This window comes from Coffea arabica, chromosome 8c (assembly GCF_036785885.1).
Source record: "Coffea arabica cultivar ET-39 chromosome 8c, Coffea Arabica ET-39 HiFi, whole genome shotgun sequence".
Taxonomy (NCBI): Eukaryota; Viridiplantae; Streptophyta; class Magnoliopsida; order Gentianales; family Rubiaceae; genus Coffea; species Coffea arabica.
In genome coordinates, this window is record NC_092325.1 from 45,611,910 (window position 1) to 45,746,761 (window position 134,852).

Consider the following 134,852-nt stretch of genomic DNA (forward strand, 5'->3'; position numbering starts at 1 on the left):
TGGAAATGCGTTTGACTAAATCAGTTTCATGATGGGGTTCAGCAATTTTGTTTTTTTACCTTGACACGGAAGAGTTGAACCGTAAAAAAACTAGTTTGCTAATCGCATTTGACACCCCTATGTCGAAAAAAAAAAAAAAAAACCCATTTTACACACTCTTGACTTGGAATGCTCATTTAAAAACTTGTAGTATATTATATCTTCTTGTGAAGTTCAATGATCTGTATTTTCACACAAGAGTTAGAGGATACAAAAACTAGTCTGATAAAAATTTGGTTTTACTTCTTAATAAGGAGTTCGCACTTGCTGATCATATATAAGCCCAAAATCATATGAATGTTCAACAGGTCAACTTCTAATTTTGATTCCTGTACATGCAAATTTGACGTTCAATAAGTTAAGAACTGAAAATTTTAACTAGCACTATTTGTTTTACCTCACTATTTCCAATATCGGTCTACCCTGCTTTTACCATACGACATAGTTTCGAGCAACATCGGGGATGCTAGGCTTTGGCATTTCCGGTGAGGAAAGCGCAAGTGCAAGTAACACACTGCCAAAGACAGCAAACTGTCTCCCTGTATTCTGCATCTCCCTGTGAGGAAGAACTCTTCCTCTTCCTCGGTCTGCCACACTGCAATCTGTACTAAGCAGCATACTCTTCTTAATCCAAGTTCGTCGAAAATGCAATACTCTCCTCTTCTCGTTGCCTTCAAAATCCATCCTTGATAAACCTTCAAACTGCCCAAAAAAAAAAAAAATGTATTTCTCGGCTGTGGGTTTGGGTCCCTTTCAGAATAATCCATCACCTACACTTTTTCAGCCCCAACCCTCCATTATTCGTCGGGATTTCTCACTGCACGTCAAATTCCAACTTCAAAAACGTCAAAAGTATTGGAATTGTCCTGTGACAAGTGCAAAAAGAGTTCATTTTTATCATTCTCCTTATACCCTTTTTGGTAAAATCAAAGCAAATTCAAAGGCTTCTGAAAATTTGTATGGTAGTAATGATGAAAAAGATGATTTTGTGACCAGGATTTTGAAGGAAAATCCAAGTCAAGTTGAACCCAGGTATTTGATTGGGAACAAGTTATATACGCTGAAGGAGAAAGAGAATCTGAGCAATAAGAATTTGGATTATGGGGTGGTTGGACTGCTGAAAACCTTAAATTTGAAGTCACTCCTCTCCAAAACAAGATATGAGGGTCAGTTAACTAAGTCTGGGGAGGAGGTGTATTTGAAGGATATTTTGAGGGAGTATAAAGGGAAGCTTTATGTGCCAGAGCAAATCTTTGGTGCGAATTTTTCCGATGAAGAGGAGTTTGAGAAGAATGTAGAGGAGCTGCCCAAGATGAGTATTGAGGATTTCAGGAAATGTATGAAAAGTGATAAGATAAAATTGTTGACTTTCAAGGAAAATCCTGCTTCTCCTTATGGCGTTGGATTCAGGGATTTTGTTGTTGAGTTGAAAGAAATACCGGGTGAAAGGAGTTTGCAGAGAACTAAATGGTTAATATCTTTAATATTGAAAAATTGTGTTTTTCCCCTTTGTTGGATTATGTGTTTTATGATTCTTTTGTTGTTGCGATTTTTTTTGCCAATTCATATTAGGGCAATGAGGCTGGATGAGAGCCAAGCACAAGTTATGTTAGAGCAGTATACTGGACCTCGAAACGAAATAGAAAAGCAAATGATGGTATTCAATCCCTTACTCTTTGTCTTCATTGGATGTATTTTCTCTTGACCTTGAATTCTTGTTAAGTGTTGAAGAAACGTAAATGATGCAAATTAGATTTTCCTTTGTGTATTTCCTTTTGTTCCCTTTGATATCTTACACTAGAAGTAAAGGATGGTTGGAGGTCATGCAGAGTTATTTTTCTTTTGTACTGATTTTTTTTTTTTTTTTCAATTTTCAATGTCGGGAGAAGCTTTTACTGAAGGGTCTTCTATTGCTGTCTTTTGCCTTTGAATAATCTTCCTGTTGTTATCTCTAGTAGAAAGGACATCGTGTTGACAGGAATAAAACAAAAAGTAGTCTTGATAAACGAATGCAGAGTAGATCCTGTTACACTGGAAGTTTGGGATTTTTTAAGGTGTTGAATTGTTATTTGATAATACTTGAAGATTGAATCTGGATTAGAAGCACTAAAAACATGTGTTTTCAGAAACTTAAATGGATAGTAGTCGATAGACAAATGCAGAACATATATGAAGAAGCCAGAGATTAACATCTATCAAGTAAAAAGAATGTGCACATAAGGGTGGAGTAGTTGGTAATTGAGATCACATCTTTAAGGATGTAAATGCTACTTGGATTCACTACAAAAAACCAAGATATAAACTTTAATGGATTTGTTGAAATAAATTGTGTCTATGTTAACCTGTAAACTACCTCAAATGATTTGGCTGTGAGGATGTGTTGAATTTACTTATTGGAAATTCAATATCTTATTACTTTAAATAGAAAAAGATTTCCTCATGTTGATTTGTGTAAGATTGGGGTTAGTAAGCACAGTTCCTACAATTTATTACTACCCAAGAACAAAGTTTCTAGAGCTTGTCCTTCTGAAGAGCGTATGTAATAATTTTGTGAGTTGGAGAATCTTCTGTTTCTGTTCACACTTAGCTTACTTCTGGATCTTTTGTGCAGTCTTTTGTAGGGAAATTGCCAGAATATCCTCATCCCATAGCGTCTAAAATATCAAGTAGGGTGATGGTAGAACTTGGAGTGTTGACTGCTGTCATGACTGCAGCTGCCATAGTCGTTGGTGGATTCCTTGCTTCAGCAGTGTTTGCTGTGACCAGCTTCATCTTTGCTGTAGCTGTCTATGTAGTGTGGCCTGTTGTGAAACCATTTCTCAAGTTCTTTTTTGGTATCATTTTTGGTGTTCTAGAAAGAGTGTGGGAAAATTTTTTAGATTTTTTCACTGATGGAGGGTTTTTCTCCAAGTTGTACGAAGTTTATACTTTTGGTGGTGTTTCCGCCAGTATTGAAATGCTAAAACCGATACTACTTGTATTTGGCACTATGGTTATTCTCCTCCGTTTTACTCTATCAAGAAGACCGAAAAACTTCAGAAAGTGGGTGAGAATTGCATCCTCTGACTTTTGATGAAACCGTTAATGAATGCTTACCTAATTGATTAACGTTTTCATATTTCCTCCTTTACGTGTAGGATATATGGCAAGGCATTGAATTCTCTCAGTCTAAACCACAAGCCCGTGTGGATGTTAGTTTCTCTCTCACATTTTATTCTTCTTTCCCTTGTCATCATCACTTCGTAAGCGATGAAAGCGTTCAATCATTGATTTTGTTCCTTCAGGGTTCAACTGGAGTTTTGTTTAGTGATGTGGCTGGAATTGATGAAGCGGTAGACGAGCTCCAGGAGGTAGGCTGTTATTGTACTGGTTAAAACTTCATAGAATCTCTTTATTGTTGACTTGTTTAAGAAGAAAATCTATTTTTTAAGTTATGAATTGATGTGTTTCATTTTTAGTTGGCAATTAAGCGAATTTCTCACTCTGTTTCTTCTGGCTAGTTGGTAAGATACCTGAAGAATCCAGAATTGTTTGATAAAATGGGGATAAAACCTCCACATGGAGTACTTCTAGAAGGTCCTCCTGGATGCGGAAAGGTCAGTCATCTGTTTTAAGGATTAGACTTAAAAGTTTTGGAGGGGTAATCCTGTGGGTCATTTTGAATATGTAAATTCTTTTTCTTCAGACATTAGTTGCAAAAGCTATAGCTGGTGAAGCTGGAGTTCCATTTTATCAAATGGCTGGCTCTGAATTTGTTGAGGTTTTAGTTGGTGTTGGTTCTGCCCGCATCAGGGATTTATTCAAGAGAGCCAAGGTGCATACTTACCATTACATGCTCTTTTTATAGGGTTTTGGTTTTTATATAGACTTGTTCTTCAGGTTATGAATTTTTAGTAGCATGTGGACATTTCGATTAGAGGTGAAGTATACTTGACGGAAATCTTATAGGGTGTTAGAGTAGTTGGAATCAGAGCGATGAAGGTACACTAAATGTTCTTATATGGAATGTACCATCTGAATTTTCTGGATAGCCCTGATTAGAAAGGTAAACAATTCTTTAGTCATAGTATATCACTTGGCAGTCTAAGCTATGTTTGTTAGTGCTAGGCTACAGCAAGCTTCATACTGCTACGCTAGTCCCTTTGACAATAATACCCTGTTGTTTTATAGGTTTTTTGTAGTATTTTGAGGGTACTTATGTTAATATTTAGATATATGCTATAATATGGCAGGATAGATGTATGCTGAAGAATACCATGATCTCTTTTACAGGTAAATAAGCCCTCGGTCATTTTTATTGATGAAATAGACGCGCTGGCTACAAGGTAGCTATTATCATAGCAGAGAAAATGTGTTTGTCTATACAAAGCCACTGAATTTATTTATTTTATTTTTTTATGCTAACAGTTGTTCTCTATCTGAAACAAGAATACGGATGACTTTTGAACTGCCCTTTTGTCCATTTTCTAATAAATAGGCGTCAAGGAATTTTTAGTGAATCGACCGACCACCTGTACAATGCAGCCACCCAGGAAAGAGAAACTACGTTGAATCAGTTGTTGATAGAACTAGATGGGTTTGATACTGGAAAAGGAGTCATATTTTTGGGTGCTACAAACAGGAGGGATTTGTTAGATCCGGCTCTTCTTCGTCCTGGTCGATTTGATCGTAAGGTTTGTATATGTTTCTGATTTTGAATGTAGAATTGTCTGGACAAGGGTGTTTGGGCCAACTAGCAAAACTACATTTAGCTAAATGTACTAGGTCCTGTCTTTTTGTTTAGAAACTTCCAAAACACCAATTAAATGACTTTCTTTGGCATTAATCTCTTAGAGGAACATTAATATGTTATGAATTGGATCGGATTTTATGGTTTTTTTGTTTTTGTTTTTGTTTTGCCTTTTTTTTTGTGATGTTGGATTCTCATTCATTGGTTCTCCAACATTCTTCTCCAGTATGGTAGGCTATTAATGGATATTTCCATTTCTATGTAGATAAGAATCCGCCCTCCGAATGCAAAAGGAAGACTGGACATTCTAAAAGTTCATGCACGTAGAGTAAAAATTTCAGAAACTGTTGATTTGGCGAGTTATGCCAAAAACTTACCAGGTAACTCTTTCTTTCTTTTTTTCTTCTCCTTCTGCAAGGTTCTGTCTGGTTTGTTTCCTTATGAAGTTAGCTGTTGATTGTTTGATGATTGGCACGGCAAACAGCTCTATATTTCCTTGGTCGTCATGGGAGTTTTTTTTCCACTTCTGCTGCCAATTACTTGTAGGGTAAAAGAAATGGGTTACTGATCTTCTATAGTTGATGTCTTCTTGTACTAGTTAATATGGACAATACTTACATATTTAGGATGGACGGGTGCAAAGCTGGCACAGCTTCTCCAGGAGGCAGCTCTTGTGGCAGTTAGGAAAGGGCACAGCTCAATTATTCAGTCAGATCTGGATGATGCAGTAGACCGTCTTACAGTAGGACCCAGACGAGTTGGATTTGAGCTGGGTCATCAGGGACAATGTCGTCGAGCTACTACTGAGGTAGGAACTGCTCTGACTTCTCACCTGCTAAGGCGTTTAGAGAATGCTCAAGTGGAACGTTGTGACCGTGTCTCAATTATTCCCCGTGGACAGGTAATATTTTATAGATCAAATTCTCCTTTTTCTTTTTTCATTTTAACTCTGATCTCCCTTGTAAAAATTGCCAATAATGCTGGGGGCAGCTTCACTATTAATGGTCCTATTCTTGTCTGTTTTAGTTCATTGACCAAACTGCCTTATTCAACTCTTTTAATACAATAATTTGGTCTGTCATGTGAGGTGTACTTTATCCTATTCTTGATATATTTATTTTCCTGCTATATGATTCATGCAGACTTTGTCCCAAGTTGTGTTCCATCGCCTTGACGATGAGTCGTACATGTTTGAGCGACGGCCACAGTTGGTGCACCGCCTTCAGGTCTGAACCTAAAGTAACTAGAATGTTTTCCTTCTCTTTTATCCCTCTTTAAGCTGGATTGCTATGTTGACGGTGTGCTTGCAAAGGTTCTACTTGGAGGAAGAGCTGCAGAAGAGCTCATTTTTGGTCGGGATACATCAAGAGCATCAGTTAACTACCTTGCTGATGCATCTTGGCTTGCTCGTAAGATAATAACTATGTAGGTATTTGTTGGATCTCAATTTCAGTGTCCAACTGCTTGTATTACCAGCCTAGTTACTTCATTTCTATTCTGACAGATGGAATTTGGAGACTCCCATGGTCATACACGGGGAACCTCCTCCTTGGAGGAAAAGTCCGAAGTTTGTTGGTCCACGCCTTGACTTTGAAGGATCACTGTATGATGATTATGGCCTGATTGAGCGCCCTGTCAACTTCAATTTGGATGATGAAATTGCAAGGAGGACAGAAGAGTTAATGCGTGAGATGTATGCCATGACTCTTGCTCTGCTGAAAAGGCATCAAGCTGCTTTATTTAAAACTGTAAAGGTATGTTGTGGTCCACAATGTGTGGACGTGTGATTAAAATCTTTTAACACTGTCAATGATGTTATCTTGTGCAATTAGATGGTGGAAAAGGTGATTTATTATACTCTTCCAAAATTTTAAGAATCGCATCTGGGCGGAATGTTGGGAAAGCTCATTCATGCGGATTCAATTCGTGATCTATTTTTCTTACTGTGCCTGCTTGGCATTGCATGGGACCTAGTTTAACTTGTGATCTTTGGAACACAAAACTTGCTCATTAGCTGCCAGAAATGTAAATTTTGCAGCAATGTATACAACAATTGTGGAACAGATGGGTGGTTTCCTGCAGTTTACTCTGACGTGTCCCAGTGGTGTACTGAATCCTTGCCCTTTGCTTTGCAGGTTCTTCTTAATCAGAAAGAGATTAGCGGAGAGGAAATTGACTTTATCCTTGATAGTTATCCACCGCACACGCCCATAAATCTTATCTTAGAGGAGGGAGATCCTGGAAGCCTTCCCTTCTTCAGCCAAAAGCAAAAGCAGGATACAGAATTGGAGTACAGCTTATTATCCTCGTGAAGAGAGACTAAAACTAGAGATTTGGCAAGTTGTGATCTTTCTTTTGATTACTTCTGGATTGGATTGCATACGTGCAGTGCAAGAGCAATGCCGCTGAAGCTTTGCGAGATCAGGGTTTCAAAATTTTTGTCGTGCCCTATAGATGCCTGGCAAAGGGAATTGTATGATAAGGTCAAAATGTCTTGCATCTTTGGGTTCTCTGCTGCTGAGCAGCATTTTTGCAGTCTGTAAAGCACAGTTGAGAGGCAAAATTAGTGCACTACTTCGCACTTACGAACTGATTTTGATCAGTGATCTTCATGCAATACTTCCTTCTTCCATTTATTTGCATTCGTTACCGATTAAAATTTGAGACTGCTACCGAAAACAAGAAGCTAGATTATCCCGTGTCCCGTTATTCCTTGGATCTGCCAGTTGAAAATTGGTGGGATAGGCAAGAATGGAGGTATTTGAATTTGGGATGGATCGAGTCATTTTTCTGCCTCAGATTGTTAGATTAACATTTCTTTTTATATGTTTGTCTTTTTCTTGTTTTGACTGAAGAAATTTGTTCCAGTCTTTGGTAAGACTGGTAATTAAAGCTATTACAGGACTACTGCAGTACTAAACAAATTTGTATTTTTCTTTTCTTTTTGAGGGAATATTATCAATATTTTTTTTTCCTTTTTGAGCGCATTGGTCAGTTTTCCATATCTGGTCGAAGGGTATCTCAGTGTTCAAACTTCAGAGTCCCATCTCCTGCCGATTTAACAAGTCTACTTTTATTTTTGGGATAATTTCAGAAACCTCTCCTGAGATTTCTGACAATTTCACTAATCTCCCCGAAAGTTTGTAAAATTGCACAAATCTCTTTTGAAAATAAGGTTTGATAATAAAATTAGTTCAATTAGAAAAAGTACTTTTAAGAAGAGAGGTGAAACTTTTATTTCATAAATACCCCTTATGCATGTATATAAGTTGTATTAATAAAAGAATAAAATCAATTAATACGTACATTTCATTACTTAAAAAGTTCGCATTTAATAAATTAGACAACACAAATAAGTAATGAAACTACAAATAATAACAAGATTTGACAAAATAGAATAGTCATCTCTTTCGATATGATGTTTCCTGTAATTCTTGTAACAGAAAATTTTTTTGAATTTTACCTTTCTTTTCCCTCCTTTCTCCATTAGATATATCAATTGATGTTATTTTGTAAATACAAATCATCGTTCATCATTAAAGAAATTTTTAAAAGTTATTTTCATTAATTAGTTACTAATAGTTAATTAGTGCTTTAATTATTTAATCGTTAGATATTAATAAAGGGGAATAAAGAGAAAAGAATGGCAAAATTCAAAAAATTTATTGTTTAAAATCACAAGAATCATAGTAAACATCATGTCAAAAGTGATGACTAGTATATTTTTGTTGAATCTGGTGATCATTAGTGTAGTTTTGTTGCTTATTTGTGTTGTTTAATTTATTAAATGTGAACTTTTTGAGTGATGAAATGTATGTATTAATTGTTTTTACCTTTTAATTATATTTATTCTTTTACTAATATAACTTATATACACGTATAAGGTGTATTTATGTAATAAAAGTCTCATATCTCTTCTTAAAAGTACTTTTGAATGTTTATTTTTTCTAAATGGATTAATTTTGTTATCAAAACCTTAACCTCATAGGAGGTTTGTGTAAGTTTACAAATTTTAGGGGGGGCTAATGAAATTGTCAGAAATCTCATGGAAGGTTTCTAAAATTATCCCTATAATTTTCTTGTAATCTTCAAGTTTCCCAATTTCCTTCATGAAATGCATTTGCTTGAAAATATTAGTATTTAAGTAAAGTAGACCTAAGAGAAAAGTTTCCCAATTTCCTTGATGAATGCATTTGGTTAAAAATATTATTTAAGTCGAGCAAACCTAAGAGAATAAATACAGGGATAATTTCAAAAACTTCCCTTGAGGTTTTTCTCGAGATTTTAAAAATTTAAAAGATCTCCTACATCATAAAATTGGGCCCCAATGCAGTAATACTTACACCAAACCTAGTAAAATGACTACTTACAAGGTGTTTTGGCAATTATGTGGACTTAATCAATTAAATTAGTAGTTAACCGAATAAATAGAAATTATCACAATTCAGAACTAAGAAAAAATTTCTAATTTGTCATTAGAAAAAGGCGCCAATTTTTAAAATAATCACAATTTTGAATTAAAAATTTCCAGACTTGCAATTAATATAGGAATATTTGTTCCTGGTGTTGAATAATGTTAGTGAATTCCAAGATCCACCTTTAAGGATTGAGACTACCATATTTTGTTATTTTAATTTGTGGTTGAAATTAGTTTGGCTTCTTGCTATGTCTTTAGTGATTCTATATTGATTCTTGGATCTAAACCCTTTGGAATTTGATCTCCAATTTGTTGTTGTTGTTGCCGGTATACAAGTGTTCTTCGAAGTAGTTGTTGCAAATAGTTGCAAAAGCTTGAAGTTGATGCCTTGCATTTGCCAACGTTTTGCAATTATACCTCTTGGCTTTTAATTTTATTAAAATAATATACGTTTTTGCATTAGATTAACTAACTAAGGCATTTTTGAAATTACATTATTGTATTCTCTCTTCTGAACTAATTATTTATTTTTTTTTATTTTATTCTTTGAATTAGGCTTGCTTGACCTGTTACACGTCAACCTTTTTCTAGAAGAGGTGTCTGCAATTTTTAAAACTTTGAGGGAGGCCAGTGTAACTTTTAGAAACCGCATGGGAGGTTTTCAAAATTATTCCATAGCTATATCAAGAAGTGAAAGGGGAAAAGAAAAGGACCAATATAGGAACAAGTGTGGGGACGTAAAAAAACACCGAAGTAGATGACAACAAGCACACAAGTTGTTGTTTCCGCTAATTTGGGAGTTCTCTGCAATTCGTCACCACAAAACCCATAAATATTCTCAAAACTGCATCATCGCCAACAACATCGACACTTACGTAACCCAAATTGAGTGAAAAAAAGCTTATATCATTTTTGCTTTTTTACTTTTTGATTTATGAACTTTGAAAAGTAAGAAGTAGAAAACAGACGGGCTGCTGGGAATTTTGGCAAGCGTTAATGAAACAGTGAGAAAGGGCATTATGAGAGGGAGATGAAGGGATATTGCCATGGAGATCCCGCCAACGTAGAGCTTCCAAATGAAGGTCACCCCGTCAAGCAGAAGAGTCTGCCATTATTCTTTTCAGTTTTGTGTATTGTTGTCTTGTTCTGCTCAAAATTTCGCGTCGCCGGTAATGATGAAGGTATAATATTTCTTCTTTCTCTGTTATACACTTAAGAATTGGATCTTTTCTGTAATGCCGTTATCTTGTTTTCTTTCTTGACTATCTATCTTCCTTTTTTTTTTTACCCGAGTTGTTAAATATGACTTCATTGTGCAGCCCGAGTCCTTACTTGCAAAATTTGGGAACTCATTTAGTGAATGCTAATACCAGTTAAGTTGGTTTTTGTTGAATTAGTGAATGCTTCTTTGCTAGTGTAGAAAGCTTTGCTAGTCTTTAATTTTCATTTTGGCTTGCTTTTATTCTGACGTTTAAACTGGAATCTCTTTTGATAAGATCTTTCACATTTTCCTTTTTCCTTTTCTGCTAAAAATAATATTTTTTATGGCATAAAGGCTAATGGAGCTTGCCTTTACAAAATTGTTCAAGATTGCTCCTTCAACTGATTAAATAGATCTCGAATTCAGTCTTAGTTTATTTTTAAAGCCCTGCTGGACAAGCATAAATCTTGGAATTTTTTACTCTGACTCGAATACTAATCAACTCAAGTTTGAACAAAATTTAAAGCTAGGATGAAAAAAATTCAGATCAAGTTTGATCAGTAGGCTTGTTTTACCATTGATCACCTGTAGGTCTTCAACTTGGTTTTTGGTTCAATTACCAAGTTAGGCTGTCAGTGGAAGTTGACCAATTTTTCCAACTGAGAATGAAAAAAAGGGCTTAAACTTTGCTTCTGAGATGTTAGGTTTGATGTTGCACTGGGGAGTAATTTGGCAATTTTATGTATGTTCTTGTTCAACTGTTGTAGTTGACGTGGGATTTATGCAGGAAAGCTGCTTGCTTATAATGAGAGCACGAGTAACTTCACTGATTGCAACAATAAGCTGTCAAATTGTACCTCTCCGCTTGTAGAAAATGAGATTAAGACTTATGCAAAATGCATGCCAGTGGAGTTTAATGTATGTGTAATTACTGATAATTCTTCCATCCATGACGATCATTGGAAAAAGCTGGAGTACTCACCTCGGAAAATTAGTCGACTGGAGGAGGTAATCTCTAGTGCTTTGGGAGACTCCAAATGCTCGTGTGAAGTAAAACATCTGGAAATACATGAAGAAAATAGATCACAACAGTTGGAGAATGGAATAACTCATCTAGCTTATCCCAATCTGGAGGATTTCAGAAATATGACAGGGCAAAGTAAGGGCTCAAGTTCTCCAAGTCAGCTAATAAATGTCACCCAACGACTTGAGCCTGATGGAAAACCATACAATTATGCTGCAGCATCCAAGGGTGCTAAAGTGGTTGCTCATAATAAGGAAACAAATGGTGCAAGTAATGTACTGGGGAAGGATCATGATAAATATCTTCGAAACCCTTGTTCAGTTGGGGGGAAGTTCTTCGTGATTGAGCTTGCTGATGAGACTCTGGTTGATGCTGTCAAAATTGCAAATTTTGAGCATTATTCTGCTAACTTTAAAGAGTTTGAGCTATCTGGAAGTTTAGTTTACCCGACAGAGACATGGACTTCATTAGGGACTTTTGTAGCTGCAAATGTCAAGCATGCCCAGTGTTTCAAGTTGCCTGAACCAAAATGGGTCAGGTACTTGAAGCTGAGTTTACTCAGTCATTATGGATCAGAATTTTACTGCACTCTAAGTCTTGTGGAGGTGTATGGTGTTGATGCCATCGAGCAGATGCTTGAGGATCTTATTGTGACTTCTAAGGAGTCTCCAACAAATGCATTGCCCAATCGAAATTCAACAGCATCTTTAAGAGTACCAGACCCTGGTTCCAGCAACAATCAAGTAGACGATGTTGTTCAAAGTGTTGTTGAGCCTGCGGGCAAGGCTATAGATAGTGTTAAAGAGGAAGTTAGCATAGATATGCCAAGGAAATCAGCAACCATTAGTAGCAGTCCTGATCCCATCCTGAATGTTAGGCAACAGCCTAATGGAAGAGTTCATGCTGATGCTGCTGTAAAGATTTTATTACAGAGAGTGAGATCACTGGAGTTGAACCTGTCTGTGCTGGAGGAGTACATCAAAGAGCTGAACAGAAGGCAGGGGAACATTCTTCCTGACCTTGAGAAAGAAATGGTTAAAATTTCACTGCTTCTGGAGAGCAGTAAATTGGAGATAAAATATCTCTTGGAATGGAAGGGAACCATGGTAAGCACGACTACAGACTGATATTTGGAGAGGAATTTCTGCACTCATTAACTTTCTAACTTTAATTCTTTTTGCAGGAGAAAGGAATTACTGACCTTGAATCATGGAAAGCTACTATAGCAGCCCAGTTGGATTTGTTGATCCAAGAAAATGGCCTTCTAAGGTTGGACTTAGTATTGTGCAACCTATTCTTGCTCATGTTCTTTTTCTGATTTTTTGTTTATTCTTTGATGTATATTTTACATGTTCACTAAGGAGAAGGCTTTAACTGTTTTCGAAGTTATTACTGCTATAAAGATTAGACATGAGAATTTGAGAATGAAGAAATTCAAATGCTATTGATGTGGCATTATCTTCAAAATTTGTTGTTGAATATGCATTAGATGTATCATCGAATGATTTTTCATTATCTATTCTACAAACTAGATATAGGTACATGGTGCATCATATTTATTATATCAACACTGCTGTTTTCAAACTCTTTATAGTCCATGGAGAGCCTTATGGTTTGAAGAGAGTGGCATGCTTCTCTGAAATTATATTCAGTAGAAAACAGATTTAAAACAGCCAAGTGAGTGCAGAAAACAATTTTATTTCATGAAGGTGTAATGCAAATCCTTCTGTACCCAGAACTTCTTCAGATGATAAAAGTAGAATTTAGGGGTCCCAAAAGGTTGGTAACGGCAGATAGTTCATATAGTTCAAATACGAGTTATCTTTGGTTCTGCTACTAGTAAACAAATAAAATTATGGTCATTTGGTTCTTTGCACTTATATCCATTGAATTCAGTTTTAGCTCAGCGGATGGAAAAATCTAGTGTAACGTTTATGTCAACACTGTGTAGAACAATTTTCTCGGGTGATGCTAGACGCTTGCTCGCTGCTGAAAGAATTTGAATGTCCATCTGTTGAAAATTTTCTGATAGACATGTTTGTAAAACACCATAACCTTACCACGTCAAAGCTCTGTGTGATCAATGTTCTGCATTTGCTAAAAGAGAAGAATTGATGCTTTGGTCACTCTTCAAGTCCTGTGAGAAGAAAGAAACTTGGTGATTGATCCTTGTAAAGGAGCTGCTTTGCTTCTAGAGCATTAGCTGATTATCTGCTAATCCACTTGTAGTAGAAGTAGCTCATTTGGAATTCGGATTAGCATTCTTAATATGGGTTTCATTCTATCTTTGGAGAAGATATACCTACCTTTTGTTTGATTTCCAGTTGATTTCTTTCTCGCTTTTCTTACCTCAAATTAAATTTGCAGATTAGATGTCGAACAGGTCACAAAAGATCAAGCGAGTCTGGAAAAGAAGGAAATCGCGGTTTTAGCAATAAGCTTCTCATTTGCATGTGCTGCAGTTCTACACTTAGTTTTGAGTAGGAGTTTGACGATTTTTAGAGGCTCTAGCCCAGACGAGATCCCTCATGCTAGCACTAGTAGTAGCAGAGGATGGATTGTGATCCTTCTTAGTAGCGGTTTGACCATATTGATCATCTTACTTTAACGTTAGCTTTGTAAATACAGAGGCACGTGCCTCTTTTTGTTTTTGTAACGTTGTTGCTTTTGTCAGGTCAGTTTAAGCATTATATATATATCAGACAAATTTGTCTACTTTTTTTCCCCCATTTTTGAAAGCGAAATATTGCAAAACTAGTACTCGTAGTAATTAATCCACCTAAACGGAGCAAAAAAAATAAATAATAGTACAAAGTATGCTGCTGCATAGTAAGGGAAAAAGATAAGATTTTGCAATTTCATTTGCAAGCTCGAGCCACAAGTCCAGTTGAGCGAAAAAAGAAGGGGAGGAGAAAGGAGCTTTTCCAAGGTGATGATCTTGAGAACATCCATATGGGCAGCTGTTCACTTTGGGATTAACAATAGTTAGGGATGGATTTAGCTGAAGTTAATTAAGGTCTCGTTTGGAGGTGGAATGTTTTATAAAAAAACACTTCTTGAAGTACTTGAATTTGTCTTTTTCTTTTTTTTAAACGCACCATAACCTCAAACTGAGCCTCAATATTGAGGCCGTATTTAAAAGCAATTTGAAGTCTTTTATGCTATTTCGCATTCTAATAAAACAAACAAGTCCAAGTAATAGATAGACGCATATATTTCTAAATCATAAAGTTTTTTTTTTTTTTCAACAGAAGAACACAACTCACACACACAACACGTAAAGTAACTCCACAGCAATAGTCAAAAGGTACCAACTTTTGACTACCACTGAGGACCCTAAATACTGAAGATGCAAACCACATCCTACCCATGTGGGAACTAGAGGGGAAGGGAAAGGGAACACTCAGACGATTCTAAATCATAAAGTTAGCCCAAGGTTTTAAGTAACCATTTGGCATTGGACCCTTTACGCTGCAACCGTACATTACAAATTTGTCCAAACAGGTGTGACTTAATTATCATGAATATTTTATGTCATTATCAGAAATGTGCATATATCTCTCAATATCATACCGCCGTTTTAAATTTTCCCTAATTAACTCCACCCAATTTACTCAGAAAATAAAAAGAGGAATCCACCTCCATAACTCCTCAAGTCCTTCCCCATTAATAAATAAACTAGTGTGAATACCCGTGCTACGCACGGTGCTGACATTATTAAAAAAAATAAAATGGTGAACAAATAAAGGTGAAAAAATTGAACCAACAAAATTTAAATGTAATATCTGTTTAACAATAGTTTGAAATATAATAGAATGTGTATATCATTCAAGAACTGTCTTTTTTCGAAAGATGGATCCTGAAAAAAAAATTAAAATTTATATTAAAAAAAGGAATGATATATTTCTACAAATAAATGTAATTGAATGTTGTTAAAATGAAATACTTACAAATACTAAGCATTCGATTTGATAATCTTTCTTGAAGGTGCGAACACTCTTCACACCAATCCACTTTTAGTACGAAAGCCAAAATTGATGATTTAATTAACTATGTTGAATTTTGTGGAGTGTGTATTACAAATGAAAATGCACGATCTTTGACGATATAAAAAACTGTATATTTACCATGATCACGCAAAAGTATTGGTGATGCGGATGGCTGTCGAACTTAAAGAGAGGCAATATTTTCATTTCTTTGATCTAGAAAATATATATATTAAATAAAAAATAAATAGTTTTTGTATTTATTTTATGTGTAGTAAGTGATACATTGTATGAGAATTGTTAACAAAAAAATACAATAGTTATATAGAAGTAGTATCAATAAAATTTAATATAATTGTGTTGTAATCAAATGAAAATTACGCACCAATAGAATTGTTATTAGCACCCATAGTTAATGAAATAATCCCTATATAAATATATTTTGGTACATGTAGACCCCCCAAACCCCGCAAAATCAACCACCACTTATTGAAAATAAACCAATAAATGCACTAAAATGCCTCCCATCTATACCTCAAATTGCACTTTAACCCACGAATTTTGTGCGAAATTATTTCTCTAATTGTTTTTGTCCTTTTCGATTTTTTCACATGTCGCTAACTGATTCATTCCCTCTGCTATCACTTATATATTAAAATCAAATTTTAATATTAAATAAAAAGGAATGTATTAGTTTATAATATGTTCATAATGTAGATAAATTATTAAATTTGGAAAAGGGCGTATGTTCTTATATGCTTCTTTTCTTTTCTTTTTTTTTGGAAAATGAGTTTGTTCTTGTAGGTTTTTTTTTTATTTTTTGGATACAGAATTATTTTTCAAAGATTTTGGTTCGTAGTCCCTACTATGTTTAAACCATCTTTTAATATCCAATTCAATATTGTCTTTTAATTTGGCAGCTTCTATAATTTTTAATTTATTCTTTTGGTTTAAGTTCAGTTAGAATTCGGAATTTTTCAAATACAAAAAAAAATCAGATTTTTTTTAAAAAAATCACCGTCTTAAGTCAGGTAGAGCGTGTTTTTTCTAATCCAATGGATGCAAAAATAAAAAAAATACAAAAAATGAAGGTAATATTGTGATTCAAACTCTAAAAAGTAGGATACCATCTTTCAAGAAATTTCATGCCTTATTTAGCATCTCAAAAAGATGCAACACATAACAGTTATTTGAATGCTAATAAACTCTCTTTCTACCAATTTTGAAAGCCCACCCATTAAAAATAGAGTGAAAATTATTGCAGTCAATGCAGAGAGAAAATGATAGAAAAAAGAAAGGCTAGAATGCAATTTTGCCAAAAGAATTTCTGACGAAATTAAAAATTAATCCAATTTTAATAATGGACGTATAGTGCCTTAATTATTAGTAGTATCTGAATTATTTTTCTCTAATTATAAACCATTTTTAATTATTTTTTATTATCAAAAAATATTTTTTTATTTCATGCACGATCATTTTTGGAATAAAATTGTGAAAATAACTATCATAACACCTTTTTTATGTGATAAATGTGCAATAAAAAATAATTAAAAAAATTTCAGTAATACAAACAAATAAATTTTTATAATATATAATTTATGTTAGAAATAGTAAAACCCTTAATCATGAACCTATACCATCCGCAATTATATAAGCAAGCAATACCTTTATGTTAGAAATGTGATTGTGATTTTGTGTTTATACTTTATCCTACTATTGACTATCTTTGTTTTACAGTGTAACAATAAGCAAACAACCGTTCATAGGATTTTGTAAAAAAATTTTAGAAATAATGGATGATCAGAAAATCAATGCAATATCATTCATGACAAAAAGCAAAGCAAAAGCAAAACATACTTAAAAGGCAGAGGGGACCGACCTGAAAAATTAATTTGGCAAGAATATACTTCCAATTCTCCACAAGAAAGTTGAGTTCTGCTGAAGTCTCTGCACATAATATCTTCCACTATTGCTCATAAAAGAAACAAAATTAATATATTTACAAAATGAATAGAGAACCAAAAACAAATAAGAAACAGAGAGAGAGTGTGGGAGTGAGATAGTGGGATAGTAGGAATACAGAATTTGTAGGAGTGATTATAGGATGAGTTAAGATAGTGGGATAGTGGGAGTGAGATAGTAGGAATATTGATGGGTGATAAGGTGGGTTATAACCCACTACATTTTATGTATTAAAATAAATACAAAAATCTAAAAAAAAGAATGAGAAGTTTAGAAGTCATTGAGAGAGTTTCTGTTAAAAACCCCTTCCTGAATACATATAGATATAGATAAAAAGAGAAAAAAGAGAAGTAAATCAAACCCGAAAAGGACCCCGCCATCTTCCCGTAACGCCTTCCCAACCTTCCTCTCCCGCACGCTACCAAAAATCTACAGAAAACAGACCCATAAACCGCTAGGGTTGCCAAAACCGCCGAGATTTCCAGGGAAGAAACCACTCCCCCGTCCTCATCACTCCCACCCGTTTGACACATTTTGTACGTGAAACTCGTCGCACCAGATTATTAGGGTTTTTCTCCCAATTTTGCCTAACTACTATACTCAAAACGAAGCGAGGATTTGTTTTTCATGTTAGGCGAAGAGTTCATGACTTATGAATGGAGATTATTATCTCTAATTTTTTCTCGAATAATTCTATTTTTCTCGCTGTTGCTGCCCTCTTGATTACCGCCCTAGGTTGCGTTTTCGGAACTCTCTTCACCGTTCGATCAAAAGCGAAATTTTCCGCCGGTTACTGTTGCTCTTGTAAGGGTAATTCGGGAACTTGTCATACGACGGCGTATCTCAACGGTGTCATTACTGGTTTGGAGGATAATTCTAGGAGTGGGGAAGAAGAAATGGTTGAGAAAGTGCCGGCGGTGGTGCCGCCGGAAAAGCAGTCCGGTGCTTCGATGATGGAGCAGTTGGTGCCGGAGATCACTACGCATGCTTTGAGTTACTTGGACTATCCGAGTTTGTGCAGGCTTTCCATGACTAATTCACAGATGCGCAAGGCTGCCAATGATGATAATGCATGGAAAGCTCTCTATCACAAGGTATTTATTTCTGGAATTTCTGTTTCTTCTCGAGCTTATATTTGGGGGGTTTTTTTTGGGTATGTTTTGATCTTAGACTGCAGTTTTCTGTTTTATTTTATTGTCGATTTGAAGGTTGAATTGCTTTTCTCAGTTTGAAAGGATTTTTAAAATTCTTGTTGGCCTATCTACCTACAATTTCTGATGTTGGAACTGTGATTGATTAATTGTGGGAATTTGGCACTGTCAATTGGTGGTGTATATTGTTGTGTTGAGTAGTATGGGCTTAAGAATTGGATGAAATAAATTTTGGTTTTATAATGCAGAGTTTAGAAGTCATTTAAAACTTGGTGAGTTTCGTATTATAGTACAAGTGTTGAAGGTGGATTTGTGGAAAGGGGTTGTTCTAGATAATAAGGGGTAGAGTATTGATATGACTATAGAGATCTCCAGAAAGTGATTTAAATTTGCCACCAAGCTTATAGTGAGTGATTGTCACTTGAGTAGGTTTGTCATTATCTGGTGGTATGTTTTAAGTCTACCTTTGTCTTTCTACTTGGTTGCCTCTCAGTTGTGCTTCAACAGGAATAAGTGATTGGGTTTGGGCAGCTGAGAGGAGATTGACTTCAATTTGGAGTGTGTAATGAGGGCTGAAGGTTTGTTGCAAGTCCTGTTTTATCTTTTATCCTTTTTGTTAAATTGACAATAGTAGGTTTCTCAATCTTGTTACTATATTGACAAAAAGGCGTTTAATGGTCTCTTGCTTTTCCTTGGCAGAAAAGGGAAGATTGTTTGGGTTAATAATTTAGCGAGGAAGGAAATTAGGAATGCATTTTGTTTCTTTTGTTACCATTTTCTTTTTTAAACAATAATGATATGTTAAATAATATTATGTAGGCCAAGCCACAATGGTCGCCCTTCTACTACACGAAGAAGGATAAGGTTGTTGTCTCAGGCTTATAAATATAGTGGTGTGTTGTGGATTGGGGATGGGTTTAACAGGATGCAGAGATAGAAGAGACATGAAGAAACGAACTAAGCTGGGAATTTTCAAATTCTGATAATTTGCCTCTGGCAAAGCAAAGAGGTTATATTAGTTATTTGTAGGTAAAAGACATGACAACAAACGTCATCGTTCTTCTAGTGGAGAACACATTATGGTATTTATTGGATGGAACTTTGTTTGGGAAAGTTAATGGCACATTTATTAACTGGGAAGGTTATAGGAAAAATCATTCCTGATTCTGCTACCATACTGAGTAATCCATCTGATGAATTGGGTTTTGGGTTGATGGTGCTTCATATGCTCTTCTCTTTGATACTTTAGCCAGATGTTCCTGTTGCTGTAATCTGGTAGAACTTTTACTGGAAAATATGGTGATTATTTTTGTTCTTTTAGTGAGGATATCAAAATTCTGATCTTTGGTAGCTTCTTATTAACTAGTGAAATTACTGTTTGCTTTGGCAATGATTCTAGGAATTCTTTGAAAGGGTGAATAAATGTGTTTCTGTTTCCTCATGTAATTTCAGGATTTCACATTGGAGCAGGATAGTGTGATTCCAGTTAATGGATGGAAGGCCTATTATGCAGCTACAAGAGCCATTGTGAACATTAACAATGAATTTTTTCGCATCATTAAAGAAAGGTCACTTGCAGAAATGGGTCATTTCTGGCTAAATGCAGATTATGTGAAGTGTTTCCATGCTTCTGGAGAGTCCTTTTCTGGGTAGGATGCTTCTTATTTCTTCAAAGAATCTTTGGTTTTCTTTCTATTTTTTTCCAGTTTATCTTGCAATTATTTGACCTTATGTTAGAAGTTGCATAAGTTTGCAATTTGAGTTGCTTCTTTTCCATTCATTGTGCTGGTTATGCCGTGCTTGCAGATTGTGATTGAGTTATACGCGGTGGCAGTTGTTTGAGTAAACAACGATAGAAATTCTAGGCATCTTTCTTCCCCCATTCTCGTCTCCTCTTGTATTGGCTTCTTTTTCTTCTTCTTTGTTTTTAGCTTCATTAATTCCATTATGTTATGCATCTGTTTTGTTACCATGTCATTTGAACACAAGTTTGTAGCCTAATTGCGGCTTGGACCTCTATGGTCACGTCACGCCTGATATAGATAACTGAAGCTGATTTCTGTTCTGTGTTCTGTAAGCCATTGCTTCTATGACTGTTTTTATGTATTTAAATACTCTGTAAGTAGCTTAACTTGTGTTACAATTTTTTCCCCATCTGGTTCACCCCGAAGTTATACAAACTATTAGGCAAGTAGTGAGTAGCCTAGAAAATTAGTTCATGTCATGCGGTTCATCCAATGAAGCTGCTGTTGCTCTTCAGATATGTACCAGATGTAAGAGGAACTAATATCTTTCTTGTGCAGATACAGTGCCGTCATGCAAAGCTGGCAGCTAGCTTTTAACTGGGAGCAAGGTTTTAATTTTCAAGTTCAAGATGTAAGGGCACGGGTACTAACAGATATGGCTTGGGTAGCCATGAAAGCGTATGTTGACATGGAGACTGGGCCATTCAATGTGACTAATATATTTGAATTCCATAATGGAAGGTGGTACATGGTTCATCATCACACCTCAGTGATGATGGTAAATGGAGGCGCCGAACAACAAATGATGCAGGGTTAGGAAGCATAGTCTCAAAGCTTAAGTTACAAGGATGATGGTATTTATTAAAATTTGAAAGTGGTACAGTTTTTTTTTCTCTTCTTACGAGGGTCCCTTGTCTATGATTCCTTGGAAGATCCTATGTAACCTCTCTCTCTCTCTCCGCTCCCCCCCCCCCCCACCCCACCCCAAGGCCCCGGTTTTTTGGAAGATTTTCTTAACCTCAGTTTTCACCTTTTTGATGGTAAAGAAGCTACCATCTTGCTTCTAAAAGTGGTTTACTAGTGCTGATTTCAATTCGGATCAGTAATTGAGCAATCTTTGAGCAAGTACAGCTTTGTTAGAAACTTCATGCGACTTTGAAAATGAAGCATAAGATTGTGTCTCTTTCATATTGTCTTTTGTACTTCAGGAGAAATGAAGACCCACTGCACTCATTTATCTTGGCTATTTATGCGCATCTCTGAATGACTCACATTTCCGATGTGATTGCCTAGAGGTTGCGTGATATTTTAATTAACAATTTCTATGCTGGGAAACTACCAGGTGATAATGTCTCCACTATAGCCTTTGATTATGCTGCCGGTGTGGAACAGAAGTCTTGTGATCAGCTGCCTCAATGTCGCTGGCTAGCAACGCCGTTGAATTTCACTCTGGTTGATTTCATCTAGGGATCTAGAATGATTGGATTTTTTAAGATGGTACGGATGTTTGCAACTTGGATATAGGATACTTTCTTCTTTCTCTTTCAGCCTGAGCTTTACCCGCTTTTTTTTTTTTTTTTTTTTTTGTTGGGTCAGATCTCCAATGTCTATATAAAGCCCAATTATCACCTATTTCTGGGCAGAAGGCATAGACATTCTTCTCATCCGGAGATAGCACTCTTAACTGATGAGAGAGAAGGGTCCGGTGCTTGTGAACAATTTTTTCACCGTCTTCTCACCCTTCTTGCACTGTTGGAATTTGCTGCTGGTGAAATGTTAAAAAAAAAAAAAAGAGGTTCCATGGTCTAGTTCAATGAAACCTTCTACGATTCCTCCGCTGTTTAGCAAACACGTCCATTCTGATATTTTGGTTTCAAGATTAATGCAAGGGGATCTGAGTGCAGTGCAGTAGTCTGATGGTGTATTGACGTAATATCTACTATACTGTATATAAAGCTTGATTGAAATTAACATTTATCTTCACTTCATGAGCTTTTTTTTTTTTTTTTTTTATACCCATGACTATTTTTATTTTTAACTATTTAAGTATATGTTTTTAATATAATTATTCCTTCTTCAATAGCAAAAATTTTATTTAAAATATATAATCATAAATATTATGTATTTTTTGATTGCACATACATTGGGTTTGCATTGAACACTAGTTAGTATAATGATTCAGCTTTTTTTTTTTTATCATTCTATATTTCTTTTACCAGTTCAAAGGAGTTATATGAGTATGAGCATTACTGTTATTTACAGTTGTATTACAAGAATTTATATAAAATTTTAAGTTAGTGAATGAAGAAGTTTTAGTGTCTAATATGAAATATGTTTATCTTAGCATTATAAACAGTTATTTTAAATCACAAGAAAGTAATTAGGGCCCTCAGACCAATCATTACAAGAATCGAATTATTACAGTTGCTCACCCCTACTAGACAAAAAAGGCATCACAGTTTCTTGATATCCCGGTGTTCACAAACGCGCACAATCCCTGCTAAACATGAATTGTATATGTATTTTATAGTTCAGGACATGATGTGTAGCCTGCAAGACACTTACTTAAAAGCTTGAATATCCCTTAACTATCTATCTCAGCCTCAGAAAACAAAAGAGAATTACCTTTGCACCACTAATTTGTAAATTTTCGGGGAAAAAAAGAGCATACCACGTACATGATACACCCCCATTCGTCAAGAAGGAAAATATAATCAGCAGTAAATCTTGGGGGAAAGAAAAAGTATTCTGAGAATTTGCGGCTGTTAGCTCTCTTATCTTTCTCTCTTGCAGAGTCATTGAGAAAGAGAGAGAGAGGATGACCGCCACTACCACCAGCAGCAGCAGAGCCTCCGCTTTCTTCTCTGTACCGATAAAACTATCCAACCAAGTCCAAGCGACGGTGCACAACAAGCAAGTCATTTTCATTCCAAAACTGCAAACTTTCTCCATTGCCCAAGCAAAAAAAACTCCTTCAGTAAAGCTCAGTCCTTTGCTCCGCTCTGCTTCAACATCTTCATCACCTGCCGTTGAAGAAGAAGAGGATCAAGAAAAAGGAGATGAGTTTCCCCATTCAGATAATCATGAGGTTCTCCTCCAATCTGGATCATCCACACTTCTACAAGAACCTCAGACTCCACCCTCTGTGAGGTATCTCTTTAACTTGAGATTGATCACCTTTTACTTTTTGGAACTCTTCTTGGTCTTAAAGAATTAGTCCACTTTAGAGTTTAGATTTTGTTACGAATGTGTCCTAATACTTTGTTAACTTGTTGAAAATCAATCAAATTGATCACAATTTGATTATTTGTGGTCGGATTTTTGGGGAAATGAATTCCTATCCGTGGAATGCACGTTATTTGCCACGTGTGATTTTCTTTTATCTTGTAAACCTCAAGAAATGAGTAATGAATTGAACTCAGATTACGTGAAAATTAAGGATGTCTTCCAATGCAGTTTAAAGGAGGTTATTAGCCTCTTGAATAAAATTTTCAGAAGAGGGATACGAATAGGATGGAGGGAAGGGATAGTAGGAATCACCAGAATGGTGATAGGGCAATAATATTAGTTGATACTTAGTGAGGTGGGGAAATTTTCTGTGAAAGGAATGTAGTTGTTGAAGTTGGACAGAATTTTGGATGCTTAGCTTTGTATTCCAATTTAGTTTAAAGTTTCTCTTCGTTCTTTTATGCTACTGAAGATTGAGAATATGTGCCCACAGGGGCTGTCAGGTATGTGGGAAAGAGGAAATTGAAAGGGGCTGTAATGGTGAAGGAAGAATTCAAGGGGGGATAGCAACAGTACCAGGTTTTGGTTGGTGGCCAATAAAGGCATACCGGCCTTGCCCAAGTTTTGTGGCTACTGGTGGTAGATATAGGCGGACTGGACAGAGCATGGATGATATTGGATTTGGGGGAGGCGGGAGAGAAGCTTCAGCTGGGAACGACAGAAATGCTCAATCAAGGTATACCTTAACGAGACTACTACTTGTTACGCAGTGTTGTGTCTTGTTTCGAAATTGAGAAATTTGGTCTGGAAGAATTGAGATTGGCTTCAGTCATTTTGAGCTTCGTGTTTTATCTTGCAACTAGTAGAAAGTTGGGGGTTTTTATCTCGCTACAACTAGTCTGATTAGCATCTTGGATGGTGGGAATTGGGAAAACTAAGTCATGTTTTTTAAGGTGATATGCATTGCATGATCTTTTGGAGTCTCTGTTAATCTGAGAGCAGATCCTCAGCATTCAACCAGTAGTAATGCCTTGACAAATCAGTTATGTTCCAGAAATTGCTAGGTAGTAGTTCTTTCTTCCGTTGAGCCATCAGAAGCTGCAAGCTTTATCTATTGGTTTCTTGATCAGCAACTCTTTCCATAACGAGCCGTATATCATTACTTCCTGCTCTCTATTTGCTTTGTCTAATAATCCTCAACGGTATTTACTGACATACATTTGTGTGCCGTAAAATCTTGCAGCAAGAAGAAACAAGGACCAACGAAATTCAAGCCCTAACAGCGGAAGAAACAAGGACCAAGGAAATTCAAGCGCGGAGTTGGGAGCTTACTTGCTTTCTTTCTTCTACCTTTCATATTTCAAATCGGCAGCAGTGGAGTTGGAGGGCAAACATAGTAATGGCTCTAAACGTTGTATATTATCCTGGTCAGAATTACTTCGGTACCTACTGAGAAACATGATTAATTAATCGTCCTACTGCTCGCTAATTGTAGTTGCTAGAAAGTTGGAAGGTATTATTTATATGGCCATCCTTTATTGTTAGTATCATGTATTTAAACCTCAACTGAAGTGGATAATACTTTTGTTCTGAGAACAGTTTAGCTTCAAATGGAAGTATTCGACCTCTTTTCAAGTATAAACTATGAATGACGTTGCACGCCACTTAACTCAAATTTTGGTAGCACCGTCTTTCATGTTTTGGAGGCCACTTGTAAATTGTACTAACAGATTGCAGCAACACTTTTGCCCCATTTTTTCTCCCCCCTTTTCCTGCGAGGAAATTGCAGCAGCATCAATGGACCACTTTTCCCATTATAATCCCTATTCCATTGGCCAAATGCAAGCTTCAATATTTCAGGATTTTTTTACATGCTTCTTGGAGCTCACTTGGATCAATTACATCCTTAAAAAACCGTTATCATGGAAAATTTAAGACCTTGGAAGTCTCCTTATTGTTAGTCTCTTTTTTTTTTCGAAACGATAAATCTATTCTATCCTAAACTAAGGGGGAGGGGGCGGACCTAAGGAGATTCAGGGGTAACTCGGAGGGGATTGAACCACCATCGGACCAGACGAGTACACAGCACACCCGTCTGGATTTTTTAGAAACAAACCACTTAGATGTGGCATTTTTAGAAACACCTTGCCTCCCACCCCACCTCCTTAGGTGGTGGCCACCAGCCCAAAGGCTGGTGGTTGTCTCCTTATTGTTAGTTTGACTGTGCAAGAATTGAAGTTAAAATTCAAATTGGTTTTAAGTGTAATGCATCATATACATATTAGTGTGTATATATTGTCAATGCATACCGTGAATACATATAAAATTGTATGTATTTAAGTTAACACATCATAGCTAGGATGATATGCATTTGCTATACTTTTTAGTACTCATAATGACTTATTTGTATCTCGTTAATGTTTAGAGGTTTTGCGAATCATGTGAGTTAGACGAATCTATTAGTTAACATTCATCTTTTCTAACTGAACTAATTGGGCTGACTTGGGCCAAGTAAAAAATTCTCCTCATCTTAGACAGCCCAGTGCTAGTCACCTATAGAACAACAAAAACCGGATTTTCTTCGTGATTCGGCAACAGGGGAACGGAATGGTCTCCTACGCTTGACCTCACCGGCAGTTTCCTCTGAATACTACTGTACCTTTCTCCACTACTGATTCCGCTAAAACCCACGAAACAACTCACCCTCCACTTTACTCCTCTGCTGATCGATTTCCCCTTTCCTCAAAAATAAGGTGGAAAATAAAAATAAGAACCTACATAACTACTATAGCCCTTGTGATTTTTGGTTTGGAAAAGGAAAAGAGATTGAAATTTTGAAAATGGACTCAGAAACTGAAAAGAGAATCGAAGAAACCGTATTAGAAATCCTGAGGAACTCCAACATGGACGAAGCCACCGAATACATGATCCGACAATCCGCATCCGAAAAGCTCGGGTTAGACCTCTCCTACCCGCCCCGTAAGAAATTCGTCCGCCAGGTCGTCAATTCTTACCTCACCGAACAGAACGCTAAAGCAGCAGCAGAACACCAACAGCAGCAAAACGACGCCGAAGAAGAAGAAGAAGAGGACGACGACGACGACGACGAAGAAGATGAAGATAGTGATAAAAAGAAGCGAAAAGCCGGTGACAAAGAGTATGATGACGAAGGCGATCTCATTATTTGCAGAGTAAGTATGAGATTACGATGATATGCTGCTTTGCGGTTTTTTCTTCCTTTTTTTTAATGTTTAATTTGATTTTTTTCCCTCTCAGTTACATGTGGACTAATTTGTGATTGAATACCAGTTATCCAAGAGTAGAAGGGTGACGTTGACGGAGTTTAGAGGAAGGACATTGGTGTCTATAAGAGAGTACTACAGCAAAGGAGGCAAAGATCTACCTACGTCCAAAGGTAAAACTATTATACTCGGAGTTGTTTTGCTAAATTTGTTCCTTGTGCTGTAAAATTCTGAATATATGAAGTTGTTATGATGGTTGATATAGCGTGTTGGATTATATGAAACGAGCTGAAAACCCTCAGGCAACTGAATTTGATACTCTAATAATAGTAGTATAAAATTGGCTCTTTGCCTGCTTGATAATCTAATAATAGTAGTTCATGCTATTTTCTAGTCCGTACTAGAAGTATTTGTTTTATTAGATGATGTTTGTATATTGGCTTTGTGTTGGTGATCCTTTGCATGCTCAAATTAACTTGTTTGGTCAGTTATCTGTGTGTTTAAATGTGTTCTGTATGTAGGGTATATTTTAATTCTGTGTGTTAATTCTACTGTTTGAGCATCAGTCTTGTCTAACAAAACGAGCCTTCAGTCTGGAAGCTTTTTCATTCTGCATATTATCTGATTGTTGATATATAAGGAATGTGTGTATATTGTTTTAAGCATCGCAGAGATATTTGCATGTGCTTTGTGCTTTCATTCAGCTTGCTGCCATTTATGGGGAGTAAAGATAGAAAAGAAGCATGAGAAATATCAAGGTAACATCGGTGGGGTTCTGATAATTTTGAAGGGCAGTTACATGTTGCATGTGTAACCTGGTTTCTCTTGCCTTGTCATTCTCAATATTCCGACTGTCAACTGTTTTTTGGTGTTTTCCTTTAAAATTGTTTTCATTCTGTCCATTTTCATAGTAAACAAAATAACCTTATTGATATCCCTAATAATAGGAATTACTAACTGGACGCTACCATACATTTACCCAACTGGTATCTCTAATTATGAATGAAAAAGAACTGCTGCATGTCTTCTCTCTCTCTCTCTCTCTCTCTCATATTGTTCGTTAGCTTGAAACCGCTGTTAGGATATATATACGTACAATGCATCATCATACATATGAACATCAATGTGCAGTTCACTTCCAAGTAAACATGCATATGTACAATGTGTTTCATTGAAAGAAATCTAAAACTGAGAAGGCTAGACAAAGAGTTGAAAGCAAATGGAAGTTTTAAGGTGTTTGGATATGTGAAGCTGAGATGGCCTTAGTAATTGAGCTTACAATATGTGTTTTTGTCACCATCTTCTGCTAAATATTACTGAATTGATCAAAACTTTCTTAATTTTTTCCCATATTGCAGGAATAAGCTTGACTGCTGAGCAGTGGGCATCCTTCTCAAAAAATGTACCTGCAATAGAGAAAGCTATCAAGAAAATGAAGTCAAGGTTGGATTGAGTGAAAATGTACCGGCTGCTGGTTGTGGAGGGTTGGTTTGCACTTTGTACTGCTCTTTGAATGTCAAGTTATTTTCTGGATGTGGAAGCCCTTTGAAGTTGTAGTTGTTCTGTTTTAAGTTGCTAGGGCGCCCTTGCAATGTCCTCTTTTTTTGTTCGATGGACATTAGAACATACACGTTTATGTAGACAAATTGTTATTGGTAATGTTAAGTAGCTAAACCCTTTCTCATAGCAAGTGCTTGCGCTCCCTCCCCACCCCCCTCCCCCCATAAACAACTTTTTTGGTGGGGTGTGTGCGTTTGGAAATCCTTGCGCAGAGCCCAGTTATATCAAAAGGAATGTGGGGGTTGCTGTGATTTGAGAACCAGATGTCGACTGTGAGCTGAATTTGTCTGGCTTTTCTGATATTGGCGTGCATCTATGACCTAGCAAGGTACGCCTTGAGTGGGAGTAACGTTGTAAAATCTGGAGACGTGATAGGCAGCGATAGATCAAGTGAAGCTCGAGTGAGAGAAAAGTATCAGTAATTTCGGTAAATTCATTGCTCGGGCAACTGCCTTCCTCGCAAACAAGGGTATATTCAGTCATTGCACGATACATGCACATTTTTGCGCTTCTTATTTAAGCTGACTGATCATGAACCTCCATTGTGGGAAATAATACATGGTTCATCCGGCTAGCCTAATAACACCGACATACTAAGAGCAATACTACTATTGTGAGAACAAGAGTCTGCTAACGGCATCAGAGACATTAAGATAAAAATGTTGAAAAGCTTTTGCTTGGACTGCTCTGGTAGAAATTGCGTGAGTGTACTTCGTCTTCTCTGTCCGTGGGAACCTTCAGCACATTTGCAAGAATAGGCTTCAACATAAAACCCCAAGAGCTCTTAGTTCGCCTTGGCGTAGCGCTAGCAGAAGTTGCAGCAGCCATCCTCATTTGCTCAATCAAGGCTTCTGTGTTTACTTCCTCTGCCAAAATCTGCTCCAGTTGTCTGGGAGTGATGGCCAGCTTCACTCTCCAAACGCCCTTCTGTGGCGGGGGTAACACTTCAAGGGCTGATCCATTAGCCAAGCTGGTAACTAGCTCCAGTGCTGCACTTGACATCCTGACTGGCTCTTTTTCATTTCCGTCCTCAGACTCTAAATGGGCGGTGGGATGTTCATCACCAACCTGAGAAGCCTTTTCTTCACCAAGAGGAAGGAGATAATAAAATTGCCCACCAAGAAGCTCCTCATGATCAAACAAGGGTGAAGAAAGCTGACCTTTTCGATAAATCTTATAGCCGGGAAAATCATGGAGGACTTCTCCAACAAATTTAGGCCCTTTTAACTTCAAAATGTCTCCTGAGTCCGTCATGATTCGGATGAAATTGAACCCTTGTGCCGTATCAGTAACCCCCTTGAGTGAGCAATTCCCCATGGCAACAGAACTTTTTGCACCAAATTTTGAGTTTACTCAAGAAAGCTAGTCAGTTTTAGAGTCGTATATATATACTATATACGCGTGCAAGAATCTCAAGTAAATTTCTCCTTTTTTTTGTCTGTGTGTGTGTGTGTTGGGGGGGGGGGGGTTGTCACGGATATAGAGGGGAAGAAGACAAGGAAATAGTGCAGAAACAAACATTTCTTAGGTGCACCTTTTGAAAATTTGAATGCATAACTTAAGGGATTAGACCGTTGGAAGCATCAATTAAGCAAGACTAAGGTGATCCCAGACGGACAAGACAGGCTGCTGATTTAGATTAGAATAGAATAAAGGTGCGGATTAAATCAAAATAACTGTTGCATGTAATGACATTTTAGGGGCACCCCATTCGCTGCAATCTGTGCACTTGCATGTGTTTTTTTGGATTCCTTCCCCCCCATTTATTGTCCTATGCCTTCGCCTCCACCACCACCACATTGGACTGCACGGATCGTCGTACCATTATTTGAGACTTCAATATTCGTTGTGATCCTGAAATTCAGATGGGTCGACAGGGCGCTGAATTGTCTCACAAGTATCTAGATGCACAGAATAGATTCTGTCCCAAAATATCACAAACAGTTGTTTAATATACGTTGGTGCAAGTTGGAAGTTGTTAATGGGTTGTGCATGTTCTGCTGTCAGTAGAAGAAGCCGCACTTCCACTCGATGGGAAGTCTACATTAATTTAAGGTAAAAATCATACAACCTAAAACAAAGGCAAAAACAAAAAAGTGAGCGGCTATTTTTTGTCCCTTCTTCTTATATGACATGACAAGGCTAGTGCCGTAGCCATGCCGTGCAGCACTGAAATGAAATTCCACAATAGAAATAGATTCAAAACTATTAGGATAAAAAAAGAATAATGCAAAATTCTTACAAATTCAAAATGAGAATACTAATCTCATGATCAACCGCTATTGATTATCCAACAACTTCGCTAGTCGCTGCTCAAATTTTAGTAAACCAACGCGGCAACAATCTTAAAATCCAAAATACAGAAAAAGTTTATCCTGAGCGACATGCATAACATATACTACAAACATAATTAAATAATAGTCCAATACCTAAATTCTAAGAATTCTCGTACATATTTGTGTTTATTCTAATCTAGGGGGAGGGGAAGCCTAAGGCTAAGGAGACTGTGGTAAGGGATTAGTGAATATACAGACCCAATTAGATCAAGAAAATGTTCTGACACAGCTCTTACATTTTTGTCGCTGCATATGAGATTTGAATTCTCACTTACAGCCCAACGAGGGACTTAAGCCCCTCGCTGATGGCCACAGGGAGCCCACTGAGCCATTGGCCCAGTGGTTGGGTTGAAATGCAATCCACACCACCAAAATCCGCCTCATGCTCCAACTGTTCTCCATGTAGGACCATTACATTTGGGGCAGAGCGACACCACGTATAATGCCCATTTCATCAATTTTAGAGGCCGAGAAAAAAAGAGTATCTCCAACACCAATAAAAGTAAGCAAGATAATAAAACCCTCATTCAAAACCACAAGAAATTTAAGAGTCCAATACTACCCCAGCAGCTGCCCGCCACAGCTCATGCACTCTCCTCCAATTCCAATCTTGTTGTAATCGCCAAGTGAATCTCATCATAGTTCATACACTCGGTAACCGTTTTTGAGTTGAGTGAGAGAGTGGCCAAGCCAGTAGTGGTGGCAACTTGATTGATTACTAATTTTCAGCGTTTGTAGTGAAAGTAATAATGGGGTGTTCCTCGTCAAAAAGAATCGAGGCAGCCATTGATGTCTACCGTCCTCCTCCAACCAGCTTCGCAGTATTCGACATCAACGCCATAGAGGAGCCATGGATGAAGGCCTTGGAAGCCCACCAGCAACAACAACAATCCGACCACCCCGATGAAAAAGAAAAACCTGCTCACGCAGTCCCACCTCCGCTCCTTGAGAAGCTTAACGCCATCGAAGATGCTCCTCGTTCCTGGGACGAGGTCAGCAAAGTCCTCAACGACCTCAAGCCCACCTTGCACAACAACTCCACACCTCCCCCCACACATCCTAAGCCCATCCTCCTCCTTGCTGCCCCCAAAACTCCCCTCCTCCGCTCTCCATCACCGCCCACTCCCGCTCCCGCCCCCAATGAAAAGGAAAACGCCCCACGTAAGAGCTTCTCTTTCCACACACTGGAAGAACTGGACGCCAAGCTCTCCTCTAAATCTAAGCCCGCTGCTGATGATGATCAGCTGATGCCAAAGAAAACGAGCGCTCCGGCAACAAAACCCGCCGTGGAGTTGAAGAAGCGCGAATCAGGAAAGCATCAATCGTCGGAACCAGCAAAACCAGAAGCACCAGCAGGCTACGACTACAAGCCGGTTAAGGAGAACATATTCATACTGAGAGACAAGTTGGAGAGGGAAAAGGAAGGCAAGGTCCCAAACATTGCCAGGTTCAACCCCTTGAACGACTTCCCAGAGATGTGCCCTCCGGGAGGAGAGGAGTGGGTGGTGATCTACACGACGTCGTTGGGAGGAGTGAGGCGGACTTTCGAGGACTGCAACAAGGTGAGGTTGATTATGGAGTCTCACAGATTCGTGTTCGACGAGCGGGACGTGTCGTTGCATGGGGAGTTCTTGAAAGAGTTGAGGGAGCTGCTGGGGGAAGGGGTGAGCGTGCCGAGGATGTTCGTGAAGGGGAGGTACGTGGGAGGGGTGGATGAGGTGGTGAATCTGAACGAGACGGGTCGACTCGGGAGGATTCTGAATTGGGCTCGAGTCGAGAGGGGGATCGGGAGGCTTGGCTGTGAAGGGTGTGGAGGCGCAAGGTTTGTGCCGTGTTTGGATTGTGGAGGAAGTTGTAAGGTTTTGGTCGGGGATGATAAGAAGGAGAAAGAGAGGTGTCCTTCTTGCAATGAGAATGGCTTGGTTCTCTGCCCAGCTTGTGCTTGATGTTAATTTTCTGGTTACGAGTTTTTTGGCTTCTTGGATGTTGTTGTTGATCAATCTATAGCTAGTAACTAAATATTTACGTACAGTCAACTTGATTTTTGTTTATGTATGTATGCGTATGTTTGTTCTGAAGATGGAGGCACTTAATTGCTAGTGAGTTTTGGGTTTTATCAATGCATGGTGTAAATTTTTTTTTTTTCTTTCAATTTTCCTTTTCTTTAATGCAAACTGTGACTTTCCACTGATTGAGCAAAAATTGTTTGTGCAAGAGATTTAGGCATCTTTCTTGCCCCAAGCCTTACTTCATCAACGACAGTCTTCATAATCCCAATTGCAGAAGCTGAGGCGGCAGCCTTGAAGATTTTACTGCATTTCTCACTTTGCAAATCCGATATTCCCTGACAGCAAGCCCAAGCCCCCTGAACTCATATTAACAAACGAGTTTTTAATTAACCCAGTACTGGGAGAGCTAGCCACAGTACTGAATTTCCTCATCCAAGCTACATATACTACTTCCCTTCAAAATTTAAGCACATCTGCTCTGCTGAACTTTACAGGCAGAAAGAAACCTTTCGTTTGTTGTATGGGTTATAAATGTTTTGGTGGAGGATTCTTGCTTTTTGGTGGGCGACTAATTCAGTCGGTCGGACCTTGTGAAATTATAAAAATATTGGATATGAGTTAATTTGGCTTGCAAATAGTTGATTATGGGTGGTGGCACTAGAAAATATAGTATAGATCTCGAGCAAAACAAAGAAGGCAGTAATGGTGCGAATTTTGGCTTTTGGCTGTTTGAATTGCATTATCCTAAACTTGCTGATGTAACATAGGCTAATAGCAACTAAATGTTTTCAAGATTCTAGAACATTTCTAGTTTGACGCTTGAGCTACCCCCATTCCTCTTTTCCTATCGTAACTTGTAAGGCTTTGGTTCTTCTTTTTGGCCCCAAAAAAAAAAAAAATCTATGGGCCTCTGACGGGATGGAGTAAGAGTCCGTCTGGAGTTTCTTTGCTTTACGTATCACTATCCGTCTGGAGTTTCAGCCGAAAACCAAAATATTGGGCTTCTTACATACTAATTTATTATAGCTCCACGTCTATATATTTGAGGGCGCATCTTGTTCGTGAAATTCCGAGTGATCTATTCCACGGTCAAAGAGCTGCCTTGCATTTCCATTTAATCTTGTGAAAGTAAATTCTAATGGCATGACAAAGCTAGAGAAAGTTTTGAACCTCGTACCTTAGAATCAAGAAAAAACCTCACAAGTTTATGTTCCATTTCCTCAAGTTTCGAGCCTTAGTTGTCAATCAGTTTTAATTGAATGGTTCGTAGCATCTAGAAAGCAAAAAATGCACCAAGATTTCAGATCTGACGACAATTTGCTATCGCAATTCTTAGCTCCATTATTGTTTCCACAATTCAGTATGTCACTTTGTCATGGGAGGAGCTGGCTGATTTACATCTTGTTGAAAGTGGACAATGTAACCCCCCCCCCCCTTCCAACCTCCCAAAACAAACAAAAAAAAAAAACACCACCTTGATTCCGACTTGGTTCCGCTAACCCGTTTGGATTTTTATTTTTAAGAGTTTTTGTAAAAAAATATATTATAATAATTTTATGTATGTAAGATAAAGAAAAAATAACTGAAAAATGTGTTCACAAAAAACGTAAAAGTGTTTCTACGAAAACTTCAATTCAAATAAGAATATGATCTCCCACCTTCCCCAGATTCTTAAAGTTGTCTTTCTTATCTATATTGTTCCCTAAACAAATAAAATTTATGATTCTTACACTTTACAGGATTGTTAAACTCTTTATTGTTACATTACAATACAATTTTGACTTGAAAGTATACTTTAACATAAGGGGAAAAAAAGGTGCGTTGACTATTGACATCATTTGATCATAAATTTACTTTTTCATGTTTCATGTGGCACTTACAGAAAAAGGAAAAATGAAGAAGAAGAAGAAGAAGAAGAAGAAGAAGAAGAAGAAGAAGAAGAAGAAGAAGAAGAAGAAGAAGAAGAAGAAGAAGAAGATAAACTCTATTTCATATGGTGTTGAGAATTGGTCCCTTGAACTTAGGTCATCCTGACCGCGTGTTGTTATACCAGCTGTTTTCTATTTCCGTGTGTGTACGTGTGAAGGTTGTATTGTGCAAGCTTTCTTGATGATCTCAATAAAAGGCATATTTTGCTCCAATGAAAAAAAGGTAATCTCCTATAATAATTGAGCATGTTTCAGTCCATTCTTGTTAATCAATCCTACTCGAAGATGGGCTGCACTTTGACTTTGGAGGACAAGTGGCACATGAGGCTTGTGATTTTTTTTATTTTTTATTTTTTGGTGAGATAAGTAGGCTTGTGAGGTTCAACCGCTTGTAGTTGAACTCCTCCATCGCTACGTCGGATAGCTCCAGCGGTTTGGTTGCCCCGCTTTTTTAACGTACGATGATCACTGTTCGAGTTCCGAGACTATCGTGTTTCTTCGAATAGCAGGGAATTAGTCGGATCAAAAGTCCGAATATCCCTGCATCCAAAAAAAAAAAAAAAAAAAGAGTTCAACTCCTCCACGTCGACGACGTGTAACGTGCTTCCATGTAAGCTTGCGTTATTAATTGCTGTCTCCAACACCATCTACTCAACATAATCAATCAATGAAAGAGCAACCGTCCTTCAATTCAGATAGTGGCAGCAGGGTGCCATTCGTCCATGTGTTTGTACCTCCTGCCGACGAATTGACCGTTCTAGCTTTCATCCTCTATGTGTATGTCGGTCGGTAAGAGGCTAAGAGCCTATTGGTGCAAGTGTTGGCTTGGGCATAAGGGCTCTTTTTGCTGGGTCAAGGAAGAATAATAAATAATAATGATAATAGCCATTCTCCGCCGCCGTGACAAATGCTAGAACTATTTTCCAGTTTCCCACGCTCTCGCGGGCCTAGAAAGGTCACAGGGCTGGCACCAAAAGCAGAACAAAAAGTTTGAAGAAATTATTGTCCTCGTGCACAAAGCTGTGTGTGTGTGTGTGTTGGGAAGTTTAGTAGCAAGGGATGATGATATTATATTAATTATTTGTTGCCAAAAATCAGAAAAGAGGGAGATGTTCTCGGTTGCTGAACTTTAAACAATTTAAATACCTTCACCGTTTGACTGCATCCCTTCACCATTGAATATTTGATTGATGGAAGAAAACAACCAGCAGTACTCAGGGACGGAGCCAGAAATTTATTTTTGGGGGGCTGAAGTGTATTAAAAAATTTTTTTTGTGACGAAATAAATATATTTAATAAGTAAAATTTAGAATCAATAATTATAAAAATAATAAAAACATATAATTATACATACCCAAAAATTTGTTATTGATTAACACTTGAAGTATTGGTAGTTGTTGCACTCGAATAACGAAGAGGAGGCAATTGCATTCTGCGAGTCTTCATCCGTTGAAAACGCTGCAATATTTGCTCATTTTCAATTGTTGCAAAAATATCCTTCTCGATGTATACAACCAGATAGTCATTCATCCACTCGTCTCCCATTTTGTTACGCAAATCAGTCTTGACAATATTCATTGCAGAAAATACTCATGCTTCATCCTTTTTCCTCATCAAAGCTTACTGTAAAGTTACAACAACCTTCAATACTCACAGAACATGGTCCACGACAAATTATGAAACAAATAAGTGATCGAATTCAACACAAAACAGATCTGTATTAAGGCACTACATTAAAGTGTTTTAGTAGCTAAATATATAAAATCATTTTATGCACGTATAGACAACATATTTATCATGGATATCTTATTCATGGTCACATTTATGGAATTGGAGATCATCTAAAAACTCAAACATCTAAATATGCCCTGCATCCCTCCCCCTCTGCTACCAAAACAACCCCAAAAGGGGCAGACAGACACACACAGAGAAAAGAAAGAACCCCTTCCTGTCTTCTACTTTGGCTGCAAGGAGATGAAAATACTCTAAATATGGATAGAAAAATTTCAAAATTATTTTTTTAATGATGCACAGCATTTTAAATTATTACTCCTAAGTTCTTGCAAAGTTCTTGATAGTATTTGTGAACCATCTGCTATAGGTAACCCTTCTAAAAGAAGCTGGTCTTTGTACTTTATGGTTGTTATTAGATTCGATATGAATCCTGGCTTCTTTATAGTACTATTTTTCCCTTTCATAAAGAAAAACCCTGTAATTAATACTTAATTCATAGACATCCAAATGCAGATAAAGTTTCAGTCATAGGAATTCTAGGTCCTCTGCTTCCTCTGAACGAGATACTATTAGGTAGAGCAGTATCAGTGTATATGCCTCTTCTCTTATCCCATGCGGTTCATTGGCTCACATCAACATGCCCAAACAACAGAAACAAATTCCCAACCACAATTCCAAAAACTTGACAGCTAAAGACTAGCATTATTTTGTACCTACCAAGCTAGTCAAAAATAACAAAAAATAAAACTGAGAATATTTAAAATTTTTCTCGGACTCTGAGATCAAATGAATTCTGCAACATGCAAAAGTATGAAAGAAACCAAATTTCAAACTTCGAAAAGCCCAACAAAAAACAATAGCAAGAAATGAAAATTGAGCAATAACTGTATAAACGGAAACTAATGAATAAATAGAAAACCATAGCCTATCCCTAGTAAGTGCTAGCCTTAATCACACAAAAGATAATAAGAAGAGGGGCTCACATCCATCTTTGAGATTTTCTTCCCTGAACTGTTTGGGTATATGGTCCAAGGACTTGGCCACGGGAGCCCTGTAGCAACATCTCCTAACAGAATTTGTCTTGGGTTTTCTTGGACTTGCAAATACGAGCTTCGGGTCCGGAAAAAAGGAAGATTTGCGGAGGCCAATGGAAGAACCCAAGTACTCCCTTTTGTCCAAAACGGTAGCTGTAGAGAGACGTGACAGAATAACTGAAGAAGAAGAAGCAGCAGCCATGGCTGATGGCTGTAAGGCTCTTCCTATCTAAAAATTCGATTTTTTTTCTTTTTTGGTTGAAAACAACTCCAGAGGCCACTGTAAAACCAAAATCTCGATGGCTTGGGGGTTTTCCGGCGGCTTGGGGGGGGGGGCTTAAGCCCCCACCAGCCCCCCCTTAAATCCGTGGCTGGCAGTACTCTCTCTGACGGGGTATCGGCCAACAACAATAATATAATACTTCCTCCGTCCCACTTTGATAGTCTTGTTTTCCTTTTTCGTCTGTCCCAATTGTAGTCCACTTTCCCATTAAGCAATGTAGTAATCTTTCAAATTATCTAAAATACCCTTATTAAATATCTTGTTATTAATACATTATTATTAAATACTAACTCACTACATTGAATACATTGAGCTTTTCCAATGCACTCTTCGTGATTAGCATAAGGGTATTTTAAAAAATTATTAATCTAAATTTATGTTTCCAACCAAATTAATTACACTTTCTTAATCTGTGTGAAAAAAAAATCAAGACTAAGAAAACGAGACGGAGGGAGTATGTAAATGAAGAACCCTTCAAAAGTTGGATTGTTCCGTGAAGTAACAGCCGTCCATACTTCATCGCGAGTCATAGCCCAAATACTAATAAACATCATATTAGCGCGTTAATATGTAGCGGTCAAATACTCACTCGCTAGTCGCTACCACCACCACCTTAATTAATAAACAAACAAATAATAATCACATCTACCAGCGGGTGGGTGGAGTGGATTGCAGCAGGCAGCTGGCTCTAAATTTGCAGGAAATGATGAGAGTCGTTGCAGTAGTTTCAACTTTCTTTAAGCGATCGGGCCATCTTTTATTATTTGCCCAATGGAATCACTCCCTCTTCTTCTTCTTCTTCTTCTTGAGCCAAATTTTTGGACTAGGCATTCTCAACCATACCATGCCCCGAGTAAAAGAAAAGCAACACCAACCTCTAACAATAACAACTACTGTATAATAATAAGAGCAGTTCAACTGCCATATAATAGCCACTACTACTATGGATGATGGCCTCTTTATCGCTTTATTATTACTTTTTTCACTTTAGAATCTGTAGAGTATGTGAGGGCGTAACGTGCCACATTGCACAAAAAAAGCACACTTAATCTCTCTCTCTCTTTTTTAAACACACATGATGATGATGACGACGATGATCTGTGTACATAGCTAGTAGCTCCGTTCTTCCATAACACATAATACGTAATACATAGCGCCTGCCTTCAACCTCTAGAGTAAAATATTCATTGTACTGCTACGTAATACTATGCACTTCTTCCATCTGCTGTTCCGTTCTTGATCGTGTGTTGGTTTGGTACAAACTCTGCATTAATTGTTGGCCGGCCCGGCGGCCAGTTCCCAGATGGATTAACATCATAGGACGCTCGCTCTAGGCATTAATTGTTGTCATCAAATATATCCAGAAGAGAGAGGGCCTGCACCAACCATACTCCATCATCATGTTATGTTACCAAATTAATACTAATACTCTCTATGTCAAAAATTAAAAGCCATGCCACTTTATAATCGCTCCCTGCCAACGTTTCAAGACAATAATTAAAAATTAATAAAGCACACTTACCTCAGGAACACTCAATTCGAGACGGAATTTAGGGCCATCATAGTGGTGAAGGATTGGCCTAAAAGAGTCTTCCTCCATAGGTTCACAAATCTTCCTAGTCATCACACGAACCTGAAGAGTGAAACATCATCATGATGATTTAATCTTCTTCTTTCATCTCTCACCACCATCATATCATATCATATCATATCATATCTTTCCATGTGTAAAAATAGTATATTTTACATCTCGTATCAAGAAGGCTTGTAATTAATTCCAACCAACTAAAGAAATGACAATAAGCTCTGAGCTAATAATAATGTGGATTAAAAATCCAATCCCAGGAGGAGGAGGAGGAGGAGGAGGTACCTGAGCAGGGAAACGCGATTCACCAGGGTTCTTCTTGTCCTCCCAGGCTGAAGGGTCAATGTTAGTTCCACCAAAACTCGCAGCCTGATCCAAAAAGTTTCCTTCCGTATTAGTAGTAGTAAGTATTACAGTCCACACAATTTTTTAAAAAAAAAAAAAAAAAAAAAGTTTTTTTTCCCTCCTCATGACCTCTGGTCTAATAGGAGGGGAGGAGGTCATTAACAAAGCATTCTTCCTTGTGACAGTCAATAATACTAACTAGTACAGCCAGCCACATGTGCTCATCAACTACTTCGAGAAGATGACAAGAAGGTTTAGCGTCCGACTAACATGTTAGGTTTAGCGTCCTTGACTTTGAAGGACATCCTCAACCTCAACCAACTTCTTTGTTTGTAAAGCAAAGCAAAGCAAAGAGAGGATGCAAACCTCAAAAATTCCATGGAGTTGGTGGGTGGAATAATTGTAGAGGAACAGGGGCAATCCCGGTGTTATCGCTCTGACAGAATCTCGGTAGCGGGGAGGCAAGCCTGAAAAACAACAACAATTACAGAAGCAAATCTATAAGACAATACGTATTGAAGAAAAATAAAAATGGACAAACCAACAAATAATCCCATCCGACAGTAGAAGCTAACATCGAATCCAATTCATCTTCTCACACACTCAGTTAAACAAAAATTCAATGTAAATAGACCAATTCTCCTCAAAAAAATCATCATGCTGGATACCAAATACACAATCAGTTCGACTAGAGCCGCTCCTGCACTTCTATCCTTTAGGCAAATTTTGCCCTTCTATTCAGCATGCGTATATATCGTTATAGTATGGTTTATACACGACGGAAACCAACCTTCACGGGGGAAAGGAAAAACAGATTTCGATACCCAAATTACAGTAGGTAGTATGTATGCCTGAAAGGTGAACTTAAAGAGCAGAAATTTTAATAAACTATTTTGCAACAATCCGATGCAACTCTAGGAAAAATATAGAGAGAATCCAATTTTAATCGTATTAATTAATTAGTTCCACACCTCTCAATTATCAGTGGAATTATCCTATAAACGGCATATGCTAAAAACTAGAACATGATTTCCCAACAAAAATTCACTAAAAGTGAAATATTTACTTCACAAATATCAAATATACCAGAATTGAAAAGCAAAAATCAGAAGAAGGGGGGCTCTTACCAAAAAGCTGTCTTTTGAGATTTTCTTGCATCGTATCATTGTTGCAGACGAAAATATATCCACCAACAGTCTCATTCCTGGGCAGAGACTCAGATGGTGGCAAAGTCTTGAACCTCTTGTCCACCCCATTTTTGCCATCGCCATTGTTGTTATTGTTATTATTAGAACTCTCCTTGTTGATATCCTTATTACCCTTGTTCTTCTTGCCACCTTTACCACCCACATGCACAATTCCAAGCTCATCCAAATCAGCAACTTTACCACTTTTGCCATAGAACAATTTACCATTCGCCACCACATTATTATTTCCCTTACTGTAATTAGCCAAATTAACTGCAGAGGAATTGTAGATCCCCTTATTAAATCCACCATTTAAACCCACCCCAACATTTTCAAAACCGCCTTTTGTAGAAGAACCACCAAAAGATCCAAACTTGTTGCTGATGTTGTAATTATTGTTGTTGTTGTTGTTGTTCCAGCCAGAATCATTGCTGAACCCCTGATTAAAATCAGACTTCAAATTGCTGCTGCCTAATGAATTGACCTCACCACCAACCCTGATATCAAAGTTTCTCCTTTCTTCAGGCCTTTTGGACACATAAGAATTGCTCCAAATCGAATCATTGAGGGAAAGATTGGCTAAGCTATTGGTTTGTAAACGGAGTTGATCACTGAATTGCCAGAAGGATGATTGATTGCTCTCCATCTTCGCTTTCTTTTCCTTCTTCTTCTTCAAAATACAATCTTTCGGCTTGAGTTTTGCGAGAGAGAAGGGCAAAGAAGTACTATGTGCTTTTGTTGTTTGTCTGGAGTACAAAGACTAGGGATTTATGTAATGCTAGGGAAGAGGATACATGAAGTGGAGAAAATGGAGAAGGTGCTGAATATAAGAAGGGGAGTGAGCGAGAGGAAGTATCCTGGCAAGTGCTGTACAGTCTAACCGCGGGTGGGGGAAGGGATGGCGTGTAGACTTGTCAAAAGCTCTGCGGGTGTCTGTGTGAGAGAGTGAAAAGTAAACAGTAATACATTACTGCAGAGGTGCTTTATTGGATACGCAGAAGTCAGAACAGAAGATATCTAATAAAATATAAACTCCATTAGGGGGGAAATATAAACTCAAAGGCTGGTGGCCTTGACGGGTGGGAGGCAAGGATTCACAAAAAATATCATATTTAAATGATTTATTTTAAAAAAATTTAGATAGATGTGTTATGCATCCGTTTTATTTTGTGATGGTTTAGTTCTCTCCGAATTATTTTTGGACCTCCTTAGATTCACCCCTCCTCCTTAGTGTAGAATAGATTAGATTATACAACTGCCGTCGTCTCCGAAAAAAATTAAGCGGAAAAATAAAGGGATTTTATTATAAGGATTTATTTGGAGTTATAGCTTTTATTCATTTTGTAGCAAAACTTAATTAAGAAGTCAAGAAAAGCTATTTCGATCACGGATTATCAATTCTTCCATGGATATACACGAGTGTAGAATTTCAGAAGTATTTCCACGTTATCAGAATTTTGCTTGAAGTTCGAATTGTGCTCCATAAAATTACATAAATCTGCAATTTATGACAGAATATTATGAGGATGCATAGTTATCATTATTGGATTTTTCTTTTCTTCGGATAGGGTATTTAAACCATAGATTGTGATTTTTTTTTGGGTGAAGAAATTGTATAGGAAATCACGTTTCAAAAGAGAACCTTTACTCTTTTAGGTTGCTTTGACCAGCGATCCTTATTTCAAAAAAGCATGTTTGGATGTTAAAATCACTTTTGTAGTGGTTGATAAATATCATCTCATAAAATTAGAAGTGAAGTAGAATTTTTAAAATTAGAAGTATTTTTAGAAAAAGTTCAAATTTAAAACGTTTAGAATAAATTTTGTATTATAAAAATAAAATGTTAAACTTAATTATTTTATCATATATTATGAATTAAGTAAAAAGATAAATACTTTTAAAAATTTTTAAATTACATATTATCCAATATAATAAGTACATAATGAATTATGTATAGCTAAAAGCACTTGAATCCAATACAATACGTACTAATGTACTACTATATTTGGTCCTTTAAATTTCTTTTTTTTTTATTTTTTAAATGTCCGTAATAATGACGCGGGACAGTGGGTGGGTGGGTGGGTGGGGGAGAATCCGCGGATGTGGTGAGGGAAAAAACGCGGGGAGTGATGTAGACTTGGACAGGTGGACGTGGCGAGGAGAGGAGTAAGGAGGTACATACTAGGAGTTAGGTCTTGTTAAAGTGATTATAAAAATTGATCACAAAGAATAATTACAATAAAAAAAATTTGTTTTTTTCTAATGATTATGAATTTTAATTTTTTTATCATTAAAAAATTTTATAATTAGGGCACAAAAATAATCAAGAATATTACTAATTATTTAAAATTAAAACTTATAATCAGTTAAAATATTCAATCGAAAACAAGGCGTCATTTGTAGTATGTTTTTCTTGATTTTGGAATGGATTTATGAAATTGATTTTGCATACCAAAATTAGAAGAAAAAAAAAAAAAGGATGTGATATATTAAATAAGGAGATGGAGTTGATCTTTCTTTCTATCTCTGTCTCTATCCATCTAGAAGGATGGTCCGTCCGTCTAGAAGGTCTAACTTATCTCGCACTTCGTTGAGGTGCAAGACCAAGTCCAAGTCCTCCCTTCCTTAGTTGCTAAGGTAAGCCTCTCTACTCTACTCTACTCTCAATTTCATGGCAAGTGTGAGTTGGCAATTACACGTGTTTGCTAGCTCTCCCTTTTGCCACGTTACCGGTAGGGTCTACTGAATTTTGGATAACTTGGGCTGTGGATCCATTTCAGCCTGTGGGCTTCGTCTTGAGGAGAAGAGAGGAAAATTGAAAAACAAAAGCCTATGCGGAGAGAAAAAGTGAACATTTCATAATTGAATGTTGCCAACGTAGATAAGATATTGGCCTTGTTTGTTTGGCAAGCAATTTTTCGATCAAGTTTGTTTGCGATAAGTTTTTTAATAATTTTAATTATAATAATTTTAAAAAAAATTTTAAAAATTTTAAATTATATATTTTAAAATATATGCATTTCAAAAAAAATTTTTACAACTTCTATAATAAATTATAGTAAAATTTTAGACAAATACTTAAAAAAAAATTCACTTGCCACACGAGGCCAATTGTTCAGGAATTTCAATTGGCGCATACATTATTATCATTATGGAACGAAAATCATTTTCCCCTGCACACAGTTAGTAATGGTTTATCATTTTTTTTTTTTTTTGTTTTCATTGTATAGGTGGCACATTCCATTTCCACCGAAGCTTAAATCTTAATGGGAGGGATAAAGATGAGGCATGGAATGGAGTCTGACTGAAGCTCAAAAAGTTGCTCAATAACCACTGAGATGTTGAAACGTAAAACGCGGCCAGATTGACAGATTATGGTCGGGACTCTTATCCACAAAAAATTGCGCCGCGATTTTGCACAGACAAAAGCATCTAATCTAATCTTTATATGGTGTAGTAATCTATTGGGGAAGGACACGTTCCCTTCTTGTTAGCGTGATTATTATTTGGCTTGGGATCTCCCTTTTCAATTTTCATTCCTCCCCTCCACCGCCCAACCCCATCAAGAGAAAAGGGGAATAAATAAATTACAATAAAACAAAAGGGTACATGGGAATTGGGATCTCTCTTCTTCCTTGCTCGTAAATTGTCTTTAAACCAACGAAGATGGATAAAAAAGAAAAAGGTTCAAAGGCAAATTCTAATTGTTTACTAACACCTCGCTTTCCAAAGGGTTGAAATTTTGCAACTTTCTGCTTTTGCAAGCAGGATAGTGGTAAATGTAATTATGGGGTTGGTAAACACTTGCAATCAACAAAACAAATTCATTGCGGTGACTTTTTTTTTTTCTAAAAAAAAAAAATAAAATTATAGTGGATCTTCCTTTCTTCCTTTTGAAAGGGTCAATAAGCATAGAGCACTAATCAATTTTTCGTTGTAATAAGATGCAGACAAGCTGATAGGGATAGCCACTTTCAACTTTTTTTTGATATAATTTCAATTTCCAATTATCTCCAAAAAAATTCACGGTAGATTAATCCTCTCTGTTTTTTTTTTTTTTTGATAATTAGTTCATGGTATAATTACTTTCTGAAAATTTCTCTTTGGACGATTGAATGGCATGTTTGATTTAAATTTCAGGAACGCATTAATTTGAGTAGGAATGACAATCGATAAGCAAACAAACTTAGGGGGTGCTAATCCAGTCCTTGCTGGACTATGAGCAGTAGATGGCGGCCCAAGGCCCGCTGTATGGAGCTTGGCATCAGCAAATAATCCTCACTTCTACAATCCAATACTACAACATTGGTAAACCTACGTTTCCTTTGAATTGGTTGTTTTTTGGGTTGCTGCATCAACAAGAAGAGGCGAACTTGAGGGCCCAAAAAGCTTTTCAAGCACCGAGTCATTGCTAACTTGCTATTTTAAAAAAAATTAAAAACTCAACAATTATCAGCTGCTCTTGAACAACATTATTAATTTTTTCATTTTCTTTGAACTATTAAGAAAGTCCCTTTTTTTTTTTGGTTGGAGAAAGAATTATTGAAAAACATATAAAAAAATAATAATAATATCCATCTGAACTAACAACCATAATCAGATACACATAATAACCCACACAAATGATGCACGAATGCAAGTGACTGTCTAGGTAGCCAACATGCCTCTGTGTTGGTAAGTGTTAGGTAACAGTTTGCTTGTTGAAAATCAAGTGTCTGGCAGTCATCGCCATGTTTTGTCTCCTAATTAAAGTCTTAGCAACAGTTAGGCGGAAAGAGCAACCAAATTTTGCTCCAAACATGGCTTTGTTAACTCCTTCCGCATTTTTCTTCCTCAGCTGTGCATTGGCTCTTTCTCTCGTACGTGCTATATAACTATCAATACCACATTTGGTGAAAAAGGGGAAGTGCGAGTTTTTTCGTGTGAGTGAACTTATGAATTGAAAAATGACTAGCATTGCTGGTACATTTTCTTCTAGTTCGATATTGAAGAATTCAGAATCCGGAAGAAATGGCTCATCGTTTTGTCAGTACAGTGGGCTTAGAACAGTCGACAGTTTCAAGCTGGATTCAAGCAAACCAAAAGGGTTCATTTCTAGATCAGGTATGCTCAATAATTCTTACCACTCCTTTGGTATCAATCTTAATGCAATAACTGCTACACTGGTATGGTATCTGAATTCTTTAGTTTCTTCTGATCCTCTTCACGTAAGAGTTATTGCTATGCAAGAGGAATTTCCAACGTTTCCTGATGTTGTGTCTCGAGTTAAAGAAACATGAGATCAAGAAGGTTGTAATTTGACTTCCAAGTGAAGTTTAAATATGATTGAAAAAACAGGGCCTCCAAGTACATTGCCAAGCAGCTTTAATGAGCGAGGCTATTGCAGGCCTAAAAATTGAGATTCCAGAAGATCACGTGGGTTAATTATTAGAGGTTTAACAGGTCCTACTCTGATGGTTCGAGTTTGTGTCTTATCATGAACAATAAGTACAACTAAACTTTACAATTTTGTTCTTCACACACATCGTTTCCACTTTCCATTTTCGCTGAATTGCTGCTGTTTGAGTAGCAACAACGTGGTCGATGCATAAATCATGGCTTTAATGGGTCTTTTGGAGCATGTGCTTGTGATTTTGTGTTTATACTTTATCCAACTGTTGAGTATTTTTGCTTTACGGTGTAACAATAAGCAAATGACCGTTCATTGTATTTTGTTAAAAAATTTTCAGAAATAATGGATGATCAGAAAATCAATGCAATATAATTCATCTTTCGGTTGCCTTGGCCTCTCACCGCTAGTATCTTGTGGAACTGAGCACATTTACTCTTCTTAATTTTAGAATATTGAAGAAATGATTGTGTATGGATCCTAGTTACTGCCCCTCGTCCAATCAAAGCGGACACCACAGTTACTTTTTTGAAATTTTCAAGATAAGTTGATGATCAGAAAATCAATGCAATATCCTACATCTTTGGTTTTTTGGTTTGCCGTGGCCTCTCGTTTTTTTGGGAAACTGAGTTTCAATATTGTTGGTGTTCCATCTTCTTTCATTTTTTGGAAATTAACTTTCAGTGCCTTGTGGTATTCCATCATCTGTTCCTGAGTTTCTTGCCTTCGAAGGAAAGAGTACATTTACTCTTCTTAGTTTGGAGAATTGAAGAAAAGATTGTGTATAAAGGACCAATGCTGATTATGGTCACTCTTTCAAGCTAAATAGTCAGGACACTTCATAGTAATATAGGGTATTATCTCGCTATAAATGCTGCCAATAAATGATTGATTGCTTGTGAGTTGTAATTAATCTCAGGTTATTTCCTTAGCCTTCCCAATTTAGTTCTGATTGACTTGGTAATCCTCAGCATCAAAATGCAGAGGAATTAGGGCAATGGCTTCTCCCACTGTTTCAGCTCCCAAGCGAGAAACAGATCCAAAGAAAAGAATTGTCATAACAGGAATGGGCCTTGTTTCAGTATTTGGAAGTGACGATGATACCTTCTATAGTAAACTTCTCGAAGGAGAGAGCGGAATCAGTTTAATAGACAGGTTTGACGCCTCAAATTACTCTGTTCGTTTTGCGGGTCAGATCAGGGATTTCTCTTCCAAAGGCTACATTGATGGGAAGAATGATCGCCGACTGGATGACTGCTGGAGGTATTGTTTAGTCGCTGGAAGGAGGGCTCTTGATGATGCAAGCCTTGGCCAAGAAGTCCTTGAAACTGTGAGTCTAATTCTCACCAAAAGTGGAAACGGTATCCTATGATCAAATTCATTATAACGAATGCTTCTGTAATTGCAGATGGACAGATCAAGAATTGGAGTTTTGGTTGGGTCTGGCATGGGTGGCTTAACAGCTTTCAGTAATGGTGTTGAAGCTTTAATTCAAAAGGGATATAAGAAAATCACTCCATTTTTCATTCCCTACTCCATTACCAACATGGGTTCAGCATTATTGGCTATAGATACTGGCTTGATGGGTCCAAATTACTCTATTTCAACAGCCTGTGCAACCGCCAATTATTGCTTTTATGCAGCCGCAAATCATATACGAAGGGGTGAAGCAGATATCATGGTTGCTGGCGGGACAGAAGCAGCAGTAATGGCAACTGGTGTTGGTGGTTTTATTGCATGTCGTGCCTTATCTCAAAGAAATGATGAACCTGAAAAGGCTTCAAGGCCATGGGATAAAGATCGTGATGGATTTGTCATCGGTGAAGGCTCTGGTGTGCTGGTATACATAATTTCATTTCTGCTTAGCCAGTTGTGAAAGTTGGTTCTTACTGCATTAGAAATTCCTCGAGTAGTAATCGTATAAACCCAAAACCTTTCAATCTTGATTTTAATGAAACCCGACAGATTATGGAAAGTCTGGAAAATGCTGAAAAAAGAGGGGCCAATATCATTGCTGAGTACCTCGGGGGTGCAATTACTTGCGATGCTCATCATATGACTGATCCACGTTCAGATGGACTTGGAGTTTCATCTTGCATAACCAAGAGCTTGGAAGATGCTGGAGTCTCTCCAGAAGAGGTAATTTTGATTGTAGATTTGTCATCAAGACAAGCTTATGAGTGACAGCAGTCTAAACTTGGTGTGAGGATTAACAAAAGTGACAACAGGTGAATTATGTGAATGCTCATGCAACATCGACCCTGGCTGGAGATTTGGCAGAGGTTAATGCCATCAAGAAGGTCTTCAAGGATACTTCTGAGATGAAGATGAATGGAACCAAGGTGACAAATAAACATAATTACACCTTGTTTACATTCACCGCATTAGTGTAAACGCAAGCAAGCATGCAACATTCTTCTTCACAAGCTCAACACACACTAGTTTGATTTTACCTAAGCAACTGAGTCCACCATCAATCAGGAAATCTACCTGAATCAACACATCAAACACATACAAAACTTGTTAGGAGGCCGAGAGAAAATGGGCTATTCTCATTCTGCTCATACAAAATGTAGAATTTGCCTTTCAGTGAAACAACTGTTACATGCATGCACTGATTCAGTAACCAAGTGATCTGCATTTTCAGAGTTCGCTCACACTCATTGAAACATTTTGACATGCTGAATGAAATGACATGCCACATTGGTAATGTCTTAATACATATGTGGAGAAAGATTGAGACACCATTGTTGCTGAACATATCACAACCTTTCCTTTTCCAGTCAATGATTGGGCACGGCCTTGGAGCAGCTGGCGGTCTTGAGGCCATAGCAACCATTAAAGCAATCACCACTGGCTGGCTACATCCTACGATTAACCAATATGTAAGATAACAACTGTACTTTTCTGGAAGGTACACGCAGTAAGGGGTGGATTGAACTAATTACTTCTTCCTGTACTTTCAATGTCCAGAACTTGGAGCCTGAGGTTACCATTGACACTGTCCCAAATGTGAAGAAACGGCACGAAGTCAATGTTGGTATGTAATCCTGTCTTGCTTCCTTCTTTCCCTCTTGCATGATTACTCTATGCGGATGAAACGTGCGTCATTGAAAGTTTGACGGCAGTATGTTCCATTTGAGTTGCTCTGTGCTAAAACACTAGACTGACGTCACGTAAAAAGTAATATAGCTCCTGAAGCAGCAGCATGAGTAAAGAACAAAATGCAGCATCAGATTCCCCTGAATTCTTTTTTGTTTTTTTCTTATAATGCAGCTATCTCTAACTCATTTGGCTTTGGCGGGCACAACTCGGTGGTCGTTTTTGCACCCTTCAAGCCCTGATTAAGTTCGAGGAAAACTACGACCTGTTCCTGTTAACATTTTTTTTTTCTGCTGGGAGTCTTTTTGATTCAAGACTGCAACTGTCCGGACAAACGTTGAGATCTCCAACTCATCGGCCTTACGTCTGCTCCAATCAGTTTTGATTACACCATTGTGCCTTTCAATTTGCTATTGTAGGATCATGTGGTCAATAAGTTCAAATTAGTTGTCGATTGAGGAACAAATAAAAGTTTTGAAGCCGAGTTATACAGATCAACCGTTAACCAGGAGCATGAAACATAAACCGCCTGAGACTTTTGAGAGATAAGTTCCGTTAGTTAGAGGAGCTTAATTTTTAATGTTGGCCCAGAATGATGGAATGGATTGAACTTCACAATACTTCTTCGCTACTTGTTTTGTTGCATTGATTCTTTTAACATGGCAGCGGAAGCGATTTTAACAGAAGAACATGGAACTAATTCCATGTCAAATAATCAAAGGGTCGGCCGATGCAGGATGAAAATCTCAAACTAACATGATTCACCAAAAATCTATACCATCATATTCAACAAGAATCCAAACCCAAGATGCAGCAGCCATAGGGACAAGGCATAAAATACAAATAAGACAGCAAATTGTCTATAAAATAAATCCTAAAAACGCCTATTTATAATCTTGGATGGATAATTTTATCGGCTGCAGACGAGAGATTTCTGAGCTTGAGATTCCTCATCTGTATCATTATTCTTGAAGGGATGCTGTAGCCAAGAGGTCTGACCGATAATTTGAGGATTTAAACTGAACAAAATAACTGACGATTTTTTTTATTTTTTTTTTCCGAAGAAACTGATGACTTATTCAAGGTGGTCGGGACATCAGCATCCCTTCAATAATTGTAAGTTTTGGTAAGATTAATGATTGTGTAAGTCTATTCAACTTCTAGCTAAAGGACAGAGTTGCTGACACATCAAGAAGATTGTTGTTTTTGGAAATCAACTATCATTCCGTAAGCAACGGAAGCCTGGAGTCTCTCCTTCATTTGATAGTTAACGTTGTTAAACTCGGACAGGATTGAAAAAAAAAAAAAAAAAAGTCAGTCTGATCGAAAATCATCAGCACAACATCTGGGCTTGATTACTTATTGCTAATCTTGATGGTCAACAATGGATCTGTCAAAATAGGTTTATACATTTCAAGTTATATCAGCAAAAAGATGGAAAAAAAAATTAAACAATTACTAAAACATGATTAAATATTTTTTTTTTCAAGCTTTCAAAAGGTTTTACAGCTTTTGCAAACCAATCGGACCGAGCAGGATCACTGGCAAAATGGATCTTGTGAGTGAAGCAAACGGCAAACCTTCATGAGCGGTCTTAATTTTCTGGCTTCACAAGATAATGACTTCTTGATTTTTTTTTTTTTATCACTAATTTGGCATTTCCTTTGGTAGCAAAGTGGACCACAGCTTTAACTATGAAGGTTGAGTGATTAAAAATTGTGCTACTAATACAAGATGCCAAATGTGGTTTAACGTCACGTCTTTCGTCATCCCCTACTTTCTTTTCTTGTCTAGGAACATGCTAGGAGTAGGACCCCCTAACTAAAAAATTTTTACCGCAAATAGGGAGGTTCAATTATCACTAATCTTTTTGCCACAGCAACTCTTATCTAATATTACCATCAGCTCATGTATTCCTGTTTACTTTGTTCGGACCCATCATCCACTAAGCATTCTTTTCTTCTCTCTAATTAATTGATTCTTCTTCTCTTTCCAATTAATTTACTGATTTGCCTTCTTCGTCTCTTTTTTTTAATTTATTTATCCATTATTTTCATAATTCTCTAATTTGGTTTTGAGTTTTTTTTTTACCATAATCTTTGCTTGTATTGTAATTTTTTCGCTTTAAAGTGCTCTTATTTTTTCTTTTCAAAGTTATACTCAAAAGTTATTTTTCACAAATACAACGTGATTTAACACAAATAACTAATAATCCAAAAAAATTGTAGACACACTTTTCCTTCAAATATAGAACATAATGCAATTTTTAAATTACTTTAATCTAATTATTAGAAAATATGGACACATGTTGTAGTCAAAGTTTATATAACAAAGTAGAAAAGTGGAAAAGATTATAAAAGTGTGCAAGAAGATTCACTGTATACAGGCACAATAAATAAGAAAATTCAAAGAAATAAAACCTGTTGGGTATACCAGAGGATTGAGTTCCAATGACATTACAATAGTAATCACACAATTTTCTCACAGTCTTCAATAAAAGGGCAAATTCCACTTTATCCCCCTTTGGTTTAGCGTTTTTCACATAACCCCCCTATGATTTCAAAAACTATACATAACCCCCTTATGGTTTGGATTAAAGTGTCAAATTAACGGAAATAGTCACTCGTAATGGCGTCACCTAAAATGTCAAAAATACCCTTATGTAAGGTTGAAATTTATGTATTAACCAAGGGGGGTTATGTGTATATTTTGAAAATCATAAAGGGGTTATATGGTAAAGTATTAAACCATAAGGGGGTTATATGGTAAAATATAAAAATCATAGGGGGTTAATGTGTCATGTATTTATAAGGGTAATTTCGACATTTTTAGAAGTTCCGTTACGAGTGACTATTTCCGTTAGTTTGACACTTTAATCCAAACCATGAGGGGGTTATGTATAGCTTTTGAAACTATAAGGGGGTTATGTAAGAAAAGGGTAAACCACAGGGGGGGTAAAATGTAATTTACCCTTAATAAAACATACGAATGTAAAAAAAAAAAAATGTAGACATTGAGGTTCTAATTATGCAAAAAAAAAAAAAAAAAAAAAAAAACTCTGGTATGGAGTATTAGATATGACCCAATAACCCCTTCTTTTCTTGTCAACGAACAAGAGTTTGTTCACTAAACTAGCCATTGCACCACCATGAAGGTTTAAGGTTCAACCAAATACGATGAAACCATTTAAGAATAGGTAAAGCACTTGTGTTAACTAAATATGATGAAACCATTTAAGAATAGGAACTGCTCTGACAAAAAAAAAAAATTATAGCTCTGACAGTATCGCCAACCTTAGATCAAGGGTTTGGCATGGCAACCATATATGGCAAGTTGCTAGTTAGGAAAGCAAATCCCAATAATGAGTTTGATGTGAAGTTGCTCGCTTTAGGAGTAAAGTGGATGCAAAACAAGTATTTGTAGCAATTTTTAGTATTTGTCGTAATTGAATTAAACACAAACTTTCTGCTGATATCAAAGTTTGTGAACCAGTAAGGTTGGTTGATTACGGTCCTATGGATACTTCAGCTGGTAGTGGTCAGATTCAAGCAGTCGGTTTGGCTGATTTTCACAATCTGAACCTTAATTTATGCCCCCAAAATGTTACTTCATTATTTACTAACGAAGGAGCTATGTACACAGTAATGATCATTAGGCAAAAGCCCGAGTTAACGGTTTTGGCGCTGAATCTGCACACTCCTGGGATATGCCAAGATCCGTTCTTGGTTTCTTTCCGATGCTTAAATCTCATAGCATCCAATGCTCCACAGCCATTTAATTTCAAACTCAATCAAATGGGACAGCTTCTCTTTGGGAAATGGGAAGGCTGCTTGCTTCCAACTGTTCCGGAAGGAATACAGTATATATTTAGGCATTTGATCAAGAAAACTAGAGACTGCGTTAATTTTGCCGTGAACCAATTAGGCTGGCCAAAAATATGAATCCGACCGTCTGCTAGATAAGCACCAATATAGCAAAACACAAATGCAACATAGACATCACTTGGATTACTAATATAATCCTTTTCCTTTTCTCTCCTCTCCTGCAAATGTTATAGCCCTTTTTCCTTCCCTCCCTCCCTAAAGAGACAAATGAAGATTTATAATCAAACCTTGGCTGATGATTTGTGAAAAGTTTTCGACGCATGCGAAGGGATGCTATACCTTATCAGAAGGAAATTAGAAAAGCTAAAGCAAAAATAATCGGTTAGGCACCGCTTATCACTATTTTGGCAAGTGATGCAGCTGTATGCTGGAAAGCCCCAATCCCAATACAAGAAATAATGCAGGACGTACAAGCATTATGATTAAATCTAATCTATGATGCTGTATGATTCTGAATTCATCGGCTAGCGTCCGACCAATAAAGACTCCACATGGTTGGTTGTCCTAATCCACAATTACTAATAATAGTAACCAAGAAAAGCATGTTGCTGTCCTAGGGGTAAAAGGATACAAATAGATATGGCTAAAATGGATAATCTGAATACCATTGGTCCTAAGAAGGTCAACAGAAGTTTTAAATACTCTAAAACGCATAGGAAAATGGTAATCTCCAATCACTCTAAAACATCAAAGATCACCGGAAAGCACAAGATCCCAGTGCATTGTCCTTTTCTACAGTGCCTTGGACCTAATATAGCGCACTCGGTTCATCATGGACTTGATTTTTGGATCAACCAATGGCATGATGGAAAGATGGTTTCTTGACTTAATTTGTCTCGTTAATGGTTCAGATTAACCTGTAAGCTCTTTGTAGATTGACCAGATTCACCTATCTCCCGTTTGCACATCACAGTGGCACAGTGAAACTGCAGGAAATCCAGCTTGGATTGGGTAAGTGGATCCAAAATTTGGTTGGACTGCAGAGTAGCGTGCCCTTTTGTCCTCGGTGGATTATTATCCTCAACACAGTTTGGAGTCATAATTCATTCGACTATCCTGCATATCTTAATCTGGATGGCTCAGTAACCGGGAGTGCTTCTGCAGACTGCAAAACTCTTATGGGGTATAATAGCAACTACCTTTGTTCCGTTATAAGTAATTCATTTGCCCCACCTATTCCTACGTAAGTAAGATAAACCTAACAACCAGCCCATGACATGATAGGATTAAATGAATCCTGAAGTATTTCATCCATAGGCCGCCGTATTTTATTAAGTGAGAGCTATATTTTCATTTACAAACATGTGGCCAAGGATCTGCAAGTAACTGATGTTTCTCATTTCTCAAATGTGAATGCATGATCTTCTGAAGCTGCGATGTTAGAAGGAAAAGAAACGAGAAAAAACAAACAAACTCGTTCTACAGCACAATCACGGGAAATGCTTTACAAACTGCATTAAATCGAGGTTGAGGGGCAAAAACATCGAATATCAGAGGCAGATACGGTTGGAATTTTCATGTAATTATGCGGTTGTTATACTTCTTACATGACTTAGTACAAATTCACGCAAAGTTTACTGTATAGATATAGAGTTTATTCATGTACGCTAATTCAAAGTATAATTACAAAATTTGCATAAATGTATACTAAATTTTCAACGAAGTACAATAATCGCATTGGCCCGAACCTGCCCCAGTTCTCGGAAACACGCACTTGGAAAAAGTGCCAACCAAACATTCTGTATCTTTTTCTTTTTTGTTTCCGGAAACTATAGGAATTTTTAATAACGAGTCAAAACTGTGAAATATCAGCTCAAATATCTTTACGTAAGTGTACCGTGACACTTAAGAATAGATATAGATTTTCTCATCATCCATTAGTATGCCTACTGCATATTCACTAATACTTATGCATAAATCCATATTAGCGGTGTTTGCTACATAAAAAGAGCACAATTGAAACAAGCTACCTAAGCTATTAATGTCGACATTCTAATGTCTTTTGCCGCTCCAGCTTTAATCATTGAGGTTAGCTGTTTGTTCCTCGAGCTAACTTTGATTTTCTGCCAACCAAACATTCTGTATCACTTGCATTATTATATCTTGCCATTACCTACAGTAAGGATTTGTCTTGTTTTGCCCGCCCCCTTATTGTGAAGTGCACACCACAGCGGAAGAAGCAAAACCTAAGGAAATTAAAATGAAGCTCCAGTCGAGATCAAGTTTCATGGACATGCTTACCAGGTCAAAAGAGTTTTGAGGATTTGTGGAACCCGGGGGGGACCAAAATCCCACTAAACTTTGAAGCCTCTCATCACTCTCTCCCATTCTTACATCCCTCTAAAAGCTTGGCTTAAACCAGATGACATTTGCTTATACATGGTATGGAAACAATTAAGAAAAGGGGCCATTCAATCCAAGCCACTCCCATCTCTAAACATCCTCATTGTCCATGATTGTCCTCACATGCATTCATTCCAGTTTAAAATTCTACTCATACACTCATCCCATTCTATGCTCGGAAAATGATACTTTATTGTAAGCTTAAACGAATTTTGAAATTAAATCTACATGGCTTTTCTATTGTACTTTTACAGCTAGGATACATGGAATCGAATTACTTGTTTTATGCCGCAATACTAGGAATTACCTGAATTAAACTACCACTAACCATGTATATGATTTTGTGGGCGCCATGACGTACGTACAGGTAAAATGTAGTTCAAGAAGAGAGTACGAAAGTGTATATATCATGCATCCAATGATAAAAGCGTATATATTATCAGTAATGCATAAAAGATTAGTTCTATATGTGTGTGTGTGTGTATTTGGTGGCATCAACCATTGTTGGCTAGGGCTACAGTCAAAGGAACACCCAACCAATTGGTCTCCACATGGAGTGTGCACTCAAAAGCATTCGAGTCCTGCCACTAATCATCTTTTCTCTCACTCTCTCATCACCCAATCTGTTGATTTGTCAAGAAAACAAAAATTAGCCATCTTCCTGCATGTCCTGTCCCTACTAAAGTTGTAAATCATCCCCTCTTGAACATCTCAAATCACATCATTCATCATTTCACCATATACTACTACTACTGATGTTGATTATACTCCCAATGTTTTCCGGGCTAATCACGGACTAAAAAGCAGCCCCTTTTTAACGGGAAAATGTTGCAGACCATGGCGAGCGAACAATAAATATTTTCCACCCCTAACAGAAAGAAAGCCACATTTGGAATTTTATCAATTATCAGCTTAGGACACCCAGCTTTCCTTTTTAAGGGGCAATAAGGTCACTAACGACTAGCATTTTATTATTATTCTCACAGAAAAAGCAAAACATTCGAGTACAATTGGACAGATGTCGGCTGATAAAGCAAGGCATAACAAATCTATCTTATTGCCTGATTATGCTCCGGGACAGACAAGCGCACACAAAGCCTCGATGTCATTGGCTTGTCCCTATGTTCGCCCGCGTTTTTCTATAATAATAATACTCCCTCCGTCCCACTTTATTAGTCTTGTTTTCCTTTTTCGTCCGTCCCAAATTGTAATTCACTTTCCCATTAAGAAATGTAGTAATCTTTCAAATTGTCTAAAATATCCTTATTAAATATCTTGTTATTAATACATTGTTATTAAATACTAACCCACTACATTGAATACATTGAGATTTTCCAATACATTGACTGCATTGATTAGCATAAGGGTATATTAGGAAATTATTAATCTAAATTTATGTTTCCAACCAAATTAATTACACTTTCTTAATCTGTGTGAAAAAAAAATCAAGACTAACAAAACGGGACGGAGGGAACAAAACGGGACGGAGGGAGTAATAAATAAAGCTCCAAACTAAAAGCCTATACAACAACTACTAATCTGGGACTCTTATCCACTCTGTCACAGTTAGTTATTATGAAATTAATTCCACCGGGACTCTTATGCCGATGGTCCTATGAAAAGCAAAAGATCATGAAGAAATTAAAAGGATAAAGAAATTACTGCCCCCAGAAAAAATGGTAAGGATTTGGTGAGCATTATTAACACCATGAGTGCACGGATGAAGTTACATCACTCAGATAAAATCTCCAATTTAGCCTCGTCGTCGCAATTTCTTCGAAACTTCTTGCCAGAGGCCGATATACTATAAGTCTTTTTTTTTTTTTTTTGCAATTTTTTTAGCAGAATAATGGTGAGATTTAAGAGACAACGAGGAGGAGTTAGAAAGGAATTTGAATCTAAAACTTTTAATTCTTTCGTCTCGATCTTGATTTAAGAAAAAAAAAAAAAAACCCTTTCCGACATCGACACGTAGATCATGAAGTTACACAAAGGGATCAAAATCAATAAAAACATGTGCAATACGTACTATGTCGAAGTTGTCTGCTAATTGTATTGAAAATTCCTCAAACCTTAGTCTGATTACGTGTATATGTTGTCTCTAGCCAACTGGGCCTAATACGGATACGAAATTGCAACTCGCTGGTTCTGTGTTGGGTGCGGAAGGGTATCTATCTTGGTTCATGACCTTTGCAGGGGACAAAGAGTTGCTTGATGAGTAAAAGATGCAAAAGTACCCGTCATTGAATAGTTTGCTGTAATTAATTATTTTCTTCCTCTTTTATGGATAAAATAATGTTTGTTAATTTAAAGGTAAAGAATCAAATTAATTAAAGAGACTAGCTCAGACTTAACTTTCTCCTGTGAGCTGCAACTAACTACTGTGGAATCAACGGGAAAAAGCAGCCCCTCCTGTAAGATGCGCATCTTTTTCACGTTAACCTATTTTGATTCCATATTGTGCGCCCATAGAAGACTTTTGGTTTCATTTTTTTTTTTTTTTTTACCCTTTTAACTGTCGCAGTCAGTTATTCAAGAATTGTTATTCTAGCTACGCACTTGGGAAATTGAGATGCAATTAACATTTACTGAGACTAGAGTCTTATAGTAGTCTTAGACTTCCTGCACCATATTAATTGGTTAAAAAAAAAATGTTAGCATTAGTCTCTTGCTCATATATCCATATTAAAAAAAAAAAATTGATAGCATTAGCCCTTCCTAGGTGCAGGAAGTATTAGTAGTTACCCACTTTGACCTACAAATGCCTCAACCACCATTTTTTTTAGATAGTATGAAAATATATCCATATGTTCATTCTTAACAGGAAGTATTACTAGTTATTCTTCAACTCCAATATTACTAGTAGGTAGTAATAAAAAAAAAAGGAAATTTTTTTTAAAATTAAAAGAAATGGATTTTAAAAAATGGGAAAAAAAAGCAGGTAAAAAGTGAAGGATCTAAAAATGCAGCAAAATGCACATTTTGTGTAGTAAGAAAACAGATCATCTATAAGCGAAGATGGTTAACAAGATTTAATTGATGAAGATCTGTTGACAAGGGATTCAAGGGGTCAACTGGAAGAAGCCAACAACCTTTTTTTTTTTTTTTTTATAATTCACAAATATTCGCATCCATTTTACGGTCTGCAAATAATGCTATGCAAATAATGCTATTCAAATCGAATTAGGTCCTTTGCAGGAAAACTCTCCTAACGTTATCCTTTCCATTTTCGTGAGTTTCTGACTCGAGTTCTCATGGTCAAAGATTGCAATCCCTTTTGCTTGCATCAACATCCATGGTTAAGAAGCCAACAGCCTCGACTTTTCAGGGGACACCTTTGGAATAGGGTGGGGGTTGGGATGGGGTTTGCTCTCGGTCTGTCCCAAATGCAAATTGAAAAGGATATGAATGGGAAAAGTAGGAAGCACAGTTAAAAGTTGTACGCAATCATGCGCGCTGGACATATATGCATGGATGGTCCTGAAAATACCTATATGCTGCATTTTAGTCCAGCACGAGGAGAAGCTATCACTATTATTATAGCTGCAACGTAGGACTTGGACTATTGCCTTTGACCATGTCGCACCATTCATGTTGCTTCCTGAAGAGCTAGGCATTTACTTGTCCTACACATAAATGTCCGACCTTTGGAGCAATAAATTATTTGTCCTTTGTTTTGGTTGGGATAAATACACTGTTCTAACTCTAGGATTATCATAGGGGCAAGCAAGTCATCGTACGTGGTAGTAATATTTGGCCAAATATATTACTCCATCTACAAGCCCGGAAAGCGTAATATGCCATATTCTACAACATGCACAAACTACATTTGATGTTGCACACAGCATCTATAAACATATACATCATTCCTAGTTGTGCATTAATTTTTTCTTGACCATTTACTTATGCAAATATATACATGCATATATATATATATATACACACACATATATTCTATCAGAATTTTCAATTAGAGGACCCTTTGACTAGTTTGCTGCACTCAGTCCAATAGTATTAATGAGATTTCATTTTGTCATCACTGAAGATGTCTTGACTCAATGGTTGAGATTGAAATTTCATAATTTATAGATTTTGAACTATAATCCCTTGATTCAGTTGTTGAAACTTCAAGGTTTTAGAGATCTTGAATTTTGATCCCTCTTCTTCCTCCTTATTCCTTAAACTTCATCCCTTTCCTGTTAGGAGAGAAAAAAAAATAACTTGATTTTGTCATCATCCATTTACAATTCTATTAGTACTTGCGGAACAAGAAATATATGCCATGGTTATTTGATGCATATAGTGGAGGAAGGGGTCATAAATGACGCAATTATTTTGCTTATCATACAAAGAATGTTGAGGCATAGCTTGGATAAAGGGAAGCGAGAAGCAGGAATATTACTTCTTTGGAAGGTTTCATACGTGAAAAACGAAAAGAGATGGGGAAATCCTAATCAAGCCCTTCAACCTGGTTCAGGTTTTCTTTCTTTGCATGGAAATGTAGCAGATCTTTCAAACAGTATCATGCAACATGAAAAATGTCAGCTTAGTACGCATCCAACCTTTCATTAACGAATTGAGTTTTTAAAATATGTACAAATAGCCTGAGCTGTTCTTGCATAAACTCAAAAGCATAGTTTTAGCTCTCGACCGAGAAATCTTATTTATAATTTTGTGGTGCAAAAAAGACGACAAATTGTTTTTTGATTTAGATAAGGAAGCTAAAAACCTGTTTGAATTTGCATTTTTGGGGAGGTTTCAGATATTTTTTATAAAAAATACCAAAGTATTTTTTGTGTAAGATGTGGTATATGTGAGTTAAAAAATAATTAAAAATTTTAGAAAAAAAAATATTCTCACAAAAACCTTAAAAAATTATTCCAATCCAAACAAGGCCACATCTCTTGTCACACGGTTTAGGTAGATATGTACATCTACTGTCATGCATACTATGCATCCTTGTATTTGTCATAAGAAAGATCAATTTATAGAAAAAAAAAATAAAAAAACAAATAGACTGCATTTACATAGTCGCAAACACAATGAAGTATAAGACAGATTGATACTTCGCCCTCATTGTTTGCCCTGTTAGGAAATGATGAGCACAAATTCTATTGGACGAGCAAAAGGTCTCTTTAAACAAATTAATTAAAATTGGCCTCATCCTGTTATACTTTCGCTTCTAGAGGATCTGCAAGTACTTGGGCTGATCTTTTCTAATTTTCTTGAAGGGACCGACAACTGCTTTTAGTGATGCAACATAAATCTTCGCTAGATTTTCTGGAATTTATAAACCTAGATAAAGCCGCCCTCATGAAGCTCAATCCCATTGAATTTAGACAAAGTAGAACCGGTCAAATTATGTATGCATTGGTATGTTTTTTTTTTTTTTTTTAATGTTAATAATGCCTTCAACAGAAAAATCCCGGGTACCATCCAAGAAATTGCACGACCTGTAAAAATGGACTCATCTTCCCAACTTTGAAATTTATGACATGAATAATTATAAAACATTCTTTCGTTGTCAGAACAAAGTGAATAATTATTTAATTATTATTGTCCACGATTTTTGACTTGGAATCCCCCTCCCCCAAAGACCCTTGTTTGGATTGAATTTTTTTGTAGAAAAATTGTTGTAGCGATTTAATATATATGAAATAAAAAAGTGATTAGAAAATGTGTTCGCGAAAAATGAAAGGTAAACTAAGCTGCATCCTTTAGCCATTGTGTTGGATATATGATACACTTAACCACGATCAAAATCATAATGCTTTGTTTAGATATCCAAAAAATCTTTTGAACCTACCAATGAGATTTTGATCAAGTAGTTAAAGCACAAGATCATGAATTCAAGTTTTACTAAACCTGAGTTTCATCTAACTTTATGTTAGTTGTCATAACACTTTTCATGGGTTTGCTAGTTGTAGTATTGACCCTGGTTATAATCAGTTTGTATTGATCCCACTATTGAGAATTACTTGTGATCTTTTTTTTAAAAAAAAAAAAAAGAAAAAAAGAAAAATTCTAACCCTTTTTTGGACAAAATTTGTACTTACTCGATGGCCGGCCATTCAACTGCTTAACGAAAACAAAAAAAGAAAACCTTAAAATATTGACTTGATAGTGAAAATTGATATATATATTTTCCAATTGTTATACTAGTAGTTGTTTGCTGGAGTAGCATTCTTCACTTCCTCGCCGGAAAGTCAAGACCCTATTGCAGCTCCAATCGAAACAAAAAATCATCCCTCTGCACCAATTTCCAAATTCTCCTCTATGTTTTTTTAGTGAATGCAATTTTTGGGAAGGGGGAGCGTAATTACCCATTGATTCTTGGGCCAAAGTGTTATTAACTCTTTCGGAAAAGGGTACATTTTCCTCCATAGAAGGAAATGTTGTGAGTTTCTGGATTTTAATGTGTTACAAAATGTATAGAAACACGCATAGAGAAGGCTCTATTAATGCCTTAGACTCAACACGTAAAATCAGCGAAACAGAAAAATAAAGCATGATAGTGGAACCATCGTATATTACTGCCCATTAATAACATGCTTTAATGTACTGCCCATTAATAACATGTTTATTGCACGTGGGACGATATGATCAAAGAGGTGGTGGACATGATCAAAGAAGGAAAATGTGAAGGAATCCTAGCTCCATGAGAGTCCAAAATTAATTCCAAATAATATCGAATCCAAACACACTGTACCCAAGTAATCTTTTTGTGGACTCTCATGGAGTCACATATAAAAATTTTCTTCCCATTCAAGCATTCTCACTTACCAAAAAAAAAAAGCAAAAAGAGAAGAGTTTTTAGACTGGCAACACTTTTTAGAAATATAATGTATGTAAGATTAAAAAAAAAAAGTCATTAAACTTTGTGTCAAAAAAATAGTCACGAAAAACACTCATTTAAATTGCCATTTTCTCTTCAAAAAAACATTATTATTATCATATTTTTCGTTAGTTACTTTTTTTTTTTTTTACTTGATTTGGTTTACATCAAATGAAATCGTTATTTATTTTTTTTTGTCAGCAACGATACATTTGTATAACCTACTCTATCCTAATCTATGGGGAGGGAGAGCCTAAGAAGGCTGATGTAGGGGCTAGTGGATATACAGACCCAATTAGACCAAGGGAGTGCTATGACATAACCCTTAGATTTTTTTCGCTGCTGGTGAGGTTTGACCCTCACCAACAGCTCAAGGAGGGACTTAAGTCCCTCCCTGATGGCCACTGAGCCATTGGCACAGTAAAAATTTCAAGCAAAAATTTCAAAAAACAGCAATTCAAAAGTTAAAAAGTGCTTCTTTTATCATTTGGAAAAAAAAAAAAAAGTTAAAAAGTGCTTGGATCGGGGTCGGGGTTCACTGACATCCCTTATCGGCAAGGACATGGTAGAACCTGCCTCGACGCGAATGAATCACGAGGCGCGGCCTGGTCAGGGGATAGTCACAGTACGACACTGAACGACGCCGTAGGGTCATTGGAAGGGCAGTCCTGTGTGAGGTCGACTTGTCCATTTGCAGCAGACAAAAGATGCAATGGACAATGACTAACCTCAGACGTGTAGGGCCCCTTCCACGTGGAGCCGTCAGATTAACTTTGTACCATCCATCTGGACCACTGCACACCAGACCCAACCCAACCCAACGCAAAAACCCAGCCCACTCACCCAACCCGCGGAGAAATTATTATGTTGCTGGGTGGATGCCTACCGCCCAGCAGTACTAATTACTAAAAAGAAAAACAGTGCCCACGTGTTGTGGGGGGTCCACTTACAAGATCAGATGCTGTTTGTGTAAATTTGAGGTTCGGATACAATAAAAGGTCAAACGTGAGGCTATGAAAATCCACGGAAAATAAATAATTGTAGAGTAATAATAATAGAGGAGCAGGAATTCTTTGCCGGGTTTACTTGAGCCAACCCTGTTGCTTGCCGGGAAGCAGACAACCAATGGGACGGCGACTCATTTTGAAAGTGTAACGGCAGCTACACGTTCCCCCATGCCTCCGTTTGCCGCTTTCCTCCTGCTTCAACTCAACGTAATACGATCAGGGGCTGTTTTGGAATCTTATCATTATTAGCCCGATTAACAACGTTGTACGACAACTCATTCTGTTTTCAGGATGAATCGTACGGGAGCATCTTGTAAGCAATAATAATAATGTGTATTTTGTCATATGAAATATTAAACAATAATATCACCTTAAATTTTAGATGAAGGAGTATCTCTTTAGCTTTTTCTTTCTATTTCGCAGTTTACAGCCCGTTCGATAAATGAGTTTTTTTTTTGTATTTGTCTAAAATTTTATTATAACGTACTATAGGAGTTGTAGGAAAAACTTTTAATTTTTAATTTTATAGTTTAAAAATTTTAATGAGTTTTTTGATATTACTATAATTAAAGTTATTAAAAAAATTAAATTTAACAAAAAACTTGTTTGCCAAACAGGCTTTACTACATTTGTGTAAGGTTGATGACAAACTTTTTGCCTAACACTTACATAACATGGTAAAAAGTATTCACTAACGTTTTCAAATTTTAAGAAAACACCGAGTGTGTTTGGACAGCCAATTATTTGGCAAAATATATTTGCTGACATCACCATTACAATTTTCAATACACCTTTTTATCTTCCCAATTACCTTTTTATCTCACATACATCACATCACAAAAAGTGCTACAGTAAAAATATTTCAAATAACTTACAATCCAAACACACTCACCAAATTTCATGCATCCTGTTACATACGAAAACTTTCTAATGAGGTTTGTGTGGGTATGCATTATTTTGATTTTTTTTCCCCCTCTTTTTGAAGACTCTCAAAACACGTTCCATTTATGTCATATTACAAAAAAAGGTATTATCAGTCTTAAAACTTTGTCAAGTGAATTGTTTTGTTTCTGTACTATAACATGTAAATGGTTTCATTTATAATAATCAGTCTTGATTATGCAGCATGAAAGGGACATCTACGTTGCCGAACAAAGTAATTCTTTTTCATTTCTTTTGGGGATATATATAAAGAGAGTACTCGAGATAAGTGTACGACGGTTTTTGGGGGAGGACAAAAAAAAAAAAAAAAAACTCTCGATTGTGCACCTCTATTACTAATATAAGGACATTATTTCAATTACAAGATTTTAATTACTAGCCGGCCTCCACTAGGAAATAAAATAATCAGGCGTTTCAATTGATCCATGGTATGATAAAAGCACATATAAAAAGGAAAAGAAGCATTAATTGTTTAATTAGTAAAGTATTAACCATGATGCAAAAGCATGGCCCATGGAAGGCTCAGTCAAGCAAGCCTACTTATATCCCTTAATTAATAAATCAAAATAATCTAATCCAAGGAGTACATAGTAATCCTAATCCACCCTTCGTCAACAAAACAATCGTCGTAACCGTCCATTTGCATTCAAAAATTAATCTTACCCGCGGTTTGTTAGGTTGGCCCAAGACAATACACCTACGAAAAAACAAACTACACTCCACGTATAGGTTATCCAACGATTGTCATTGCCAGAGATATTATATTATTATCTTATCGGATTAATCTTTTTTACATTGATAGTGTATACACTATCGGCATTAGATGAATGATAATTATGCACAATTTGAAATTTGAAATTCAAATTTTACACACATATCATGAATCAAATGATGATGGTGTATACACTGTCAGCGCATATAATATTTACTCTTATCATTGTTGGACAGAAACCTTGCATAAAGATCACACATTCACATCTATAGGGTATAGAAATAAATTTATAACATTAGCTGTGAGTTGAATATAAGCCTAAATCTTTTTTTTTTTTATGCGCCTTCAAGGCACAAGATTAAAATAGAATGCGATGTGACCTTTTACACAAAAACATAATTGAGAAGATGAACTTTAAAATTTAAATTCTAGTGGCGTCACATAAATAATATTTTTAAAAGCTACAAATATATATATATATATAAAACTCTTTCAATTGTTATTTTTTATTATTTAAAATTTTATGTATAAAACTAGAGACAAAATAGATTTAGAAAAAAAAAGGGGACTAAAAGCAGCACTTAACCTTTTCAAAATTAAAAGAAAAAATAGGACGCAACTTTAAAAATTACGAGTCTGTCTATAACATTATTCTTATTTTCCTTCAAAGTTTTACAGTGAGGACGCCATTTTTCCTTTTAGCATTTCTTCCTATATTTGACGATCAGAAATAGAAAAATCCTAGGAAATTAACTTAAAAAAAAAAAAAAAAAAGAAATGCCTCCTGCATTTGCATTTGCATTTGCATTTGCATTTGCCGGGGGGTGATCCAGGGACCACGGGCCCACACAGGGTACAGATCCATGCAGTAGTAGGCCACAGTACCCCCATGCCCCAACATTTCCCCCAGCCCTCCTTTTACCTCAGCTCCTCCCACGTCCCAGTCCCCACACTCTTAGGACTAGTACTGCTACTGGTATGCTGTAATACGCACTACACCACCACAGCTAAAAAAAAAAAAAAAAAAAAGTAAAGCAGACAACCAAACCACGTTTGAGTCTAAAGGCCAAGATAGACAGAGAGAAAGCAACAAATCAGGGCGTATATTAAGCTGTTTTTCTGATTTCTAACGCCGTTTCTTGCATTTGCCTTTGCTCCTACAGAAGCCAGAGTCAGAGAGGGAGAGGGAGAGAATAGGAGAGAACTTTTTTGAGGTTCCTCTGCTTAAGCTGAAGCTCCAAATAGAGGGGGGGAAAGAAAAGAAAAGAAACTGGTTTTCCGATCAACTTTAACGGCTAAAGATTGGATTTTTAACTGTTATCCATCACCGTCGGTTGGAATTGTAAGGCGAAAAGTTCCGAAAGCCCTTGCAGCAGTTTTAACTTCCATACTAACGGTTATTTATGACACTAGTGTTATTTAGTGGGTTTTATTGGGTTTTTGTTGTTCTTAATATGGTGTAACTGTATCACGAGTTACTAGTTCACTTTATTAGGGAAAAGGAAAGCTTGTCTTTTTAGCTTCCGTTCATGATTTAAGAGGGTTGGAGGATTTATTTGGTTTTTCCTGGTTTCTTTCATCGTCATCATCATCATCAAAAAGTCTGCCTTAGTTCATGGCTAGTAGAGGGTCTTTAATTCAGCAGCACCAAAGCAATGGCTCAGTCGAAGGTCAATGTCAATTTGAGTCATAGTTTGTTCTTCCTCTTCTTTTGCTGGGTTTCTGGATAAATTCTCTGAAGCACGTGTTTTGTTCTTTTCCTTTTCTTTGTTTTTTTTTTTTGGGTTGGGATTTTCAGGTCAAGATGATCTGTATACAGAGCTATGGAAGGCCTGTGCCGGTCCGCTGGTGGATGTGCCAAAGCCTAAAGAGAGCGTTTACTATTTTCCACAAGGTCATATGGAACAAGTAAGTGTTCTATTTTCCCTTTTTTTTTTTTAAATTAATTTGTTTTTTAAAAACAAACTAAATGTTCAATTTAAGTTCTTTGATGGGATTGTACGAGTTAAAGTGAAAAGGAGCTTTGAAGTTTCTTTTTATGGGAAACCATTTTTGCTCCAAAATATGATGATGTTTCAAAGTTCAAATTTGCTCCTTTTGGGGTTTGACGTATTTGCGCACACCTTTTGGGCTTGTATTAGTTGGAGGCATCAACAAATCAGGAGTTAAATCAAAGGATTCCGATGTTTGGTCTGCCCCCAAAGATTCTTTGCAACGTTGTTGATATTCAGCTTCTGGTATGCTTTCCATATATCATCTGATGTTCTAATTTATCCACCTACTTTTGGACCGCCCTTGTAATTTTCTTTCCTTTGGCCTCTCCTTTTAGGTAGTGTATTTTAGATTGGAGACTAATTTAATTTTCTTTAGTTACTGAAAGTGCTTAAAATTTTGTTGTGAACTATCTGTTAGTTTAGACCATGATATATGTGTTCTTCATCGCCTAAATTCCACAGTGGTAAGAAAGTCGTGCAGTTGTTAGTCGTGCAAGAAATAATCTTTTTCCCTTTTTATCTATCGATAGGCTGAACAGGAAACTGATGAGGTTTATGCACAGATTACTTTGATACCAGAACCCGATGTAAGAACATAATTTAACTGCTGTTTTTTTTTCTGAATTAAAATTCATATTGAGTTGGATGTAAATTTAACCATTCGTTAAAAACGTGTAGCACACTGAGCAGACTTCTCCCGATTCATGCCCTTCTGAACCTCCGAAGCCTACAGTACACTCCTTCTGCAAGGTTTTGACTGCCTCTGATACAAGCACTCACGGAGGATTTTCTGTTCTTAGGAAGCATGCAAATGAATGCCTTCCTCCCCTGGTAGTGTCTTATTGTGTATGGCATGTTTAATTTTATCTGTACATCTAAAGTTGACGCCTTTTTCTTGATACCTGCTAGTATTTGATGAACTCGACTTCATTTCTGCTAGGACATGACACAGCCAGTTCCTACACAGGAACTGGTAGCCAAGGATCTTCATGGCACTGAATGGCACTTTAAACATATATTCAGAGGTGACGTTTCATTCTTCAGTTCTGCAGGATACTTGTTTACTCAATTAACATCTTTCGGATAATTTTTATTTGACTTTTGATTAGTCACCTACCATGCAACTAAATCTGTGTCCATCTGACTGTAATTGAACAGGACAACCGCGGAGACACTTGCTTACTACAGGATGGAGTACATTTGTTACTTCTAAGAGATTGGTAGCTGGAGATTCTTTTGTATTTCTCAGGTATTTTCCCCACGATGAATAGAATCAGGCAGAGACATGCATGAACGTACTTGTATATTTAGATAGATATCTAGAAATACATCTTTCTTTGTCCATAATGGATATGTCTTTATGAAAAATTTCTAGGGGTGCAAGTGGAGAGCTACGAGTTGGAGTTAGACGCTTTGCTCGTCAACAGAGTTCTATGCCATCATCTGTGATTTCAAGCCATAGCATGCACCTAGGAGTTCTTGCAACCGCATCTCATGCTGTTGCAACTGGAACCCTCTTTGTTGTTTACTACAAACCAAGGTGCAAAAATATGCCCTCTTTTGGACTTGAAATCATCATTGCATGCAAAGCCTTTCTTAACAACATTTAATTCCTTTGTTGTGGAACCACATTTTTTCAGGACAAGTCAGTTCATCATAGGATTGAACAAATATCTAGAGTCTATTAACAATGGTTTTGGTGTGGGCATGAGGTTTAAGATGCGATTTGAAGGGGAGGATTCTCCTGAACGAAGGTAGGATGGCATATATACTCTTGATTAGGTTGAATGATTTCTGGATAAGTCTTCTAATATTTACTCATTCTCTTACTACTCGTTTTAATATTTTGATCAGATTTAGCGGCACCATTGTTGGTGTTGAAGATATTTCTCTTCAATGGAAAGATTCTAAATGGCGGTCATTGAAGGTCAATACGTCCAGCTGGTCATCTAATTTCGATAGGCTTATTGTTTTTTAGAATAATTGGGGGTTAACTTGCTTTCTGTTTATGCGCAGGTTCAATGGGATGAACCTGCATCCATAACAAGACCAGAAAGGGTCTCACCTTGGGAGATAGAACCTTTTGTTGCTGCAGTACCTACAAGTCTAGTTCCATCAGTAACGGGAAAAAACAAAAGGCTTCGATCACATTCTGAACTTCTACCACCTGGTGAGATGAGCTTTTGCAACTTAATTGTCTTTATCCTCGCTCGGTTCTTTAGATAAACTGCAAAAAGCAACAGCTCGGTTCTTTAGATAAATTGCAACAAGCAACATTGTTTCTTTCTTTGTGTTCATAGAAAGTGCATCTTCAACTGCATCAGCTGTTTGGAATCCTCCTCATGATTCTCCTCTTGGAAATGGAACTGCAGAGTGTCCCAGAAGCCAACCTCGGTCTGCAAATCAGAATCATATGGACATTAGTTGTAGTCAACTCCAAGGTAGCAGGAACTGTAATTTAAGGACACATGCAGAGGGGGACTGGCTATCTTCTTCCCAGGGAAATACTTCTGTGAGTAGGTTTGCTGATGAAATGGAAAACAAAAGTACCATTGCATGGACGACCTTTACCGGCTGTTCCGCCACCCCAGCAAAGTTGAGCAACCACTCTCATTCTCATCTTCATGATGGCAGGAAGCCTGATACTGTTGCTAGCTGCCGATTGTTTGGCATTGATCTGATTAGTCCTTCAACTGGTGCCCTTGATAAAGAACTTCTGAAACCAGCAAATGCCTCAAATGTTACCACTCAAGATTGTTTGCCAAACACATTATCTGGCTGTGGTTCTGAACATAAATCTGACCTCTCGAAGGATTCCAAAGATCAGATAGTCGGGCAGCTGCAGTTACCATCAAAGGAGGTACAAAGCAAGCAGAGTGGCTCAACAAGGAGTCGTACCAAGGTATACAATGCCTGGAAGGGCTAAAGTGGTTTGCCCTTTCTAGTGATGTATCTTGTTTTTGAGCATTTTTTTCACTTTGCAAGTGATTGAAAGCCAAAATTTTTTCTTTTGTCTGTTTTATCTTTTGGAACCCTTTGTAAAGGTTCAAATGCAAGGAGTTGCAGTGGGCCGGGCAGTGGACTTGACAATGTTGACAGGGTACAATGAGCTTATAGTTGAACTGGAAAAGATGTTTGAAATCAAGGGAGAGCTTAGCCCTCGCAACAAATGGGAAATCATCTTCACAGATGATGAGGGGGATATGATGCTCATGGGAGATGATCCGTGGCCGTATGTTTACTTTTTGTTGTTCACCTTTAATTTAGCAATCTAACCCCCCTTTTTCTCCTAGAGTAGTAACAGTTCAAAACTTTCTTGCAGAGAATTCTGTAAAATGGTCAGAAGAATCTTCATTTGTTCTGGCCAGGATGTTAAGATAATGAGAGCAGGAAGCAAGCTTCCTCTACCTTCTGCGGATAATGATGGAACCACTTTCAACTGGGAAAACGGTGAAGATTGAGTAGGGAGCAACCCTTTTGTTTACGCCTCTCACTCCCTTTATTCTTATCGTCTCTTTTGTTACTTATCCCCCCTGGTATCTGGCAATTATTGTGTGGCGGGAGGTGTGGAAGGAGGCGGTGGTCAGAGTAGGCATTGGTGGAGAAAGATGTGGTTATTTAGTGTATTATGACTAAGGAATGGGATAGAGTGCTTTCCAGTCTGACCCCCTAGAGGAATAACGACGATGAAGTTGTTAGCTAGTTTGCTGCCCAGTTTTGACAGCAGTCGAAAATTCAAACCTAGATTGAAGTTCGGAGTAAACGGTATCTGTACGTAGTACTAGGATCTATTAATGAAGAGGTAGGGTTATAGCCTTGTGTATATCAAAGGTGTTTCTGGTGAATGCGGTTTGGTGTAATATGTAGATATGTATGAAGTTTGGAGATTTATTCTTGCATCTGGTGACTCAGAAGTTGCAAGCTTCTCTTTGCAAGTGTACTGAATCGAGTTCAATATGAAGCTTCGCGCTTTTTAATCCGTGTACTGCCTATCTTCACTCTCTCTTTGCTCACGTGTCTGATATATCTCAAATGCTGTATCAACTCTTTTATTTCTTCCCCGTAACCAAAGTGCATCCTTAATGGCGGCGAAAACAGTCGTATGCTGCATCTTTTCTTCACGTCAATACAAATGGTGCGCCAGATGTTAAAAAAAGAACCGATGGTACGGGAGGCTACTATTTGGCCAGTGGTAAACAAGAAGATCGTATGCATGGCGGTGTGGAGAGTGCTTAGGAATAAAACTCTCCGAGTAGGAGACCAGACGAGACATTTCGTGGCGGCTGAGATTTTGGGCGTAGCCCAGGTGCAAATTGCTAAAGAGAAGATGGCGACATTTGAAAAAGAGGGCTTTAGTCATTTCGGGGCCCCTTAATTATTAATGTTGTAAAGGTGGAAAACTGCGCGATCCTCAGTCCTAATGAATTGGAAAACACTTTGGGTACGTAGGACAGCATCAGGAGAGGAGAGACATTTCAAGATTGGTAGGCGAGGCTAGAAAAGAAGCAGAGAACAAAGTCTTCGGGATGTGACAATGGGTGCGTTGACCTGAATTGACTTCGCGTGGCAAAATAGTAGTAGTACTACAAGGCAAACTGGCACGCGAACACGAGGACTCTGTTTTCTCCGCTGGTTTTTCATGCTTATTTTGGCTGCCGCCTTGCCGTCTTGCAAGGGATCCACCCAAGCGACACGGTATTGGACAGGACGTTAAGCAGCCCGGGAAGCTGCTCCATCATTTCCCTGTAACCTCTTCCAAAAAAATGGAAACCTTTTTTTATGCATTTATTTTTCCACTCCAATCCAACATGAAGTGACTCCTCTAAATTCATTCTTACCAACAAACACTTCGTTTGTGTATATATTTTCGGTATACCAATTAAGGGATTACTCAAGTCAAGTCTGCTTTCGGATGCCCATGACGCAAGCATGGTGGACTCTTTCCTGCACAGGACGTGGAAACGGATACTCAGCCGAACGCATAGAGGAGACGGGAATTGTTCAATATGTTTTACCAACTCTTATAAACCACCAAGATGATTGTTTCTGAAGACGCTGTCATCACAGTTAGTTGGGACTTGGGAGTCTCCTTGATGATAATTTCCAGGATGTTTTGCTTCCTTTTGAATTCGGATGTTGGAGAAACCATACATATGGATCTAAGAAACATTTTCCAGTGCCTTCGGCTTAGTCAATTTATTTGCAAAAGAACATAATTCAATTTGTGAACTTCGGATGTTGGCCAATGAATTCCTGTGCACAAACCCAAAATCCCCAGAACAGAAATCTTTTTTGATGGCTTGCTGGGTAAGTGCGCAGAAACGAAATTGATTTAACTTTGAGAGTTGAGCTGAGTTGAGCTGAGACCGCAGGACAGATGATTCATTAATAACATGCGATTGAAATTGGACTTTAGGACGTGTATGAGACTCGGAAGAGAAGAATCTTGTTGGCCCAGGCCCCCAAGGGACATTCATATTACCGTTCAAGGCTGTGTATTCGGTTTCACTTAGTCAGAAGTCAGTCCAACAGCTGATTTGTTATCTGTCCACCTTCAATGTTAAGCTCTACAATCTTGATACATGGGACTAATCTTTTAAGTAATACTAGCTATTTCTCTCTGTTTTTGTTTTCCTCCTTCCTTTTCATTACCACTAATCCAAAACTTGAAGGCTGAGGCCAATGGCTCCGGTTTGCGCGTCCCGTATAACTTTATATAAACCGACAGCACCCCGTGAAAAACAGAGAAAATAGCAGTGCCTCCTCCTCCACTTGCCCCCAGCTGTAGCTATCGGATGTCGGATGGGTGCGACTGGAGACTAAAGCCTTGACACAGGCTGTTCAATCAGGCAAACTGGAGTCATCTCTGATGCAGATCCATACAACGTTGCTCGCTTCCTACACACATATGCATGGCCCAGTTCCGGTTCAAGCATGGATTAGAATAAAAATTATAATTTTCTGTATACTGACAAGCACTGTGTCACATATGCAACATTTAAGGTTCTGATTCAAATTGCAATTAGTTGTCATGCATATGCACTCATTAGTGTATATATAGTTGATGTAGAAAAGATTAATCTTTCGATTAGTACTAGAACAGAGCAGGGCTCGCAAGCAAAATGACTTCAAAATTTTAATTCTTGATTGGATATATTTTTAATCATTATTATTACTTTTTTTTTTAATGCAGAAGAAGTGGGATCTCAATTTTAGCAAATAGATCAAAACCTCCTCGGCCATCAATCACCAGCATTCACGAATTTAATATTGCCCTGTAGACATTGCATGGAATGTCTCATATTTGTTTGGATTGTAAGTTATTTGAGATATTTTTACTGTAGCACTTTTTGTGATGTGTTGTATGTGAAATAAAAAGGTAATCGGGAAGATAAAAAGATGTATCGAAAATTGTAATGATGATGTAAACAAATAAAATTGGAGAAATAATGCTCAATCCAAACAAACCCACTGGATGGAGCCAATTTCAGGTTGCCCTGTTGCAAATCATTATACTTGACTTTGTTTTGTAAAATCTTCTTTAGACTCTGTGTTCGCAATTTGTATTAGCTACATCTTGCGAATTTTAATTTGGCGTTCCATGGCTGTCCATTTGATGAAAAGCGCTCCTTATACGATTTTAATGTCTTGAAAGTCACGAGGCAAACCAGCACCCAACCCCAAAAGGAAAAACAAACAAACAAAGAGACCGAGTCCGAGGGCTAGAACCGGTGGTAGTAATCTAATCAAGTGAAAAAGTTTGAATCCTGTGTGCTATGATCGGTGTTGTTGGGCAGCCTCTCCCCCGATCCACAAAGGATTAATTGGATCGTGCGATAACCAATTCATGGACCCAAACAAAGAGAGAGAGAGAGAGAGAGAGAGGAAAAGGGTTCCACTCGAGAAAGAAATGGGTACATGTATTCGTTACAATTTGACACGTTTACTCGCATTATGATGCGCTTGGTTCCAATTTGCAGCATACCTATAAAGAACCTTTTTTTTGTATGATTTGTTTATAAATGGCATTTTGATTTCGTACCTGAAGTAAATAAATGAAATTTCGCTTTCCAGATGCTACGAAAAAGAAGGGTTTTGCTTTCATTGCCCTCTTAGCTCCTCCAATAAATCTAGCCAAAACCATGTTATCCTACATGCATGCAGAATTTCTGTCACCTTCTTATGTTTGTTTGCAAGACATCGAATCGTCTTCAATTATAATTTGAACTTGTTTATCAGTGCCAAAACCAAAATAAATCCCAATCATGGCGGCTAATATCGTGCACCGTATAATTACAAAACGCCTTTGTCATCACAAGATTACAAAATACCCGTATTCGCCGCGTGTCGTGAGTAAGAAACTAACATTTAGAAAGTTTCCTCGACTCTATTGGATTGTAATTTTTCATTGAAAATTTTTTACATTCTTTATAAATATATTTCTTAATTCTTTTTTTATCTCAAATATATCAAATTATTATAACATATTTTTCAAAAAGAAATTCTAAAAATAGCAACCCAAACGAAAATTGAGAGTAATATTCACTGGACATAGGCTATTAATAACATTCAATTTATCTCAGTTACTCTTTTTTCCCTTAACGGTAAGAAACACACACACACTCGCTCATTTAAACAAATGCAGGAGTTAATCGAAAAACTTGTCCAAAAGCCATCTAAGGGGATCCACTAATTTATCTCCGTTACTCAATTGACCATTTTCAACTCGAAATTTTTGCGTCAGAACATTAGATATCATGTGAAAATAGTCTCGTACGTCCATTTGACGTTTTGTCCAGAGAGCGTATAAAACTCTTTTCCACTATTTCCTGGGAAAGCCTATGATTAGGAGATCAATTTGCTCTGAAGCATATTTTGTTTAGAGGACTTGACTGAAATAGTAATGCTGCTCGAGTCTCAATTATATGTGGAATCGTTGAAAAAGACTATTATGTAACTTTTCTTCAATGGGATATTCTAATTAAATGACTAGTACATCTTTCTTCAAACAGTGGAAGCATCAACCACCAGAAAACAACGAATTAAATTCACGACTGCGCTAGCCACCAAGCCAACATTATTGCTTCCATTCAAAGAGTCCAAACCAACATTATTGTTGTTTTTCTCTCTATCTTCTCTCTCTGCTTTGATGGCATTTCTTAATTCGTACTAAATCAGAAAAAACACAAAATAATAATTAAAAAAAGGTGTATTCCCAATTATTTGGACACTTGATTATTTACAAAAGTTTATCTGCTGATATCATTAACACATTTTTCAATCACTTTTTTTTTATCTAATACACATCATATCAAAAAAGTGTTTACAGTATTAGTTTCAAAAAATTATTCTAAATAATTTTACTATCCAAATGGAAAGTTTTGTGAGCTTGTACTTCTCCGAAAAAGCCACCTACTTCGTGCTCTTGGACACTTACATACACACCTAAATTCTTGGAAATATTAGTTAAAAAGGAGAAAAGATTCTACAGTGTTTCGGTATCACACTATTTATACAGCAATAGAGTTCTCTGCTATTCTATCTTGAAGAGGTAATTTTTCATCCTAAAATTTCATCATATATAATTTTTCACGTATTTTTTATAGTCGAAAGTCAATTATTGCATTTCTTGTGCTTTTAATTTTCATGCAAGGGACTTGCAAAGTGGTTTAAAATAAGAAAAATATCAAGATTACAATTTTAAGCGTTATGGGTATGTTTGGATTGTAAGTTATTTGATATATTTTTACTATAATATTTTTTATAATGTGATTTATGTGAGATAAAAAAATAATTAAAAAAATATATTAAAAATTATAATAATAATATAAATAAATATATTAAAAAAAATAATCGACTGTCCAAACTTTATAGATGCTATCACTTTGACACTTAGAGGCGTCTATAAACTATTGATAGCGTTGCAATGCATCTATTGTCCTTAAAATAAATAAAAGGAAAAATCGAGAGAGAGAGATCTACTTCTAGAGGTCTGTCACTCCGTCTATAAAGGGTACCATCCAGCGTTTAATATCATCCATCGTCCCCGCGGTCAAAGCAGACTAGTGTAGCAGCATAAGATCTAGCAATGGCGACTGCCACTGAAAAACATAAACCACCATTACCACTCCATTCTCACAGGTTCTTGCGTCGCAGATACTTTAACCGTGCATTTGCAGCTATATACATACTTTCCTTCTTAGCTCTACTATACCACCATACACTCGCGCTATCTAAAGAGACCAAAACCTTAGTTTCCATCTCTGTATCCATCTGCTTGCTTATAGCTGATCTTTTTCTTTTTTTCATGTGGTCCACGACGCAGTGTTTTCGCATGAATCCACTAGTTCGCAAAGTTTTTCCTGAAAATCTAGAGAAAGTGGTTTCCAGGGAAAGTTTTCCTGCTTTGGACATATTTATATGTACTGCAGATCCATACAAGGAGCCGCCTTTGACTGTTATTAACACGGCCTTATCAGTTATGGCTTATGATTACCCAACCCAAAAGATTTCTGTTTATGTATCGGATGACGGAGGTTCACAGCTTACTTTGTTTGCTTTCCTGGAGGCTGCAAAATTTGGTAGACATTGGTTACCTTTCTGCAGGGAAAATAGCATCATGGAGAGGTGCCCGGATGCTTACTTCAGCTCTAACTATTCAGCAAACTCTAAAACTCAACATATCAAGGTAACTTACTGCACGGGTCTTCAGCTCTCAAGTAGTTTGTATTTGCAAAATTTCCCTTCTTTTGAACTCGAAGTGGTTTTGATTCTGTCATGTTCGGATTCTGGTAACTTTTGGTGTGAATTCACACAACTTTGGTATAATCATAAATTAGTTGTATGAGTTTGATAAAATTTTTATGTTTTTCGTGACTATTGGTTTGAATTCATACAACTTTGGTAGAATATATATATGTGTATCAAAGTCATACTATTTTGCACTAAATATTGTAATAATTACATAATTGGACCAAACTGGACAAAAGTTCATATACTAGTTCTCTGGTCTACTTTCTCCATTCCCTCCTGCTTATGTGGTATTAATTAGCATATACTAGTAATACAGAAGGTTTTCTGGCAAAAGCTTCAAGCTACGATATAAGAATCTAAATGCTTATACCGAAAATGACTTTGCGTGGTGTTACGGCACAAATTCCGTTTAGACGCCAATATAAAGTGTTACATAAGTTAAAAGCCATCCAAGGACTTTCAGAACTTGGTTGTGTGTGTGTCTATATATATATATATGAACTTTAACCATTTACTTATAAACAATTGTACTTTGTTTACTTGAAATCTTGTGAAAAATCAAAAGATGGCCAGTAACTGCAAGTTAAATTGAGCCAAAAGTATCTCATACCTGCTTGTTACTTTGATAGTGTGTTTAACAACGCAGAAAAGGGAAAGGAGAGTCCCTAACTTATCACTTCTAGGAATTAGCAATTTTGGTTGTCAGGTTTCGATAGCCAAAAGGGTTATGAAGCCGGAACTGAAAAGACAAAAATGTAGTATAACCTAAGCTACGACATCATCCGCGACAATGGATATCTGTATCGAGATATTGAATAAGAATTGAACCACCAATACTAGATTATACTTACTACTGTTTGTGAGAAATATATAGCATTGATTGTAGAACAAATGAAAGCATTGGTAATATCGTGAGCATAAACTCATTTTTTTTTTTTCTATTATATCCTTCTGCTCTAGTACGAATAAGGATTTCATAAGCAAGTAAGTAGAAGGTAAAAGATTTTGATGTGGTTCAGTCTCCAGATATCTTGGCAGCAGGGGGACGATCATATCATGTGACCCCACATCACATTATCATATTTGTATGTATCCCGAGGTGTTTGTTCCATCTGGTTGGTTCAAGTAGCTAGCCGTCCTCGGGCTAGTTTCATGCTGCTGTCAACTTTTTTTTTTTTTTTTTTTTTTTATCACCAATTATCAACTCTGTAGGTTGTTGATATCCTAAAGAATATTCTGGTGTTATGAGCTACAGTCAAATGCATGCTTAGCTTAGTGATGTGGAAATTAATATGATTGTATGTACCACCACTATACTTTAAAGAAGTTAAGAATGTGTAATGCAGCAGCAGGGTCTGGATAATGCTATGCAACTCTAGCGTCAGCTTTGTTGTTTGTCAACAATGTCACGCTTGACCAAGTCCTACCTATTAATCAGTACTAGTAGATGTGATCCAAACCCTCCATCTAAACCTGGCCCTTCGCTGATGAGCAGTCGTCGGGGGTGACAGACAGCACACGGCAGGAATTCGGGTACAATAATGGTTCGCGACCTTGATTGGATGAGAATAATTTGTGTGGCTCAAAAAATTACAACAAGATCAAGATGTGCATCAATAATTTTGTTTTCTGAACACACACTCGCAATAAATAAATAAATAAACTTACATTAATTGATTTATGCTCTTCTATTATGAATGAACAAAAGCATTTATTTATATCTTGTGAAGTAGTAGGAGTTTAATTGAGATACTGTGCCATGCATGGCGTCCCTCCCAGATGATGTATGAGAAGATGAAGCTGAGGGTAGAAAGTGCGGCGGCGAAAGGTGAGATAGCGGATGAGTACATCAGCAGCGAGCAAGAGCGCACGGCTTTTAGTAAATGGACTCCAGGATTCACTCGACACCAACATCCTTCTGTAGTTCAGGTTACTCATTATTATTTTTGTAATAATTAATTAATGCAAAACAAAATTCACCATCAATTTAAGATGAGATGTTGCATTGCTCAATTAGTAAGTATGTTATGCGCCTCCGTGTGAATGGTTTAGCGGTAGCGTCTTTCATCAGTGAATCTTAAGGTCACAAGTTCGAGTCTCGGCTCCGCTGGACTCGAACTTGAGGTCGCAGGGGATTAGTCGGCCTCTGTAAGAATTGATCCGGACACCCCTGTGTCGAAAAAAGAAAAAAAAAAAAAAAGTATGTTATGCTACCATGTGTGTGTGTGTGTAGTGTTGGTATATTATTGGTACGTTATGCTACTTACCTTCTAGTATTTTCTATCAGTGGCAGTCGTAGTAGAGTACATTATGCAATTAATTCCACATTCAATTCATACGTACGTTTAATTTTTTTTTTCTTCGGCCACATTCATACTTGTGCAGGTCTTACTGGACAGTCGTCAGGACAGAGACATAACTGGAGATTCAATGCCAAATCTCATCTACCTTTCCCGAGAGAAAAGCAAGACATCCCCGCATCATTTTAAGGGTGGTGCCCTCAATGCCTTGGTACGTAAGTCGGGCAAATTTTCATAGCTAGCTTTATGTGCCGCCATTTGCAATTTTGCATCCTTCTTCCAACTGCTTTCTTTACAATCAACTCCGCGTCCACCCTTCCTCACCCCTCACCTCACATCCTCTACTAGGATCACTAACACTTGTCAAATTGTTATGGTGAGATCACTAGAACGCCGTAAATATATATATATATATATATATATATATATATATATATATATATATATATATATATATATATATATATATATATATATATATATTAAAAGAAAGGATAACTTTTTTTTATACTCTGTTCGTATGCAATTTTCTTTACACGATATGAATTCAAATCATGCACATGCGTCATCATACATCCACAGCTACTGGCAGAAAAAAAAAAAATCACTGCCATATATGATATAGGTAGGTGTATAAAGAGTTAATTCTAAAATGAAAGATGTCATGCTAATTTGAAATTCAAAGTCTTATATTTCGTGAATTTAGATTAATCATATTTATTTTCAAAGTTCTCGGTCAAGAATTTAAATAAATTTCGGAGCGACTTAAACTTTTATACTATGAGCTTATCATCATACAGTCCTAAAAATTACAGTCTAAGAAAGAATATATTTATTTTTGACTAATACTACTGCATTTTCACATCTGTGTTCGTGAAATATAAGCTTGCAAATGAATAAGACGTTAATTTTACGCATCCATTGCTTCTGATTCCCGATTTTAAACATAACGTTAATATATAACCTAACCTAACCGACTCTTTTTATTCATCTCTCTTTCCAAAGCTTCGAGTATCGGCAGTTTTGACCAACGCACCCGTAATTCTCACACTGGACTGCGACATGTTCTCCAACGATCCACACACAGTCCAACGGGTTCTTTGTCTCTTCATGGACCATTCAGTTCGGCCCAACCTCGGCTACATACAGTTGCCGCAGATATTTAACGGGCTGAACAAGGCTGACATCTATGGTTGTGAGTTCAAGCCACTATTTCAAATGAATCCGCGCGGCATGGATGGGCAGAAAGGCCCAAACTACTATGGCACCGGATGCTTTTTCCTTCGACGGGCTCTCTTTGGCGGACCATCATCACGTGTTCAGCCAGAGATCCCAGAACTGAGTCCAGACCAAGTTGTCAAGGCGCCCATTACGTCTGCAAAAAATTTAACGCTTGCCAACCTGGTAGCTGGCTGCAACTACGAAAACCACACCAACTGGGGTTCTAAGGTATGCAATGTCGAGTGAGACGCCTTTCTAGCCGATCTTGTTGGGCTCGATCTAATTGTCGTAAATTAGTTGTGTAAGTTGACAAAATTTACGTTTGCACTAAAGTTAAATCATTTTATACCAAATGAATGTTGTAAGAAAATTACACAATTGGACACAAGTCCATCTGGAGAGGCCCAAATCCCTGAATCTCATTATAGTCGTATAATTGGGTTGTATACAGTTGCATTAAATAGAATTTTTTTTTTTTCTCTATACTCGTGATGCTTTGCTTGCTGTTTCTTGGTGGCAAAAGAAGTTCACAATTTGATGTGCAGATAGGATTCAAATACGGCTCATTGGTGGAGGACTACTACACAGGTTATAGGCTTGTTTGCGAGGGATGGCAGTCAGCATTTTGCGATCCTGAGAGGCCAGCTTTTCTTGGGGACATACCCATCTCCCTAAATGATGCCTTGAGCCAAACCAAGCGATGGTCCGTAGGACTGCTGGAGGTGGCTTTCTCCAAGTTCAGCCCAATAACATTCGGGGTCCAGGCAGTTGGGTTTCTGGAGGCTCATTGTTTCGGCCATTATGCTTTCTGGCCTGTTTGGTCCGTTCCCGTCGCCATCTATGCCTTCCTTCCCCAGCTCTCTCTCCTCAACAATATGCCCATCTTTCCCAAGGTAACAAACACGTCCAGCTTTTAATGGGCTTATTCTCATATCCTAAATTTTTTGTATCTAGCGACCAATATTCCTTCAATCCTGTTTTTGCAGGACACAAAATATATATAAGAAAGTGAAAAAAAGTGCAAGAAAATTTTAAATTTTCTGCCAACCGAACATATACACGAATTGGAAAAAAAACCGACTCTCCTTCAATTTCTCACACTTTTCTTTGCAAACAAACACTACCTTACTGTTTTGCATTGACATGAAAATACAAATGACAAGGATGGTACTTGTGTTCGTGATAATAGCCAGAAATTACGTTCATGATTTGCCTGTTTGTAGTTAACGCTTCTTATATAGTATAGCATCACTTGAAAATTCAATTATTTATTATCTCTTTTTTGATCAATGTTGCAGGCATCTGATCCATGGTTTTACCTGTACGCCTTTTTATTTCTCGGGGCATACATACAAGAGTGCCTAGACTTCATTTTGGCCAAAAGCACATTCGAGAGGTGGTGGAACGAACAAAGAATGTGGCTCATCAGAGGCCTAACATCATACCTGTTTGGAACCATTGAATTCTTCTCCAAGCTTGTAGGCATTCCAACGCAGGGTTTCAATGTCACGAGTAAAGTAGTTGACGATGAACAAGGCAAAAGATATGGTCAGGGGATATTCGAATTTGGGGTTCCGTCACCGATGTTTCTGCTGTTATCAGTGGCTGCAATTATCAATTTGATCGCCTTTCTTGGCGGTTTCCTGGAGGTGCTCAGGGGAGGAAACTTGGATGGTTTGTTTGTCCAGTTGTTTATTGCTGGTTTCGCGGTATTGAATTCCATGCCACTTTACGAGGCCATGGTCCTGAGAGCTGATAAAGGCAAAATGCCTACCAAAACCACCATCATTTCGGCTTTTATTGCTTTGGGTCTTTGTGTTATGGGTTCTTTCATGCTCCGGACCTAGTAAGGGATAATTTTCCTTTGTTGCTAATGTATCCGGGATTAGAAAGATCTAAATGAATACTTGCAGAATATCCTGAAATAGCTTTAAATTACTTTACTTCTCCATGGACAACTCTGATTCATGGTGGAAGCTACGTTCTTTAAAGAAGAAGGAATACCTCCGCAATTAGAACAACTAGACACTGAGGCTTTCCCGACAAGGTTTACAGTCAATTACATGTATAAGTGGAAAAGGAGGGAAAATAAACTACAGTTTAAATTCCATGACATCCGGTATCTGAACTTACCAGGTCAGAATTTCAACACTCCCATTCAATATGATAAAGAGGGGAGCCCTTTTTGCCCTCTTTGATCATAACAAATCCAAATTTAGCTTATTGGCAATAGAATAAGGGAGTGAGGGCAAATCAGTGCTACGAATTCTTCTGAGGCTGCACCTTTTAGCAGCTCCACAATTCTGTGAGACAATTTGTCTTCTCACTTTATCCTTGTTCAAGCTGTTGATTCATCAAGCAATCCTGGTTTGTTGTTTCGAGTCATGTGTGGTGATAAATTACCATTTCTCCGCATTCTGTACAAAAGGTGCAAGAACAGAGTTCTGGATTACGTGTTCGAACCTTGAACCCTGATAATGACTGATTCTGCATGTAAATTAGTTTGTTCGTTGTCAATGCAAACAGAATCACTAGATCCTGATGATCCTTCCTTTGGAACTATACGATGTTCTCCTGTAAAATCTTCAACATCTGTCACAACTATACTTAGTTGCTCTTGCTGTTCTGCATAGAAGACTCGCGGACTCTGGTTGGAGTTCTGAGCATCTGGAGTGGGTAGGTTATTTCCAGATGCAGGTGGCTCAGGGTTGCTATTTTTGGTTGAAATAACAACAGAGCATCTGCAAAGTGGACAAGTTGAGTTTGAATGGAGCCAATGACGTATACATTCAGTATGAAAAACATGTTTGCACGATGGGAGCTGGTGCAGTTCTTCTTTGACCTCAAATTCACCAAGGCAAACACAGCACCTGTAAAGTTTATGCGTGAATATCATCATTTTCAGTTCAATGCAGAGAACATTCTCTTTCAGCTGGATCCCATGGCCCAGTGGTTACTGCCTACTGCATGAAATGTTTCCCCAGAACTTATCTATCCAATTTGCATATACGTACACATTTGTGCTTTAAAGTATCGCACCAAATTAATCACTTCAGGTACCAGGTTTCCATCTCTCTTTTTACGGGTGAAAGGTTTTTCCATGCCAACTTTTGCCATTTTCTTGAAATTTGAATAACACGTTTGCACTAATTAATTCAGTACAGATAACAACAGCGAACTCTCCAGAATTGAGTTCATTAGGAGTACAGTTCACTGGGATTCATTTTAATCTGCTGCTATTAAAGTAGAGAGATTGAAGAATTCGATATTCCAAAATACAGGTGGAGCTGTTTCTTAGGCTATTATAACTAGGAAGAATGAAATCACTCCAGAGACAGAAGACTGGTTCAGATTTCCTGCACTAAATCTGTGAGAACTATATATAATATCAATTTACTATCTTCGAAGTGTATTTACGTGTACCATTTTCACAGAGCCCTGATTTCATCGATGCAGCGAACTTGAAATTCATTTTGAGCAAAATTTAACACGTAAAGGATTGAACCCACCAAGATCGCCTTCTGCATACTGAGATAAACTACAAAACTTTAAGAGAGGAAATTTGAATTCTTACAGCCTCTCCTTGGCCTTTGAATGTTCATCAAATAGTATTACCGGGAGCTTTTCCTTGAGGATCTCCACATCTGTCCCCTGTTACAGAAAAAGAAGATTGATTAGAAACACAGATTACAAGATTGATGAAAGCACCTCATGTCTATCAATCACTGTACATGTATTCCTTGGTAACAAGTATAAAAGCTTGAAGTAAATCTTTCTGCAGGAGACATCACTAGAACTTTATGGAACTAAACAAGTTGGTATTCAACCATAATGTCTGTCTTGTTTTTTCAGCTACTCTTAACTGGCAAATTTGTGTATTGCAGTAGGAATATAGAACTACTACTTAAGTGGACTAGGGTCATCTAAGTTGGTTTTATTTTGTTTTTCTTCTCTTGGTTATGGATCACCATGTGTGTATCGGAGAGGAGAGTTCTTACCGATGAATGAACAAGGGCCGCTTGATTTGAGCTTTCCGTAAGGTTTGCTGAAGGTGAAGAAATAGTGGAAACTCTCTTCTTGAGATAGAACAAGTAAAACAGGAGAAACAGAATGATGGAAAAGAGTATTGGGATTGAGAATATAAACGCCTGGTACAGTTTAAGCTGAAGTTCTTGGGAATAAAAGTGAGAAGGGCTCGGAGATTGAGGATCGAACCCCATGAATATTTATAAAAGGTCTAAGATTTCGTGATGGTTTTATTAAGTGAGGTTAAAAAGAATGAGATCAGAAGGCTGTTAGACAGGAGGTATATATGGTAGTTACATACATTGTCGGCCTAAAAGGACTTAACAGTATTAAAGTGATGAGCAAAACGTGGGAAATTCTTCTCGCTTTTCAGTTAATGCGACAAGCTCGAAACTTTGCCACGGCAAAAGATCCCTCTCTTGTCTTCATCTTTTCTGGATTCAGGTGGAAACCAAAAGGAGGGAGAGTTGAGGAGTGGGATGATCAGCAGGTGTTGTACTTGTACGGGAGATTAAAGATAAGATTGTGATGATTCTCTACCTTGTTACGTTAATTTACACATTTGGAAAGAATAGTGATCCATCTTTTGTTATTCGCGGAAACAGATTAAGGAAGGGTAGGATTTTATCCTCTTCGGCTGTTTTTTGCCTTGATTTTTTGGAAAACAGAACTTGGTCTTGTCCTATTTGGATCGGTCTCCTATCATGACTAGTTTCCAGGAGGAAATGAAGCAAGTTTGTGCAAAATCTTCTGCTGTTGCATGATTGATTAACCTCTATCTAATTCCTCAAAGGTCAAGTATGTAAAGTAGCCACCTGGTCCAAAACTCCGGAACGTGACTAACCATCCAGTCAAGATGGTCATTTGTAAGAAGATCAAGATCAATTAATTGCGCTCATTTGTTACCGAACACTTCAGTTGGGGTTGCAAAAATACTGGATAAGGGTTTTATGTCCCTGGATCAGGGAAACAAACTTCTGCAACGCTTGATGAAGCATTATTCTGTAATAGAGTCCTTTTTTACCTTCCATTTTGGCCAAAGATTTGAACTATTCTTGATTAATTGCTGCACACATCGCTGTGTACTTTATGCCTCCCCACAATCAGCGTCTGCCTTTTCACTTGCCTTCCTATTTTATGCAAAATTAATGCACCTTTTTACCAACAAAGCCAAAGATAGAGCCCAGCATTACGCCTACTGGTCGACTGTGGCAAGGCCAAGGGCAAATCAGTGTCCACTATTTTTGGTGTACAAAATAGTGAGAGCGTTACAACTCACAACTTCTCTACGATAAATATTAGGATTCATCGGTTAGGATCAATACGGCACTTAATTCCACAGTTGAATGTCAAGCAGAGGAACGAACTTACTTAAAAATGATGAGGAAAAACATAAGCAAGAAAGAAAGCAAACAAGAAGTGATGGAGTGATCTCAGGATCCATGATCATAGGTGAGGCGATTAAACTTTTTGGCATTAAGATAGCCTAATTTACAGTAGAAAAGAAGAAAGCAATGTGAAGGCATAAAATATGGATTGGTAAGATTTAACTTAGTTGGCCACTCAACAAAATCTGGATTAGTAGCGTGTAAATTAACACGATTGGTAAAATATCTTGCTGTTCAAGATTATGCAGCCTGAATCTACTTTTTATAAAGTGATACATCCTCCCTTTCTTGCTTATTCTATACTATTACTATCTTGAGATCACTTTTCATTTTGATATTGAAACCTTTGTAGATGCTGCTTCATGTGGGCATTTTCAGGGGATAAAGATCAACTGTTGCTTATGGGGGTGATGAAGAGCCTCCTCTCACTGCTTTTTCTCTGAAAAGTGAAAAGTGGGGCTATGTACATATCTCAAACTGCACCACCACCACCAGTGAGACTAGATTCTCTGGACATGGCGGCAATCAGCAATTGGCAATTTGGCACAAGCATCAACGTCAGTATCATCGTTGATCTCTCTCTTATACTAGCTAGTTATTTGAGGAAGCAAGTGGCTTGCATCTTCTTCTTTTTTTTTTTTGGTTTATATTGAAATGAGGGGTCGTAATGAAAGTCGTAGGCCTGAGATTCCAAAGGTTCCATATAAAAACATGTTGATATTATTGTAATCTGGAAGTGTATGTGCTACAGACACAACAACATTGGCAAAAGCAGCCATTGGAAAATCTTTTGATGGTTGAATTCCCGCAGGTGATGAATAATTGATTAATGATTAGTGCATTGTGAATTTTATCACAGTTCTGAATAAATCCTAGTCCTCTAAAGTCGATTTTTCTACCATTTAGGTTGACATTCTATTATTCCCCAAGATAGACCGCACCACCTCTCACGGCTCAACCACCTCTAAAAGGCCCCAAAAAAAAAAAAAAGGCATTTCAGGATATATTTTCGAAGTGGCCGAAATTAGCAATTCAGCTTTATCAAAACATCTAGCAGGGGAACAAAGATATGGTAGCTTACTGCACCGGTCTGGCTTAGGTCAACTTATAATCATGCATCTTCGCAGTAAAGCATGAAAATTGTCGCACCAACCAACGAGCTTAAGGTCTGATTTACGCACAATCCAGCATCCAAACCCTCCAATCAATTATCATCAACTGGAGAAAGTTGACGATACAGAACTAAAGAAAGGGGCTGGCCTAACGAATCTCTGTGTCAGGAGATGCTTCGTCCAAGGACAATCCAAGCAAAGTGGGCTGGAACTTGCAATTGGCAAGAAAAAGGTTTTGAACGCGGAAGATTACCTTTACTTCCATTTAAACAAAGATGCACTCGCCACAAATTCCGTTATACTATTTGTGAATACTGAATGGGTTGCAGGAGGTAATATGAAGTTTGCCACTTTGCTTATTCAATGTATCCCGTGCGTGTAAGAGCGAGTAAGAAAACTTGGCATGCCTCGTCATGTAAAAACTGGCACATACAGCAAAACTGGAGACAGCATTGAATGCCCCAGGCAGATGTGTTTAAAAGATTAGGCATTGTAACAAGCCAAATCAACTTACAGATCAGTGCAGTTAGATGTACAAGAATCTCAGGCTCCACTGTAAAAACAAGCAAATGAGTAGTGCTTTTCCCAGTAGACTGATTATTATGTTCGTATTAAATTCAATTCTAAGTAAAAATGACAAGCAAAATACACCAGTTCTCAAGCTCAGGAAATGTTTGTCTACTCCAACCTGCCCTCCTTTCTCAACCAGATAAACGAACCAAACTAACTTATATCAGTACTTCCTTTTCCTAACTTTGAAGCTCATGGACCGAATAACATCGTCATCTGCCTTCATTGTTGACTCAAGAACTTCCATGGACTCAGGTTTAGTGAAGTAGGTAAAGAGAAGGTAAATTCCATCCAAGTAAGTGTTCGTCTCTCCTGCTTTGTTTTTCTTTCTGATGCTGTAAGCAAGTGGAATGACCCCTCGATTGAACACTTCTACATACATACCACCACCAGCAACAAGCAACTGTAGGAAAGACACATTAAACACACCACTTAAAACAACTTTTTTCAAGCAAAGACAGCTCATAAGTGAATTTGACATCCAAATAATTTCAATATGTGACCGCCTTCCTCAACAAGCCCTTGAGCCTCCTTTGCTATTATATCAAGGATAGTAGGTCTCAGTTAATCGTAGGAAAAGTTGGTTTGCTCATGAAGATGGTTAGTTAATGATTGTATTGCTCATTGAAACTCGTGGTGTAAATTAATTGACAAACCAACATGCTTGAAGTTATACTTGTTAGCTTATGAGAATTAAACCTTTTACAGTAATTTGAACATCTGATGCTGCTTTTGGTATTTCACATCACCTGCGTTTTGGTTTCAACTTTCAAAAGGAGAGCAAAGTTGTAGAGCATTACCCAAGAAACATATGTGCATTAGCAGTGGACATCAGAAAGATGGGAAACTGTTGCACATATACTCGCAGCGGTTAAGATTAGTTTACAGCCTCCCAACATACATTTGGGAGATCAAAGTGAATGTAAACATCGAATTATGTATAATTGGTCGAAGGACAAGGACAGCATAAGTAAGCTGAAGAAAGCAAGCAGGTGGTGCATTAAGTAAGTAAACAAATTGCAAGAGTGATACCACCATCTCTTTTTTAAAAAAAAAAACTTTGGGTAGCAGACTGAAATACTTTTGAAAAATCTGCTGAGATACCACGCTTTAGTGGGAAATCTACGTGGGTCATAGGAAGTTATAATGGAATATCATCAGACAACAAGTAACCTGCTGCACCTTGACAGATGGTATTCCAACATTATTCACAAACTTTGACATGACAAAACTCGCTTCTTCAGCACTGGTGTCCTTTACACCATCCACACTGTAAGCTGTATCCTAGAAGAAAATAGAAACAAAATTTCCCCAATTTGAAAACCAAATTTTTCTCTAAACACCTAGAAAAAAAATAAAAAGAAATAGCCCTTCCGAAGAATCATGAACACAATTTTAATAGTAATTGAAAAACTGATTTTGAAAACTCAGCGATCCAAACAGAGCTGTAGTTATAGAAGTTGAAATATATCGGACGCATTACAAGAAGCCCAGCTGTCCTAAAATTGTAGCTGTAGAAGTTGAAAAATATGCTAACTTTATCACCATTAATCAAACCAATAACGCACAAAGACAACTGTTTTAAGAAAAACAAAAGGCCACTAAAACATGCATATTGACCATCACAATTTTCAGCAGATAAAAATAGAAGTTAATTCGAATAAACCCAAAAAAAAAAAAAGAAAAGTACCTCCTCATACTTCTGGGTAAGAGTGAGGCGCTCATCTTCAGACATGTCGGGTCTCAACACCGCCATGGTCTCATATTGTCGAAGCCCAGGTGGGCACTGGGGCTCTTCTTTATCCTCAACGGCAGCGATGCCGGAGCCGGGTGAAATTGGGGGGTCATCATCGGCACCCAAGCCACCTTCAAAAAATGAACCCGAGAAGTCCAAAGTCTGAGCCTTTACTGATAAAACTGGAATTTTGGTTAGCGGGTGGAGGGGTTTATGGAATTTAGGAAATGGTGAGTTTAGTGAGCGAGTGAAGGAGAGGACTGTGGGGGAGGGGGAGTTGAGTGAAGGTGAGGAAATTAAAGAAGACGAAAGCATTGTTGTTGGGATTGAAGGGACTTTAGTTCTGGGCACTGGGCATTCACATTCTTTGTTGGATTGGAGGGACTGGAGATGGGAAGTTTTGCAGTGACAGGATAAGGGGACAATTTACTGATTTTCCTGGGACACTTCACCTACGGCGTCGTTTGGAACGCAAACATGTAGTAGTGGCAGTGGTGCCTTGTTCCAGGTACCCATAACACGAACTTATCATCTAATTTGACCATTGTCTCATTGTGAGGAAGCTGGAATTGTTGTCAACATTTGTTAGGATAGTAAATTATTTGTTAAATTTTATTTTTTACATCATTAATACATTTATTAATCACTTTTTTATTTCATATACATCATATCAAAAAAAACATTATAGTATCTTTTTTAAACAAAATTTATTTCAAATAATCTATTATCCAAACACTTCTAATAATGATGAGTGAGTGCATAAGCTGCTGGTATACTTTCACAATATGAAATGTTGTCTTCATTTGTCATTCATGTAGGCTTTTACTCTGTTGGTTCAAGCGGGATGAGCTTGCATCCCTTAACCATGAGTTCTGGAATTTGAAATTCATGAGATTGAAAAATATAATGTTGAGAGAATTTTTCCTTGTAAGAGACTCGACGTGATTCGAATAGGATTAATCGCAGCAGATTATAAAATAGATGTGAATACCTATGAATTCTACCCAAAAAAAAAAAAAATTGCAGGCCTTTACGTATTTGCTGCATCTATACATGTTTGTTTGTACTTTAAAATTATGTGACTTTCTTTCTGTCTGTGCCCACAATTTGAGGCTCCGTTTGGATTAGCTGTTTTTTGGGTTGTTTTTCAAAAACACCACTGTAGCATTTTTTGAAAAACTTCAAAAAATGTTTGGATGGAAGTTTTTGAAAAACTCTTTGTTTTTGAAAAATACAAGCGTTTGGATTGACCAGTTTTTCAAAAACACTACTTAATGGATTGTTGCCCAATAGCTTCAGTAACAAAGCAAATGTGACCTTTTTATGAAGGAGTTAGAATTTGCAATATATTTGTGGTTTAAGTGGCATATACTACCAATTTCCTCTGTCCATCATCAACTAATACTACTTAACTTGTTTTTGATTTTTTTGTACAATATTATCCACATATTTGATGAATTAATAAGCATTTAGGTGTATATACAGGGGTAGAGATATGCACGAGTTAGCATATATAAGATAAAGGTTCTAATCCGTGGTCAACATTACACAATAACATTTGTTACAAATTCATAATCAATCTGAAAATCACACGTTTCATAGAATAAGACTATTAAACTTTTATTTAGGGCCTATCGGTCCAATGAGTCTAGTTATGCGCATTCAAATACATGTGAGCCGCCATCGCCCGCCGATCTTCGTTCCAATTATCTATGCCCTGCTGCGACATATCGATGGGTTGACCCGGATGCGGCTGCTCCCCTGCTATATGTGCATCAGCTAGGGCTCCGAGAGCTGCTTCTTCGTTGAAGTACTCATCCGCTGGGGAGTATGCGCGCATAAAATTGTGCAAAGTACAACACGCAAGCACAATATTATTCTGAGTTGCTATTAGGTAGTTTTGCATTGGACCCTTGAGTATTGGAAATCGCTTCTTAAGAACCCCAAATGTGCGCTCAATAATATTTCTAACCGATGCATGCCTCCTGTTGAACAAGCGTTTAGCAGCCCGCTCATGATGCGTGCCCTGTGCTCCCCTAAACGGTGCCATAAAACCCGGCATATTTCTATAAGCAGCATCTACCGCATAATATTTCCCTGTCAATGATGTCATGGTGATAGTTTTTGAAGGTATTGAAGAGAACAAACGAGAGACAACTTGGCGCCAAATACTGAATTAAAGAGTGCCTTGAAAGTATTTAAAACTACTATTATGCAATTTCTTAATTTCAGTTCGTACAATAGGAAGAAAAGCACATACCCTGCGGTGGCATAGGAAAACCCGAATCAGGATCTAGCAAGGTATCTTGAAGAATTCGGGCATCATGGGCACTACCCTCCCAACCGACCCGAACATATACAAATCGCATGTCATGATCGCAGGCAGCAAGGACATTCTGGGATAAGTCGCCATGCCGATTTCTATACCTCTCTCGTCTTTCTTCTGTGCACCAAGCGGAGACGTGCGTCCCGTCTAGTGCCCCTACACAATCCTATAAAAGTATACAACAAAACTAATTTTATCGAAATATGTAAATTGAAATTTGAAAGCATAAAGTGCAATCCATATGCTAAAAATACAAACCCGAAACCACGGCATGAGTGATGCATTGTTCAAAATTCTTGGGTGAGTCCCATCGAAGTCAATTGGCCTAACGAGATCACGACCGAGGCGAACTAATGCTCGTAACACACGACGAACATGTCGATCAATCGTCTCCGTTGAATGCTGGAACCGCTCGGCTAGAACACGGTGCCGCTCATCATGGCTCAGGCACATTAGAGTTAAAGCAACGGATTCATGAACCCCCACCTGCTGTGAAGGATATGCATGCCAATAACCACGCTGAACCAACAAATCACACAACATCAGGAATTGGGGAACATCCAAGCGCATGTTTTCAATAATTCTGTCCTCATGTCCGTTTATCAGCTCAAGCACATAGTCCCTCCCCGAGAGCCTACTATCTCTAACTCTTCTTCTTCTGGGAACTCGGTTAAAGCGTGGGTCGAAGAACATGAACCCTAGGAGCACAACTCCCAAAAGGATGTTATCGAAATCAACATCGTCCGTCTCGTCATCCAAGTATCCGCCCTGAATATGTCCCTGATTATCCATCGCACTGCTATCAGTATCAAGAATGCAATAAAAATTCGGGATACCCTGCAAAGAAAGGAATCAAAAGGATTAAAAATTGCAGCTTGGCTTTGCTCTGGCTATATGCACAAATATTTGATATAGAACAACTGGTGATAACAACTTATGAAGTTCACGACTTGTTCCTATTATGATAACAATGCTCCGGCTATTTGAACCTACTTTTATAAATGTAAAGTCTAGCAAAATAAGAAGTTTGCAGTTTCACAAATACAAGTTTCCAACAGAAGCATACTTGCTGGTTTCCAATTTAACAAGTTGCACACCTATGGAACAATAAATTAGCAAAACATTGCTGATATAATTTATACCTGGCCAAGGAGCTTAGCAAAAGTCAGCAAACGCACAAGTTGCGAAGCTTGGCTACAAATGTACCATAAATCCTATACAATCCCTAAGTATGGTGAATACCTAGGCAATATGATAAAGAACAACTGGTGCAACCTACTACTTTAGCCCGGTTCGACCGAAGGCTTAAGAATTGGCCAGAACTTCGACGAACATTTGAAATCAAGTATAACTATGTCAATTCCAAACGTTACCAAACGATTAAATCATCTTATCCCTGCTTATGACACTGTAACAAAGCCTATTATCACACACAGCCAAAAGTTACAGCAATCTATTCGAACGAGCACACACATCAATTAAAAGGTCACTAAATCGAATTATTAAAATTCAGAAAAAAAAAAAATTGACTCATTCGGGGTACACAAATATAAAAATCCGCCGTCAAAGTTTCCAAGGCCAAACTACATCAAACGAAAATAAAAAGTGAAACAGTAGAATTGCATGTTCGGGGACACAAAGACAATCCAAGTGGGAGCTGGTGCGACTAAAACTCGGATGGTATAGGAAACTATGGGGGTGGGAGGAGCCCTCGATGTCTCACTAACGCAAGCCTTCTATCGTCTGTGGTGCAGGAGAACCAAATGATACGCTCCGCTTTGGACCGGAGGAGATCGGCCATCTTAAGGTGAACATCAATGTCTAGCCCAAGCGCGCAGAGAGTCACCATTGCAGCTTCTAACTGCGCATCTTCATCTACAACAGCCTTTTCACTCTTCGAAGGTGAAGAGACCTCTGCACTCCCGCTCTTGCTCTTTTTACAGCTCAAATGTGTGTCAATGCTGTCTAGGACGCGGACATACTGCTGGAATTGGGGGGACGATGGTGAGAAGAAGGAATCGCAAGACATGTCACCCGATCTGCGCTTCCCTTTGCTGTTCTTAACTTTGTGTTTCCCTTTCCGACTCACAGGCTGTGAGGGAACGATTTCCTCGGAGGAATCCACGTCCACAACCCCCTTTCCTGAACAGCGTCTAGCAGCTCTCTCCATTTGCTGCTCGTCGGCCGAGTTGGGCGGTGAATCTCCATATCCACCGCTGAAATCCCCAGTCGCCCCTCGATTCATGAAAACTTCTTCGAGAGTGTGATAAAGTAGGCATGAGCAGTTGTAGAATCTAGCGTATTGCTGGTTCACCTACAACAAAGCAGAAGACAGCAAAAGCACAATGATTGGCAACTCTGAAAAACATATGATTGCATTAGAGTTAGGAAACCAGGATTTTAATCCAAGGGGGGAACAGTTAATGCAAGGGGGGAAGATAAAATCCAACAGGGAGACCGTTATTATCGATTCGGAATGGCTTAAAAGTAAGAAACCAGCATGTCAATCCAACGAAAAGAAAATTAAACTGCCTTTCGTGAAGATAAAATCCAGAGGGGAGACACATTTGCATAATTTCAATTGGCCTAACCAGAAACCAGCAAGTGAAGGGCATACTACGGGGGGACAGTTAGTGAAAGGGGGAAAAGAAAATCCAAGGGGGGGACAGTTTTCAATAGTTCAGATTGGCTCAAAATACAGAAACCAGCAAGTAAATCCAGCAGGGAAATAGTTATATCCAAGGGGGGAGGGAAAATCCAAAGAGGGGGCAGTTTTTAATAATTCCAAATGGCTTAAAAGTAAGAAACCAGCAAGCTATACCTGAACCAGTTGGCTCCACCGTTCATCATCCATCATGAAGGTCATGTTCGTTGAGTCCCACCCCATACCAGTGCCCCGTTTCTTGAATGAAATGTAAAGCTTAGTGAGGCTCTGAAGGGCATAGAACTTCGACCGAATACTGTTGTGGGGAAATGGAATTCCGAACCTCTGCAGAAGCATGTTAGTAACCTCGGGGATGACATGGCTCCCGATGTTTTGAGACGATATCTCTCCATTCCTATGCATATGCAGCAGATGTTCGGCAAACGCAAATTCATGTTCAGATGTGAAACTGTTACGTTTTGAGTACTTCCCTTTTGACGGTTTCATCTTAGTTCTCTTTAGGATACATAAATAAGAAAATTGGACGAAAAGGGTCAAAAAACAAACAAAGGGAATTTAACAAGTCGCACTTGAGGTTGTAAGTAGAAGGCTAAATGCAATTGGCTAACCTTGAAGTAATTAGTTATGCAAAGTTGCAAATCGTTTTCTCCCTGAGCTGACAGCGAACAACAATTGCTAAATCCCCTACTCCTTCGCAAGACTGTGAAGTATATATAGAAAATACAATCCTAAAGGTCATTTAATTGACTAAACTAAGACAGAATTAGACCAACTGACAAGTCTAACTTACCCTTCCAAGCACGCCGCGTCACAGGGGGCATGTAGCTCCAAGGAGGAGACAATAAAAGGACAATGAAGTAGCTGCAGCCGCAGTACTTACATAAAATGGAAGAAATTAGGTCCCCAAACTCATGCAAATTACTCAACAAGACGAAAACACACAAATATACTACAGCCAGCACTTTAAATCTACTACAGCCACCGTTTGGTTCGGAACAAATTATACATTGGTGCATCCTAGGCAATAACATCAGGAGTACATTTATAGCTAATAAGAGGGCTATTATATGGAAAAATATGCGGCAAACAAGTCAAGCGCTTATTCCAATAACACTGAATGTGCAATTAAAAGGTCACGATCGTCGGCAATGAGCAACCCCCATTCAGGACGAAGTTGTGAAGAAATGTTTTCAATAATTAACAATTAAGAACCAATATGAAAAAATGCCTCAGAGTTCAAGTCCTTCAAAATTATAAACTACATATCAGGCCAAGGTATATTACGGTTTTTTTTTTTGCCTCTCTAGCGGACAGATAAAGAGAATCGTTGTTAAATGCCAAACCTATAGCTCGAAGTTAAGCTAAGCTTATCTACTAATCTTAGCATACACGAATAGATGTAGCATTGCTCCAAAAATATGTCCAATCAAGCAATAATTGGGTATAACATCTAGAAAGATTTTCCCCCCCTCACAACTCTTATTGTGCTACTAAACTATAAATCAGATCATCGGCTGACCAATTTCATCATGAAATTAAAGACGCTGAACAAGTTAAAATACTTGATGTTGAGTCACAATCGTCGGAAACAGATTGAAGGCCAAACTAGAGACATCAATTTAGATGGTTGCCCAAATAAAAAATTTCAACTGTAGCCCTACTCTGTACGAATAAACCCCATACTGCAGCAGCGAACTCACCTGTAGGTTCCTTGAAAAGGAGGAGCCTTCACCGAGCTTCTTGTGGGATGCAGCAGCGTACCGCCAACTGGTTCACGAATTAACAACTGTAGCAGGGCCGAGCGAGTGATAATCGCGTAAGGGCACCTCAACGAACTGAATCTGCAGCGTGTGACTCGAATTGCAGATCTGCCCGCAGCAAGCTCAGGTGAAGCACACTCTGTACGAGTAGCTCAAGCTTCGTTCCAATTAACTCCTTTACCTGCCGGGCTGGAGGTGTGGAATCGATGGGCTGCCCCGCTTGCAGAAATCGTCGGTTGGTAGCATTCAAATTCGAAAGGAGGAGCTGATGTCCAAAGCCTTCCTCGTTCTTAGCTCAGCTCAACAAAAGAAAGGATAAGAAACTTTACACTGTGGCATCACATGACCGAAAAACTGTTTTTACTCTGCAGGAGCTAAAACGGTGTAGTCTTGCTACAGTAGGCACTGTAGTTTTTTGGTGAAATGCTGTTGACCACTTTTTGTAGTTTGACTACAAAAACAGTTTTTACAAAAACTACCGATCCAAACATAGCCTGAATTTTGCTGTAGTGTAGTTCGCTGTATTGGGCCATTTACGTTTGGGATGGTTGTCACCTGTCAGGCCTGCCTTTGTTCCACTGGACTGGATCCAACATCTCAAGTCCTGTGTAGGTTGAAACCGAGCTACTGTGTTCTTCAAACACATTTTTTGTCATGAGATGCGAGATAAAATATTAATTAAAAATTATGAATGTGGTGGAAAGACATGTTTATAGAATTTTTGAGAAATTTCTTTTGGCAAACAATCTCTATTTTTAACTATACCATCAAAAGTATTGCAATTCTTCAATTTTGAATTTATTTTACGTATATTCATATCTCACGTAATCCAGTCATCCATTTCTCTATTTTAGGTAGCATGCCTAATTGAAGAGAACTGTTGTTTGAATATTTGGATTTTATCTATTTATTTAATCAAAATTTTAAATTATTTTCTCGCACTTATAACAAATTCTATCATTTTTAAAGAATTTGAATTTCTTTTTATTATGAATTTTCTCTCTCCTTAACAAATTTTATCTTGCTTTTAATAAATATAAATTATATTTTATTCATATGGAGTGATTTTATAATGGATTTAAATTGTCACATCGTAAATTCATTAATGGTGCCAGAAACAATATATCCGCTTTATCACAAAATAGAATATATTAATTTTCTATTTGAAAAAAAAAAAAGGCAATTGCCTTGCATTAGCCTCTGTGAGATATGGAAGAAGGATCCCAAGAGTAGTACAATGTGCTTTCGGACCATGACGCTTTGCAGACACTACAGAGTCCTTGGATGCTGTTTGATTTCTTTTTGGACCCCCGCAGTAACTGAACCCTGAGCCTCGAATGGTTTAGGCCATCGCGGCAGCCCACCCTCATCAAATGCGAGCCCAATTTGTACTCCAAATGTGTAACATTGTAAACGAATCAAAATGGAAAAGAACTTTTAAACTCTCCGCCTCGGTTGAACTTTTCAAAGGCAGCCCCCAAAAATGCCCAGATTCATACGGACCATTTGTTTATTCACCTTGTTGACAAGACCAGCCCAATACACCAAAAGCACCTGCCCTGGTGGTTTGTACTTAATTCATTCATGCAAGATAGAAAGACGAAACCGGAAAAGTCCGAGCCCGAACCAAAACCTCTTATTAGTTTGCTTGTCAACGAAGAATAGAACAAACTACAAAGCCAACAGAACACAGAGGGGTTTTCGTTTTTTTTTTTTCGAAAGAAAGAAGAAAGAGAGGAAAGGCTGGTTCTAATATTGGCAATGGATCCTAAATTTATTGAGGTTTCACAGCTGTTTGATCGATTCAAAGCTGCCTTCGTCCGCAACGATTTGGATACCTGTGCTAATCTTCTCTCTCAGCTCAAGGTAAGCCTCCACCCTATTCCCAAACTTCCTATTCTCAATTCTATTGATTTTGTGTGAATTTTTTACGTCGCCCCTCGAAACCCTAGCTAATATTCCCTTCTGCTAGATTTCTTTCCTCTTTTTTTTTTAATATGTTTTTCAGTTCAATATGGGGAAACTATTAGGTTGTACAAGAAGAATCTTTGCAAGCAATTGCAAATCTGGAGTAGCGTTTTTGTTGTAAAGGGATTACGAATAAGATGCTTTTAGAACTTAATACTAGTATGCGAAACTCAGATCTGGGTGCCATGATGAATTACTGCCGAGTTGGGAATGAGTCGGCTCAAAACTGTAATTTCCTGAATTAGACATTTAAATATCCTATTGAGAAATTATACTAAAAATCTAAAATAAAATATTGCCTTTGGAAGAATGAGAGGCTTAGGAACATCGTTTCTTGAAAATAACGTACATGTTGGTGGGAACACTAGAATCTAAGTAAATTGGTTTTGCTGGGGTGTTTGCTCAATGGCAGACCTTGGTAATCTCGTTTCCTTCATCATAGAACCACTAGTACTATAACCATGATGCCTGAATATGGTGTTCACTTCATTATAGTATCTCAAACTGTTTCTAACATTTCCTTTTTCTTTTTTCTTTTTAATAAATGCACTTTTAAATTTCACATTTTGTTCATATTGCTTGATCATTAAATGTTTCAGTGTCAATGTGATAGAAGAATTAGCTTATAGATTTTCTTGTTTGCACAAGTAATCAGTTCTTTTTTGTTAATTAGTATGTATTTTATGTTAGAAATTCAATTGTAAATTTGACGTATTTTGCTTCTAATTGCAGGTCTCATTGACTGGATTTAAGAGTCTTCCTCCATTATTTGAGAACACGCCAAATGCAATCCGCGAGTTATCGCTAGCAAGTAATTTTCTTCACTAACTTTAGGTGATTTACCCAGCATTCTAGTAATATATGATATCATTTGCTTAATTAGCAAAGGACATCCCCCTCCCCTCCTGGGCGGGGGGGGGGGGGGGAGGTTCGTTAATTATCTGTAAGAATGACAGATGGGGCATGCAAGCAGCAGGAACCCGTATGAAACAAACAAGTGAATTCTTAGTGTTGGGAAGTATCACATAGAATGGAAATATCATCTCCCTGAATTGGGGAAAGTGGAAATTTGAAACCATCCTTGATATAGTATTTGATATAGGATTAAACATCCGGTATGCTATTTGATATAGTATTAAACATCCTGTATGCTATCTGCATGTGCTATTTATTTACAGCTGAGAGAAAGTTCTCTCATTTCTTCGACTGATATTATCTGTTACTTTGATGAAATACAGGAGATATTTATGAACATGCAGTCGTTTTGAGTGTCAAGAATGAGGATCAGGATGCCTTTGAGAGGGATTTCTTTCAGCTCAAACCTTACTACACTGATGCCCGGTAAGTATTGTATTATGGTACAACATTTCAAATTAAAGAAACTTCTAACAGATGTAAACTTTTGAGATGTCTAGATTATTATCCATGTATGTTCATTATGCTTAGTAGCTAATGCTGCATTTTCTGTGTCTAATAGAAATGGTTATTTCTTCGAATTGTGTCATTTACTTCGTACAAAAATCTAAATCATCTTAGGTGATTGTTGGAGTTGGAATGTTGTCATTTGTGGATAGGATTGGTCATAACTCTTCTAGACTTATTGGAGGCATCCATCTTTATGTTGGTGTATGTGGCTGTGTTTCAGAATTCATTAGCTGTCTGAGTGTTGCTGCATCACACTAATCCTTGGTATTGATGGGTAGTATAAAGATTCTGCCTACTTGCATGCACTTCTTATTTGATGATTGATTAGCAACTGGATTTGCTTGTCTAGATTTGTTCATATGTCTTCTGTGATATTTGAATAGAGTTTAAGTAGTTTTAGTTTCAACTTTCAAGCTGAAGCTTATGAATTCTCTCTTTCCTCTCTCCCCACTGTTGTCCCCCTAAAATTCCATGGAGCAGAGGTCGTCTATTACCATCTCCTCAGGAGTACCCAATCTTAGGCCTTAACCTTTTGAGACTACTTGTGCAAAATAGAATTGCTGAATTCCATACAGAACTGGAGCTGCTTTCCCCAAGTGCACTGGAGAATCCTTGCATCAGGCATGCTATCGAATTAGAGCAATCTTTCATGGAAGGAGCTTATAATCGTGTCTTAAGTGCTAGACAGACTGTACCTCATGAAACTTATGTTTATTTCATGGATCTGCTAGCGAAGACAGTCAGGTATGGTTTTTTCTGTTTGGTTATTGGCATCTATATGGTTATTGACAGAGAGCAATTACCAGACTACTTTTGCTAACATATTTTTGGGTATTCTTTCTATTTATGCACTGCCTCAGTTCTTCAAGAGTTTCAACCTCTTCCCCTTCCCTCCCCCCGCCCCACCCACAAAAAAAAAAAAAAAAAAAAAAAACTCGCCTATGAAAAAGCTGCAAAGCTACTTATTGGCAAACTAATTGCCGACACATTGTTTTTTTTTAATAGCAGTCTTTGTTTTGCAACAAACTGTAGTTATTGAACCTGTGTCCATGTGTGGACTCATGCCTATAGGTTATGTGCTCGATCTATCCAGTTTTGTGCATTTATCTTTTTGACTGTAATTTGTAGAGATGAGATAGCTGGCTGCAGCGAGAAGGCATACGACAGTCTTTCAGTTAAGGATGCACGACAAATGTTGTTGTTTTCTTCAGACAAAGAAGTTTTGGAATATATTAGAGAGGTAATCAATTATACATCCTCTTCTCTGTTGTGTCTTTTACATGATTTTCCACTGTTTTGTCCACTGGCTGTGCGTGACAGATAATAGTCCAAGTATCTTCTCTCTCATCCATGGTCTTTTATTGTTCTTCTACCTTGAAATTTTGGGAGAGGAGAGGATTTTGCATTAGACAGTGGAGACAACAGAAAAATCAGTTGCAGCATCAGGCTTCAGAAAATAGTGCCAATTTTCTTTTATTTGAGAAAGAGTGTCCTTTGGATTATCTCTCATATGTTCATTGACCTGATCTCCAACAACCTCACTCCCCGGTCTCATCTTCGGTACGATATGTAAGGACATGGCCGGCCACTTTACACAATCATAACTTAGGGTAGTTTCCTTTCTACCACTTTCTGAACTTGAGCAAAAGCTTAAGGTGGAGTTGAACTCGAAACACTCTTTTTTATGCGAATATATGTATTTATTTTGTTGCTATCCTGGTCTACGCACGTGGACATTCTGGTCTCCAGGACTTTGTTGGAAGAACTTGTTTGTTGTTCTTTTCAGTGACAATTTACATGTTGAGAGTGTAGCATGCTCATAATCTTGCCAACCTCCATATAACTGGAAATGTGACAAATGGTATACCATGCTTTATTTGCAGGATCACCCTGACTGGGAGATAAAGAATGGGCTTGTGATTTTCCAAAGAGCAAAAGAATCTGCACCTTGCAAGGAGATACCTTCTCTGCAGCTCATCAATCAGACACTCAGTTATGCAAGGGAGCTGGAGCGGATTGTTTGATAAATGAATGGCCCTCTCTGTCTTTGTGCTTCTAATTGATCTTTACCTTCCTTTTTCTTTTTCGGGATTTTCTATGTATCTGGGTGCTTGAAGCTTCGGCAAAACACCTTCCATATGATTAAATACAAGAAAGATTCCAAATTCCTAGGATTCCATATGATTGAGCCTTTTGTCAATAATGTTTTGCCAGTAATCATGTTAGAACATGAATCGTCTTCCTCGGTTGATGGCAATTTGTATCCGTACTGCCTGGCATCAGTAGATGTGGATTGGGGCTCGACTTTCGAGCTGCAATTGCTGATGGTCTCGTCGCCTTCAGTTACTTTTGGACTCGGTGTATTGTGCGCAGACAGGACTGGACCACAAATAGAAGCATCGTAAAATGAGCTATGGAATGAAAGGAAAACATGAATTTCGTATTCGGACGGCTGCGACACATTTGTTTTGCAAAAGATTCTTGTGGAGTGACCAATTCGGGCTATCAATTGAACAATAATTTTGATAAGGAACTTTCAACAGCCGTTTATGACTGGTTCTACCGTATATTCGAGTGGAGCACATCTGCTAGCAGGGCTGCCGTATTTGATCCGCTATTTATCGCCTCCCCACCATTTCCATTTTCCAGCTTATGCTGTCGGAGTGCTGATATACTTACTACTAAGCTTGTGGAAGCTTTAATAGCATCAGTTAATGGTAGTCTTTCCAGCTTAATTTTGCCAAAAAAAAAAAAAAAAAAGATAGCATCAGTTAATAGTCCTCAAATGTAGCCATATAACGGGAATATATGAAGGTCGTATTTCTTAACAGGATACCCTAATTCTACTTGCCGATCATTTATTTACGAACTGATTGATTAGTGTATGCTTAACAACCGGTGGTCCAAAAAAAAATAGGATGGAGTGAGCCCACCGGTCGTCAGCTTTGCATGCTTCCATCATGGTGGCTAGTGACTTGTGCGCTTGCGGCCGTCCCTCGCAAATGAATATTACATAAGATAAATTGGCCTAAACCTCTCGGGGGTGATGTAATAAGAAAGCACTAGACATTACTTTAGATATGCCTCACACAGAAATCTTGCCTAAGATATATATATATATGTCGGTGCGGGCCAATGATTTCCATGGCGTTCATCAGTTCTGTTCTGAAAAGTAGCTAAAACTCACTCACTAATTGGCGGTACTAGAAGTGATAACCAACCCATTAGTTTATCAAAACAGTAGTGTTTCACCTCCAAATATCCATTCATCAAACTTTTCCTGTACCACATAGTGAATTGAAGGTTCTGTAGCTGTAAGATTTGAGGAAACTGAATTGCTTCTCTGTCACCTTCATACTTTATGGTTCACATTGCCAAGGAGGTAACGCGCAGAAACCTTCGTACTTATGAGTCCCCTTTTTTCCTCTCTCTCTCTTTTGTAGTCCTAAATGACGCACGCACTCTAAGGTAAGTATTGAACCCGCGGGAAGACAAAGTGCAGAATTTGGTAAAGATCACGAATTTTTTCCTAACGTCCAGTGATTGTTTGCTTTTACCAAGAGAAAAAGGGGAGTGCTTTTGCCTCCAGAAGCACGTGTGAGATCGCACGAATTGCTACTATTGACATCCGTAAAGGATCAGAGCAGATTCTTGCAACCCCATGGCCTAGACTCCTGACCCATATCTCTCACAGTCACAGGTCACAGCGCCCCTGTCCCATTCTTGCCACCTCCATTATTGGTCTTTGTTTCCTCCGTCTCTTTTCTATCTAATTCTACTAAATACTTATCAACCCATAAGTCTTGAGATTCAAATTCTCCACATCCATCGACTACATTTGTACCCTTTTGGTTTGCCACTATTGACATCCATTCTGCTCTACAATACAGTGATACACCAGGTTTTGCTGACGGTGGAATATCAATAACAACTTTTTCTTGGCCTTCTCTAGTTCACTATATTTACTTGCAGTTAGCTAGCAATTAGCAATGTTCGTTTTTTCCTACTTTGTTTTACGCTAACATGGCTTGTCTCAAGGATAATGACTTCAATATGTCACTGCCCAAGAGTTTCTGTCCGACAAAGAAAGCATGAAGTAGGAAAAAAGATGAAACTTTCGCGTCACGAATTAAATGCCGATCACATCATTTCCAATGAAACTTTCCGGCAATAATAGATAAAGAAAAGATTTTGGTGTTAAGTGATTTCTTTGGCAGGTGTTGGAACTTGGAATTGCAGCTCTGTTCGAATTCAGCTTCAAATGGGTAGCGAGACTCCCTCCATTCCAACAAATGTTCCTCAAGAAACTTCCAATTCAGATGAGTATTTTCTCCGGCACAGCTTAGTATTTGCTGAAAGTCTCAAGGCATCTTCCTGTCCTTCACCACTTGTCTCATACTTGTAATATAGAATGCTAACTCTTGGAAATTTCATGTTTTTTCAAGTTTTATTTTTGGTCTTCGGACTTTGATGGTCTGCTGCACTATTTTACTCAAATTGTCCTTCAACTTTTAGGACTTAAAGAATCTGAGGGTACAATTATATTCAGCTGCAGAGTACTTTGAGTCGTCGTACGAGAAACATGAATATAAGCAATTGTAAGTACACTGGTTTACTTAATTTCTGCTACTGCAATGGAAGAACTTGGTGACCATTCTCTCTCTTTTTTCTTTATTTTCTTTTTCCTCTTTGAACTTTTGCATAGAGTGGTAGAGACCCTAAAAGATTATGCCAGTAAAGCACTGATTAGTACTGTGGATCACTTGGGTTCTGTAGCCTACAAAGTTGGCAGTTTCCTGGATAAAAAGGTCAATGAAATGTCTGCTACAAGGCTTCAGTTTTCTTGCCTTGAACAGGTACCAATTCCCTACACTGGACAATCTGATTATGTTAGATTGATAATGTTTCGAGTAAGAGCAGGACTTGAGAGCTTTCTCTACGTATGTCTGAGCATGGTTTTCCTTTGGCAAAATTGATTTTGCCATCTTTTGCTCTCATTTCAGAGATTGAGAACGTGCCGAGGATATACTGACCGCAATGGCCTTTTACAGCAGTCGCTGGTCATCAAAACACCTAGACACTACAAGCATTACACAGTTCCAGGCAATTATGTTTCCTTACTTACACGTGCTGTTTTCTGCTCCTACAGTTGCAATGAGCATGGACCTAAATTCGTCTGCGCATTTCTTTCAGTTGCAGATGGCAAATTCACAAGGAAATTCGACTCTAAGCAAGGGAATGTTTGCTTTTTGAACCCCCATGATGATAAGCCCTCGTCCAAGCAAGGTAACGAATTATTAGTAGCCTGATAAAAATCATTGCTCATTCATTTGTACCCTAAGGAAGTGCTCTGTTTCTTTTCTGGTATGTCCAGCAGATGATTGTCGTCTTGAAAATTTTCAAGGAGCAGTTGCAAGGCCCCGTCCAGCATTAATGAGGTACGTGTTGAAGTTGAAAGTTTGGGTGCAATGCAACAATATATTTACTTTCTTTCGCACCTTGAAAAATTTGGTTAATGCTACTGGGCAGAAGAGGACGCTCAGAGCCTCCTCCTAGCGAATTATCTCCAAGACCTCTGTCCTTTTCGTTTGTGAAGGTTACATCAGACAAGGAAGTAGGTGAGTGGCGGTGATCTTTACGCATTGCTAGTTTAAGCATTTTGAGTTTTGATGCAGCAATTTGCATTGAATTTATATGTATGTATGTACACTCAAACGAGATCAGGGAAACGAACGGCTTCACCGTTTCGCCTTCCACTTAAGCGCTCTGGATCTGTTGCGAATAGATCAACTTCTCCAAACTCTTCTGCTGCTCAACAACGGGTGAGCGAAAAGCATTCAACATGCTCATGATGATATATATATATATGATTATGATGATGATTCTATGCTGCTTTATTGGAATCACAGTGCCCTTTTGAGACTCTAAGAGCAAGTTCAATGTCTACGAATCCGGACAGAAACAAAGGCAAAGAAATCGAACTATACTCGAGAAAAAGCAAACATCTCTTCAGAGCATTGTTAAGTATTCACCGGTCAAGAAAGCAGGCAGGGGGTGCCCGTACCACTGCCATGCACATTCAGGGATGACAAATAACAGAGGAGTAAAGCAACCTGGTTGGCTGTACGGCGTTGTGAGGAGGATCACCCTTTAGATCTTTTTCAGAGAACTCGGAAATTGCATCCCGTGTTGTGATTGTTCGTCTGGACATCTTCTCTATCATATGCCGCTGCCTTGTATGATACAAGTACGTACGTAGGACGCTTCGGGTCTCATGCAAGTGTATTATTTAAGATGCAAATTACTGCTACTGCTACTTGTTATCTTTTACTAAAAATTAGAAATTCGATGGCTGGACATTTTTTTCATGGTGCCCGTCACACCTTTCTGTTTTAAACGCCACATAGAGTAATCTATCTTTGGGCCAAGGAGACAACCAAAACTTCACACAAAATGGAAAAACGAAGTGCTCGGGAGTTAAATATCCTACCCGAGTTGGGTTTTGAGATATCTGACGACGTAATATTTTTGTCAACCGAGTTGGGTCGTGGAAATAATCTGCTTGCATGCCACACCTGCTTAAGAGAAGATTGTTTCTCGATGACAAGTTGAGAACGACGCGCGTTAATTCGCGTATACAAAGGTACAACGCTGTTTAGTTTAATAGAGAACTTTGGTGGTCGAGTGTTTGTGTGACTTCCAATTTAACAGAAATGATGATGGCAGCTAAAAGGGGAGAAAACTTTTACTCCCAAATCAGCATCCAACGGAAGCTTCAGGCTGTGTGATCTTTACTCCACCGAACGGATTGTCTTGTGAAGTTCATATGGACACCTTCAGCTATGACAATGAGCTGAGCACTATGCTTCATTCGACGCTCAACAACATGAATGTATTCAGAAGCTGTAGTGGAACTGTAGAAAGGCATGACCTTGATCCCCAATCAAAATCCGAGTTCAAAACTGGGGAATTCATCTGTTCTCTTTGAGCTTATATCCTGCTCAGAAATATTTTGATCATCTGCGACCTCACGAGGGGTGGAATTACTTGAAGTTGCCAAATCAATAAAATGGACTCCATTCTGCCATCTAGTATCAATTTCCTTGCTATCTACGCAAGGCTAAACCAAAAAAAGAAACACTTCAAACCAAATGAATCTAAGAAACACCCATCACAACAACATTAATATAAATGGACCATCACTTGGCAGCAAAGCTTCAGCAATTCGTATTGCTAACCCGCAGAATAGGGATTAAGAAGTCTTCAATTTTGTCCAATTAATTAAATACTTCAAGCAAAGTGATTCAATATTACTGGTTTTCTTCTCTACAAGAAACAATATACGTAAGCTGTGTAAATGCAAGGATCAACTAACAAGGGAAACGTAAGAGCAATGGACCTGGGGAAGCTTTTCGTGCTTCGGTTCGGCAATGGCTTGACTGGTGTCAGACCCAGATGCTGCTGCAGCTGTACCTCCAGTGGAGTTCTCTGCGCAGTTGAAATAATTTTGATTGTACAGAATGACCAAGGTAAGCTGGTGATTGCATCTGATAGATAGAAAACTTGCCTTTGCAGAAAACCTGCTGAGTGCGATTCCTGCTTTTCAGATCTCCCGTTGATGTGTCTTGCAAGACTGATGTAATTGGTGTCTTTAACTCCAGCTTTACAGTAGCCAAATCTTCGGGCTCCAGAACTGGAGCGTCCAGATATCTCCTACTACTCTCAGTATGATCAGTATCAACCATGTGGTTGACGAGGTTTGTAGTTTCAGATCTGGAATTGCAGACACAATATTAGTTGCTTGTATGGTTTCCAGTTAAAAGTTATTACTCATAAGCTCTTTGTGCATTTCCACACAAAGTCATTCCCATAAATATAAAGAGGAGATGCCTATTCATTTAGTGAAGACATAAACCAATCATCCAATCAAAAAACCAACCTTCATGAATGTTATAAGTAGTTTCTAGGAATGTGATACCTATGACCATGTTCAGTTTTGTACCATCTATACATTGCATAAACTCTATTTTGTGCAAGCTCTTGTTGTATACGCACCCTAAAAAGAAGCTAGGGCTATTTTCAGATCCTTTTTCAGCTGATTTTGAAATTTCAACCAAATGAATTTCATTAGTAGCTTCATCTTTTGAAATCTCACTGTCATCTTTCTGCATTGGTGAATTTTCTTCATCCAGGTGAATAGTTGTGCTTCCTTCATTACAGACATCTTGCAGTTGTTCCTTTCTCTGACAACTACTATCAGACTGAAAGAAACTGGTTGACTCTGAAGCATGGAAACCCTCTATGGATAAACTCTTCATCGTTGCAACATCCTTTTCACTCTTGGCTTTTCTGAGAATTGATAAGATCTCATGTGCTGCCACAACAGAAATCAGCATTGCTTGCAGAGAAATGTGTTGCAAGGAAGCAATGGAGCAAAATGGACAAAATAATCTGTACCACAAAAACGAAAAAAACATTTTCACCTAATTAACAACTCACCAGCACGTATTGGATTTTTGCTGACTTCCTCAGCAAATATGTTACTCTCATCAATGGAGCCTTTAAAATTTGAAGTCATTTGCTTCCTGGCAAGAGCTTCATTTTCTCCTGGAATTCCAGTAAAAAGTAGGACAGAAATATGAATACTCAGTTGAAGCATCAATAAAAGGAATTATAAATTTTGAAGAAAGTAGAAAACCTAGTTGCATAAATGTTTTCGTAAGACAGCATTATCAATGACAGACGCTGCTTAGCAACTGAAAGGGAAGAAAACCCTGGCCAGAATCTTGACCTCACTCAATTAGGCAGATGTCATACCAGTAGGAAGTTGGTTGAGGGAATGTAATGGGCCACATGCTGCTTTCTTTTTACCATCCATATTGCAATTGGTTTTTCTAATATTGGAGTCGATAGGAGGTTTATGATCTTCTTCGCATTCTCCAATGTCCACTAAGTGTCCATCAAATGCTATTGATTCACCAGATCTGATTATCTCATCCTTTTTCAGAAACCTGCTTTCCAAGAGTCTCCTGGTTTCATCATACAACAATACCTGACAAAAAATCAGGGCAGTGACCAGTAACCAACCAGCTTCAAGCTGTAGAAAGTACTAGGGGTTGAGGTTGGACGTACTTAAACCAAACCAAATTTTTGTGAAAGTTAGAACATCAAAACAAGTTCTTCACAACTCCGTACACTTTCATTTTCAGAATCTAGGCACATTTTTCTCTGGTGGAAAACAAAGAAATGACAATTTTTATTGTTTTGGATGCCAAAACAATCCTTTCAAGCATAGCAACAACTGTAAAAATATTGTCAATCACCTTCTTAGTGTAAAAACAAAAGCCAAAGATGGAGACCTAACAAACCATTTTTATAGCCTCATGTCCTTTCTATAGATATTTACTCTTACCACATGGCTAACAATTTTGGTTGACACAAAAAAAAAAGAAGTGCCAAATAACCACCAACACATTAACATGTAAAGTTATGCACAGTGGTAAATAAGAGAAAATCATAAAATAAATAGCAATTGGCTAGCGCCATGATCAAAGAAATTTGGAAAGTAACCTGTTTACATGATGATCCACATGTGAGAAGCTGTAAAAACCCATCATGATACTTCTTAGCCTTTTGAGTTACTTGGGTAGTGTACAAGACCTGCCATTCTGAATTAGAACTTTTACATTTATTGAATGGAATAGCAGAACAAAATGCATGAAATACTAAGACTGTAGGAAAATGGGAAAAAGGGGGGGGGGGAACCAAAATAATTTTCTAAAAAGCTTGTGGTGAGAAAATTGTGCCACTGATAATGGCACCTATTTACTGTTGTTTCAGGATTCATTTCTCTACAAGTAAATCGATAAAGCTAATTATGTTTCCATGGAGAACAAAGTAAGAAAAAAACTGGATGAAAAATCATGAGTAAATGCGAAAAAACTAACCTATGTTGCTGGATTTTGTTGTTTCAGGGCAACCTAATGAAGAGCCATACTTGGTCATTTCACTCTTCTTGAACTCTGAAATGTCAAAAATGAGCAGCATCAGTTAGTTCACAGTCCATAGTGGCTTTGAACAGGGTTATTTACACTTTTAGGACAGAGCCAAGCCTTTTGGATGCGTTGGCATACCTCGTATCACCTTCTGTGATGGGCTCAGATTGATTAATCTTGCTCTTTTTGGCCCCAAAGGTTTCCTTTCTTTGATGTTCAAAATCATGTATCAAAAGCTCACTTTGACTATCAGACAGGAGACATAAAAACCAACACAAGAGAAAGAAAAGGATAATAAGAAGATCATACAAACAGGGGTTTTTTTTTTAATACCAAATTTAGGGCTCTGAAATGATTCACATGTCCTGTTAATCTTTGATGCTGTTGGTAAAATATTAGACTTCAATACAGGATCGTGGTCTTGTTGCCGATCTCCAATATTGACAAGATAAAAATCAAATGCCAACACTTCACCGGATGCAATGGTGTCGTCTTTCTTTACAAATCTGCTGTCCAAGACATTCTCGCAGTCATCATACAGAATTACCTGTTAACACATTTAACAATAAAAAATGAGAGCCTTAAATAGCAAAAATTCCGCACATGACAATCAAATTTCTATTATTTATTTGCTATGTATATGATGTGATGGCAAAAGAGTAACTAATAGAATTAACAGTTGTATGGACGGAGCTGAAAGACCAACCAAGCATCTTCATATGAGTCGAGCTTGGTTGGATAAGAGTTCATTCTAGCTCCATAGTCTCAAGTCCAGCTCGACTCAATAAGCACAAAACTTCAAACTTTCATCACGGATAAGTCGAGCTACTAAATTTCTGCACAGTAAATCTCATTTAAGCTTAGCCCAGAATATGGTCAAGCCAAATGTGAACAGACTTGTAAAGCTTCTTCAGAAAATCAAACTCAACTCGAATGCTATAGTTTTCAACTGAATCTGCATCGCTTACCCTCCTAACTGCGATTGTTTCAGATGGTAATATATTCTATGATTCACTACAATATCATGTTCTAAGCCTACTACATCCTCGACTAAATCAGCAATAAAATTACCAATTTAAACTGCGAAAGACAGTTCAATCAACGGCCTAAATCATGTTAATGGATCTAGATCATCTAACCATCGATTCAACGCCACGATATTAAGCAAAGCCAGCACCGCAAAACAATTGAGCTAACTTCTAAACTTGATTAGAGAGCTTTTTTTTCAATAAAATTTAGATACTAAAATCAAATGGCATACTGAAGATGGACTATCTTTTTCTCTCATTTTGTTTTATGCAAATTATTAATACGATTGTCGCACATAAATTCATCCATTGTTTATTATTATTTTTTTTTGGAACACAACCAAAAAAAAAATTTCATTGAATGAGTGTGAATACCTTATTTTTTGAAGAGTGAAAGTGTAGAAAGCCGTCTTGGTAGACTTTGCGCTTCTGCTTGACGTGCTTCGTGTAAGTCACGCTCCATGTCTTCTTCAAATCCGCCATTGCTGTATCATTTCATTGGACAGAGTTCAAAACAATACCCCAAAAATCGAAAAAAAAAAATTTGCAATGTATAATTTCAAAAAATCGAAAAAGAAACTTGCTCTCGGAGCTGAAATTTGAAACTTAAGAAAGATCTTACAATCGCGAAAATAGACTGAAGAATAATAATTGGCGGGAAAAGAATGAAGAGTTTCGGGGGGGTTTTATTCGGCGGAAAATTAAAGGGGATGGGCCAGCAGATAACTTTTTTAAAATTTTATCTTTTCCAGAAGGGAGAGATTAGATTCCAGGAGCTGGAGGCCCAAATCAAAGCCCAAACGTTGAAAGCAGCCTAAATATAGTTTTTTTTTTTTTTTTTTCGTAAAATTTCCACCACCACCTAAATCCAGCCAATCTCATGTTTTGATCCGCTCTGCATTAATTGCATCGCTCTGTCTAGTGTCTAGCACACAGACCCATGCCAGATTCCTGACCGCAACATATGATATGATCGTCCACTCCCACTCCTAGTCGTAGTGGTAGTGGGGAACTGGGGATACGAAATGTTCCCAATGTTAAGGGATAATTGCAGAAACCTCGCCTGAGGTTTCTGATATTTGCACTGACCTCGCCTATAGTTTGAAAAATTACACTAACCTCCCCTAAAGTTACTAATTCTTTGCAAATTTAGTCCAAACGATTAAAATATTATTTTAGAAAGTTAAATTAGAATTTTGTACCAGATTTGCCCTTTGTGCTACATGTCCAATGAATGACAAAGTATTATAAATCAATTAACAATTAATAAACTTTAAGGAGTATAATTTGTGAGCAAATACGCATTACTTATTTAAAGTATCAGCTCTTTACAAGTATGTTACTTTCAAACATTTAATTTATGATAAATATATCAATATTTGTAAGTAAAATTTCAAAAGTGTTACAGTAATATTCTTGCAAAAAGAAAATCGATAGGTTATTTATTTAATATAAATTAAATAATTTTTTTTAAATGACCTATAAAGTATTAATTCTTTATGACTTTCATCCATTACATAAGTAAAGTATTCGTTCTTTATGTGCATTTTATTCTGAATCATTTAATTTATATTAAATACATAAATGTTTGTAACTAAAATTGAAAAAGTATTATATTAATATTTTTACGGAAGAGATATATGTAGGTTTTGTATTTAATAAAAATTAAATATTTAAAAGTAAATACAAATATGTATTTTAGCGTAAATATTTGTATTAAATTAAATATTTGAAAGTAAAATACCCGTACATTGGGGATAAGTAAATGTTTGAAAGTAAATATTTGAAAGTATTAAATTAAATATTTGAAAGTAAAATTAAATTTTTCAAACCATAGGGGAGGTCAGTGCAAATGTCAGAAACCTCATGGGAGGTTTCTGCAATTATCCCCAATGTTAAATTACAAAAGCTCCCCTTACGGTTTACTTATTAAAGTTGCAATTTACGCCTAATATTTACTTATTTACTTATGTAGGTTTTTTGTTCATCTTTCCTTTTTTCCCCTTCAAAATTTTCTTTATAATTAATTATACTAGGATTATTTTTTTACTAATTTTTAGGTGATTATTGTTAACTGATCAACTGATTTATACTTTCATTTCTTCCTCAATCAATTTTAACTCTTTAATCCAGTATTTTGCTTTTCCCCTTATTTTTCCCTTCATCTTAATTTTTCTGTGCATTTTCTCCTTCCACTCAATCGATGCATCTTTTCTTTTTTCCTTTAGAGTTAACTGAATGTATTTTTTGTCTTATACAATAATCGATGTTTATTTTCTTCCTTTGTGTCCAAAATCACGATTCATAAGCATCTCTATATTCTTTTTAAGAGAAATATAAGCAATAGATCTTTTACTACCGCTACTTTTTTGTTTGGTATGTTTCATATTTTTATTCCTATTTTTTTCCCATTTCATGCTGCCAAATATGGATTTAAGTTTTTTTTTTCTGTTAACTATATTTTATTTTTTTGCCTCTTTATTATGTTACCATGGTGTATTTTTTTAAAAAGTTTAGTTTGATCTCATTGATATTCATTAACCTTTGATTATTTTGGTTATGCAAGTTGATTTTCTTTTCGTGAGGTTTAAAAAAAAAAAAAAAAATCTAAACGCAAAATTTGTATTTCGCAATTATGATGTTATAGTTCCTTTTCATTGTACAATTGAATCTTGCACTTTTTTAGTAATTCTTTGGAACTGAATTTTTGTACCCTTCCATTCGAATTTCTTGCAAGTTTTGTTGTGAATTTGTAAGATGGAAGTTTTTATATGGTGGTGTCTTGTTTGAGGAAGAAATATTGGTGAAATTTTATGTATTTGTAATTATAATAGCATGATATTTGAGGTTTATGAAGCATGTATCATTTATGTTAATATTGAATTGGTTTTGCATTTTTCAATTCTCATATATTTGATTTTTTGAATCCTTTGCTACTGTTTGTCTATATAATATAGAAAGATATTGTCTAGACAATGCAGCGAGGTAAACCTCTACGACATCACAACAAGCAAGTTGGAATAAATTTTTGGAAAATTTCACTGAAAACAAACTTTATTTTTTAGACTCATTTTTTGGTAATCATAATTACTTTTTATTTGAAAGCAAATTATGACGTGATGAATTTTAGTTAGAATTTTATATTTGTGTCTGGGCTGCATTTGCACAGGGCCTGGTTCCCTGTAGTACGTGTATATGAAATTGAGGTCAACCATTGCAAGAAAATCAATCCTTTTTTTCTATTTTTTTAAAGGCTCACCGTTAATTACTCTTCTTCATGTTTTTTTTTTTTTTAATAACCAGATGATGTTGGAATATGCACCCAATTACACAATAAATAATCTAATAACATGTGACGGGTTGGCAGCTGGATGCCAATCTCCAAGATTATTGCTTCTTCATTTTGTCTATATATATATATATATATATATATATATATATATATATAGCGGCAACAAAACATTTTAGTGACAGGCAGCAGAAGAACTATTTATTAGTATTTTTTTTACCAAGTAAATGCTGGAAAGGAAACACTGATGATGTCAGCAGCAGCGGCAGTAGTAGTTAGTGGTGGCATAAAGTAAACCCAAGGGCGAAACCAAGGAACGGTCAGATGTCCACCAACGTCGAGCGGTAGTCAATTACAAATTGAGTTGGACCACAAAGCTCCAGCGCCCCCATTCGTAATTTGTGTCCAGAAATGAATTGGGGCTTCGCCTTCTTCAAGCCGATATTTTGCACGCTTAATTCCTGCTCCCCCCCCCCCCCCCCCGCGCCCACCTTCTCTTTTTTTTTTTTTTTTATTTACGGTATGTAAAAGTCCGTCAGTTTTGTGTTTCGGCCTGCCGATACTTCCAAAAATGATGATAAAAGTAGCGCTATGCTATCCGGATGCCAACTCTTTGCAGCTATCTTTTTTTTTTTACGAAGTGGGTGTTCGGGCCTTTAGTCCGACTAATCCCATTTCGGTTCGGGAGAGGAGGCCCCACTCCACTTCGAGCACGGTAGCAAGGGGACTCGAACCCTGGTTGTCCAGATAAGTCTATCATACCTTAAAGAAGGAGAGCTGATCGCTCGAGCTAACCCTTGGAAGCAACTCTTTGCTGCTATCATTTGGCCTTTTCGAACGAAAATAATTACTCCACTAGTACTCTTTTTGTTTTTCTTTTTTAGAAAGAAAAAGAAAAGAAGCTTTTTTTTTAAAAAATTTTTTATTTTTTTGGACAGAGCACTAGAAAACTCTGATAGTTTAATAGAAAAAGTTTTTATTGGGCATTGCAGTAAGTTAAACTACATGACAGCGCAGATCCAACTAATGAAGGGTTAATTGGCTGCCTATTGCAAAAAAAAGCATTAGCGCTGGCCACTAAAGGACAGCTAAAAGCAGATTTTGATACAAGGCTATAAAACTAAGTGGAGTAATAAATAAATATATATATATATTAAGAGAGACGCAGACAAGAAGAGGTTCATGAATCATCCAGATAACTAACGTTTAGGCTAATCTAATACTACTCCGCATTTTTTTTCCCATGCAGTAAAATCAGTCAGATTTTTAACAGTAAAGAACAAAAGGAAGGTGCCCATCGCAAATGGTGCCCGTGACGCAAAATCAGAAGAACAGCAAGGATTCTTCTCAGAATTCAGAAACCGCCCTCGTATTCTTTTTTTCTCTCTATTACCCTTTATACTGTGGAGTGTCTCCATCAGACCAACATATTATATTTACAATAGTGAAAGTCTATGAGATGGCAGTAGCAGTAGTAGTAGTATAATTTTAAAGGTCAGGATAGAACTCCCAAAGAATAATGAGAATCCGAACTCAAATTGGAAAGAGGCAAATTCTTTTATCAAAAAAAAGTCAAACCAAGAATAAAGTAAAGCATTTCAACATGGTCGAATTTTTCTGCGCAAAACAGTACTAATTAGTTCTTCCGAAATTGAACAATCCGCCTCCTAACCAGTAACCAACCACTGTGCTTCCACTTCCATAATATAATACTCCAAGCAAGAAAACCAACCCATTCATTGATAACCAAAAAAAAAAAAAGAGGACGATGACGGTTCGAATGTGGCTACGCTGCGCTGCTGCGCACAACAAAGTCCAAAACAACAAATCTTCACCTCCAAAACAGTAGTAGTAGAAGAAGTTCTGGTTGATTTTTTCTTCTTTTTTTGGTTATATATATATATTATATATGTGTGTGTGTGTCAATCCAAGAATAATACCACCATCTTCCTTCATTCATTCTTGACGATTGATTTCAAGTCTTCTCGGGACAAAATTCTTTCTTCCAACGCCCCCCAGCATTTGCATTTGCATTTGCATTTGCATTTTGCATTTTGCATTTTGCATTTTGCATTTTGCACAACAGGAAGCGAGGGAGGTAGTGAGGGATCACTATTTTATTCACAAATTGCCAGTAGTCCCCCACCCCATATAGGCAAATACACATCTGTTTTGTTTTAGTATTAGGTTCCAATATTCCAAATGGACTCAACCCCGGTCACTCCTACTACAACCCCGGTCACCACAACACCTCCCTCCCAATTTTACCGTCACTTCTCCTCATCCCATCTTCCCACTTCCTCTCCGTCCCTCTCTCTCCTTCCCCTTCCCCTTCCCCTTCCCTTCTCTGCCTGTAATCGCCCGGGAAGAAACAAAAAAGAACATTTAAGTTAAAGGACAAAAAAGGAGAAATGGGTGAGCCAGACGAACCGGATAAGAATATTGCCCGGCACAAGAAGTCGGAGGGGCTTTTGACTTCCCCTGCTCAGCCGCCCGACAGAGATTCTTTAATCATGGATCTTGATCTCGATTTTGATGCTTCCTGGTCCTTTGATAACTTCTTCTCAGCTGTCGCTTCCTCCTCTGCTTCCCCGTTTCTACTCTCCACTTCCGACCACCCTTGTTCTCCCCTCTGGGCCTTTTCAGATGGCAGTAATAATAATGAGGATAAAGCACCCGTGAATACAGCTCCCCTTTCTGACTTCTCCAAAATCCTCCCTTGTAAGCTTCACTTCTCAGCTCTTGATTGTTACCTGTGTGTAGTATATATACTGGTTTAATTTTCAGTTGTCCAAGCTGATATGTCTCCTGGGTTCCCATGACTCTGCTTCAATTTCACTGCTTTTCTTCCCATCCCCCTGATTTGTTTTAGCACTGAAACGAAGGGAGAAAGAAAAGCGTTGTCTTTTTCCTTTTTCTTCTCCTGTTTGAGCTAGATGGAGAAAGTGATCGCTTTTATAGGGTATCCAAGTCCATGAAGTTTTTTGACGTGTTTTCACATAAATTTAGTTACATTTTAGTTAAGCTATTACTTCTTCTTAATAAACATTTAATAGGGAAATTAAGAAAAAAAAAATCAGACATTTTCCACAATTTTGAGCTGTTCTCTGGGTAAACCGTGCTTGTGATTGTGAGTGAGGCTGGACCCTTTCTGTTTCCTCGTCCTTTGTTTCTGCATTTTTATTTCTTCCAATGGCACTCATATCTATGATTGGATGTTGGTCCTTTTGTGAAAGAATCGTGTTTCCAACTTAAAAGCCAATTGGCACTGACGGAAGTGGTTCAAAATCTTTATCAATATTCATTGGAAATTGATGTGGTAGAAGCCTTTGTGTTGTTGAGAATGTTGGCGTCATTCATTTATTGGTTCCAGTCTTTTGGAGCAGTATCTTTTGTGAAAGATTTGATTTGGGTATAGTAAATGGACACAGGTAATACTGATTTGATAACAGAAAACATATGCGGGAATGCTGATAAAAGAAAGCCAACTTCATCAACTTTGGAATTGGCTCCATTGGATTATCCAGATGGTTATTGTACAATAAAGGAGAAAATGACGCAGGCTCTCAGATTCCTCAAAGATTCGACTGAACAGCATGTCCTGGCGCAGGTCTGGGTGCCTGTGAAGAATGGTGGTCGCTGTGTACTCACAACTTCAGGACAGCCATTTGTTCTTGACCCGAAGACTAATGGGCTTTACCAGTACAGGATGGTCTCTGCAATGTATATGTTTTCAGTTGACGGGGAGACTGATGGAGATCTTGGATTGCCTGGTCGCGTATTCCGGCAAAAATTGCCAGAATGGACCCCGAATGTGCAGTATTATTCAAGCAAAGAGTATACACGCCTTAACCATGCTCTTCATTATAATGTTCGAGGGACTTTGGCTCTGCCAGTTTTTGAGCCTTCTGGTCAAAACTGTGTTGGTGTACTCGAGCTCATAATGACCTCCCAGAAGATTAATTATGCTCCTGAGGTTGATAAAGTATGCAAAGCACTTGAGGTTGGTTCTGCAAACCTCCCAAACTCAGATATAAAGCATCTCAGTATTCGTTCATTACCGAGCACAGAATGTTTTAAAAAACTTGTTTTCAGTTACTTGTCTGCTTAGTTATTAATTTTTCAAATTTGTAATTTGTTCTGTTGATCTAGCCCAGTCAGACTTATTGACCACAGTTTTGGTTGTTTTATGTTGGGTGAAAATGTCATTTTGCTTTGGATAAGTCCTGCTTCATTATTTCTCAAACCTGGTGCTTGGTTACTTTTGTGAACCATTTGCAGAGCATTCCTGTATGATAGTCATTAATATGGTGCTGGCAACTAATAGGTTGATGTTGCATGCAGAGATCCTCTGTGCTCCTCCTGCAACATATTCTTTGAGATGCATGTTGTTCATTAACTGCTGAAGTGTTAATTCAAATAAATCTCTTGTTTGGATGGTTGAGATAACTATTGTTATGCTTTGTGATTCAAGATATGTGGTATTTCTGACAATATAATTATGTTTTGATTATGATACGTCCAGACTTTATGTCCCAAAAATGAACTAACATGATCTTGCTTGAGTTGAATTACCTCTCAAAAGCTGTTGCTGGAATTTTCTGCTTCTAATTGGACATTTCTCCATGATCTGTGACTTCATCTCATTCTCCAAAGTATTTTGTCACTTCTAGCTGTTCTGCTTTTACTAACATGGCCATAAACCTTTTCTTTAGCTGTCTAGAGAGTTGAATTCTTGTTCATTTGGCCCAGGGTTAAGGTTACTACAGCTACAGACTCTGTATTGGTCATGTCATTGGTGTTTTGAGGTTCGTATGGTAAACACTTTCATTTTTTTTGCAGGCTGTTAACTTGAAAAGTTCGGAGGTACTGGATCAACCAATGATACAGGTAAGAGCATCTGTAAAGTTGAAGATCTTAGAACCAGTAATTACTTTTTGGTTTGTTGACAAATACCTAGTCAGTAATCTTTTAAACCAGGTATGCAATGAGGATCGGCAAAATGCGCTGACTGAAATATTGGGGATACTAACGGAGATATGTGAGACTCACAAATTACCTTTAGCTCAGACATGGGTTCCGTGCAGGCATCGGAGTGTCCTAGCAAATGGTGGGGGTTTAAGGAAGACCTGCAGTAGTTTTGATGGAAGTTGCATGGGACAAATCTGCATGTCGACGACCGACGTAGCATTTTATGTGGTGGATGCTCATATATGGGGTTTCCGTGAGGCCTGTGCCGAGCACCACTTGCAGAAGGGGCAGGGTGTTGCTGGGAGGGCATTTGCTTTCCACAATCTGTGCTTTTGCGAAGATGTCACTCAATTTTGCAAAACTGAGTACCCTTTGGTGCATTACGCACGCATGTTTGGTTTAAGTAGTTGCTTTGCTATCTGCTTACGAAGCACTCACACTGGAGATGATGATTATGTCCTAGAGTTTTTTCTGCCACCTAGCATCAGAGACCATACAGGGCAAAGGGCTTTGTTGGATTCACTCTTAGTGACAATGAAACAGCATCTAGGGAGTCTTAGAATTGCTTCTGGAAATGAACTTCAACAGGATTGGAGATCCGTTGAGATTGTTAAATCATTGGTGGGTGAGAAGCTTGATTCAGGACCTAAACTATTTCAAGCATCAAAACCTGCAACAACATCTACCGCCTTAACTGTTCCAGAGATGCTGCAGCTTGATTCCATCGAATTGCAGCGACCAACATTGGGTGACAATTGTGCAAATGATGTGGCACATGGGAGTGGTGCAGCTCGAGTCCAGAATGCTGTGTCTATTGCTGAGAATAAAGACACGGGCAAGAAAACAGAGAGGAAACGTGGGAAGGCAGAGAAAACAATTAGCTTAGACGTTCTGCAACAATATTTTGCTGGTAGTCTTAAGGATGCAGCGAAGAGTCTTGGTGGTAAGTTAATTCAGTCTTAACTTTCTGTTGCCCACAGTGCCCAGTAGAAATTTCTTCCCTCTTCCGCGAACGTTTTTTCCTGACACTTTTTGAGTTCCTGCAGGAAGCTGAAATAAATTTGCTGCTTAAAAATGAATTGCTGACATCAATATTAACTTTTTGCAGTGTGCCCCACTACAATGAAGCGCATATGTAGGCAGCATGGCATTTCTAGGTGGCCATCTCGCAAGATAAACAAAGTAAATCGCTCTCTTTCAAAGCTTAAGCGTGTGATTGAATCTGTACAAGGTGCTGAAGGTGCATTTACTTTGACTTCTTTGGCTACATCATCACTTCCTGTTGCAGTTGGTTCCGCTTGTCGGCCATCCAGTTCGAGCGAACCTCATCAACTAGGCCATCCGGGGTCTGCACCATCTCTTGATTTTTCTGGGGATAAGAATGAATCTTCTCTGCCTAATGGATTCGAGCATGATGAGAAGGCAGAAACCTCAAATGAATTGCCAGGTGGCAGAATAGGAGAAGATGGGTTTCTGCCAGGTGAAGGCTCACACAGGTCCAAAATTGGAGGTGGGTCAAGGGAGGAAAGCGCAGGGACTCCTACTTCACATGGCTCGTGCCAAGGTAGCCCCTGCATCAGAAATGGCTCCTCCCCTCTTAATGAACTGGTGGTTTCACCATCACTTGAACAGAACATGAGAGTAGGGGGCTCAGTGGGATTTACATGTCAACCAATGGGAGAAATCAATTTGTCTGCTGGCTTCTCGGCAGATGCTTTTGTGAGTGTAGAACCCCAAGAGCCATTTGGAGGGATGCTAATTGAGGATGCAGGAAGTTCACATGATCTACAAAAGCTCTGTTCAGCTGCTGAGGCCCTGTTTGACGAACGCGTGCCAGAGTACAGTTGGAACGATCCGCCATGTTCTGATGGAATCCCTAAAGAATCCACAGCAGTTGCCACTGAAAGAATGCCAGGTTTTTCAGCTAAGCTTGAGTTGAAAACCATTACAATAAAAGCAACATATAGGGAAGATATCATTAGATTTCGTCTCCCTTTGGATTCTGGTATTGACAGGTTAAAGGAGGAAATCGCCAAGAGGCTGAAGCTAGAGCTTGGAACTTTTGAAATCAAGTATCTAGATGACGATAACGAGTGGGTTCTTATAGCATGCGATGCTGACCTGCAGGAGTGTGCTGATGTTTCGATATCAGCAGCCAGCAATTTAATCAGACTCGTGGTTCATGACCTAATGCCCCTACTCGGGAGTTCCTGCGAGAGCTCGGCTTAGTGCAGAGGATTGCTTAGGTGTAACGTAGGTAAAGCTCCTAGAAATTCTTTCCAGTGGTAGGATATATTTCTCTTTTTTTTTTTTTTTCAAGTGCAAGTGTAAATCTTGGTGTTGCCATGCTAGCATCTCGTAGATAATAAGAAATTTTCCCATTAGGAGAATATTTTGTCTTCTTGTTTATTACCTGTACATACAGATTACAGCTGATTGATTTGGAAATTTGGATTGTCATTGTGAAAGGAAACACAAACACCCCCACCTGTTGGATAGACTTTCTCGTAGCAGATGGAAATTATGATAAGATGGGAGAAATCGCTAGTTAAATACTACTCTACTAAAAAGTGAAAGAAAAAACATATGGTTAGAGAACGTGTCTGAAATTCTTTAGAAAGCATGATCATCACAAACAGGTCACGTCCAAGCAGAAGCCAAGTTTGAAACAAAGTCCTCCCTCAAAAACTTGAAAATAAGCCTAGAACCAGGCCTCCTCCAAAGAAGAGAACGAAAAAAAAATTAAAAATAAAAAAACAAGCGAAGAGACTTTGGGAGCATGTTTTGGAAGTGATGCATGACCAAATGTGAATTGCTCGGATCAAAATAAAAAAGAAGTGTGGTGAGAGGAACTGAGAACAGACGTTGAAGCGGCGAGGGAACAGACGGTGGAAGTCAGCCAACTGTGCTAATGCTGGGCAAGGGAAGGGCTCGTGCCATTCTGGAGATTCTCCTCCTAATGCATGCGTCTCTTTGTCAAACATCTAGAGCCTCAGACTCAGAAGAAGGACGTGAACCATCAATAGCAACAATGGTTGTGCTTTTGGTGTGTCCATTAGCGGCCTTCTCTGTCAAGCCCACTTCTCCTCTAGCTTTCCTTTCAGCAAGCTGTCTCTTTGTTGATTTGTAGAAGGTTGCATAGAGTATTAACTGGGCCAGCCCAAGTAGTGATCCCATCCCGTTAGGAGCCTGACATTTTCAAAAAGGCAACTACTTAAAAAGAAGAAAGTTAACGGCCCGTGATTAATTCGCTTTTCTTTCTTCTTTTTTTATTTTTATTTTTTTTAAAAAAAAATTGTTTCCCCCCTCTAGGCCGGAAATAGGCGGAGTAAATTGAAGTTCGTGTACCATAATGCAAAACATGCACAGATCGACCAAGGAAGATCTTACAAATTTTGCTTTATACCTACAGCCCCCCTAATGGAATTTGGCAGGCAAATGGACTATAGCATTAGTAGGTGGAAGAACATGCACAATTCAGGAGAGTTAAAAAGAAGTAAATACTGCAATGAAGGGATCGAAACGGATGAGGGCATATGCCGTCCAGCTAATCCCGTTGGCGAAAGAAGCCAGAGACAGGAAAAAAGGCATGAACTCCACGCTCTTTGTGGTGATCACCAGTTTCTGCAGAACCAAAAGAATAACAACTATGGTCAAGTTGAAGTACAGTACTTCCCAAATACGATTGATTGCATAGCAAAAGTTGACGTTTCAATTCTTGTGAGAAGTCTTTTGATCAAGTAAGTTACAGTAGGATTCATTAGGGTCAGGTTCACTCTCAGGGTCCAAAAAATTCAGCAAAAGTTTTTTTGTTTTTGTTTTTGTAAAAAAAAAAAGAATGTCCTTTCCAAATCAAAGATTAGCCCGGCCCCATTTTAAGTTTTCGATCAGAAACTGGCATATTAAAGAGAGTTCATCAAGCTAGAGGACGTCAATTTTAATTGTCTCCCCAAAAAGGCGATGTTTGTGTTGGATTAACGTACTACAAAAATGAATCACCATATACAGACAAGGATAATGTAATACCGGAAGGTATGATGATCCTAATTAAACTAAAAAAATAATACTAATAATAATGAGGATGCAAATTAAAGTGCAAGCAGCAGGAGATGGATGGATGTAGAATGACGAACCATGACGGCTAATGGAGAAGCATACATCATGATGTTGGCGGCCATGCAAATACTGCCCACAACTGCAGACCGGAGCTTGGTAGTATGGGCCAAAGTAAGAACGAGGAGGGCCAGAACCGCCACGGACAAGGACTCCACCACCACTATCACCACCACCTTGAGCCTCTTCTTCGGGTCGGAGTAGGCGATGAAGAGAAGCAAGAACACCACCTCGATCACAAATCCGGTGCCGTTAATGGTGACCACTAGGGTGCTGTTTGGGTGCACCATGGGCAGCCCGTACAACACCCACAAAGCGCAGTTGATAAATGTTGCTAGGTACGGCACTGCCGAGTACTGCTCCACTGATTTCTTCTTGCATATCCGGACAAACGTTGGCCTGATCATCAAAACCAAGATTCATTCATTAACTCAATCCTTGGAACGCGGGTTTTATGATAGAGAATGTATGCAAGAAACAAGCAATTCCTTGTGGATTTTGAACTTGACAAAGACATTTTAGTAGTGGAACCGGAAAATAAACAAGGATATTATTATTACTGCTGGTACTATTATTTATTACTCCATTTAGTGTCTAGCTTCCGCATTTCAATAAACAGAGTTGAATCCAAAAATCAATTATTCGGCGGCGGGAGAACCAGAAGTTCGGCGGCAGATCGTCGAGATGGGATTAAACCTATTGTTTTCTTTTACCAGGAAAAGAGAAAAATATATATATACTCTACTAATTATGATAAACCCCAACCCCACAAAACCCCCAACCCAAAAAACAAAAAGGAAGAAGAAGCATTCCACTAAGAAGTTTGAGGAATGGATGGAGCTTTGCTTACACCGGTGATAAGAACAAGACGAGTGCAATGACGTTTCCTGAAAGAGATGGAAGAAGAATCAAACTCAGATAATCAGTTGCCTGAAAGGGGAAATTTTTTTGCATGTGATAAAAAAGTACTACTAGTTGCCATGTACGGTTGCATGTGCATACATACACATATACAGAAACAAACAGGAAAGAATCTAAAATTAATTTGGCTATGGCCATCAACAAAGAAACTTACACTAGTAATTATTAGCAGCGAAGAAATTACCTATAATACCAACCACAGTGCGAGCAATATCACCGGAAACCATGGCTACTACTAAGCAGAAACCACCAAGACACAGCGAAGAAAAAGAATGGTGGAAAGTGTGTGAGCGTGTGTGTGTGAGAGAGAGAGAGGGAGAAGGGATGATATCCTTATGAGCAAAAGATAGAAATGGGGCTAGCTGGAGGTGGTATGTGGCAAGTAAATATATAGGCGGCGAAAATCGAAATGGGAATGAATGAATGAAAGTTTATCACAAAAGCAGCAGGCAATACACACACAGAGGGGGGTATGGCATGTATCGGTTAGTGATACTCCGAATCACACATGCAAACTTTAGAGAGATAAATGCTGAGCGAGAGAGAGAGAGAGAGATGATACACATTGTGGCACTGCCTTCAAGGTCCTCACATACCCAGACCCGGGGTGGGCATGCAACTAAGCTTTATCCCCCCCCCCCCCCCCACCCACCCCACAACCCCCCAAAAAAAAAGAAAAAAGAAAAAAGAAAACAGAAGAGGTGTAACGAGCAAGAAATTTGTTACTGGTAACTGCAAGGCAGCTTTTGCCTGTAAAGATTCATTTGGCTGTTATTTTTCTTTGGTTGTTACTCGTTGCACTATCAATAAAACTCGTACCAATATTCTCTGCACCAATTAGGTCATGCATACGCCGCCTACGATACGATCCTGTATTATTGCTAGCTCTTGCTAACAATTCCATCCAAATCTACATAATATTAAGTCGTGAGTTGACGATGATGATTCCTTTCCTGCATGAAAAAAGTTTCCTATCTTCTTGTTAATTTGGGTGGAAATGGAATATAGAGGAAGAGGAGGGAGGGGGAGAGTGGTGCTGCCGCTGCCTGCGCACTGGGACTAGATGAGATGATCGCATGACTGGTTGATCATTGTTAGAACGTGATGCAAAAGTAAGACGATCGAAAGACATACATACATTTCTTGCTTGCTTCTCCTTAATTAGCCATATATATAGATATATATATATATATATATATATATATATATACACACAGTACACACACACACACACACACATATATATATATATAGCTATATATAAATGTGCGTGTTCCTATTTATGCATGAATAAATAAATTAAAAGACTCCGGCATTCTTTTTCAACCCGTACAAATTGAAATTATAGTATAAATAAATATCTATCTATTCAACTCATTCAATACACGCTGGCAGTGATGGGTATGCAATAATACCTCGCGGCAGCAAGCAAGCAGTGCTCAGTTTCTCTTTCACGGTTAGCCGAAGCCGGCAAGGGCCTGCCCTGGTGGTAAGGAGCAAGGACAAACCAAATGAAAGTCCCGGGGCTGGGCTGGGCTGGGCTGTATCCTAAATTAAGAAATGTGGGATTTTATTCAATTGTGGTTTCTGATTTAGCACTTAATTTAAAGGATTTTGTTATTTAATAATGGTCTATATAAAGGCCCCTCCTCCTCCTCCAGACTCTTTTTTCCGGCTTTGAGTTTTGCTTTCTAGCTTCGCAAAGTCTTCACAGACGATCAAGAAAACCTTGCAGCTTGTTTCCTTTCCTTTTGTTCATCGTCTCTGTCTGACTTATTTAATTAATTTCTTTTGAGGGCCTACAAGAAATCGCGGACAGAGCTCCGGTTTATTTAATTTATCATGCGTTGTTTGTTTAAATTTTTTCTAACATCTGGGATTGACACCGAATAATAGCATACAGGATCCCAACTGCTCCTAGCCAGCAGCCTAAAAAATGGTTGGTAATTAGCGCTAAACGTTACTAATAAACATGACCTCACCTAGTGATGGATGTGAAGGTAGATAAAATCAGATTTCTGTCAACTGTTTTTCCTGTGCGAGGACATACTTGTCCTGTTAAGGAACTGATCACTGTCCCCAGATATTGAATTCTGAAAAGGACTCCCATTATTTCTACTGCCAAATCTTGGCCATTAATTTTTTTTGGGGAGGAATACATGGATAATAATACATTTTGAGTTGAATTCCTGTCACCCTCCCTTTCATTGCCACATATCTGATCAGGACATGCAACCCGATAGATCCATATGCTTCAAAGATGCACAGCGCGATCCATCCATCCACAGCAACTAGTCCCTTCGATCTTTTTCTTGTTCTTTAACATGCTGTATAACATCCTTTTGATAAGTGAGAACCACACAAGAAAGTGAGCAAGTGTTTTTAAGGAGTAGTCTACTCATCTCATTAAAACTCTGATGCCCTTTACAAGGTTCTTTTGGCGTTAAAAAAGAAAAACAACCGTCATTTTAATCAGAAACAAGATAAGAAAAGAATCCATTTATCCTAATCTTGATTTTATTTTCTTTTGGGCAGTTGCCATCACAACAACCTGCACACCATCTGAGGAACAGGAACTGATCTGCGTGTTTAGCGTGCAGATAGGAAATCCCATGATTCAGTAACTCAGGACGATCCCTGGAGTAGTGTGCGTGTACAAAGGACTCTAATGAGTGCGAGGACGAATTTGCAGCTTTGAATCACGGACAAAGTTACTTCTTCGTCGCGGTCGTAGAGAAAATTTTAACCGCGCATCCTGTTCAAGGCAGCTGTTCTTATTCGCCATCGATATTATTGTATCTGTAGAAAAGAGGAAACGTCTATTCACGGATAAAAGGATGGTACCATATGACATGGGAAATTGGGAATTGAGTTTCATCCCACCCTCCATCGACACATATGCAAGCTTTCACAGTTCACGCCAAAGCACGTACGACTCAGCCTCGTGCGCTTTGGGAAACTCGTGGCAACGTGTAATACTACCAAGTATGGATCATCTCTGTATTGACGTTCATCCTTCAGATGCTAAGCCACATCTGCTGCTGTTATTTCCTGGTTTGGCTTTGGCAAGTGAGCAGGGGGATGGCAAGGCCTGGAAAGTGCAAAGGAGAAAGAGGGTTGCATCTGGATTCTGGCCGGTATCTTCTTTTACTTTTGCTGCCTGCCTCCCGATACGAAAAAACTGGTGCATGTGATGGTATATAATCATGCATGAATTTGACCTTTGTCCTGCATTAAAAGGCAAAAAGAAAAAAAAAAAAAAAACGAAAACAGAAAGAGAAACCCTGACACGACTCTCTCTTTCAGGGAACTTGTTCCTGAAAAGGCTGAAAATATCATGCAGTTGCGAAATCCAGAGCTTAGAACTTCTCCGGCCCTAGTGTGATGTCTCCTGCCGATAAGCAGATAAAAGAGGCCCAAGCAACTAAAACCCCTGTCCGGCTTACAATTCTCGTGCCCATTGCTCTCCACCTCCTCGGCTCCTCCTAAATGCTGACGCGGGACGGAAATGCGTCCCGTTACTATTGCTACTGATCCAAGGCATTTACCCTTTGAACCAATTGAAAATGTTTTGATGTTTGATTCGTGGGGCGTCCCTCTTGCCAAACTAAAATGACCAAGAACCAGTATGAACCCACCCACATCGTGGACGAATCTGAGAGTATACATGAAAGGAGAAGTTTTGAGTCTTTTTGCCACTGAAATGCAGATCGAAGCTTCATTGAATTGCAACTCACATCACGACTGAAAGACTGCTCTTCTTCAAGCCTAAAGCCACATTCTTTACACGTACGTACCTACTGGACCCAGCCACGTACAAGTTTGTTACAGAGATTTGATCGAAAGTCCATAGCATTATAAGGCGTGCAATTATATATAGAGAACCAGCCACATCTATAAATTTACGGAGTCAAAGGGGTTATTAGCAGATTTAAAATAAACAGACGCGAAATAGAATGGAAAAGACCAAACTAAAAATAAATTTCCATCCACGCTCAGCATACCAAGGAGATAAGAAACTGAACAGAATTAAAACCAGTAGCAATTCAGAGGCCGGGGGGCAAGGGGGTGGGAGTTAATTAAAAATAAAAAATAAAAAATAAAAAAAAAGGGAAGCCTCACCAAATCATAAAAGAACTCTATACACGGTTCCTATGTTACAAGATAGGCATGTGTGAGATATCAGACGGAATAGAAGAGGCAAAAAAATGCATTATCAACTTCTAAACCCAAAGGGGGACCATTTCTTCGACGTCTCTTTCCTCGTCCTTTTAGCGTTGGGGTCAATCAGATTTTCAAGCGATTTGGCCTTTTTGTTTCGGGACCTGCCTGCTTCTTTCAAGAGCTCAGCTAGCCGCTTCTTTTCATCATCAAAATCAGGATTTGCTGTGCCAAGTTTCTCTTCTCTCAATTTCAGAACATACTCAAGGATCTCAATTGCATCTTCAACTCTGCAAGTTTAAGAAAAAATTATGAGAGAAGCCCTAAGATGAAAACCCAGAATGGAGGTAAGTTCAGGCCAAACAGATGCAAGGAGGAGTTCAGCAGCTTCTCGTACTAGTTACTAATTCTACAATTATCCACATGGATAGCTGGCAGATGACTTAATGCGCACCAGTTACGCATTTAATGATCCTAAATCTTGGCAGGGATTAGTTGATGTTTTAAGCAGAAGCAAAAAGAAACAAGACCAAATCCAGAATTTCAGAATTGAAGTATTAAATTGGGTCACGACCAAAAGTAGTTATCTTAGAGAGAATGGGTGCACTTTTACATCAGATGTATAATCAGCCTCCCACTATACAAGTCTGATTGAAGAACTGAGTGCACATAAAGCTCCAGAAGCAGAAATTTTTCTCATGCTGCAATTTGGGTATATTATAAATTAGCAATTCATATGCAAAAGTGATTCATTTCATCGGACAAATCCCCTAGCTTACTGCCTACATCAAATCCTGGATAGAGAAGCATGTATATCCACCCAATTCAGAACCCGAGCGTCATCCCATTGTCAATAGCTAATCACCTATCCCAACAACAAACAACCTTGTTTCGATAATCCTGTACCAAGAGCAATTGGCTATAAAGGCAGTAATATGAACCTAGGTCATGGCGCCAAGCATAATATGATTCATTTTTAACAGAAATTTGATACAAGACATCATAAAAAAGAATATTTTTCAAAAACTTGAAAACAAAATATTACCTTCCCATAGCATCATAAGTTGCTGCAAGATTGCTATAGACACCAAGCGTATCTTGATGACAGGGGCCGACCTCCTGTTCAAGTATCTCCCTTGCTTCTTCAAACAACTCAGCAGCCTCATCAATTCTAAACAACTGTACACAAGCCAAACCCATTTGGTTTAAGACAACACCAAAGAAGGCCGATTTCCTCTCACCACTGCCTCTTAGTTTTACTACAGCACTCTCAAAAGAGCTCCGAGCTTCTTCATATCGTCCAATCATGTATAACATTACACCCATCCGTGCTTCTATTCCAGCAATTGTACTTTGCTGCCCCGGTTTGTCCTCCAGTAATTTCATTGCCTTCTGCAATAATTTTAGTGCTTCCTCAGGTTCATTGAATAATTCGTAAATGGCAGAAACTTCTGTCATCCCACTTGCAATCTCTTCTGCAGTGGTACCTGGAACAGGTTTTCCATATATTCTAAGAGCATTCTCACAATAGGACCTGGACTCCCGCAATTTCCCAGTCTTGTAGTATAAATCAGCTAGCCTCACAAAAACAGAGGCAACTAAGGGGTGGTTGTCACCCTTGGATGACTTGAAGACAGTTAGTGCCTTCTGGTAGGAGAAGACAGCCTCATCAAACCGAGATAGGGACAAGTAGACGTTGCCAATGCTAACATCAATAGCTGCAACCTCATTTTCTTGTCCATTGGCAATCATTGCCATGCTAGCAAGTACAAGATGTTCAAGAGCTGCTTCATAATCTCCTTTAGCCTCACATATGAGAGCCATCAACCGACGATCAGCAGCCTCTTCTAGAGAAGCAGGTGGACTGTGCACCCGGTGAATTTCAAGGGTTTTCTTGCACAAATTCTCGGCTTCATCGAATTGCATTGCTTGAACATAGGCCTCAGCTAAATACCTGTGCTAATCGAAAATATATAGCACCAGCAAAACATATCTCATCTCCATGAATAAAATAAATAAACAAAAGTTATTTATGATGCACAAAAGTTATTTATGATGCACAAAAGTTAATTGTTATACACGTAAGGGTTAGTGGAAAGACATAGAGTGCATTAATGACAAATAATTGACCATAAGGAAATATCATTTAGGGTATATAACTTATAGCGGTGCAATTAATCACGTTTTATTGATTGAACATAGAAGAAAAATTTTTTTTCCTTGTTTCCAGATATTTCATGATCCCCGTTCTTCAAAGTTTTGGTAGTGCACATTCTTTTTCTTTCTTTAACTTTCAATCGAAGTTTCCAGGTTGCGAGTGACAAAAAAAGAGACACGATGATTTTGGAACTTCAAGTTAGGTAAGCAAACCTCTTTTAATAACGTGTCCTTGTACAAGCACACTCTCATATCCAACATTACCAAAATGCTATATTCTCAACCACCAAAAATGTACTAAAACTAGAAGGCTCAGCAATGGGACAAGGTTTATTTTATACCGATGAAAACACAGTACCCAATCTTACCAAATCCCAATTGTCAGCCGAGAATAAATTTGCTCTTCAGCGATCAAGTCAAGTTAGTCCACTCTGGCTCCAAAGAATGCCAGATATTCTGAATTGCAAAAAATAAAAAAATACACCCAGAAACTTCAAAACTTCCTTTCTAAGAGGTTAAAAATCAATGTCCGTGGCAGGTTCCTAAATTTTCTCAACAATCATCGATTCAGAGCAAAATAAAATTCCCAAAACATTGTCATAATCTTTCAGCATTTCACATTTACTGTGATCGAATGCAATAATACTCAACAGATAAAATACAACATAATTAGTAATCACATCGCAATAATAACTAGCAGGAATTGGTACATGAATTCTTTTAAGAAAAAATTACCGGCAAGTCTCAGCAACTCTGGGATCCGTTTCTCCTAGTGCTTCCATTTGAATTTTCAAGCCTTCCTTATAACAGTCAATCGAGCGATCCAGTTGTCCGAGCATCGAATGCGTGTCTCCCAGCTGCATATACCCAGAGAACGCCGCCAGGGAATGATCTGCACCTCTACTGGCCTCCGGAACTCTAATAGCTCTCTCCAGAACCGGAATCGCCTCCTCAAACTTCCCTAAGCTGCAATAGATCGCCGCCACGACATGCAAGCTCATGGCCAGATCCAAACTGGGCTCGCCGCCAACCGCGCACTTCTCGAACGACTTGGCAGCTCGCAAGGCGTAGTCCAAGGCCTTGGTCGGACCTTCACCAGAAGCAATCGTGTCACGAGCGAGCTTCAACAGAAAAGGGCCGAGATCCGGATTATCAAGTGAAGTCTCGTCTATGACGGTCTTTTCGGGCGGCGATTTCTTCTTTCCGGAGCTCCGATCCGGAGACGGCTTAGCTCGCGAAGTAGAGGGGGAGGGGGAGGGAGGTCGGCGTTGGGCCGGAGTGTTGGTCTTGACACTTCCTGGTTCGGATCTCTCTGGGACGGGTCGGGTCTGTCCGTTGCTATCCTGGGGTAGCATGATTCTTAGCGGCGGAGCTTCCGGTGGCGTTTTCACCGATACTAGCCCCGGCATTGTAAAAATTGTCCAGCAAAAATGTGAACAATTATTAGAGAAACTAAACGGCTGCGGTTTATTGACAATGGGTGTTTATGTAGTGGGAGAGTAACGAAGAAGGAAGGGGATTAGAGTGAATAAAAATGGATTAGGAGTTAATTAAATGGCATTAAAAGTAAGGATGGGGGATTGAAACGCGCTACCATTTTGTTTTTGTTGGTTGCGACTGAGAACTGAGAAGAGAGAGAGAAAGCGGTGGTGACTGGTGAGCGAGGAAAGGATCGGAGAAAGGAAGGAAGGGATAATAATTACGTATGCAGTGGATTGGGGGTGGATTAAGAGGCGTCCAGGTAAAGTGGGGCCCGGTGGTGAGAATGGGGTCTATTGTCTTGATGACATGGTTGGAGCAGGCAGTTAGGTGGTGACAGACTGATTGTAGTCAGGACAATTTTTCCCTTATTTGGTAAACAGGACAATTCTCTGATCATAATTGGAGAAATCTCCCTTGTGTTTGCAAAATTAACAGAGGCCAACCCAATTATAGGCGATATATTAGCCAACGGAATGTTATTAAAAAAAAAATGGAAGTGCAGTATTCCAAAACTAGGTCAAAGCAGCCTCTTCTTTATTTTATGGTAATTCGATGTTTAAATATCAATTGAAGGATGATAATAACAAATTCTAGTCTTGTCTTAAAAATTAAGGGTGATAAATACTCAATTAAGCATTTGTCTGTTTTTAATCAACAAGTTAAATACAGTACCATACATGTATATAAGAAGCATATAATTTTCAAGCAAAGTCAGTTATGTGATGGCCCTTAATTTGTAGCATATTTTTGTTAATTTAATTAACAATTAAATTTTAACGTCAGATTGAAAATACTTATTTTCTCGCCAATATCATAAACTGCATGACTAACTCTTCCCAATTATTTGGGCAAGAAACTTGTCTTCTTGAGAAAAAAAAAAGAGCTTTCAATTTATGGGCAAAAGTTAGCTCGGATGGGTTACTTGGAAGAAGATTGTGTAGCTCAAGAAAAATAATTTGAGCAAAGGACTTAAAAAAGAAAAAAAAAAAAAAAGGCTAGTAGGAGTTAGTCGGGGAATTCTAAAAATTAGGAATGAGGTCTTTGTAATTGTACCAAAATTCATGAGAGGTGATTGCAATTAAGATGTCTTGGGATTTGTTGACAATTGAGGGTAGCGAAGTTGAGAGAGCATGATGATGTTGTATGATTGCACGGATTAAAGCGTTGATTCTTTCCTTGTGAGGAGCGGCAAGCTCTGGGACGCGTTGGATATCAGATCGAAATGGTGCTGACGTATCCCAATCCTACGGCTCAACGGAGACCTTGGTCAAAAGCCAAACGTAAACTCTCATGGGGTTTCAGTTCTGAGTCGTGACTCGGAAACTGTCCCTCTGTGTTTTTCGGGTAGTCGTCCTCGGAAGAAGCTTCATCGAATTCCACCCCAAGTCCATTTTTCATTTTCTTTTGCCCGTGGCCTTTTTTCCTTCGTCCTTTGACAAAAAACATATGACGATTCTTTTTTGGTTAAGAATAAATTGATCGGGCTTAACTTGACTGATCAGCACTAATCAAAAGTAGGAAACTGCACGTCCAGGGGTGTGACTTCTTAACCATTCAAGTTTTTTCTTAAATTTCTTAACATCTAAGATCTTTTTTCAGGTAGATATAAGATCTTTTTATCTACAATCTAACCTTTTATTTCTATGGTGGTTTCGAAACAATAATTAAGGCCCCTTAATCTTCACAAACAATCCCGTCAACGCTCTAATATTAGATATATTTGTTTCAAGTCCCCGCATTTTATTATTTGTAGGTTATGAGTTCTAATTTTTTTTTTCTCTTATATACGCGCGCGCGCGTGCACATATAACTACTTTCAGCGACATCAGGAATTTGAGGCGGCCTTTCTCATGCTGCTGAATACACTTCAACAAAATAGTAGGGATAATTTCAGAAAACCTCCCATGAGAATTATGGTGGTTAGACCATGGATGAAAGGAGTGATGATGATGCATGCATGTGCTCATCCTCCTATTTAGTGGACTCCGTACATAATGAATTTCTGGATCGGTTTCGGAATCTAATCATGCCTGCCGGTTGTTAGAACTTATAATTTATTATCGTTAATTAATCAACAAACAGATGTTTCAAGTGGTCTCTTTCGTGAATGGTTATTACTGTAGTAGTATCTTTTTTGGCCCTTATGGTTGTAGAGTAATTGAGAAGGTGATTGGGAAAATAATAAAATATGATTGGCCTTGCACTTATTATATATATATATAAAGCATCATACTTTTATTAGTAACATGTAAATTACATCGTCAAACATGCACGCACGCATACTATGAAGAGTACATAGTATTACGAATCTGAAAAATAGATAAAGATTACACTGTAAAGCTTCGCAAATATTAAAAAATAAAACGCTCGTGACCCCAAAAAAAGTCCGTGCATGATTGTTTCAAGTCCAAAGATGTAACAGTGAGATGTATGTAACAGACAACTCCATTAGGAATCTCTAAAAGAACTAAACAATTCAATTGTAAGAAAAGACCTTATTATAAATGTCCTATCTACGAGGGAGAAAAGTTGGAGAGAAACTTTGGAGAGAAAGTCGAATCAATTTCGCTTTGAATCTTTGTAAATGACAGCTGGGGCAAAAATAATTATGGCCATTAATTTCTTTCTTGCTAAATTAATTAATTGATGGTAATGAAAAGAGTGGCATTAATTGGTTAGTGTCAATCAATTCAACAGTTGCAGAATACAACAGTCGCATTTTATTAATTAATTAAAATTTATTTTTAAGTAAAGTTATCTACAACAACAGCAACAATCTAAAAAAGAAAAACACACACTCACTCACTAATAAATGCAACCGCTTCTATTATTATTATTATGTGCCTGCAAAAGCCCCACATTTCTTGCCTTCCACTCTCTGAAACTTTTACGTACTACTACTAATTTATTTTATTGCTGCTCAAAGGACTATCTTACACACACACATAGATATATATATATATATATATAGTTTGGACCTCCAAAAGTTTGGATTGGACGACTGGAATTTAAGAAGGATAAGCATTGCCTTGCCTGCCGACCTCAGGGCCTAGAGCCGCCTTTGCCTTTTCCAGGGTCATGTGAAGGATTGGGCCCAGCTTCATGGTAATCAAGAACGTATACACCACCAAGTTTTCTCACCTGCAACAACACAACATCATCATGGATCTCAACTAGTAGCAGCAGCATTTATCAGTCGGTCATCTCCCTTAATGACCCGGAGGAGGGGCTGGAACGGTTGTCAGAGTCAACCCGTTTCGGAAGGTTCACAGCTATAATGAGGTCAAAAAAATTTGTGCGATTCAAATCATTTCTTGTAATTCAATTTTTACGTCACGTGAAACTCACAAAAATATTGTTCTAGTATTAATCGCTATTGTTCTATTGTTAAATTTTATATAGATGATGTTACACCGTGTGTAAATAGTATTACATCTTTCGAAACAATTGCTCTAACAATCGTTTCAACCCCGGATCCGACCTGACCTACTGGTCTGCAGTGTCTGAAAAACACTGCTTATCCTGCAGAAGACTCTCTAATATATATATATAA

General features: G+C 37.9%; 21 protein-coding genes across 34 annotated transcripts; 12 read left to right on the forward strand and 9 right to left on the reverse strand.

The window, feature by feature from the left end:
- Positions 1-455: 455 nt before the first annotated feature.
- On the forward strand, positions 456-7,400 carry LOC113706972 (probable inactive ATP-dependent zinc metalloprotease FTSHI 1, chloroplastic). 2 transcript variants are annotated; one of them, XR_003452138.2, is made up of 15 exons: positions 456-1,509; positions 1,612-1,696; positions 2,651-3,085; positions 3,177-3,230; positions 3,324-3,389; positions 3,540-3,635; positions 3,725-3,853; positions 4,312-4,364; positions 4,517-4,712; positions 5,034-5,148; positions 5,395-5,669; positions 5,911-5,994; positions 6,081-6,177; positions 6,273-6,522; positions 6,904-7,400. XR_003452138.2 is itself a non-coding variant. In XM_027229091.2 (15 exons), exons 1-15 carry the CDS (start codon positions 761-763, stop codon positions 7,078-7,080), a joined length of 2,877 nt encoding a protein of 958 aa, XP_027084892.1. In that variant the 5' UTR covers positions 459-760; the 3' UTR covers positions 7,081-7,400. The 2 variants fall into 2 exon arrangements, 1 of the variants encoding a protein (XP_027084892.1); XM_027229091.2 differs by having other exon boundaries at positions 459-1,509; positions 6,081-6,193.
- Positions 7,401-9,910: 2,510 nt separating this feature from the next.
- LOC113705544 (SUN domain-containing protein 5-like) lies at positions 9,911-14,125 on the forward strand. The gene is made up of 4 exons (XM_027227435.2): positions 9,911-10,366; positions 11,174-12,516; positions 12,594-12,679; positions 13,778-14,125. Exons 1-4 carry the CDS (start codon positions 10,216-10,218, stop codon positions 14,016-14,018), a joined length of 1,821 nt encoding a protein of 606 aa, XP_027083236.1. The 5' UTR covers positions 9,911-10,215; the 3' UTR covers positions 14,019-14,125.
- A 3,578-nt stretch (positions 14,126-17,703) lies between these two features.
- On the forward strand, positions 17,704-21,500 carry LOC113705542 (F-box protein SKIP8-like). Of its 2 annotated transcripts, none has more exons than XM_027227433.2 (3): positions 17,704-18,452; positions 19,962-20,158; positions 20,813-21,500. In XM_027227433.2, the coding sequence occupies exons 1-3, from the start codon at positions 18,015-18,017 to the stop codon at positions 21,069-21,071; spliced, it is 894 nt and encodes a 297-aa protein (XP_027083234.2). In that variant the 5' UTR covers positions 17,704-18,014; the 3' UTR covers positions 21,072-21,500. The 2 variants fall into 2 exon arrangements, with proteins under 2 accessions (XP_027083234.2, XP_071919844.1); XM_072063743.1 differs by having other exon boundaries at positions 20,819-21,500.
- A 1,458-nt stretch (positions 21,501-22,958) lies between these two features.
- On the forward strand, positions 22,959-24,987 carry LOC113705489 (uncharacterized). The gene is made up of 3 exons (XM_027227352.2): positions 22,959-23,404; positions 23,976-24,218; positions 24,726-24,987. The coding sequence occupies exons 1-3, from the start codon at positions 23,073-23,075 to the stop codon at positions 24,760-24,762; spliced, it is 612 nt and encodes a 203-aa protein (XP_027083153.1). The 5' UTR covers positions 22,959-23,072; the 3' UTR covers positions 24,763-24,987.
- Positions 24,988-25,925: 938 nt separating this feature from the next.
- On the forward strand, positions 25,926-28,410 carry LOC113705431 (RNA polymerase II transcriptional coactivator KELP-like). The gene is made up of 3 exons (XM_027227283.2): positions 25,926-26,673; positions 26,792-26,897; positions 28,083-28,410. Exons 1-3 carry the CDS (start codon positions 26,323-26,325, stop codon positions 28,175-28,177), a joined length of 552 nt encoding a protein of 183 aa, XP_027083084.1. The 5' UTR covers positions 25,926-26,322; the 3' UTR covers positions 28,178-28,410.
- Positions 28,411-28,932: 522 nt separating this feature from the next.
- Positions 28,933-29,601, reverse strand: LOC140013601 (uncharacterized). Its single transcript, XM_072062951.1, has one exon. The coding sequence runs from the start codon at positions 29,599-29,601 to the stop codon at positions 28,933-28,935; it is 669 nt and encodes a 222-aa protein (XP_071919052.1).
- A 1,520-nt stretch (positions 29,602-31,121) lies between these two features.
- LOC113707479 (uncharacterized) lies at positions 31,122-32,740 on the forward strand. Its single transcript, XM_027229828.2, has one exon. The coding sequence runs from the start codon at positions 31,370-31,372 to the stop codon at positions 32,564-32,566; it is 1,197 nt and encodes a 398-aa protein (XP_027085629.1). The 5' UTR covers positions 31,122-31,369; the 3' UTR covers positions 32,567-32,740.
- A 5,787-nt stretch (positions 32,741-38,527) lies between these two features.
- On the reverse strand, positions 38,528-41,682 carry LOC113706964 (DCD domain-containing protein NRP-B). The gene is made up of 5 exons (XM_027229072.2): positions 40,666-41,682; positions 39,905-40,005; positions 39,479-39,562; positions 39,131-39,241; positions 38,528-38,984 (listed from the first exon to the last, which is right to left on the reverse strand). The coding sequence occupies exons 1-5, from the start codon at positions 41,369-41,371 to the stop codon at positions 38,946-38,948; spliced, it is 1,041 nt and encodes a 346-aa protein (XP_027084873.1). The 5' UTR covers positions 41,372-41,682; the 3' UTR covers positions 38,528-38,945.
- Positions 41,683-45,608: 3,926 nt separating this feature from the next.
- On the forward strand, positions 45,609-49,836 carry LOC113705310 (3-oxoacyl-[acyl-carrier-protein] synthase I, chloroplastic-like). Its single transcript, XM_027227113.2, has 8 exons — positions 45,609-45,828; positions 47,086-47,444; positions 47,523-47,954; positions 48,080-48,253; positions 48,343-48,456; positions 48,898-48,999; positions 49,088-49,154; positions 49,391-49,836. The coding sequence occupies exons 1-8, from the start codon at positions 45,672-45,674 to the stop codon at positions 49,456-49,458; spliced, it is 1,473 nt and encodes a 490-aa protein (XP_027082914.1). The 5' UTR covers positions 45,609-45,671; the 3' UTR covers positions 49,459-49,836.
- A 16,010-nt stretch (positions 49,837-65,846) lies between these two features.
- On the forward strand, positions 65,847-70,912 carry LOC140004190 (auxin response factor 9-like). Of its 2 annotated transcripts, none has more exons than XM_027225369.2 (14): positions 65,847-66,609; positions 66,738-66,847; positions 67,081-67,176; positions 67,464-67,520; positions 67,612-67,764; positions 67,874-67,958; positions 68,092-68,182; positions 68,309-68,473; positions 68,574-68,687; positions 68,788-68,860; positions 68,950-69,103; positions 69,306-69,835; positions 69,978-70,165; positions 70,256-70,912. In XM_027225369.2, exons 1-14 carry the CDS (start codon positions 66,555-66,557, stop codon positions 70,392-70,394), a joined length of 2,010 nt encoding a protein of 669 aa, XP_027081170.2. In that variant the 5' UTR covers positions 65,847-66,554; the 3' UTR covers positions 70,395-70,912. The 2 variants fall into 2 exon arrangements, with proteins under 2 accessions (XP_027081170.2, XP_071918403.1); XM_072062302.1 differs by having other exon boundaries at positions 65,848-66,609; positions 69,234-69,835.
- Positions 70,913-75,887: 4,975 nt separating this feature from the next.
- LOC140013189 (cellulose synthase-like protein G3) lies at positions 75,888-82,132 on the forward strand. Its single transcript, XM_072062301.1, has 6 exons — positions 75,888-76,621; positions 78,466-78,615; positions 79,072-79,197; positions 79,992-80,435; positions 80,753-81,100; positions 81,506-82,132. Exons 1-6 carry the CDS (start codon positions 76,022-76,024, stop codon positions 82,052-82,054), a joined length of 2,217 nt encoding a protein of 738 aa, XP_071918402.1. The 5' UTR covers positions 75,888-76,021; the 3' UTR covers positions 82,055-82,132.
- Positions 82,112-84,658, reverse strand: LOC113703657 (probable E3 ubiquitin-protein ligase RHA4A). 2 transcript variants are annotated; one of them, XM_072062304.1, is made up of 3 exons: positions 84,206-84,658; positions 83,782-83,858; positions 82,112-82,948 (listed from the first exon to the last, which is right to left on the reverse strand). In XM_072062304.1, exons 1-3 carry the CDS (start codon positions 84,425-84,427, stop codon positions 82,657-82,659), a joined length of 591 nt encoding a protein of 196 aa, XP_071918405.1. In that variant the 5' UTR covers positions 84,428-84,658; the 3' UTR covers positions 82,112-82,656. The 2 variants fall into 2 exon arrangements, with proteins under 2 accessions (XP_071918405.1, XP_027080897.2); XM_027225096.2 differs by having other exon boundaries at positions 82,112-83,077; positions 84,206-84,654.
- Positions 84,659-87,163: 2,505 nt separating this feature from the next.
- LOC113704302 (small ribosomal subunit protein bS6c) lies at positions 87,164-89,529 on the reverse strand. 2 transcript variants are annotated; one of them, XM_027226109.2, is made up of 3 exons: positions 88,994-89,504; positions 88,486-88,587; positions 87,164-87,706 (listed from the first exon to the last, which is right to left on the reverse strand). In XM_027226109.2, exons 1-3 carry the CDS (start codon positions 89,351-89,353, stop codon positions 87,467-87,469), a joined length of 702 nt encoding a protein of 233 aa, XP_027081910.1. In that variant the 5' UTR covers positions 89,354-89,504; the 3' UTR covers positions 87,164-87,466. The 2 variants fall into 2 exon arrangements, with proteins under 2 accessions (XP_027081910.1, XP_027081911.1); XM_027226110.2 differs by lacking the exon at positions 88,486-88,587 and having other exon boundaries at positions 88,994-89,529.
- Positions 89,530-90,686: 1,157 nt separating this feature from the next.
- On the reverse strand, positions 90,687-92,451 carry LOC140013602 (protein ALP1-like). The gene is made up of 3 exons (XM_072062952.1): positions 91,623-92,451; positions 91,299-91,530; positions 90,687-91,135 (listed from the first exon to the last, which is right to left on the reverse strand). The coding sequence occupies exons 1-3, from the start codon at positions 92,154-92,156 to the stop codon at positions 90,687-90,689; spliced, it is 1,215 nt and encodes a 404-aa protein (XP_071919053.1). The 5' UTR covers positions 92,157-92,451.
- A 411-nt stretch (positions 92,452-92,862) lies between these two features.
- Positions 92,863-95,937, reverse strand: LOC140013741 (uncharacterized). The gene is made up of 5 exons (XM_072063815.1): positions 95,730-95,937; positions 94,820-94,890; positions 94,638-94,729; positions 94,186-94,524; positions 92,863-93,678 (listed from the first exon to the last, which is right to left on the reverse strand). Exons 2-5 carry the CDS (start codon positions 94,848-94,850, stop codon positions 93,055-93,057), a joined length of 1,086 nt encoding a protein of 361 aa, XP_071919916.1. The 5' UTR covers positions 94,851-94,890; positions 95,730-95,937; the 3' UTR covers positions 92,863-93,054.
- Positions 95,938-97,391: 1,454 nt separating this feature from the next.
- LOC140013324 (26S proteasome non-ATPase regulatory subunit 8 homolog A-like) lies at positions 97,392-101,361 on the forward strand. Its single transcript, XM_072062573.1, has 6 exons — positions 97,392-97,655; positions 98,490-98,568; positions 98,996-99,098; positions 99,663-99,926; positions 100,311-100,422; positions 101,066-101,361. Exons 1-6 carry the CDS (start codon positions 97,551-97,553, stop codon positions 101,204-101,206), a joined length of 804 nt encoding a protein of 267 aa, XP_071918674.1. The 5' UTR covers positions 97,392-97,550; the 3' UTR covers positions 101,207-101,361.
- An 868-nt stretch (positions 101,362-102,229) lies between these two features.
- Positions 102,230-105,550, forward strand: LOC140004193 (protein ABIL3-like). 6 transcript variants are annotated; one of them, XM_072062567.1, is made up of 10 exons: positions 102,235-102,564; positions 103,400-103,548; positions 103,698-103,780; positions 103,888-104,038; positions 104,186-104,285; positions 104,376-104,468; positions 104,557-104,620; positions 104,712-104,800; positions 104,907-105,004; positions 105,092-105,550. In XM_072062567.1, exons 2-10 carry the CDS (start codon positions 103,444-103,446, stop codon positions 105,269-105,271), a joined length of 963 nt encoding a protein of 320 aa, XP_071918668.1. In that variant the 5' UTR covers positions 102,235-102,564; positions 103,400-103,443; the 3' UTR covers positions 105,272-105,550. The 6 variants fall into 6 exon arrangements, with proteins under 6 accessions (XP_071918672.1, XP_071918673.1, XP_071918670.1 ...); XM_072062571.1 differs by having other exon boundaries at positions 102,230-103,548; positions 104,382-104,468; XM_072062572.1 differs by having other exon boundaries at positions 102,232-103,548; positions 104,382-104,468; positions 104,560-104,620.
- Positions 105,551-105,788: 238 nt separating this feature from the next.
- On the reverse strand, positions 105,789-110,730 carry LOC140013323 (uncharacterized). Its single transcript, XM_072062565.1, has 11 exons — positions 110,581-110,730; positions 109,511-109,724; positions 109,316-109,384; positions 109,130-109,204; positions 108,753-108,850; positions 108,000-108,234; positions 107,682-107,789; positions 107,238-107,556; positions 106,750-106,955; positions 106,582-106,670; positions 105,789-106,302 (listed from the first exon to the last, which is right to left on the reverse strand). Exons 1-11 carry the CDS (start codon positions 110,686-110,688, stop codon positions 106,126-106,128), a joined length of 1,698 nt encoding a protein of 565 aa, XP_071918666.1. The 5' UTR covers positions 110,689-110,730; the 3' UTR covers positions 105,789-106,125.
- Positions 110,731-115,468: 4,738 nt separating this feature from the next.
- On the forward strand, positions 115,469-120,913 carry LOC113707361 (protein NLP7-like). Of its 4 annotated transcripts, XM_072062960.1 has the most exons (6): positions 115,469-116,215; positions 116,926-117,497; positions 118,337-118,384; positions 118,475-119,408; positions 119,574-120,380; positions 120,481-120,703. In XM_072062960.1, the coding sequence occupies exons 1-6, from the start codon at positions 115,906-115,908 to the stop codon at positions 120,483-120,485; spliced, it is 2,676 nt and encodes an 891-aa protein (XP_071919061.1). In that variant the 5' UTR covers positions 115,469-115,905; the 3' UTR covers positions 120,486-120,703. The 4 variants fall into 4 exon arrangements, with proteins under 4 accessions (XP_071919061.1, XP_027085451.2, XP_071919062.1 ...); XM_027229650.2 differs by having other exon boundaries at positions 115,470-116,215; positions 119,574-120,913; XM_072062961.1 differs by having other exon boundaries at positions 116,077-116,215; positions 116,947-117,497; positions 119,574-120,913.
- A 142-nt stretch (positions 120,914-121,055) lies between these two features.
- LOC113703690 (bidirectional sugar transporter SWEET7) lies at positions 121,056-123,912 on the reverse strand. Its single transcript, XM_027225137.2, has 5 exons — positions 123,684-123,912; positions 123,429-123,465; positions 122,599-122,977; positions 121,970-122,089; positions 121,056-121,654 (listed from the first exon to the last, which is right to left on the reverse strand). The coding sequence occupies exons 1-5, from the start codon at positions 123,724-123,726 to the stop codon at positions 121,442-121,444; spliced, it is 792 nt and encodes a 263-aa protein (XP_027080938.2). The 5' UTR covers positions 123,727-123,912; the 3' UTR covers positions 121,056-121,441.
- A 3,559-nt stretch (positions 123,913-127,471) lies between these two features.
- Positions 127,472-131,531, reverse strand: LOC113702661 (protein KINESIN LIGHT CHAIN-RELATED 1). The gene is made up of 3 exons (XM_027223772.2): positions 130,553-131,531; positions 128,706-129,614; positions 127,472-127,950 (listed from the first exon to the last, which is right to left on the reverse strand). Exons 1-3 carry the CDS (start codon positions 131,224-131,226, stop codon positions 127,716-127,718), a joined length of 1,818 nt encoding a protein of 605 aa, XP_027079573.2. The 5' UTR covers positions 131,227-131,531; the 3' UTR covers positions 127,472-127,715.
- Between the last annotated feature and the right edge of the window lie 3,321 nt (positions 131,532-134,852).

What these genes read in the sequence shown, in the direction of transcription:
- LOC140013324 (XM_072062573.1), top strand. Translation starts at nt 97,551, where the DNA reads ATGGATCCTAAATTTATTGAGGTTTCACAGCTGTTTGATCGATTCAAA. An exon ending in ATCTTCTCTCTCAGCTCAAG is followed by an intron (nt 97,656 to 98,489) that starts GTAAGCCTCCAC and finishes TTCTAATTGCAG; the next exon opens with GTCTCATTGACTGGATTTAA. An exon ending in CCGCGAGTTATCGCTAGCAA is followed by an intron (nt 98,569 to 98,995) that starts GTAATTTTCTTC and finishes GATGAAATACAG; the next exon opens with GAGATATTTATGAACATGCA.
- LOC113706964 (XM_027229072.2), bottom strand. Translation starts at nt 41,371, where the DNA reads ATGGAGAGCAATCAATCATCCTTCTGGCAATTCAGTGATCAACTCCGT. An exon ending in AACTCCATGGAATTTTTGAG is followed by an intron (nt 39,563 to 39,904) that starts GTTTGCATCCTC and finishes TTTTTGGATCAG; the next exon opens with GCTGCGAGTTTTGGTGGAAC. An exon ending in TCGAATTGAGTGTTCCTGAG is followed by an intron (nt 38,985 to 39,130) that starts GTAAGTGTGCTT and finishes TGGTTGGTGCAG; the next exon opens with GCCCTCTCTCTTCTGGATAT.
- LOC140013323 (XM_072062565.1), bottom strand. Translation starts at nt 110,688, where the DNA reads ATGGCGGATTTGAAGAAGACATGGAGCGTGACTTACACGAAGCACGTC. An exon ending in ATTTCAGAGCCCTAAATTTG is followed by an intron (nt 109,385 to 109,510) that starts GTATTAAAAAAA and finishes TGAACATCAAAG; the next exon opens with AAAGGAAACCTTTGGGGCCA. An exon ending in CCTCAACCAACTTCCTACTG is followed by an intron (nt 107,790 to 107,999) that starts GTATGACATCTG and finishes CTGGAATTCCAG; the next exon opens with GAGAAAATGAAGCTCTTGCC.
- LOC140013741 (XM_072063815.1), bottom strand. Translation starts at nt 94,850, where the DNA reads ATGCCCCCTGTGACGCGGCGTGCTTGGAAGG. An exon ending in GACGCGGCGTGCTTGGAAGG is followed by an intron (nt 94,730 to 94,819) that starts GTAAGTTAGACT and finishes TATACTTCACAG; the next exon opens with TCTTGCGAAGGAGTAGGGGA. An exon ending in GCATAACTAATTACTTCAAG is followed by an intron (nt 94,525 to 94,637) that starts GTTAGCCAATTG and finishes TGTATCCTAAAG; the next exon opens with AGAACTAAGATGAAACCGTC.
- LOC113705542 (XM_027227433.2), top strand. Translation starts at nt 18,015, where the DNA reads ATGGAGATTATTATCTCTAATTTTTTCTCGAATAATTCTATTTTTCTC. An exon ending in GGAAAGCTCTCTATCACAAG is followed by an intron (nt 18,453 to 19,961) that starts GTATTTATTTCT and finishes ATGTAATTTCAG; the next exon opens with GATTTCACATTGGAGCAGGA. An exon ending in TCTGGAGAGTCCTTTTCTGG is followed by an intron (nt 20,159 to 20,812) that starts GTAGGATGCTTC and finishes TTTCTTGTGCAG; the next exon opens with ATACAGTGCCGTCATGCAAA.
- LOC113702661 (XM_027223772.2), bottom strand. Translation starts at nt 131,226, where the DNA reads ATGCCGGGGCTAGTATCGGTGAAAACGCCACCGGAAGCTCCGCCGCTA. An exon ending in AGAGTTGCTGAGACTTGCCG is followed by an intron (nt 129,615 to 130,552) that starts GTAATTTTTTCT and finishes CGATTAGCACAG; the next exon opens with GTATTTAGCTGAGGCCTATG. An exon ending in ACTTATGATGCTATGGGAAG is followed by an intron (nt 127,951 to 128,705) that starts GTAATATTTTGT and finishes TTAAACTTGCAG; the next exon opens with AGTTGAAGATGCAATTGAGA.
- LOC113706972 (XM_027229091.2), top strand. Translation starts at nt 761, where the DNA reads ATGTATTTCTCGGCTGTGGGTTTGGGTCCCTTTCAGAATAATCCATCA. An exon ending in GTCCTCCTGGATGCGGAAAG is followed by an intron (nt 3,636 to 3,724) that starts GTCAGTCATCTG and finishes CTTTTTCTTCAG; the next exon opens with ACATTAGTTGCAAAAGCTAT. An exon ending in CTGGTCGATTTGATCGTAAG is followed by an intron (nt 4,713 to 5,033) that starts GTTTGTATATGT and finishes ATTTCTATGTAG; the next exon opens with ATAAGAATCCGCCCTCCGAA.
- LOC113704302 (XM_027226109.2), bottom strand. Translation starts at nt 89,353, where the DNA reads ATGCTTTCGTCTTCTTTAATTTCCTCACCTTCACTCAACTCCCCCTCC. An exon ending in TTACCCAGAAGTATGAGGAG is followed by an intron (nt 88,588 to 88,993) that starts GTACTTTTCTTT and finishes ATTTTCTTCTAG; the next exon opens with GATACAGCTTACAGTGTGGA. An exon ending in TTGGAATACCATCTGTCAAG is followed by an intron (nt 87,707 to 88,485) that starts GTGCAGCAGGTT and finishes TCTTTCCTACAG; the next exon opens with TTGCTTGTTGCTGGTGGTGG.
- LOC140004193 (XM_072062567.1), top strand. Translation starts at nt 103,444, where the DNA reads ATGGGTAGCGAGACTCCCTCCATTCCAACAAATGTTCCTCAAGAAACT. An exon ending in TATTTGCTGAAAGTCTCAAG is followed by an intron (nt 103,549 to 103,697) that starts GCATCTTCCTGT and finishes TTCAACTTTTAG; the next exon opens with GACTTAAAGAATCTGAGGGT. An exon ending in CTTCTGCTGCTCAACAACGG is followed by an intron (nt 105,005 to 105,091) that starts GTGAGCGAAAAG and finishes TTGGAATCACAG; the next exon opens with TGCCCTTTTGAGACTCTAAG.
- LOC113705310 (XM_027227113.2), top strand. Translation starts at nt 45,672, where the DNA reads ATGACTAGCATTGCTGGTACATTTTCTTCTAGTTCGATATTGAAGAAT. An exon ending in ATCCTACGATTAACCAATAT is followed by an intron (nt 49,000 to 49,087) that starts GTAAGATAACAA and finishes TTCAATGTCCAG; the next exon opens with AACTTGGAGCCTGAGGTTAC. An exon ending in ACGGCACGAAGTCAATGTTG is followed by an intron (nt 49,155 to 49,390) that starts GTATGTAATCCT and finishes CTTATAATGCAG; the next exon opens with CTATCTCTAACTCATTTGGC.
- LOC113705489 (XM_027227352.2), top strand. Translation starts at nt 23,073, where the DNA reads ATGACCGCCACTACCACCAGCAGCAGCAGAGCCTCCGCTTTCTTCTCT. An exon ending in CAGACTCCACCCTCTGTGAG is followed by an intron (nt 23,405 to 23,975) that starts GTATCTCTTTAA and finishes ATGTGCCCACAG; the next exon opens with GGGCTGTCAGGTATGTGGGA. An exon ending in GACAGAAATGCTCAATCAAG is followed by an intron (nt 24,219 to 24,725) that starts GTATACCTTAAC and finishes AAAATCTTGCAG; the next exon opens with CAAGAAGAAACAAGGACCAA.
- LOC140013601 (XM_072062951.1), bottom strand. Translation starts at nt 29,601, where the DNA reads ATGGGGAATTGCTCACTCAAGGGGGTTACTGATACGGCACAAGGGTTC.
- LOC113703657 (XM_027225096.2), bottom strand. Translation starts at nt 84,427, where the DNA reads ATGGGGTTCGATCCTCAATCTCCGAGCCCTTCTCACTTTTATTCCCAA. An exon ending in CGGCCCTTGTTCATTCATCG is followed by an intron (nt 83,859 to 84,205) that starts GTAAGAACTCTC and finishes TTTCTGTAACAG; the next exon opens with GGGACAGATGTGGAGATCCT. An exon ending in TCAAAGGCCAAGGAGAGGCT is followed by an intron (nt 83,078 to 83,781) that starts GTAAGAATTCAA and finishes TAAACTTTACAG; the next exon opens with GTGCTGTGTTTGCCTTGGTG.
- LOC140004190 (XM_072062302.1), top strand. Translation starts at nt 66,555, where the DNA reads ATGGCTAGTAGAGGGTCTTTAATTCAGCAGCACCAAAGCAATGGCTCA. An exon ending in AAGCAATGGCTCAGTCGAAG is followed by an intron (nt 66,610 to 66,737) that starts GTCAATGTCAAT and finishes TGGGATTTTCAG; the next exon opens with GTCAAGATGATCTGTATACA. An exon ending in CTAAATGGCGGTCATTGAAG is followed by an intron (nt 68,861 to 68,949) that starts GTCAATACGTCC and finishes GTTTATGCGCAG; the next exon opens with GTTCAATGGGATGAACCTGC.
- LOC113707361 (XM_027229650.2), top strand. Translation starts at nt 115,906, where the DNA reads ATGGGTGAGCCAGACGAACCGGATAAGAATATTGCCCGGCACAAGAAG. An exon ending in CTTCTCCAAAATCCTCCCTT is followed by an intron (nt 116,216 to 116,925) that starts GTAAGCTTCACT and finishes AAATGGACACAG; the next exon opens with GTAATACTGATTTGATAACA. An exon ending in TGGATCAACCAATGATACAG is followed by an intron (nt 118,385 to 118,474) that starts GTAAGAGCATCT and finishes CTTTTAAACCAG; the next exon opens with GTATGCAATGAGGATCGGCA.
- LOC140013189 (XM_072062301.1), top strand. Translation starts at nt 76,022, where the DNA reads ATGGCGACTGCCACTGAAAAACATAAACCACCATTACCACTCCATTCT. An exon ending in AACATCCTTCTGTAGTTCAG is followed by an intron (nt 78,616 to 79,071) that starts GTTACTCATTAT and finishes ATACTTGTGCAG; the next exon opens with GTCTTACTGGACAGTCGTCA. An exon ending in GTGGTGCCCTCAATGCCTTG is followed by an intron (nt 79,198 to 79,991) that starts GTACGTAAGTCG and finishes CTCTTTCCAAAG; the next exon opens with CTTCGAGTATCGGCAGTTTT.
- LOC113707479 (XM_027229828.2), top strand. Translation starts at nt 31,370, where the DNA reads ATGGGGTGTTCCTCGTCAAAAAGAATCGAGGCAGCCATTGATGTCTAC.
- LOC140013602 (XM_072062952.1), bottom strand. Translation starts at nt 92,156, where the DNA reads ATGGATAATCAGGGACATATTCAGGGCGGATACTTGGATGACGAGACG. An exon ending in CACTCATGCCGTGGTTTCGG is followed by an intron (nt 91,531 to 91,622) that starts GTTTGTATTTTT and finishes ATACTTTTATAG; the next exon opens with GATTGTGTAGGGGCACTAGA. An exon ending in TTTTCCTATGCCACCGCAGG is followed by an intron (nt 91,136 to 91,298) that starts GTATGTGCTTTT and finishes CATCATTGACAG; the next exon opens with GGAAATATTATGCGGTAGAT.
- LOC113705431 (XM_027227283.2), top strand. Translation starts at nt 26,323, where the DNA reads ATGGACTCAGAAACTGAAAAGAGAATCGAAGAAACCGTATTAGAAATC. An exon ending in GCGATCTCATTATTTGCAGA is followed by an intron (nt 26,674 to 26,791) that starts GTAAGTATGAGA and finishes ATTGAATACCAG; the next exon opens with TTATCCAAGAGTAGAAGGGT. An exon ending in AGATCTACCTACGTCCAAAG is followed by an intron (nt 26,898 to 28,082) that starts GTAAAACTATTA and finishes CCCATATTGCAG; the next exon opens with GAATAAGCTTGACTGCTGAG.
- LOC113705544 (XM_027227435.2), top strand. Translation starts at nt 10,216, where the DNA reads ATGAAGGGATATTGCCATGGAGATCCCGCCAACGTAGAGCTTCCAAAT. An exon ending in TGGAATGGAAGGGAACCATG is followed by an intron (nt 12,517 to 12,593) that starts GTAAGCACGACT and finishes TTCTTTTTGCAG; the next exon opens with GAGAAAGGAATTACTGACCT. An exon ending in CAAGAAAATGGCCTTCTAAG is followed by an intron (nt 12,680 to 13,777) that starts GTTGGACTTAGT and finishes TTAAATTTGCAG; the next exon opens with ATTAGATGTCGAACAGGTCA.
- LOC113703690 (XM_027225137.2), bottom strand. Translation starts at nt 123,726, where the DNA reads ATGGTTTCCGGTGATATTGCTCGCACTGTGGTTGGTATTATAG. An exon ending in CACTGTGGTTGGTATTATAG is followed by an intron (nt 123,466 to 123,683) that starts GTAATTTCTTCG and finishes CATCTCTTTCAG; the next exon opens with GAAACGTCATTGCACTCGTC. An exon ending in GTCTTGTTCTTATCACCGGT is followed by an intron (nt 122,978 to 123,428) that starts GTAAGCAAAGCT and finishes TTTGATGATCAG; the next exon opens with GCCAACGTTTGTCCGGATAT.